This window comes from Halichoerus grypus, chromosome 12 (genome assembly GCF_964656455.1).
Source record: "Halichoerus grypus chromosome 12, mHalGry1.hap1.1, whole genome shotgun sequence".
Taxonomy (NCBI): Eukaryota; Metazoa; Chordata; class Mammalia; order Carnivora; family Phocidae; genus Halichoerus; species Halichoerus grypus.
Genome location: NC_135723.1, coordinates 56,100,679 through 56,244,857, shown reverse-complemented (window position 1 = coordinate 56,244,857; position 144,179 = coordinate 56,100,679). Strand labels below are relative to the sequence as shown.

General features: G+C 40.0%; 1 long non-coding RNA gene and 1 pseudogene across 1 annotated transcript; both read right to left on the bottom strand.

Annotated features, from left to right (window-relative positions):
• Positions 1 to 25,993: 25,993 nt before the first annotated feature.
• Positions 25,994 to 90,292, bottom strand: LOC118538908 (uncharacterized). The gene is made up of 4 exons (XR_004918834.2): positions 90,110 to 90,292; positions 67,726 to 67,913; positions 26,173 to 26,312; positions 25,994 to 26,062 (listed from the first exon to the last, which is right to left on the bottom strand). It is a non-coding gene; the product is annotated as an uncharacterized LOC118538908 (long non-coding RNA).
• A 51,109-nt stretch (positions 90,293 to 141,401) lies between these two features.
• LOC118538907 (keratin, type II cytoskeletal 7 pseudogene) lies at positions 141,402 to 142,817 on the bottom strand (annotated as a pseudogene).
• Between the last annotated feature and the right edge of the window lie 1,362 nt (positions 142,818 to 144,179).

Sequence of the window (144,179 nt, the reverse complement as noted above, 5' to 3'; positions counted from 1 at the left end):
TTTTAGCACCTTAAGAATGGATCAATTTGCAATCTTTACCAGGAATGTCAATGCATGATATTCCAAATCATTTTTTCTTGCTCTTTTGTTTATTTGAGAAATTAAGATAGTGCTTGATTATACATTTGGAAACACTTATTTTTAATTGTTGAAGTCTCTTTTTCAACCCAAATTATTTTTTGTTCCCTTGTTGGGTACTGGTAGAGATCATTTAAAACCAACTAAGTAAGAGGCTCTTCAGGAATAATTGAAGAAGCTTCAGCTGTTCCTACCAGATCTTCGGAGGATCATCTCTGACTCAGAAACCCATGGCAGTCTACCCATGAGAACATTATTCTTAAACTTCAATGTTATAGCTAATATTGTCACCTCATCAGGTAATTGTCTCCAGTGGGATGAAATTAGGCCAAGAAATCAAAGTTCTCTAACCTCATTCTGAGGCTTGATCTTGACACCCGTATTTTATCTTCTTTCCTTCCAACAGGCCACAGGCTACCTTCAGGCCCCACTGTGACAATAGTCCTCGAGCAATGTCGTTTGCAGGCATGTTTTTGCCCCAGTACTTCCTTTCAACATCCTTTGATGGCCATTTTATTTTATTTTTAGGACAGAAACTAGGATAGATGGCCCCAAATGTAGTAATGACATCCCTGAATCATGGTGCCTCGATTAATTAATGTTGGAGAGTTACCTAACTAAGGCACATCCACAGGTCACATTCTGGGCCTCCAAAACCACTCCCTACAAACTCAGCATTTCATAGCTAGACAGTTTTTTTACTTTCTTCAACTGGGCCTCTTTGCTAACTCATACCAGCTTTCTCAGTTAGCTCCATTAGCAGGTGAACTTACCCTACTGAAATTTATTTTAACATATATTTGCCATATGCTATGGGCATTATTGACTTACAGATAGAGATATAAGTTAAGATTATGTTTTACACAAGTTCCATAAAACCTGATGAAGCAGGACTAATACAAAGGAGGGACTTATTTACCCTATGTGAAAAGGAGTCTAGGTTTAAGCAAATAAGGGCCCCTACAGCAACTCAAAAATACCAAAAAGGGACTATGCTCTTTCTCTTCCTACTCCATTATCCTGAGGATGACTGATGGACCTTCAGCATCAAGCTCCAATTCTGGTCAGGAAGAAAGAGGAAACAGAAGAGGCAGAACCCACTAACTTGAGCTTATGTCTTAGCCACCAGATCTCACATGGCATCTCCTAGCTGCAAGGGACTCTAGCAAGGTAACTTTTAGCTTTCTAGCTTCTATGGTAGAGAGACATGGAAGGATGGGTCTCAAGTGAGCCAATTTACACTGTGTACCTAGTAGGCTTGTGCCTTCTGGCATCTGGTTGTACTCATTCCAGGTGTGGTTTTTATTGTTCATCACTGAGAGATAACAGCTACCACTTCCCCTTCTGCTGCTGAGATGAGGCATTCAAGACCAAGATGTAAATAGTTGTGGGTCACTTAGAATTTTTCTAAATCACAGAATGAACACAATGATTAGATGTCAGAAAACCTGCATTTTAATCTTGTGTTATTTATCCTAAAATGTCTCATCACTTCACCTTTCTGAGTCCTACTCTCCCATCTACAAAATGGAAGAATTGGGCATCAACCTTCTGTTCTTCTCTCTCACACAGGATTGCAAATGTCTGCTATGAAACCATCTCTCCCCTATGTTACCATGAGGACTTGCAGAGGCCAGGCCAAGAGAGGAAGTCTCAACATGCTGCCCATCATCCTCATCTCCTCTCTCTCCCAGTCATCTGTTAGGACCTCCCAGCACTTGGGCAGGGAGAACCGAGGGGTGTTTAATAGGAAGTTAGGACCTGTGTAGTAAACTGTTGTCATTGCATCTATGTGACTTGTGCCTTAAAGGTATGAACTAGTCCAGTCTTTCTTACTAGAACCACAAGCCCCACTTCAGATAGTTAGGGCTTCTCTGAGATCACAAGAATAACCTAGAGGTCAAGCCATCGAACTGGTATTATCTACCAGCTTTTAATTGCCTCTTGTCCCAGCATGTTCCAAGAGGCTGCCTTAGAGGCAGAGCCTCCATTCTTGATATGAGAAGCCTTTCCCGGGCCCGCACCTATACACAGAGCTCCTACTTCAGTCTGTAAAATACTTCCACAACTTGTTTAACTGCCCAGAATCTCGCAGTATTGCTGGAGATAGAGGTGTCCAAATACGCAAATGGATGCAACTACTGGAACTCCTCTAAGTAACGTGGCACCCATTTGGGGGTGTGGGGTTTACGGCTGATTTTCAGATATTTTCTGCTGTGACTGTCACTGGTTTCTCCTTTCAACTTCATTCAGACCAGTCATTTTTCATTTTGCAACCTATTTCACAGGTATAAAGTGGTTGGTCACATAAATTCTGTTTAGTACAATTTAGTCAGAGGGTAGGCTTTAGTCTTAGGGTACTTTCAGACCATGACTATCCTATAAGATGTTCAAGGCTTCTCTTCTAGTGGGTAGTCCATAAGAGAAGGGGAGGGGGATAGTGTGCAAGGCAGATTATTGCGGGATTGACCAGAGACTGTGTCTCCAAACACAGTGGGCTCAGAGAATAACAGGCTGACCCTGTGGGTGGGGGAGGAGGGGCCTCCGTGGCCATGGCTTCAGGGAAAGCCTAGAGCTGAGTCCACTCTCTGAGACTCTCGGAGTCTACTAAAACATTCTCCTTTCCTCAAAATGGGTGGCTCCTGCCTTTCCTCTCTGGCCATTATTGTTTATCTAAAATTTTCCATGGCATGAGGGAAAGAATCAGGAGACATTATAGATCAGACACTCCTCTGAAACTATACATCTGAAAATTTCAGTCTTGTACTGCCTTTGTTTTTCTTTGAAGGGCTGGGGATACAGAGAAGAGAAGAGATCCTAGCACGAGTTCTTAATAAGGGGCTCACAGGTAGAATTCAGGATGTCTATGAACTTGAATGAATAAATATGTCTTTGTTGTCACTAACTCTAACTACAGTTTAGTATTTCCTTCATTTATGAAAGTGGGCAATGACCACAGCCCTGACTTGGACACCAATAGACAGTAAGTTTCACATCACATTAAAGTTGATGCAGAAACTTCAAAATAGCACTACGCTCATGAAACTTTGAAAGTGTGCTGATTATTAGACCTACCAGTAGATCTTGTTATTAATGCATTAATAATGAAGTGTATATCTGATTATATCACATTAAAATACTCGGCAACTATATTTCAATATTAATATTTTCTTTGTAATCCTACATATTTTGTTACACATTTAAAAGCTTTTTTCTAAAGAGGGATTTCACCAGACTACCAAAGCAGTTCATGGCACAAAAAAGAAGTGTAAGGACCCCTGCCCTGGGGATACAATATATAGAACACATATAGAACAGAGATGGAGGAAAAACGTACATTAAAATGGAGACAGATTACCCTGCTAACTACAGTACAAAAGAATCAAATGTAAACCAATGTGCAAATCAATCTAAGTATTGCTCCAGACCTCATTAGCATGTGGATATAAGTGCGGTCATGTTAATACTAACAACCACATTTCCTTTGCACCTGCCAGCTAATGTAGTGTCTCCCACTTTCCTCCAAATCTCTGTTTTTATAGGAATTGCTGTAAGTGCCTTATGTGAGTTCATCCACAATCTTCTCCTATGCTTCCTCTTTTACTCTTGTTCATATCTATGCCCCAGAAGCCTCTGGGTGGGGAGCAGGGAGGATGGTCCATCATGGCCCCCTCCACGCTCTGGGTACCTTCTTTGAGACCAAAGATTATCTCCTAAAGTTCTTAAATCACAGATCCCCATTTATTATAGGGAAGTGCCATATTCCTTGAAATTCTCCACCTTATTTCAGTGAAGAAGGTAGCATATTCCCCTCCACATTCTACACCCAACTCCAGACTTTGGGGCTTCCTTGACTCAAAGAGTCCATTTGGGTTTTGGGATTAATGAAGGGGGAAGGTAAAATTGAATGAGGGAAAACTAGCTGAACATGAGGAAAACTAGAAGAAAACTTGTAAAAAGTCTGAACCTTAAGAAGGTTCCATGGGCAGGGCTCCACATGCCAGACACTACTTTGTTCAACGCCTCACCCCCTTCCTTCTCATTCTAGTTCACAATCCTCTTTTCTTTGAGCCCCAAATGATCTGAAATTAACTCATTCACATGGCTTCTTGGCAGGCCCGCCTTCCTGATCCATCAGACCCACTAATACCTAAATTAGCACACCCCAGGTGATGAACGTGTCTCCTCTGCCCCTCCAGACCCAGCTTTACTCTATTCTAGAAACCCTGCTTTGTGCCCAGGGAGCCTGAACATTACAAATGGCATCAAAAGGTGCCCCCATCCTTTGGCTTCTGACAGAAATGCTTCAGCCTTTGGGAGGTACCATGAGGAGATAATAGGGGGAGGAAGAAGAAGTCAGGGTCTTTATTTCTTCCATCTTGCTCCCTGCCCAGTCACCCTGAGCTGCAGACACCTCTACTGAAGGCAAGGCATCTATTAGGTGGCTTTCTCTTAGAGCTACAGTACTTTCTCTGGGTTCTGGTAATACCTCCTTTTGCTTACCCTTTGGCTTAATGGGTAAGAGCCCTCCCTGTTGCTGGCCTTGTAGGACCAGCTCTTGTGTCACTGAACCCTGCCCGCACGTAGATAAGCAGTTCCTCTGCTGAGTGCTCCGCAATTCCCCATCTGAGTCTGCTGTCTGCTGCTGGGGTCCCAACTGATCCACCTGACTGCCTTACTTCAGCGGCAAATTATAAACCCTCCACCTCGTCTTGCTGTGTAGGAGGAAAATGAAAGAAAACAATATTGCCCCAGCAGTCCTGCGATAGTGCTCTGCCCTCCATGATAGATGTTCCGGTCCAGAGAGAAGGCGCTGGCAGTACATCATCACCTGCCCAGCGACCTGTAAGCAGGCGCCGTGCAGCCCCTGCACAGAGACTGACTCCTGGTGATTCCCCAGTGACCGCCATGCAGAGTTTTCCGTATCCATATCTTCCTCTCTGTGCAAGCTTGCCGGCATGCAAAGAATAGAATGAGACCTCTAACAACAACTCTGACCACTGAGATCAAAGAGGGCAAATTAGAAATAAAAAACACAGATTATAACATCACCAAAAAAAGGGGGCACCAAGCCAAGAAAGAGCCCGCTCAGTATTGCGGGAATGAGGCTACTAGAACCTCAGACTACGGAGAAGAGAACTCCAGAATATCTGTGCCTGAGTCAATGCCAGCAAATGGTCCTGCTGCTCAGAGAAGCTTATTGCTGGAACTACATTGCTTGAATCACTTACCTTCCAGAAATCGGGTTGCAAAAGGGATCATTCCTGTCATCATTCCCGTCCTTGTGCATTATGGACACTCTCACTGCAGGAAAGATGTGATCGGTGCCCCCACGGGGGTAGGCATATGTAGGGAAAATTTAGTGCTGCTCAGATGGACTCTGGTGTCATTGATCAAGTGAAAACAGTAATGCCTAAAGCAAGACAGACAAAGGGGGCACCGAGAATAAACATTTTTCGAAGCAGCAGTCTTTATGAAATATGCATGATATGGCTAGCTGGTGGTATCATGCCTGCTGCAGATATTTCTCTGCCTATTTGCAAACCCATCAATCACACTACGAAGTGGCACTGTGGGCAATACAAAAAGGAATAATCACAACTAATTGATGTCCACCGTGTATTGTACTTGAACTCATCCAATTCTAATGACAGCACTATGAGATAAATGTTATTATCCTCATTTTACTGAAAACTCGGATAGATAGAATTTGTCCAAGTGCACATAATAAGGGACAGGGCAGAAATCCAACCATAAGCCTTAAGCTAAAGTGACTGATTGGACCTCCTGGCTATATATTTGTGAAAACAGGACAGAGTATACCTTTATATTCATGTACAAAACGTATTGTTGCTATAAAATATGACTGAGCCAATACAAGGTCCAAATGAGGTGTGAGGGAAATAAATTTCAGGCTACTCAGAAGGAGAGGGAGTTCTTGCTTCTGCGGCAGCCACTAGGGATATGAGATTTGAGCTCGACTTGGAATAGTAGGGAGGTTTGGGAAAGACGGGAAGGTGGTGTGGGTCAACTCCCAGGCATGGGAAAGTACCAGGTTTGAGCAAGTCCAGCAGCTTGGCTGGGGGCAAGGGCTCACACAAGGAAGTAACAGGAAACGAAGCTGGAGAAGAAGACTGAGAGAGCAGCTAGGAAGGAGATGACTATAAGGCGACAGTGGTTAGACTTCATGCTGTCAGAAAGGAGATGGGAAATGATGTGGCAACATTTCAGAAGGACTGACCAGGCAGTGCCATGACAGAGGTCCGGAGGAGGAGGAGGAGCATGCCTGGATTTAGGGAGCCCAGGAAGAAGGTTACAGCGGTCATCAGGTGTGGAGTGAGAGAAGCCTGGACCCAGGGGTGGCAGTGGGTATGAAAAGGAGGGATGAGTGAAGAGCCATCTTGAAGGAAAAATCAAGAGGCTATGGCAACTCACTCCTACTAATATTAATAATAATATCAGCGAGGGCGCCTGGTGGCTCAGTTGGTTAAGCGACTGCCTTCGGCTCAGGTCGTGATCCTGGAGTCCCGGGATCGAGTCCCACATCGGGCTCCCTGCTCGGCGGGGGGTCTGCTTCTCCTTCTGACCCTCTTCCCTCTCGTGCTCTCTGTCTCTCATTCTCTCTCTCTCAAATAAATAAAATCTTTAAAATTAATAATAATAATAATAATATCAGCTAACATTTATTTGTTCATTTCCACAAATATTACCTAAGGGCCTTCTTTGTACCAGGCACAGTTCTGGGCCCGAGGTATATAGCCATGAACATGACAGACAAGGCTGTCATTTATATGCCCATGGAAGAGATATACAATAAACAAACATACAACAAATAATAAATGGATGCACAACAAATAAATGAAATGGAATTTCAGGTGGGCAATTTGTGCAATAAAGACCTATAAAAGAGGGTTATGGCACTAGACAGTGAAGGGTGGGGAGCTTAGGTCAGAATAGGTGTCTCTGAAGTTGAGATATTTGAACAGAGACTTGAGTGAAGGGGGGGAATGAGAAAAGCACTAGAGGCAGAGGGGCAGGAAGTACAAAGGCCCTGAGGCAGCTGCAGTCTCCCAGTGATCAGAACCACACGGCCAGGGTGAGCAGAGGAGACTGGGAGTGAGGCTGACAGACAGCAGGAGCTGAATAGTGAAGGGTCTTGCAGGGCATGTCGAGGGCTTTACGCTATTCTCTAGCGTAAAGGTAGAAATTGAAACATTGTGAAAAAGGGAACGACATGATGTGATTTACGTTTTAAAAAGATCATTCGGAGCACTTCATGCGAGCTGACTGTGCAGTAGGAGTAGAGGCAGGAGGCCACTCAGGAAGTTGTTACAATAATGCAGGTGAGAGATGCTGGGGGCTTGGAGGTGAAGGTGATGAGAAGCAGTAGGATTTTGGACACATTTGAAGGTACAATGCACGGGACCTGGTGGTGGACTGCATGGGGTATATGGAGTACAAAGAAGAGGAGAAATCGAGAAGGCACCTCTGAGAGGCTTTCTGCTCTTAGATTCCTTAAAATTTATCTTGGGGTAGGGATTATCCTTGATTCTTTGATTTTCCTACATTCCAATCATCTAATCCATTAATAAGTATAGTAGATTCTACCTCCAAAACAGATCCTGGATCTGCTTAGTTCTCTCCACCTTCCCCACAACCACACTGGTCCACACACCATCATTTCCTTCTTGGACTATGGCAAAGTGTGTCTCAGCCTCCCTGCTTTTGCTCCCACCTCTTCCTCAACAAGCAGCTCTGTAGAGAACCTAGATTCCATTGGCCTCTGCTAAAACCTTCACAAGTAGTTCTTGACATAAGAAGTACTTAGAATAAAATCCAAATTTCTCAACCTGTTTCAAAATCTTACATAATCTGGCCCCCATGGCTTTGCTGATTGCAGTTCATAACACCCCTCCTCTTTCCTCTTTTCTCCTTGTATCTTCAAAGCCCATCCTTCCTACGAGTCACCTCTCAGCTTGTATGTCACCTCCTTAGTCAGCCTTCCTGCTCACCCAAGTCACTGTTGACTTTGAAAGGAAGAGTCTAACCTCCTCCCCCTTGAATCTGGGCTGGCCTTCGTGACGTGCTTGACTAACAGAATGCAGCTTAAGTGACACTGTGGGACTCCTGAAGCTAGGCTCCTTGCAACGTCTGCCTGGGCCTCTCAGAACACTCCCACTTGGAGCCCTGAGCTGCCCCCCATCAGAAGTCTGGCTACCTTGAACACCATCATGCTAGGCAGGCCATGTGGAGGCACTCCGGGCAACAATCCCAGCCTTCCAGCCATCCTACCAGAGCACCAAACATCCCAACAAGACCAGCCATCGGCCGAATACCATCCAGATAACGCCACGTGGAGCAGATTTTCCCACCCGAGCCCTCCCCAAACTCCTCACCTCAAAATTGTGAGATAATAAAATGGTTGTTTTATTAAGCCACTAAGTTTTAGGAGGGTATGTTATATAGCAATAGATGACTAGAACACTATCACAATATTTCAATTCTCGTAGAACACTTACCACTATCTGATATTTTTCTTGTTCATTTAGTTACTCTATATGCCATCTATGTATCTACCTAATCTATTGTCTATCTACCCATTTACTCTGTTTTTGTTCCACTAGAATATCAGCTTCAAAAGAGCAGGGGCCTAATCTGCCCTGTTTATTGCTGTATCTTTAGCACCTAACTCAGCAGCTGTACAGATATGTGCTCCATGAACACGGTCGAACAAATTAATCTCTGAATACCTGACCCCTAAGGGCAGCAAGAGTAAAAAAGTACAATATACACGTATACCCACACATTCAAATGCAGAGGAAAAAACCTGGATGAACATCTCAAAATATCCTCCTCCAGACTGACAGAGCTGGCAAAAAGCAGAGCCTGGGTTGAAACCCAAAGAATTTGACTTTCCATCTGTACCCTTAAATACCCATGCTCATTTGTAAAAGAAACAGGAGTGAGGGAACATTCCCTGATATTTCCAAGTTGACAAACCTTGGTAGAACAGGAAAGAAGAAAGGGAAAGAGAGAGGGCAGCAAGAGGAAAGGAGTCCCAGGATCTCTCCCTCACCACCACGCTTTCATTTCTAATGTATCATTTCTAGAGCAGATGATTACTAGGGATTTAAAAATAATTATCTGACTTATTATCTTAGTTCTAACTTCTTTTATTAATTTTAATAGGTTCTGGCTTTCTGACAGTTTTCTTAGTGAATCATATTAATGAAGAAAATATAATTTTTGGATTAACCTGTACGTTTACCGATAATTTTCTTCTCATTTTATTGCATTAGTTAAAACTTGAAAAATCATATTGAATAATAGCAGTGATACCAAAGATATAGATCCTAGTCTTGATTTGAAATTCTCTCTCTCTCTCTCTTTTTTGGTCTCTACATGTGATGCCCCAAAAGTCTCATTTAACATGATGTTTGCTGCCTGTTTTTGGTAAATGGTCTCTGTCAATTTTAAGGACTGTGGCTTTGTTTCATTCTTTTTTACATTGTTTTTAAAAAATTATGACTGGCTCCTGAAATTATCAAATATCTTTTTAGTATCTATTAATCATGTGGTTTTTGTTCTTTATTTTGCTAGTATAATGATTTATACTGACTAATTGCTTAACACAGTACTATCCTTACATTCCAGAATAAATTCTATTTTATCATGACTATTATTCCTTGATATGATAATATTCTATTTTGAAATTCTACAAATCTGTTCGTTCATAAGCAAAATAGTTCTATGGTTTCCTATTTATGTTCTGTCTTTTTAAGATTTTAATATTAAGATTAATCTAGAGTCCCTGTGGTCTGGAATGGTTTGAATAAATATTGAAATGATCTGTCCTTTAAAGATTGGATAGAACTCAGCTGTAAAATCATCTAGGTCTGGTTCTCTTAAATAGAGTCTTCATATTTATTGTTCCAGTCTTCATTGGTCTGTCCACATTTTATATTGCTTTTTCAGTCAATTTTAACGGATTGTTTTTTTGGTTTTTTGTTCTTTAAGATTTTATTTATTTATTTGACAGAGAGAGACACAGCGAGTGAGGGAACACAAGCAGGGGGAGTGGGAGAGGGAGAAGCAGGCTTCCCGCGGAGCAGGGAGCCCGATGTGGGGCTGGATCCCAGGACCCTGGGATCATGACCTGAGCCGAAGACAGATGCTTAACGACTGAGCCACCCAGGTGCCCCTTAACGGATTGTTTTAAACTGAGAAATTATCAATTTCTCCCAGATTTTAAAATTTATTGCCTTACGCTTATACTTATTATTATTTTTTAATTTCTATAATCTCTTCAGGATCCATGATTCAATCTGCTTTCTCATTTCTCACGCAGTATATTTTAGCTTTTTTTTTTTTTAATCCTCAATCAGACTTGACAATATTATTTTATTGTTCTACCCAAAGAACCAATTTTTGGTTTTATTTTTCCTTTCTACTATTTTTTTCTGTTTTCCATTTTGTTTATTTCTGCTTTTATCCTTATTATTCACCATATCCTAGCTTCTTCTGTTTAATTTAGTTGTTCTTTTTATAACTTCTGATGGTTGAATAATTGGTTAACTTCCTGTTAGTTTTTTCTTTAAAACAATTCACAGCTCTAAATTTTCCTTTGATGAGAAATTTATCTGTGCTGATACCCTTTTCTATGAGCTGTTTATACTTCCCCTTTTTCCAGATAATACATAATTTTAGTTTTAACTTACTTTTTCATCCAGGGGTTATTTTTCTTTATTATTCTTTCCCAAATTAATTTGGAAGTTCTACTATTTTGTTTTCATTTCTTCTAGTGGATACTTTTTCTTCTTAGCTGTCAGGATTCAACTTTTATTTTCTACCAATATGTTTAAAATACTACTAACTACATCTCTCCCCAAGATGTTTTACGTCCTCACTCCTCCATACTCTACTTCAAATCATGTTTGGTCCTCTCTCAATGTTCCCAAGGGCATACATGAGAAAAGATTATGAGTTGATATATTAAATCCCCAGCAATTGTCTGTCCTAGAAATAATAAATTGGAAATGAAAAAGTAAGGATGAGGAAGAGATCCTATTCCCTATAGTGACAGAAACTGTAAAATACCTAAATAAACCAACAAGAAAGTTTATGACCGATGTATTGTGAAAAAAAATTATAAAATCTTATTGAGAGACATAGAATACATTCTGCACATACAGAGAGGCATATTATGCTTCCCAAATTAATAAATGAATTTATTGTAGTTTCTATCATAATCTCAAAAGAATTATTTTGGGGGAGATATAAGAAATGATTTGAGAGTTCATATGGAGGAATAAATGACAGAGAATGGCCAAAAAATTTTTTTGAAAGGGAAGAATAGTGAGGAGGGACTTTCTTCCCCAAATGTTAAAATATAATAGAAAGTTAAAAAAATCAAAACAGTATGATATTGACAAACAAATTACTTGAACAGGATAGAAAATCTAAAAATAGATCCAGAAACATGTGGGATCCTAATATAGAACAAAGGTAGTAATACAAACATAAAATATGCATTAAGTAAATCTCATATCAAAAAATAAAAATATTAAAAAGAGAATTTTGAAGAAAATCCATATAACAAGCAGGGGGCAGGGACAGGGAAATGCTCCTAAAGCAAAGCAGGAAAACCAAAAGCCATAAAGAAAAAGACAGACTTGATCTTATAGAAATTTGAATAATTTGTAGGCCAAAAGGTATCAGGAGCAAAGGTAAAGACAAAAGATAGACTAGAAAAGAAGTTCTTGCCCACCCCCCCACCCCCAAAAAAGAAAAGAAGTTCTTGTAGCATATATGACAGGTCAATATTTTTAATATCCAAATATCTCTTTTAAATTAATAATTAAGTGATCTAGAAAATGAGCAAGATGCATGAGAATTTAATAGAGAAATAAAAATAACTGGCAAACATGGAAATACATTCAGCTTAACTAGTGTCACCAAAATGCACATTAAAAGAAGTCACATGTCAACATGTTAAAATCACTTAATTTCATTGTTTTTACTTTTTGGAAATTTTTTTTAATTAAGATTTTTTATTTATTTATTTGAAAGAAAAAGAGAGAGAGAGAGCAGGGGAAGGGACAGAGGGAGAGGGAGAGAGAGAGAAACTCAAGCAGACTCCCCGCTGAGCACAGAGCCTGATGTAGGACTCGATCCCAGGACCCTGACGACCTCATGACGTGAGCTGAAACTAAGAGTCGGATGCTTAACCGACTGTGCCACCCAAGCACCCCTACTTTTTAGAGCTTTTTACAATAAAAGTTAGAGGGAATAGTATAATGAACATCTATGTCCATTGCCTAGATTTAATAATTATTACTATTTTGCTACATTCCTTAATCTATTTGCTTTTTGATGAAGTATCTTTCATTGAAGATATCATGCTGTTTCTCCCTAAATACTTCAGCATGTCCCTTTTAGAGGACGTTTTCCTAAATAATCACAATGCCATTTCAACTAACAGAATTAGCAGTAATTCTTTCATAGTCTCTATCACCCAGCCTATATTCTAATTTACCCAGTTGACCCTAAAATGTCTTTTACAGCTCGTTTGCCCAAAGTGTAACTCAGTCGAGGATCACTAATTGCATTTGGTTGTTTTGTCTCTGAGGAATCTCTGACTCTGGAATGGAATCCTCACCCCATCTTTATTTCTATGGTAGTGATTTGTTAGGGGCTGCGCCAGCTGAATTCTATAACGTCCAATCTCCTGGGTTACTTCCTTGCAGTTTTCCTTATGTTTTTCCCTGTATTTCAGACAAGAAGTCTTCACAGATGACGCTGTGCGCTGGCCCTAGTGTACCACATCAGTGTGCAAATGATGTCTGGTGTCAACTGTTACTGGTTCTAGGATTATGCATTGGTTCAGGGCAGCAGTAACCTGATCCTATGCTGTAACCTTGTGTTTTCCCAGTTATGACCAGTATGTAATTTGTGAGATGATGTCCCAGTGACATGTAAATATCCAGTTTCCCATTCATCTTTCCCCTAATTGCTTTGGCATCCACTGATAATCTTAGCTTGAATGAATTGTTTTCATTATGGGTTGAAAGATGGCAATTTTCTAGTTTTATCATCTATTCAACATTTAATAGCTGGCATTACTCTCTAAGAAGAGCTATCCTTCATTATTAAGGAGCTATTGGGGTTATTCTGACATACAGTTCATACCGAAAAGGCAGGATAAGTCATTAATTCCTTCTGCTTCATAACCAATTTTCAGAGGAAGAAGTAGGGCTAGGAACTACCTCCACATATAACTTCCTCTTTTCTTACTTTAAAGAAAAAACAAACAAATTGGCTTTCTCTTTTTGCATATCAATCTACTTACTTACCTACCTTCCTACCTATCTATCTAGAAAATCAGCAGTTCCTGATGTCCAAGAATTATCTGACATTTATAACTCGTCCTCAGTTATTACAGATTGATCTAATGCTTACAGCTAAGCCATGGTGTTCTCCTGTTGGACACAGACAATCTCAGAGAGCACCCACTTCAGACAAAGTCACTTTGCAACCCGCAAAATACCACTCTCTTCTCTCAGCTAATACAAGTGACCTGTTTCTTTAGCAATTTCAGCTTTATCTTTGCTCCATTCTGCTCTCCCTATAGATAACATTTACTAAGGTATTCAATCATCTAGAATGATTTCTGACAATACTTTCTGACAACACTCAATCTAGAATAAATTTCTGCTTCCTTAGGTTCTCCAACAAATTACCCAACCAAAGTCCAAATCCCAGAATAAGTTCCTTCTAACACCCTTTTATGGAGATGCCTTCTTCAGTGCAACCCCCTTCTTCATGGTATACATTCTCCCTTGCTATAATGAGTGAGGAAAAGAAATTCAATTTATTCAGTTACAGATGTTCCTGGTGGTCTTTTGATGAAGGAAATTGAAGAAAAAACATATTTTATATATGGCGTGTTGCAATATGGTGTTATTCAATCCATTATACAGTTATTATTCTTTTTGATGCTTCAACTGTCCCAGTTTTGTTGGTGGGAGACCCTCCAGACCAGTTTATGTGACTCCTTGCCAGAACACCATCAGTCTCCGAAAGCGTCCTTGTGTTTGGGCACACAAAGATGTTCCAAGCTCACCTGGTACATTTCCTGCCTCAGACTTAGATAAAATGTAATTGAGTAATATGAGCCAATGATTTCAAGGATATGGGAAGTCAAATACTTTCACAGCTTGCTGGTTGAAGTTGAATTTTTATGTTTTGGGGAAAACTGATAAGGTATCTACTAATACTTAAAGTATTCAGGGGCACCTGGGTGGCTCAGTCAGTTAAGTGTCCGACTCTTGCTTCTGGCTCAGGTCATGATCTCATGGATCGCGGGATCAAGCCCTGTGTCGGGATCTCATGGATCGCGGGGTCAAGCCCTGTGTCGGGCTCCACACTCAACAGCAAGACCGCTTGAAGGTTCTCCCTCTGCCCCTCGTCCTGCTCGCACTCTCTCTCAAATTAATAAATATATCTTTAAAAAATAGAGTATTCGTTCTTATTGACTCAGCAATCCCATTTTGCAGAATCTAACAGAAAGAAATAAAGTAGGAGAATGTAGGAATTTATGCACAAGGATGTTTACTAACAACACTGTGTTGGCAGAAGAATGGAAACTGAATGTCCATCAAAGAGAAATGGGAGATTAATTATGGTATATAATATAGAGTATAGAATATTAGGCAGCTATTTTTTTTTAAATGAGCTCCAGCTATAAGTAGAAACTATACATGAAATACTGATACACAAAAGAAACATGTTACAGTGTGATATATATAGGATTGTTTAAATCTGGAGGGGAAAAAAATCACCCTGTGCTTGTGTTTTTGTTTGATCATGAGGGAAGAATTTTATTACACTAACTCAAAGGAGTGGGAATGTATCCAAACCATCTCTGATTTGTTTTAGTATGCAGCAAATACATATATATTTTTTTCATTTACCAAAAAATTAAACTTGAGGGAAAAAATAAGTAAACAATAAACTTAAAAAATGGAATTTGATTTAAACATTTTTTATAGGCAATCAATAGGATAAAGGATAGCCATTTTAGGGAGAGAGTTAGCCAGTTTCTTCACAAGGGCCTGGGTTTTTCTCAGGAGGCCGAGCCTCCATCATCAGAGCCTCCATCCTAACATATCCCCTCTGCCGTATTGAGTCCCAGGTCATACAGGACAAACTCCTGGGGCAGCTTGGATGGAGCTAGTGGTACTTCGGTTGCGAAGAGAAAAGCACTTGACTCCTTAATCAGTGAGGAAAGAAAGTTCCCCTTGCAGCACCACAGACTGCCCCCTAACTAAAGTTTGCATTTAGCTGTTCACCACAAAATGTACGTACATATGGAAATTGTATGGGACTGGGGACAAAACAACTCTGGGTGAAGTATTTAAAGTCATTATATTTGGTGATTTAAAAATAAATTAAGAGAGCTTTTCAAAGATAGGGGCACTAAAGCTAAATGGAAAAGAATGCTGAAATGAGAAAAAGGTGCATCCTTGCCGCCGCAGAAGGACTTTCCGCCCAAGGTAATGTCCGTTTTCCAGGTGAGCGGGTTAGCATTCTGGCTACACTGATGCAATAGTTCTGTGCATGAGTAATTTTAGAGTTCTACTCAGCAATCCTAACTCCACTGGTAAAGCCTTCTTGTGGACGAAACAGTATGTTTACCTTTATCAAAACTGCATTGCCATATGACAGTAAATTGTGACAAACATGGAAAAATACATTACTACTAAAGATGCTATAAACAAACGCTGGCTCTGCTCATGGCCATGAGAGCTTTCAGTAATCACATATTACATAGTTTAAGTATAATTTTCTGATGGCACAATAGCCCCGAGCTGTTTTTTGTTTGTTGTTTTTAAGACATGAAGAATTACCCAGAAAGTACACGGCCTGTATGCCTGATGTTATAGCAACAGGAAGGCTAATAATTCTCCTTTTTCTCTGAACGCATTTCTCATTTATCTTGCTGGAGTTTCAACAGAGCTGAGAGGCGACTCTCATGTTTAATCTCATGACTTGGCTTCAACGTCTGCTGTTTGGGGCGCCCATTTGCCTCTAGTTCCTGCTTTAACACCCTCCATAATTTAGATACAGGGGTGAGAGTGGGAGATGGTGGCTATCAGATCTTTTCTCCAAGCAAAGAAGATTTCAAGTTTTGCGTTTTAGCAAAGCGTCCAAGGATTCTCTCTAACGTGTCTACTCTCTTCTGTTGGTGACTGTGGGGTTGGATATGCGACTTGCTTCCCTTACTTTAACTCTTTGAGAATATCCTTAGTCAAATAAGTTTTGTCTTTTGCCAAAAAAAAATATTTTTATATCTTTACTGTCCATGGGAAGCACTATTCTTTCTCTTTCTTCGCACTCACCCCCCCAACCCAACACCGGTTGGGGTTGGTGACAATATTGGACTACACACTCTATTTCCCTTCTCTGCTTCATGTAAACCCCCCTCCTGCCTTCCATTCATTGGATGGAAACTGCTCTGTCAGACTTGGCAAGTATCTTCCCCTTCTGTCTACTGAAGCTGGCACAAATAACTTAACATTCTAGGTATAAATATTTCTTCTTTTCCATTTTAAATGATTTTTAATATAAACACACTTTATATAAATTAGCACAGTGCCAAGCACATAGAAGGCAACAAATATTTATTAAACCAAATATTCTCAGTCATGAATCTGACTCTTATGTACAAAGCTTTGCGTGATGTTACCAGCTGTGAATAGATGAGAAAGATGTGATAGGGGAATACAGATATATAAAGAGTCAAGGGAACATGCAGGTGCTGCAATCAATGTGCAATTTATCAGCAGCTGAATCACTTTCCTGCTGGATAGAGACCTATTTTACCCAGAAACTGATCCCTACAGGCTCTAAGGCAATTGAAAGAAATGCACGTTTAAGATAACATCTCCCAACAGATTTTAGGGTCAATTCTATGGCATGAACTTACCTAAGCATCTAGAAAAATAATTCAGGCACAGAAATAACTACTCACCTCTAGAAGTGGATAAAAATATATTTTGGACATGTAGAAGAGAACAGTAATTTCATTCATTTTATCATAAGTATATTTCTATGGACCATGACTGGCCAGTAAAACATTTTTACTGATTGAATCTAGTACTCATTTACACGGTTGTTTGCAAGTAATTACAACAGCAAATGACATTATTTCTAAAGGTCCAAACACCTTATATAATTCACAGTGTCAAAATCCTATTTCAACTGATACAATCTAAACAGGATGTGTTAGAAAAAAAATCCAAATGTTTTCTTTTAACTCAAAATGTTGGAGGTATGGAATAAAAATGGTTGCAGCCGCTCAAGTTCATATTTCTGAAATGCCCAGGGAATTGCACAAAACCTCAGAGCCTTGATTCCTAAATCAAAAGAAGATTTACACACATGAGCTTCCATTGTGCACTGGTTGAGCTTTCCTCTTACCATCCTTCCCAACTCAACAAGACCTTCCTACACTCCCCAGATGTGCCAGATGGCTAAGAATTATAGGGTTTGCCCCCATGCCTTCCCATCGATCTGCCCTTAAGTATAGAGATTTCTGCCTCCATTATTTTTTAACGTTTTACTTTTTTTTTTTTTTTAAGATTTTGTTTATTTATTTGAGAGAGAGAATGAGATAGAGAGAGAGAGAGCATGGGAGGGGGGATGGTCAGAGGGAGAAGCACACTCCCTGCTGAGCAGGGAGCCTGATGCAGGACTCAATCCTGGGACTCCAGGATCATGACCTGAGCCGAAGGCAGTTGCTTAACCAACTGAGCCACCCAGGCACCCCTTAACGTTTTACTTTGAAATAATTGCAGTCATAAAAAATAGCAAAAAAATTTACAAAGAATGTCTCAATACCCTTCATCCAGATTCTCAAAATATTGATATTTACCAATTTCTTTATCATTCTCTCTATATATGCATATATATACACAAATACACATATATACATATGTATGTACGTATATTATATAAAGAGATATGTTTTCATGAACATCTGAAACTAAGTTATTAGACATGCTTTTTCCTTTACTCCTAAATAGTTCAAGTTGTGTTTTTCTAAAAATAAGGACATTCTTTTATATAACCACAGTACAAATTACCAAAATCAGGAAATTATCATTGATACTATATTATTCTCTATAATATACAATACTTACACAAATTTACTATTTTTCCCACTAAGGTCCTTCACAGCAAAAAGAAAAAAATCCAGTCCATATCTCTTTAGACTCCTTTAATCTTTCATGAACTCAACAGTTTTGATAAGTACTGGTTATTTATTTTGTAGGGTACCCCTTAATTTGAGTCTGCCTGATGTTTCCTCATGATTTGACTTCAGTTACGCATTTTGGGTAGGAATACCACAGAAGCGATGTCATGTTCTTCTCAGCACATCAAACCGGGAGGCACATGATTTATATTTGTTCCTTTACTTGTGTTATCTTTGATTACTTAGTTTAGGTGTTGTCTGCCAGGTTTTTTCCACTGTAATGTTGCTGCTTTTTCCTTGGAATTAATAAAGAATTTATGGGAAGTTACTTTGAGAATATTTAAATACCCAGTTTCTCATCAATTTTTCAACTTTAGCATCCACTGATGATTCCTTTCTGCTGCTTAAGTTTTTTCTTGTATCACAGTATTTTCTCAATAATATCCTTCTTTTCTTAGATAAAACATTTTGAAATGGTTTGGGCAACTCTATAGAAATGCCATTTCTCACAGCCATCAAAAAAACTGAGATCTTGCCATTTGCAACGACGTGGATAGAACTAGAAGGTGTTATGCTAAGCAAAATAAGTCAATCAGAGAAAGACAATTATCATATGATCTCACTGATATGGTGAATTTGCAAAACAAGAGAGAGGATCATAGGGGAAGGGAGGGAAAAATGAAACAAGACGAAACCAGAGAGGGAGACAAACCATAAGAGACTCTTAATCTCAGGAAACAAACTGAGGGTTGCTGGAGTGGAGGGGGGTGGGAGGGATAGGGTGGCTGGGTGATGGACGTTGGGGAGGGTATGTGCTATGGTGAGCGCTGTGAATTGTGTAAGACTGATGAATCACAGACCTGTACCCCTAAACAAATAATACATTATATGTTAATTTAAAAAATGCCGTTTCTCCTGTAATAACTTTATTCATCAGAACACATCATCACTGTAGCTACATTCATCATCATTGTAGCAGGTAATTATTAAACTGGTCCCATAATTTAACAAACTGTTTAAGGATCCATTGACTAAAATGCACTAATAGAAATTACTTAAAAAGACATGAATTTGTTAAATCTCAAAATGGGCTTCCAGGGAAGAGGTGACAGTGAGAAAGTTAGCAGTGGCAGGCTTATCCTGCTGTTATTTAAATTCACAATAACAAAGGCAGACCTGAATTATCTTGGCATATTTAAATTAAGACACACATTCCCTCCAGGAAAACAGTGAGTGAGGGAGTGAGGCTCTCAATTTGAAATTAAATATTGATGACTAATTACTTTCCACACCTCTTTTCCCTGACTTTGCTAGAGTGACTGTTTCTTTGTTTTACAAATGTTTATTTGAATCATAGGGCTTTCTGTTTTATTCAACTCTGGGGATGTAAAATTCACAGGTGGCAAACAGAAAAAAGTCATAGAAAAAGTAATGGAACTCCTACTGGGCAGAAAATACTAAGTTATTCAGCCAAAGCAGAGATATATTAATTCAGTTCTCTCAAGATCACCTGAAAACTCTATGTGGCTATATTTTCTCAGGTTCCCAGTAGGGTGTGGTTTTAAGCCTTCAGCAGGTGAGAGAATAATACCACCTCCATGACTACAATGGAAGCTCTTAAATGATGGGCACAAAGCACCACGTACCTGGAGAGCACTAGCCTTCAATCGTGGCTGCACAGAGTAACCACCTGGCTCCCATTCTGAGATTCTGATATGACTGGTCTGGGATGTGGCCCGGCACTCAGGGCTTTCAAAAGCTCCCCCAGATGATTCAAATGAGCAGCCAAGGTTAGAAACCATGCTATAGAACGTTTTTATTTTTACCTTAAGGTTCAAGAAATAAAATGCTAGTCTCCTTATTTATGCAGATTTCTGTGACTCACTACTTTCAAGATCCCCCTACTAAAGTCCACACATATGAGTGGACCCCCAAAAAACAAAAACAACTTATCTAAGCTGTTTTGTACAGTAGGGGTTGTTAAAAAATTTCAGAGACTAAGTGGGCTAAAAATATTTGCCTTAAGTTTCACCTTAGAGAATAATGAATTGGAAATATCTTACTTTTCCCATTTAAGTTCCACTGTGCATGTCCCAGCATTGTTTCTCCTTCACATTTGTGCTCTTCACTGTGCTGCTTTCTGTTCTTGGCAGCTGACTGAGCTGGTCTCGGGAGAGTCATTACATTATCATTAACGGAGTGCCTCCTAGCTACCAAATGCTTTACATATAACTTCCAAAAACATATTTTAAACAGAAAATTACCAGCTTTTAAATAGCTAGGTGAGAGCCAGGATTAGGACCCAGGTCTGGGAGGCTCCAAAATCTATCTACTGATGAAGAGACTGTGGGGACATTTCCCATCTGGTGATTTAGTCCAAGCCATTCAGCCCATTATTTCCCTAGGTAATAGTTCTTGGTTTAGAGGTGACTGTCTGTTCTAGGGTCTCCTGAAAAGAATAAGTATATTCCATTGTTAAAGGATAGGCTAGGGGGGCCTCGGTGGCTTAGTCGGTTAAGTGTCCAACTCTTGATTTCAACTCAGGGTGGAGAGATCGAGCCCCGCATCAGGCTCCATGCTCAGTTTAAGATTCTCTCTCTTCCCCTCTCCCTCTACCCCTGCATGTGCTCTCTCTCTCTCTCTGAAAAAAAAAGACAGGTTAATGCTCTCTCTCCTGCTGAACATGAATGAGGAAGCATGGAGCCTTGATTTCCAGTGGCTGCCATTTTGTGACATGAGGTAAAAGAGCCTTAGTTTGAATCCAACACTGAGAACAACAGAAGGTTCTCAAACAGCCATCAATAGGGCCAATATTATCCATGGGCAAATTGGCAGCTTCCTAAATAAGTGATTTCAGATGGAAGAATGCCCCTGAAATAACTCCTTCCTGCTCATATGTGTCTGAAATTCCCCTACAGGAGAAATAAACTTTTATTTAATATTTAGACTAAAGACAAAATTCCAACAGCTCAGGACAGGTAACTCACTGACTCACATCGAGTGTTGACATGACCACATTAACTGGGAGCAGGCTTAAAGGTGAACATACCAAGAGACAGATGACAGGAAGGAAATCTAAAGGAGGTGGGGAAAGGGATGCTGGCTGATCCTAGCTAGAACTGTCACCAAGAGAGACTGTGGAACCTTCTCCACCAACATATTTTAGTTGAGATAGTTTACATATTAGTCTTACTTGAAAAAAATGCAGGTGGCCTAAATGATTTCTCAGGGATTTTTTTTTCTTGTACATTTCTACCAATTTTAACACATGTATAGATTTACATAACCACCATCACCATCACCACCATACAGAGTAGTTCCATTAACTGAATAAATCAACAAATACTACACTTTGGTAGTCATCCCTTCCCCCACCTATAACTCCAGGCAACCTCTGATCTGTCGTTCAGCACTTTTGTTTTGTCTTTTGAGGATATCAGATAAATGGGATCATACAGTAGTAAATTTCTGAGACTAGCTTTCTTTGCCTAAGCATAATGTCTTTGAGATTCATCCAACTTGTTTTATGTATCAATAGTTTGTTCCTTTTTATAGCTGAGTGGTATTTCATCTACCACAGTTTGTTATTCATTCATTAGTTGAAGGACATTTGGATGATGAAAATGGATATCCTTGTCTTAATCTTAGGGGGAAGTATTCAGTCTTTCACTAATGAGTATGGTATTAGCCGTAGGTGTTTGAAGAATACGCTTTATCAAATTGAAGGTGTTTCCTTTTATTCTTAGTGTGCTGAGAGTTTTTACTATGAACAGACGTTGAAGTTTGTCAAATGCTTTTTCTGCAAAAATTAATACAATCGTGTTTTTTTCTTCTTTAGACTGTTAAGTTATGGATTACTTTGATTTTTTTAATATTGCACTAGCCTCGTATTCTAGGGACAAACTGCATTTGTCTTGATATATTGTTCTTTTTAATACATTGCTGGCTTTGATTTTGTCAATGAATATTTTGTGGAGAATGTTGTGTCTACGTTCATGAGGAATAATGGTCTATAATTTTCTTGTATTGTCTTTCCCTGGTTTTAGTATTAAGGTAATGTTGGTTTCATAAAATGAGTTGGAAAATATTTCCTCCTCTTTCATTTTTTGGAAGAGAGTGTGTAGAATTAATGTTATTTCTTTTTTAAAATATTTGATAGAATTCACCCATGAAACCATCTGGGCAGATGTCTTTTTGAGGAGGCCTTTAACTAAAAATTTATTTTTAAATCAGATACAGTACTACTCAGGTTATCAAGCTCATGATAGTTGAGTTTTGGTAGTTTATGTTTTTTGAGAAATTATTCCATTTAATCTAAGTTGTTGAATTTATATGTGAGAGTTGTTTATAGCATTGCTTATTATCCTTTTATTTATTTTTTTAAGTTGCTTATTATCCTTTTAACGTCTATGAGACTTGTAGTGATTTAATGACTATGAGGCTTGTAATGACTTCCCCTCCTTCAATTTTGATAATAGTAATTTGTTTCTCCTTCCTTCCTTCCTACCCTGCTTCCTTCCTTTCTTCTTTTTTTTTTTTTTCAGTCTTGCTTGAGGCTTATCCATTTTTTAAAATTTTAATTTAATTTAATTTAATTTTTATTGAGGTATAGTTGACACACAATGCTATATTAGTTTCAGGTGAGGCTTATCAATTTTATCGTTCTTTCAAAAAACAAGCTTTTGTTTCACTGATTTTCTTTTTCTGTTTTTGATTTCATTAATTTCTGCACTTTATTATTTCTTTTCTTCTGCTTAGTTTTAATTTTGCTCTTGTTTTCTAGTTTCCTAAGGAGAAAGTTTATTGATTTAAGACCTTTTTCCTTTTCTAATACAGTTGACCCTTGAACAACATGGGGCTAGAAATGCTGACCCCTGTGCAGTCGAAATTTGCATGTAACTTTTGACCCCCCAAAAACTTAACTACTAATATTCTACTATTGACTGGAAACCTTATGATAACATAAGCAGTTGGTTAACACATACTGTGTATGTTATATGTATTATGTACAGTATTCTTACACTGAAGCTAGAGAAAAGAAAATGTTATTTAAAAAGTCATAAGAGAAAATACATTTACATTACTGTACTGTATTTATAAATACCAGCTAATCTTTTTAAATATAATTTTTCCAGGAATCTTCTGTCAAAGAAATTGTCTCTATTTCACATTATCAGAGCACGCATAACCTTCATTATTTAAACAAGATAAAAGCGTGGAACTTTTCTGGTGATTTGCCAGAAGTACGTGTTTAAAGCAAATGGTTATCATGATAACCCTTTTCATGATTAGTGCTTAGCTTTGCATAATTTATTATTAATTATTCCCCCAAACTCTTCTGTTAGAGAGAAATACATTGTTAACTGCTCTTAAGAAGCGAAAACCAAGGCCTTCACAAGAGAAGTCTTTTGGCTGGAGCCTCTACTGATATATCCTCTAGCTCAGAGATTCTTTCCTCCGTTGTGACCAGTTTATTAATAAGCACATTCAAGGCATTCTTTATTCCTGGTACAGTTTTTTGATCTCCAGCATTTTTTTATGCTTCTTTCTTAGGATTTCTATTTCTCTGCTTACATTGCCCATTTGCTCTTGCATGTGTCTACTTTATCCATTAAAGCCCTTAGCATATTAGCCATATCATGTTTAAATTCCTGGCCTGATAATTCCAACATCTCTGCCATGTCTAGTTCTGATGCTTGTTCTGTCTCTTCTAGTTGTGTTTTTGGCCTTTAGGTATGTCCTGTAATTTTTTTCTTGAGAGCCAGTCATGATGTACCTGGCAAAAGGAGCTTCTGTAAATGGCACTTGGGTAATGTGGTGGTGGTGAGGTGTGGGGTGAGGGGAAGTGTTCCACTGTTCTATGATTAGCTCCAGGTCTTTCAGTCAGCCTGTGCCTTCTGAACTGTGAAGTTCGTTCAGTGTTTCTCAGTATCTTTTCCTCCCGTTAGGTAGAATAGGAGGGCTAAAGAGGGCTAGAGTTGGGTGTTTCCCTTCACCCAACTCAGTTAGGCTCTTAGACCCCAGCAGGTTGGGCTCTAGCTAACTAAATTTCCCTGTGGGCAGGCTTGTTAAGAACAGAGTGCTCTGATACATTTCACAAAGGTTCTTTTTTCCCTTCCTCTGCCAGAAGCCCTTGAGGGGATTTTTTTTCTCCCGTATTTGTTGTGGGAATGTGGTCAAGCTCCTGGAGATAAATCTCAGAATATTATAGGGAGCCCCTATGAATGAGTCAGGAGTTTTTAACTCTCATACTTGTCCACACTGAGTCTCCAGCAATTAATCAGCTACAGTTCAGGCTTTCCTACCCAGGCCCTGGATCCTGTGGTGATTTCTGCTTGGGAGTCCGTGCTCTATGATACCCTGTATTCACCTGTCTCCCCAGTCTTGGGCAGGGGTTTGCCCTGTATCCTTCCCCTCTTACAAATCCAAGAAGAATTATTGATATTTCAATCTGTTCAGCTTTTCACTTATTGTCTGGATGAAATGGCACCTTCTAAGCTCGGTACTTGTGGTACTGGAAACTGGAAGTCCTGGCTGGAGCCTCTAAAGTTTCAGTCTATGCCCCTAATTCAAATGACACAGGAGAAAAATATGGATTCGAGAAAAATATGGATCCTCTGTGGATGTTCCTACGGCCCACCTTGCTGGCTCTCCAGTCCATTTGGCTGGGCCTGGAAATAGCAAGGGACTCAAATGAACTGAGGTAGCTGATCTTATTGCACACATTTATTTTCCAGTGTTTATAAAGGGAAAAAAGTAAGGGAATCAGCCAGGATTATGCTTCCAAACCCCTGAGGTTGCAAATTGTTGCTCTTTATTCTCCTTTGTCAATGATACAAGGATACTACTTCATCAGTCTCTCTCAACCCCACCCTGGTATGATTTAATACTCAGTATTTCATCATCATTTCAGCATCATTCCTGCTGCTAACCTATCTTTGTAGTCATGGTCAAGTGTCTCTTTTTTAATTCATATGGAAATCAATATAAACAATGTGCATCACTCAGATGGATATGTGACAACCGAGCCCATACATCAGACCCTTAAATTCCACATTTTGTACAATGATTCAGGCTGTGTACTTCCAGACCCTCAACTGTATTTTGTTTTTATCCCCTTAGTAAAGATGAACAACAGGGAATCCCATGTTTTCCTACCAAGAATCACCATATATTTACTTCACAATTACAATTCGATTTGATCTTCCTGGTTGTAATTATAAGAGTAGAGCTTTGGGACTTGTTTCTGAACACTTGAGCAAATTAAAATAAACCCACCAAGTGGAGAGGTTCGTTCTGCCACTGAGCAGCTTAGGGAGAATCACCGTGTATGTTTTATCCCCCGAATACCTATTTTCAAGAATTTAAACCCAGGGAAAAAAAAGTGAATTAAGCCCTAAAATGTTGGTAAACCTCATTTAAACATTCCTGGGTGATTTATAAGGCTCCCCTGAAATCCTACAGCATCTTCATCATAACCATCAATCTCATTCAGGGAACAGATGCACAGAAGTGACAGTCTGTAGAGAATTCTGGTTAACGGAATGTCAGCTAATCAAGAGTTCACTCTCCAGGCAGTATTTCAGGCACTGGGAAGAACTTCTTCAAATATTGACACAGACGACAATCCCTTCGTCTGAGATACATGCGTACTCACTGACCTGTCTGAAATGTCCCTGTTGTGCCTGCAACCAACTCCTGGCAGCATCTGGACCACATTGTCACCACCTGGATCATAATTTTAGAAAAACATGATGCTTAGTAAAACTGATAGGGTTATGATCCTAGGAGCTGTCCACATCATAACGTATGTGTAATGGGAAGAGACACGAACTTACCTTCCCCAAAGAAGCTCTGATTTCCTCGGTGATGTCTGCTTCCTGTACCAACTTCTCAGACAGCAACATGGCTCATCTTTTTCTTGTCATCCAAGCATGACTTGCTGAGAGCCAGAGATATCTTGAATTTCACTTGTATCCTAAATGAGCGAAGAAAGTGGAAAAGTCTACAATGACTAGTACTCCTGCCACACCAGGACCTGTGTGTGGGGACATGATCATGCCTGTTCATCTGCCGGGGCATTCCCTACTTCGATGTTTTTTTTCAGCCCTTTATCCCTATTCGCGTCAATTGCACATGCCCATTGGCACACGTATACACCTTCCACCATCCACTGGCAGCATATGGCTTTAAGAACTTGGAAGCTAGAGTGTGGGTACTTTGGGAAAGTTACTTACTCCTTTTGAGCCTCTGTCTCCTGTAAGATGGGGAAAATGAAGCCTAACTTGCAGAAGCATCGCATCTGGCACGTAGTCGGTGCTCCAGACCTGGAAACTATCATTGACAGTTCCCCTCTCCCTTTCTCCCTTGAGTACTTGATTGTTTGAATTGCCCAAAAAGGTCACCCCAGGGGTCTTTCAAGCTGAACCTCATGAAGCAAGGCCAGACGAACTCCATGCGGTTCTATCATACGGGACACACCAGAACATGCTCAATCGGCTTGGAAATTAAGAGGCCAGCTCTCAGCAGTTGATCTATTTAAGACTTATCCAGCATTTAGGACAATGGTTCATGGGATCAGTTCAAGTTCAGAGGGAAAAAATAACTCGAACAAACAAAATTTAATATAAGAAAGGGAGGACATTCATCTTGTTATAAGCTCAAAAAAGGACTTTTTCAAGGGATATCACTGATTTTAATTAAATAGAAACATGTTTTAATGATGATATGATTTGTAACCTGGCTAATGTGTGAAGGCACATAGATGTGTGTAATTCTCTTATATATATATAATGCCCAAAATTTCTATTACTATTATTCCATTCATTTCTATTACTATTATAAATCAGCTGGTGCCTACAGGAATAGCTGCTGAAGCCTGGAAATTCCAACCCTCTCCGCTTGGCTGTATCCCTGGGTACACAGAAGCAGTCCCAATAGCCTCTATATTGCATGACTCTCTGTCCCTGGCCAACATGATGGATGATCCAGGAGGGCTCCTGGCCTAAAAAAGTAAAAAGTAAAGTTTTTCTTCCCAGGAACATTAAGCTGGGAACCTAAAGACACACAGGCTGGGGCCAGAGGAATGGAGTCATGCTCCCAGTGGGGCTCTGGAGAGGAGGCCTCTGAACGTTGCTGCTATGCGTGGGTCCTGGAGCTGCCCTTCTGGAGCCTTAGTGGCTCATGTGTGTTGCTAATTCTTTGATATTCCAGTATTATTCCACTAAATCTCACCTTTCACGTAAGCTCACCAGAGTCTGTTTCTGCTGCTTGCTACCATAGGACTTAAATGGGTACTTGCATGAATCAAAGCCTCATCAGAGATAAGCCCAGCCATAGGGGGGACCCAGTCTGAGGGAGTTTACATCCTATGGGGGGGAGAAGACATGCACACAAATAACCATCACACGAAGCTAAAGGACCGAGGGGGATCACAGAGGCATAATATATTGCCTGCAGTGACTGAGGAAGGCGTCACCTAAAGGGGCACTTGAGCTGGGCCTTGAGGGATGGGTAGGAATTTGGCAGGAGACATAGGGGAGGGAAACTCCAAGCCTAGTAGATGCTGTAAACAAAGGCTCCGAGTGCAGACAGGGGGAGGAAGTGGGATTTGGCAGCAGTGTGGGAGGGGGCTGGATAAAGCTCACACAGTGGCTTAGGACAAGATGCTTTCCCAGCTTGATTCTTTGTGGCCCCTCTAATAACACAGCCTTTGAATAAAAACGTAGCTTAATATATTAACTGATGCTTTTTGTTCACAGGATTTTCGTTTTCCTTTTTTTTAAACTTAAAGAAGGCGAGAAAGACACCCTGAAAAGTACTAGACATTGGCGAAAGGGAACAGAAAAGACACACAAAAAAAGGAAAGACATCCAGTGCTCACGGATCAAAAGACTTGATATTGTTAAGATGTCAAACCTATCCAAAGCAATCTACAGATTCAGTGCAATCCCTATCAAAATTCCCATTGTCATTTTTATGGAAAAATTTTTAAAAGACACTAGAATTCACATGGAACTACAGTATTTTCTTCTGCTTCTTGACCTTCTTCCTTTCAATCATGCAGACATTCCACACTATTCCCTTAGGTTAGGGATGAGATCACAGAAAGCAGAGAAAACAGCTTCAGTTCTAGGCTTCCGAGTTTCCAAATATCAACTTGCAAGAAGGGACAGTAGTTAAGATAGAAAACAGAAATGCTGCTGAAAGACACACTAAAGAGAACTAGTGCAATAAATACCATTTTAATCCCAGTAAAAAATAAAGAGGCGCCACGTCCAGGAGTGAGGACTGGCTGTGGGTTGCTGCTAATTCAGGCGGCTTCCTTCCAGGCCACTTGAAAAAGTCCTTCACTTTGGAATCACAAATGGAGCCAGATTATCCATCCAACAAGGAGCAGCTCAGAGCTGCAGCATTTCCAGGAAATACATTCCTGAGCATTACATCCTGACTGGCCTTTCGAAAATCCCCATTTCTCTGATTTCCTCTTGCTTGCAGTATCTCTTGCTCTCCTCCATCTTCAGGCCCTTCAACACCAGTGACCTTTGGGCCCCCATCTTCAACCGGGCTTCGCTCTTGACCGAACCTAGAGCTGTCTCTGGCAACTTTTCTTCCAAGGCCAATGGCCACACCTCCATACCCAGACAGGTACCTGTTCTTGTGGCCACCCTCGTTCTCAGTGCCTCCCAACGATTCTCCCCCCACAGCCCTGCTGGCGAGCTGAACATGGACATAGGGGGCCGCCCAGGCTCACTCTCTCTCAAATAAATAAATCTTTTTTTAAAAAATTGCCTCTAACATAGAACTTAAGATGTCACTCAATCCTAGGTAGCTACAAAATCTCCCAGTCTCTCTAACAACAGAAAAGACAGGGCCCTGTGATAGTTTGACGTCGGCCTCTGGAGTCAAAACTTCTGGGTTTACGTCCCGACTCCACTACTTACAAGCTCTGTGTAGCCCGAGGCAAGTCACTTAACCTCTCTGTGCCTTAATATCTCAAACGAAAAATGAGGGTAGGAATAGTACCTACCTAATGGGCTGTTTTGTGGATTCAATGACTTAAGGGCAAAGCGCTTAGTACAGCCCTGGGCACATACTTGTCTCCCAAACATTGCCAGCAGTTGGCACGTGGGAAAACCTCTGCCATCCAACATATGGCTAAGAGACTTCTTGTAAAACTGACCTTGTGTACAGACAGGCTAGGCCAGTATGAAAACAGGAAAGTCAAAGCTGTAAAGGAATCTTCAAAGGATTTGAAAGGAATCTCTTAAAGGAATCAGGAAAGGAATCAGTTCTCAACGGGGAGCAATTTTGTCTCCGGGAGACATGGAGCAGTGTCTGGAGATGTTTTTGGTGGTCATAACTGGGGAAGTGTTACGGGATCCGCTGAAGAGGCCAGCGATGCTGCTAAACACCCTACAGGACACAGGACAGCGCCTCATGACAAAGAATTATCTGGATAAAATGTCCATCGTGCCAACTTAATAAAAGAGTATTCCTCTCTGAACCTGAGATCCCCGAGCCCCCAGGCCAGGGGCACTTGAGCCTTCCTATTAGCCTGACTCCCTTAGGTGACAAAAGCCAAATATGCAGCTGGCAGTGCTCACGGAGCACGGTGCACGCTCTCCCCCTGTTCCCGCCCTGGAGGTGGCTCCGACATCGGCAACACGCTGCTTCCATCAGCATCCTCCTGGGTAATATGTTTTTAAATGTTTAAAAGTAACTGGGGAGGGTAAAAAATCATAGAACATTTGAGAAAACATCCGCTCATGTGCATTTGTTCTTGGAATTCATGACCGGTATTAAAGCCACAAAGAGCAGGGCTGACGTTCCAGGTAAAACCAGTATACAACCGGGGACATTAAGCACCTGCCTCGTGGCCACAACATGGTGCTTTATACATTGTCCTTGCCAAGGTCAGGTGCTGCCATCGTTACTTTGTAGATACTGTGGCATGGATGTTGCCCTCTAAAAGCTGTGGTCACACCATTCCATCTCCTAAAAATCCTCTTGTTAATATGCACTTAATGCCCACTCCACTTAAGGCGTCACTCAGAGAGCTTTTCTCCCTCCAGTTGATCCTTATTAGTTTTCACATTTCCGACAGGAACTCTCATATTAATTATTACTAAGCCAAATCCATTCACTTGAAAACCATCCACTGATTTATCCACCTATCATTCATCGATTCATTCCTGTTCACTGAGCCCCCTAGTACAGTGAGTCATATCGCCAGGTCCGGGGCGTATGTATGACAGGTCTTGTGCTTAAGGTTACAAAAATGAAAACAGCTCACAGTCTGGTTAGCTGAGAGGCAATTATCTTAAAAACTGTTGCATACCCTATGACTTGGTGATTCCAACTTTCAGGAGCGAGAAAAATGCTCACATGAATGTAAAGATACAGGCACAAAAAATATTTAGTGTAGCGTTGTTGGGCTAGAAGAAGTTGGAAACAACCCAAATGCCAATCAATAGAATAACTGCTAAATAAAATATGGCTTATGCATATCATGGAATTTGATGCAGTAGTTAACAGGAAGGATCTACTTCTACGTGTTACAACACAGACAGATCTCTAAGACATACTTAGAGGGAAGTCCCCAGGGATACACATCAAACTCAGAGCGGTGGTTACCTCTGGGCACATGGGGAAGGGAGGGAATGTAGATTAGGAGTGGTGGTCAAAGAAGACTTTCACTTTATTGGAAATAGTTTCTTTTGGGGCACCTGGGTGGCGCAGTCAGTTAAGCGTCTGCCTTCAGCTCCGGTCTTGATCCCAGGGTCCTGGGATCAAGCTCCATGCTGGGCTCCCTGCTCAGTGGGCAGCCTGCTTCTCCCTCTGCCACTCCCCCTGCTTGTGCTCTCTCTCTCTGTCAAATAAGTAAATAAAATCCTTTAAAAAAGGAAATAGTATCTTTTTAGAAAAGGATTAAATGTGCTGCTTATACACCTACATATAAAACTAATTTAAAAAAAAACCACAAACCATTGCAACTGTAAGGCAAAGTGGTACTATAAAGAAGTGAAGGCTCCGCTCTGCTTGGGTGCATCAAGAAAGAGCTCAGAGAAAAAGAGACATGTGAACTGAGTCTTTAAAAGCCTTGTAGTAGCCTAATGGGCTGAGATGGAGGTGTGGGGGTTATTACATAGAGGGGACAGCAAAGATGCAGAGATAGAACCCTCCTTGAGACATTTCCACATGACTGATCCATTCAGTGGAGAGGAGTGGACTGGGGGTGGGGTGACATGACACTGAAGAAGGCAGACACATCTGGGACTTGAGACTACTGGAAAATGAATGCTTTCATATATCTTACATAGGAGTTTTGAATTTTCTTCCATAAGCAATAGAAAGCCTACAAATGAGGGATGACATGACCAGATGTTGAGTTTAGAAATATCAATCAAGTAAGTAATTTTTCTCTCCCGAGGCTGCAGGAGGACAGATGTGCCCATTACCCAAGCCATGTACAGCATCCCATCAAAACATCACACTGGTTTTCCTTATATTGTCTCGCACATATGGACCCACAAGAATTATTTTTATAAAGATTTTCAAGCATAAAGGAAAGTGCAAAGTACAATAACAAAACATATGCACAACACCGAGATTTTAATTATTTTTTAATAATAACACACCATACATATGGAAGAGTGCTTCAGTTTCTTCATTTGTAAATTGAGTAGGTTGGACTAGATGATCTTCGAGTTCTTTTCTCCCTCTAATATTTCAGGGTGTGCTAGGGCAGATTTAATTGTCACTGTTCCTGAATCATTCCCTTGGGACCCTTGGGACACCCCCCCCCCAGGGCTCTCTTCTGGCCTTCAGAGGGGTTTCCCAGCACTGTCACTGAGTAACAGCCAGGCGGTTGGTGATTGGAAACTTGTATCATACCTCGGGCACCTGGAGAAATTCCATGAGCCAATCTATGCCCAACTTCTTGACTCTTCTTCTTTGCTGCTTCAAACCTCAATAGACCTCAGATACTAAAGTTATTACAAAAGCAAAATACCCATATGTAATCTTTATAAAGAAGGTAATCATCCCCACCTGACCCTCCGAATGGTGAGGAGAAATGGCTCTGACCAGAAGACCTAAACCCAGTCACCTGGGGCAGGCACTTCCAGCCATACTGGTTCCTTCTCAACTCACGCTTTGAAAGGGTGAGGAGTCCTGAAGTGGGAGCTCAACAACACGTTCTCTAGGGAGAAAGGAGGAACTCTGAAAGATAAGAGGCTCCATGAAGAAAGCTGTAGAGAAAGAGTAAGTTTAAAATTCCACGTTTTGAAACCTGGTCGAGGTATTGATTGTGCAACATTGTGAATGTGCTGGATGCCATTGGATTGTACATTTTATAATGGTTAAAACTGAGGGGGAGAACAGGGGAGTCTGTTGTTAACGGTTAAATGCTGTCTTCACAAAACAATTTGATTCTAACGTTCTCTATTCATTCTCCACTACATTTTTGAGAAAGAGATTAGACTTGGGCTTATAGAGTAACATGAGGTCCAAAGTATGAGAACCATATGTAAACAGCCTGGGCTCAATGCAAGGAACACTACTGTTTTACCAGTCTGAAATGTCCAGAGGTAAAAGCGGCTCTCTTGGTGGAGCAGTGATGCTCACGGGTGGACGCAAGAGCAGGTTGTAAATGCACTTGGAGCCAAGAAGCTGCCAACAGGCCTGGTGGACTGGAGTGATTCAAAGACTTTACCAACTCCGACTCTGACTCACATTTCTTCCCATTTGTGAACTGTCCGGGCTTTTCATCTTACCCATAAATGCCTTCTTTGCATAGACAATATATTATCTCATTAGGGAGTGGAGAAGTTTGGGTATCCAGAGGGCTTTGCCATTAGATGATTGTGAGTCACATTTCCCCAGGGTCAGAAGGTTTTGCTCGGGCACACTTGGGTTCTCCTCTCTTGCAAGGGGATTAGAAGCCTAGGTCTGATAATACTGTTACAAATAGCAGGAGGGGCAATTATTTCCAATAAGAATAGCAATTGCTATTTGTTGCAGTTACTTTTGCTGCGAACGACCCCAAACTTGATGCGGTAAAATGACAGCCACAATTCTGTTTGGTCAAGAGTTCAGGAAGGGGTGGCAGAGATGGTTTGATTCTGCTCCATGATGTCTGGGGCCTCAGCTGCAGACCTGACTATTGGGGGTGACTCAGTGGTGGAGGGCTGGGCTCACCTGGGGGCTTCTTCACTCACACGTCCAGTGCTTGGATGGGGACTGGGGACAGGAGTGCCTGCCTGTGGCTTCTCCTGGTGGCCTGGGTTTCCTCACCGTGTGGCACCCTCGACACAGCTGGGCTCCAAAAGTGAGCATCCCGGCAGTTGAGGCAGAAGCTGTGTTACCTTTTATGATCTAGTCTCGAAAGTCAGGTAGCGTCACTTCAGCTGTGTTCTGTTAGTGATGAGTGAGTCATAGATCCATCCGGATTCCAGTGGAAGAGGCTTATAACTTCTCCTTGATGAGAAAGTGGTAAGCTCATGCTGGAAAAGAAGATGTGGGATGGAAGGTATTTTCACAGCCACCTCCAGAGGCTGTGACCCGCCACACTGTTAAAATCCATAATACCATTAAGATGCCCCTTACATCTTCCAAAACTCTACTTTTCTTCCTCCCACCCTTCTGGAACCACTTGGCTGCCTGCCCTGCTCATTACAGACAGCAACAGTGTGCAAGTTACTTTTCTTTTCTTATTTCTTTTTTTTTTTTAAGATGTTATTTATTTGAGAGAGAGAGAGCACCCGCACACAAGCATGAATGGGTGGGAGGAAGGGCAGAGGGAGAGGGAGAAGCAGACTCCCCGCTGAGCAGGGAGCCTGATGGGGCTCAATCCCAGGACCCTGAGATCATGACCTGAGCCAAAGGCAGACACTTAACCAACTGAGCCACCCAGGCACCCCTGCTTTTCTTTTTTCTACTGTCACTTATAGCTAATTCACCTCAAGACACCCCCTCTTTCATCTCCTTTCTTATATTTTCTTTCTCCCTCTCTCTCCTCTACCTTTCCTTGTTCCATTTATGCGTTGGGGGGGAAACTCTCAACTCTTAGAATGAATAATGCCAATCTGCTGGGAGAAAAGATACAAATCTGAAGGAAAAGGAAGCTGGATGCTTTGACATGTTCTTAAGATATAAGGAGGAGGGCGCCTGGGTGGCTCAGTTGGTTAAGTGACTGCCTTCGGCTCAGGTCGTGATCCCAGAGTCCTGGGATCGAGTCCCGCATCGGGCTCCCGGCTCAGCGGGGAGCCTGCTTCTCCCTCTGACCCTATCCCCTCTCATGCTGTTTCTCTCTCTCTCTCTCTCAAATAAATAAATAAAAATAAAAAATCTTAAAAAAAAAAAAGATATAAGGAGGAGAAGGGATCAGGAGGCCTTTTTTAGAATCTCTCTTAGCTTTTCTAGGTAGGCTAGGTTTTTCTCAAGCACAAGTAATTAAGATAAATCAAAAACTCTATTTTGTCATATTGTATTTCAGTCATATTACAACCTAAATAAGCTTTCATGGTTTGGCCTGGGGATGTAGTAAGTTTTCCAAGTTACTACTATTGAATAACAAGTGAGCTTAAAAACCCACAGTCCTCGTAAGCTGGTAGCCTATGTGATGCTCCCGAGGCCCCAGCATCAGAGAGAGGTTTACAACTTGCTTAGGTACCTAGATAGCTGGACTCTAGGCCAAGGGAGGAAATCCTGACACGGAAGAAGCCAGCCAGACTCCACTAAGTGCTGTGTTGCCAAAGTCTCTGAGTTGCCTTCTGGCTCTCAGCCTGTGCCCCTTGGCTTCCACCCACAGCCTTATGACCCAGGTCTGCAAGGAAAGCTGAAAAGATAGATATCCCAGGGGCCCTGGACTAATGAAATTTTACTTTTCAAGGCCCTTTCTGGAACAAACTGCAAACCCCATCAGATTCCTGAGTTTGGGTTCCGAACAGGCGCTAAAAGGGATAGACCTCTATTACTAAGCCCACATGAAGCTCTGTACCTCAACCAGTGTTCACCTAGACTCGGGAGAATGATTGATTTGGAGGAAGTTTAAAGTGGGGGATAAATCCCACGATAGGATCTTTTTATTCTCTAACTTTATTGAGATATAACTGATATGTAACATAATATCACTGAATAAGGTGTATAATGTGATATTTTGATATATGCATATATTACAAAATGGTTATACAATAATGTCGGTTAACACATCCATCACCTCACATACTTACAATTTTTATTTTTTTGGTGTGGTGAGAACATTTAAGATTTACTCTCTTAACAACGTTCAAGTGTATAATACAGTATTGTTAACTACAGTCACCATGCTGTATATTAGATCCCTAGAGCTTATTCATCTTATAACTGGGTTTGTACCCTTTGACCAACATCTCCCCCATTTCCACCTCTCCCCCAGCCCCTGGAAAGCCCATTCTCCTTTTTTTTTTTTTTTATGAGTTTGGCTTTTTCTTTTTTAAGATTATACATATAAGTGAGACACACTGTATTTGTCTTTTCAGTTAACATAATGCCCTCGAGGTCCACCCACGTTGTCACAGGTGTCAGGATTGCCTTCGTTTTTATGGCCAAATAATATTCCATTGTGAGGGGGGCACATATATTTGTCTCACATTTTCTTTATCCGCTCATCCATCAGTGGACACTTGGGTTGCTTCCACGTCTTAGCTATTGTGAATAATGCTGCGGTGAACAGGGGGGTGCAAAGGTCTCTTCAAGATAGTGACTTTATTTTTTTCGGATACATACCCAGAAGTGGGATTGCTGGCTCATTTTTAACTTTTTTTGAGGAACCGCCATACTGTTTTCCATAGTGGCTGCACCAAGATACATTCCACCAACAGTGCACTAGGTCCCTTCCTCCATACCATGATAGGATCTTGCAAGTACTCACTAAGCTAAACCTCCTGGTTATTGGGTCTAACCTAAAGGCAACTGTAACATCCTGACAGGATTACCTATTGCGCAAAGGTGACACAGCTATTGTGAAATTACAGAAGAAGAAAATGATTGATAATGGCATATTGCCACACACACAAAAGGATCTCCAATTTGCCAATGAAATAAAAGCATGGAATCATAGGGTTTATTTTTTCAAGATTGCACAGGATCTTGAACTTAGGGTTACAAGGAAAAATAGAACAATATGAAAATCTTCTCTAGCAGAGTCCCCACTTGAAGGCCATCTCTTATCATCAGGTAAGTGCCTGCACTCCAAAGACGTAGCCATTAAGTCTTAAGAAGACAAGATATTAGGGCCTCAGTATTTCTCATATTCCTCATATTACATAGTGAAATCAGTGATTGATCTTGTCTTCTTCTTCACTAGTAAAACACACACGTCCTGCCATCCCATAGGTCCCCGCGCATCAGTGTACCCCACGACCACATATTCCCCCCTGAATAGCAGCGAAGTCCAAAAACAGTCTCATATGGAGATCACTTTAAATACCTCACTATTCCCAGTAGCTTTCTATTAAAGGCCCATTTGTACAGGGGAATAATTTTCTACTTGGAAAGCAACAGACACAACTTCCACTTATTTTTTTTTTTTTTAACTTCCACTTATTTTTAAAGAAAAAAAAAATGTCAGCACTAACAGGTTTAGAGTCTCCTGTTGGGATGTTAGGCTACTGAATTATTCTCCTCCAAGCTATTTGTAGACCCATTAATTGAGAAATTAGAGAAATAAGGGCACAGACGCCTATGTAATTAAACTGCCCATTTCGCCTTCCTTTACTAAAGCAGTTTCCAAGGATGTTAATTGGCTGGAGAGTTTCTCAGTGCCTGCTAGATCTCGTAAGTCGTGCATTAAAAAAGCACTGCTCCCACCCTTAGACTGTCAGGGGGCATTTTTTTTTTTTTTTAAGCAGATTTAGCACTTTGAAGAGTTAATTACAAATCTAAGGAATATTTGTTTGGTGTGCCTCTGGGCGTATTGGATGCTAATGGCCCCTTCCTACCATTAAATGATAAAAACTTCCTATTGGATTTTCTGGTTTGCCCAGGGCTGAGGGGAGAGGCCTTCCTAAAAGCAGTCACCAGATTGTGCCTTTGTTTTCCATAAGCCATTAATTTCCTCGCTGTTTTGCTTTATAAGGAAACTATTTGATTTCTGCATCTGCAGTTCTCCCAGTCCGGTGCCTGCCATTCATCACCCCCAACTGTCCTGATGCATCTGCAGATGCATTGTCCTTTTTATGAGAGTTCTGGGAGAAATGACCACCCGCGTCCTTGGCTTCTCTGTGTCTTTTATCAACCCTGACGTTTTTAATTGTCCCTTTTCTCCTGACTTTTATTTCTAAGGAAGAAAACACATATATGCTTTCCTTTGGGGGGGGAAACAGATAAATGACAAAGAGGAAGAGAGAAATTGTGTTTTGCGCAGTTTTGATGCAACTAGCCATGAAGACGGACAACCGCCCTTTTAATATTTTGTATATTGACAGTTGATAGCAACTGTTTATTTGTCCCAGATTTTCTGAGACAGCCTCAGTTTCAAATTGTCTTCCCTGTTGCTGTCTCCTCAGAGGCAAGCATTCACAAATGAGGAAGAAAAAAAAAAAACTCCTTTGTTGATGAATATATCCTGATTTTTAAGTTCAAAATGTATAAATAAGATGATCATCTGAATGAGCATGAATTAAGGTTAGTGTTAAAATTAAATAGCACAGAGAGTCAAATCAAGCATATTAAATTTTTTACGTGTATATGTATGCACACGCATGCACGAGCACATCATTTCATTGCATGGTAGAGGCAAATAATAAGCAGGTCAATAAATAAGTATAATTAGATGCACTGTCAAAAAAAAAAAAAAAAAAAGGACAAGCTTTGGAACCAAACAGACCTGGGATGGAATCCTGTCTGTCACTTAGGATCAAGCTCCCACCTAACATGCCTGAGCCTCAGCTGCCACATCTGAAATGACAGTATGACATTTACCTGACAGGGAAGTTGTTAGGATGAAAGGAGCTGAGATTTGTAAAGTCCCGAGCACAGCGCCTAGCAGATAGAATTGCTTTTTTAAGAAGGCATATTCATATTAGTATTTGTAAGAGTAATATAGCTGTTACAGTTAAAACAAGACTTTCTGGAGGCGGCTGGAAGGAGAAAGGTGAGTGAGGAAGAAGAATGTGTTGCATTCTTTCCTGTCTCCCTTGAGAGAGAGGAGTTAGGGAAGTAACTTCTTCCTTCTCCAGGGAGAAGGGGGTTAAATCAAACAAACCTACATTCTAGCCTCTGCCTAGACACAGACACTAACTGCTCAGGAGTGGATGGACTGGGCACTGGAGTCCCTTGTCAGAGAAGCCATGTCATCTGTGTCCCACTGGAATATAGATCCAGCTCTGGAGCGTCCTGGAGAAGTGTTAGCTGTTTCCTGTCCTGACCTCCTCTTCGGGTCTGGGGTAGGGCAGTGAGCCTGCCAAGTGCACCTTCCTTGTCCTCATCCCAGGGCCCCAGAGGATGAGTGAGAAGCAACCTACTGCCCCAAACCACCTCATCCACAGCTACTTGAAAATCTCATGTCCCGATTTGTTTCCAGATTCCAGATTTTCAGATTTGTCTGAGTGAACTAGGAATCCTCATGGTCAATTGCTCTTCAGAGTGGATTCCAAAAGATGGTTCTGAGCTGTTGGGTAAGAATGGATGCCTCTCAAAACTCAGGTGCATTAGCCTCGCATGGTGGGCTTATTAAAAATGTAGATTCCTTGGGGTGCCTGGGTGGCTTAGTGGATTGAGCATTCAACTCTTGGTTTCTTCTCAGGTCATGATCTCAGTCATGAGATGAAGCCCTGGGTTGGGCTCCATGCTCAGCAGGGAGTCTGCTTCTCTCCCTCTCCCTCTGCACGCCACCCCCCCCCGCCCCACCCTTGCGCATCTTTCTCTAAGATAAATAAACTTTTAAAAAATTGCAGATACCTCGGGGCGCCTGGGTGGCTCAGTTGGTAAAGCGACTGCCTTCGGCTCAGGTCATGATCCTGGAGTCCCTGGATCGAGTCCCGTATCGGGCTCCCTGCTCGGCAGGGGGTCTGCTTCTCCCTCTGGCCCTAACCCCTCTCATGCTCTCTGTCTCTCATTCTCTCTCTCTCAAATAAATAAATAAAATCTTTAAAAAAAAAAAAAAAAATTGCAGATACCTAGACCCTTCCCCTAGTTGTTCTGATTCAGTAGATGTCTCACTAACCTAAAAGTTAGAATGAGTTTTTCGGTTTATTAACTATTTGTTGGTTACTGTGTGCCAAGTCCCACTGCTAAGTGCTTCACATACATGATCCACTCTTGTTCCCCCTCAGTCCTGCGAGGCAGTCATCACCAATACCCTCCATATGGTTAGGAAACTGACATTTGGAGAGGTTGAGCAATCTGACTCAAGTCACCGGGCTGGCCAGCCTCTGTGGGAGAGTAACCCCTGAAGCTCTGTGCCACAGGCCCCCGTTGCCTTGGGTCACCGGCTCTCATGCCCACCAACTTCCAACTGGCTCCCCAAACCTCTGCACAAACTGAGCTAAATTTGTTTTGGACTTGGATTGATCAAGTGCATGGTTCTAATCTTCTTTATGAAACAAACCACAAAAACTTAAACAGCAGTTTCTAACCCTCCTTCAGAGGAATCCAGGCCCCAAAGGTCCCACCTTGCCTTGTAAAAAAACAAAAAAAAAAAACCATCACTAGTCATAAAAGATCCAGATCCACTTCCTTGGTGTTCTTTCCACCCTGCAGTGAAAGAGTTATTATAGAGTTGCAGAGTCCTTTCTACATATCTCTTGTTTCTGAAATAAAGATACCATAGACCATGACTTCTGTAATCTGCCAGATTTTCTTTCTCTATTTCCAGAGCAGTAATATCCTGTCAATATGCTTTTTCATCTTAGTCTGTGGATATGAGACTTTGAACTGTTTGACTTTATTATTATTCTGATATTTCTATTGTTTTTCTATTTAATAAGAAACATGTAACCAGAGGCTCACACACTACATTTTGATTGCTACAGTTTCCCTAGGGTATTATCATTACGCTTTCAGATGGCACTCCAAAAAAGTATATATTATTGTATCAGTTATTCTACTTACCATGGGCTTCGGGTATCAGAATTGAGCCCAAAGACAGGAAATCCTTTGTTGATTTCACTAGCAACAAAAATATGTATCCATTTGGTATAACTTAACAAGGAGGACTCTTAGCCCTGAGAAGGAATTTCTGTTTTCAATTACAAAGACCAGGGAGAGGATAAGGATAATTTTGAGGAGCAATTAACAGAAACTTCAGATGTATTGTCTTGTAAAACTCGGGAACCTAATGATGACATGTGTAAGTGACAGGCTACTCCTTCCCTTATCTGGAGGCTGTGTCTATAATTTAAAAAATATTAAATTGGGATGCAGTTGATGCCCAATCCCCGGAACTCTGGAAACCAGCATATAGGAGCTCATCCTAACCAGACATGCTCATTTTGTTGGGCAACAGGCTAGAGCATTGTTCTGGAACCTCTTTCTCAGAGTTAATAAAAGCCAGAATGGCTTCTAACGTCCTCTGCAACAAATCATGTGCTGTTCCCCTAAGCCATTACATGATTGTGCTGGACATTTAATGTACCAGGTGTGGGCTGAGGGGGGTGAGTAGTCTCAGAGTAGGGCTGAGCCTGTTCTCTGCTCACCATGCTGGTGTTCTGGTAGGGGGCTTCACCTGCCCACAGGTGCCATCTGCCACCAAGGCATGTACCTGCAACGCTCCACCACCCAGGTAGAACCCAGGTAACCTCAGGTTCCTCTCTTTTCTGCTTACACCACATAATAAATGTGTCTCTTATTACTAACAATAGAAAGAGAGAATTAGGAACAGGAAATATGTCAGGAAATTAATCAAGGCATGGACCATGTGGAGCTAGCTTCTCTTAGATGATACTATTCAGTTTTAATTTATGTAGTTGATATTTTGGGCATTCACAAATAAATATTAAATATCATTTATAAAATAGGAATAATTCCTCACCATTTAAAAATTGAATTCCAAACCTCTAACACACTAAATATAAAAAATGATCAGAGAGGTATCTCAAGGGAAGGGAAAAGCAGAATCTTTTGTTTTAGTTAAATTAAAAAGTTATGTTAAATTTAAGAGCGAGTCAACAGTAATTGACAAGGGAAAACACAGTGATTTGAAAGACGGTGCTTAGCTCGTAAATGCCACAGAAGAACCAAAAACATTCAAGCGGAGAGGGTGCTATAAAAAGGAAACTAGAAGCTGCACTAAAAAGACTCTGATACATTTGGATAAAAGCATCATAAACTCAAACCACTTAGGCACATAGATAGATTCATACATCCATGCCTTTGGAGGTTCTGTCTCTAGGAACCATAGCGATTTTGCTCCTTCTCTTGCCTGGGGACATTTGGCAATGTTGGGAAACATCTTTGCTTGTCACGACTAGGCACTGAGTGGACAGAGGTTAGAGATGCTGCTAAACGTCCTACTGTGTATAATACAACCCCCACCCCCACCCCACAGGACAAAGATTCAATTCAAAATGTCAACAGTGCTGAGGTCATCGGAAACCCTGCTCTATTAGGACTGCATTCAACCCTGAGCAACAGAAATAGTGCTGCAGTGACTTAAATAATTAAGAGGTTTCTTTATCTCGCACAGTACGTAGTATAGAGGTTGCCAAGCAAGAACTTGTGTTGCAGCTCAGTGATGTCATCAAGGACCCAGGACCCCCAGAGGCAGTTGTAGAAGATGTCACTTTAGCTGGGCACATTACTGCCCAAAAGCAAATTACGCTTGCCAGTAAGAAAGCAGGGTCATAATGAATATTGTATGGGCACGTAGCAGGTTGGCCACGGATATGCTTTTCCTTTTTCATGATGCCTCTTGTACTAGCCTTCTTAATTCCCAGCAAAACTCTATCCAGTCACATTCTACCCAAATTAAACTCTTCTGTGGAGGCTTTCATGCTGTTCCCAGGCAGTGTGGCTTCTTCTGAACCAGAAGCTTCAGTCTTTGGACAAGGAGAACCTTAGGTCCAGAAAGGGACCCCAAAGGGAAAGAAATGGAGCTTTCTGCAGAGGAACAGTGCTCAGTGAGTTGGACATGTTTCCTTGTAGACAAATGAAAACATTTCAGTAAGAAGCCATGGATGTTTGAGAGCAGGGCAGAGAGATGTCAATGGGGAAAACGAAATTAGAGATTTTTTTTTTAACTGAGCAAGGTTAATGATTTAAAGTAAAATCAACAGTAAATTCAAAAAATACAGTGTGAGAATTTTATAAACAGTTTCCAACAACCACTGTATAACAAACAGTGAGAGGGAAAGAGAACATAAGAGGTAGACCCAAACAGCTTGCAATACAATATTCATAATGATAAAGATGACAAAAATAACAATCATCAGGCAAAGTCTTTGAGTCACTCTCCAGTCCCTTGGAGCCCAACACAAAGAAGGATTCTGAGGTCTCATCTCAACATAAGGGGTTGGGGGAGTGACATGACATAATTAATAATTAGTAAAATCTTCCCTAGATATGGAAGGAGAAATGGTTTTGGATGATTTTTCCTCTCTATAACCTTGTCCATACATAGGCTGACCACAGAGACAGTGGTTCTGAGGAGAGCTGGGTGAAAGGAGGAAGGAATAACCCAACTGAAAAGTATTCACTGTGACATGTGTGGACATTTTCTGAAATTGCCAATGAGATTCCCAAGACTCAGGTTTTCCTGCCAGCCCAGAGAAAGTTGACGAGATTTATTTCAAGTTTTCTTTACATCATGCTTGCACTAATCATTTGTACATTTGTTCATAGTTTCCAGGGGCAGCTCCTACTTCCAGAAGACCCCCTAATCTTAAAGGGGCTCATTATGCTAATCCAATGATGTAGTCCTCTAAATTGGAAGCTTTTTGGTCATTCTGAAAATGAAATCTTGGCAGTCACAAAACACACACACACACAAAAACAACTTCTGCTAAGCAATTCTTAAAAGACTGCTTAGTACAGATCAGTGTTTATGGAGCTTTTAAATGGCTTCTTTAATAATTTGGTACTCTTATTTCTTTTTCCTTTGTATTTCTGATCTGATTTCCCTTGAAACAATACTGGTATCTCTCAGAAGACCCTACATGACTGAAAGGTTCATACTATTGTTAAGCATTTGGGTTCTTACTGAGAATCACGCTCTGTTGATGCGGAATGCTACTTAATTCTATGCTCAGAAGAGGTCCCTCAGATATAGTGGGAGCTCAGTTAATCATCGGTCAATTTCTGTGGCATTTGTGCAGAATGATCAAAATGGCATGGCTCTACCATTGCCTATGCATTATGTGACATTAGAGTGATATGTTTTAACCTCTTTTCAAACCTATTTAGAGTGTACTTACCAGCATGTTTGATATAACAGAACGTGTGTTTTGAAAGAAGCTGAGGGAGAAAAAAGAGATCTGTACATAATGACCATAAGTGTGTCCTTGAATTGCTTTGCTATTTCAGGGGGGATGTAGGATGTACTTGAAAGGTCACTGATTAGTCCAGTTCCACATCAGTAAATCAGTGTTTAGAAACAGACAGAGGAAAATAACAGCCAACGGAGTTTTACCAATATAATAAAGTAAAACAGGGAAACATGGTTTATAGATTATGTTCTCCAGCAGGATGCTTTCAAATCTGACAGCATGGCACCTTAATAGTACACCGTGGACATGTTTCCCTGGTCTCTGAACAGACTTGATTTCTAGATTGGATGTTTATTCTGCATTAAAATGTAGATTGATCTGGCAAAATCCGGTACAAAATTGTGTTGAATAAGCAGTACAGGAAAAGATGTTATGCTGAAGACAGTGGAAATAATCTGTTGCTGTAAACATATTTTTGAAGTCAAGCATCTCCTATTTTGGTGAGACACAATGTCCAGAGACAGTTTGATCACCCTAACATTAGCCAGTCAAGCACTTTGGAAAGTCCAGCACACAGACATATGCCATTCATGATTGGTTTGCTGGCTGATCTCAATATAGATGTGTATGTGCCCTGCTACCCCTACTTTTCTGCTCTTTTTCCATCTTGCACCCAACTGACATGAGTCTAAGCTCTTCAGTTTTATCACGTGGCAGACACCGTGGCTGCCTACCCAATGGCCATTCTACCTTGCTAAAGAAATTCAGGGGAACCTAGGTATAACCCACCACGCACCTACTCCTCTCACCCAGAAGAAGAATCTTGATTTATCTAAGCCCATCATGGGTAGTTCCATTTTCTTTCACTTGGGTTGGTTTAGGAATGGCTTGTGACACAATTCTGGTCAGTGAAATGTGAGGAGAAGACCTTGGGGGCTCCTAAGACTATTTCCCTCACTTTTAAAAAGTTCACAAGACAGTGGCCTATCATCTTTTTCAGAAGCAAGAAAGGTAGCACCCATCTCGGGGCCATGAGAACAGCCTACGTTGGCCTATGAGGAAAAGCCAACACACGGAAGTGGCAGAGCAGAAGGAAGGAAAGAAACCAAATTCTTCATGATACCATTGAGAGGCTGAATTAATTCATCCTGCCCACTGCAGGTAACCACTACCCTGATGTAGTGAACACTATGATGTTATCCCGATTCCTTCTTCAGGACAAAGGCACTCATTTCCTCAGCTACCAGAAGTATTCCTTCCCAGAAATCACCTTCTTTGGGATGTGCCTCACTCCACATTATCAACTATTGTAAATTTGTAATGAATAATTATATGTAGCTTTTCAGTTAGGGCCAGGCTTTATATCTTGTTCTTATTCAAGAGTGCCTTAACTATTATTGATGCTTTGCATATTTATATCAATTTTGGTTAGCTTGTCAAGTTCCACAAAACACCACTTTTATTGCACTCCATTCCTTCCTGCATCCCTAATCTTGATCTGAGATCATTTTCCTTATGTCTGAAAACATGCTTAATTTTTAAAATTTTCTTTCAAATATTTTATTTATTTATTTGTCAGAGAGAGAGAACACAAGCAGGGGGAGCAGCAGGCGAAGGGAGAGGGAAAAGCAGACTCCCCGCTGAGCAGGGAGCCCGATGTGGGACTCTATTCCAGGACCCTGGGATCATGACCTGAGCCGAAGGCAGACACTTAACTGACTGAGCCACACAGGCGCCCCTGAAAAACATGCTTAATTATTTCCTTTGTTACATGTCTGCTGGTGACGTATCTCTATGTTTTGTGTGAACATATCTTCTTTGACCTTAATTCTTAACAGATATTTTTCCTGGGTAGATTTTGCTAGGATTGTCATCACATTGAAAATACCATTTCAATATTTACTTGATTCCATTCCTTCTGTTGCAGTGTCAGCTGTATAATTGTTACTCCTTTGCAGATAATGTCTTTTTTTTTTTTTCTGGTTGGATCTAAGATTTTCACTTTGTCTTTGGTTTTCTTTTGTTTCACTATGTTATCTAGATGTGCATTAAAATATATATTTTATGATATATATATCAAGAGATACATCAATACAAGATCAAGATCTTGACCAAAGTTCATTGTGTATTGATGTATTTCTAGATTTATAGAAAATTCTTACCCAGTATCTTTTTAAAGATTGCTTATGCTCAATTCTTTCTATCCTCTCCTCTGAGACTCCAGTTACATATATGTTAGCTATTCTCTTCATAATTGCTATGACTCAAATCTCTCTTTTGCTTTTTTCATTCTTTTGCCCTCCCGTGCTTCATCCTGGATATTTTCTTCTGACTATATTCTATCGTAATAGTTTTCTCTTCAGTCATGTATAATCTTCTGCTAAGCCTGTTCAGAGTTTTTCATTTTAGTTATTATGTTTTGAGTTCTAGAATTTCTGTTTAGTTGTTTTTTGAATCTATGTTACTTTTTTAATAGTTCCCAGGTCTCCAACTTGACTTTATCTCTTTAAACATGATAATTACATTACCTTTAAAGTTTGTGTGTGATCATTCCAATATCTGGAGCTGTTGTTGTTCTGTTTCCATTATCTGTTGTTTGTGCTCATTTTCATCTTATGTTGTTTTGTCTGCTCACGGGTCTGGTCTGGTTTTCTCTGATTGTGTTTCAGACACTCCATTTGAAAAACTGTTTGAGAAATTATTTGAAGCCTAGGATAATTGTATCTTCTTTTAATGAGGGTTTTCATTCTCTTCTGCCAGTCTACAATAGGTATTAGCAACCTGTCATCTTAATCCATCTCAGGGATTAATATTTCCTAAGTCACCCAAATGTTTCAAAGATAGACTACAATTCATGTGAGGGCTGGTTTGTTTCTACTTCCCCCTCACTTGTAGGATACAGATCTTCAGAGCCTCAATCCAAAGTTTGCAGGGTAGGAGGAGGGAGGTATCAAGCTGAGCTCCCACTTGTCGTCTAGTACCATGTGGTTTTCAAAAGCACTGCTCAACCACTCGGACATCTCTCTTGGATCAGCACATGTCAGCAGGGTCAAAGCAGCCCCAAATGCCAGACTCACTTCACTAGATTTCTGTCTTTTCCTGGATATGAGTCCTGTGATTCTGACTTAAAACATTTTTTTCCAGTTTGTCTAGTTGTCCTCAATGGGATATTAGGTCCAAGTTAGCTAGTTCATCATGACTGGAATTCTAATAAATTATTTCCATCAGCACAGAAAGAGGCCATAATATCTCCCACTTAAAGAAAATCTCTCATAACCTCTTTAGCTATTCTCTTCTATGGCATATTTTTCTGTTCATCTTTATATGAAAACTCTGCAAAAGAGTTTGTATCTTGATACTTCTAATTCCTTACATCCCATTTGTCTTGAACCCACACAAATTATGGTTTTATCTCCAACACTCCACCAAAACCTTTCTGGTCAAAGCCCTAATGACTTCCATGTTGCCAAATCGTATGACCCATTCTTCATCCTCATCTCACTCAATCTCTCTAAAGCATGTAACACACTTCACACATTTTTTTCACTTGGATTCTAGGAAATCCTTGTGGTTTTCCTCCTAAATATATTACCATTTCTTCTGAGTCCTCTTGGCTGAATCATTTTCTTTTTCCTAACCTCTAAATGTTACATACATTAGAGCTCAGTCCTTGAACTTCTCTATCTTCACTCACTCCCTAGGTGATCTCATACTGTCCCCTGGCTTTAATTCCAACTACTCCATAATGACTCATAGATAGATATAGATAGATAGATAGATAGATAGATAGATAGATAGATAGATAGATAAATAGATAGATCGATCTAACCCCAATCTTCCCCCTCAACTTCCTCCTTGATAACTCCATTCATAAGTCAAGTAGGCATCTCAAACCTAACATGTCCAAAACAAAATTATTGCTTTCCACACTCTTCCTCCTGCCTAATCCTCCCCAGTGTTTCTCATCTCAATAAAAGGCACAATCATTCAACCAGTTTTTCACTCTCCAGACCTTGGTATCATCCTTGACAACAAATATATTCTGAATTTAATCACCTCTTGCCAACCTCAAAGATATTACTTTGATCTATGTGTGTTAATTAAGAATGGCGAGAGTTGCAAGTAAGAAGAAAACTCAACTGCAGTAGCTTAAATCAACAATCAGCAAATGAGACCCCCAGGATCAAATCTGGCCTGCCACCTTTTTGGGAAATAAAGTTTTATTGGAGCATAGCCATTCTCATTCTTTTACATATTATCTATGGCTACTTTTGTGCGATAACAACAGAATTGAGTAGTTGTGATAGAAAGTATCTAGTCCATCAAGCCTAAAATATTTATCATCTGGCCCTTTACAGAAAGTTTGTTGACCCCTGTCTTCAGGGGCTTATGTAAAGGTCACTGAGAGGTATACGGTCAAGGATTGGTGCAGTGGCCCCCTGATGTCATGATGGATGCAGGCTCTGTCTAGTTTTCTGTTTTATCATTCTTGGCTTGTTGCCTCATGGTCACAAACTGACTACTGCATCTCCAGGCATCATATACACATTCTAGGTAGGAAGAAGGGAAGAGCATAAAGAGAAAAGGGCTGCAGAGAATCAAGGTCAACCATGTGAGTCACCCTTTTTCTCAAGAAAGCTGTGATTTCCCCGAAGCCTTCGCAGTAGACTACCATTTCTATTTCATTGGCCAGAACCATGTTACATCTTCACCTTGTGCTGCAGGAGCAGCTAGGAAATAAAGCATTTGGCTTTCTAGCTCCTCTAGTGGACAAAGGAAAGAAAGAAGAATGAAAATGAGTTCTGGGTGTGATATGAAACCATTGTTTCTCTCCTGGATCACCAACCAGGTCTCCCTGTTTACACTCTTACCCCTTTATAGTCTATTAATCACACTAAAATCAGGACTGATCTTTCTCAAAAGTAAATCACATAACATCACTGCTTTACTCAAAAACCTCCAATAGCTCCCAATACACTTAAAATCCAAACCGTTTCAGGATCTGGCCCTGGCTACTCTCCAGTCTTTTTCCTCCCTCTCCTTCCTTGGTTCATTCTTACCCAGCCACACTGGCTTCCCTGCTGTTTTAAACAAACAAATAGTCCTGCCTCGAGGCCTCTGCTTGACACATCCTGCTCCCAGGTGTTCCTGTGGTTTGCTTCCTCACTTTGTTCTGGTGTCTGATCAAATATCATCTCAGCAGAGAGAGCTTCCCTGTCATATAAAACAGCACCTGTAACACCTTCTTCTCTTTACCCACTTTGTTTTTGGTCTTAGCACTTATTAGTACCTAGCATTATCATTTATGTTTATTTGCTTAGTTGAATGTAGAATATGAGACAAGGACTTTTTATTTCATTGCTATATTCTCAGAACCTAGAAGTGGGTCTTGGCACTGAGTAGGACTAATGTTTGATAAATGAATGAGTAAATTCCCATCATTACCAGTTTTTTTCTATTCCAAAAACTTGTTCTTACTGGTTTAAAAAGGACACAATATGATTTGAGAGTCTGGAGCCTTATCTTGTTCCCACTTTTCTCTGGGTAACCCTGAGGATGTCAGTCAATTTCTCAGAGTCTCAATTCCATCATCTGAAAACTGGGAGGGGGGGTTGCTCTTTAAGGCAATTCTAGTCTTCCCCAATTCTGTGTCCTTGAGGAATGTTAGCAAAAGGACCCTTACCCATTCAGAGATGGGGTGGGGTGGGGGGTTCTTTGCTACACTTCCTATGCCTAAGAAATTGGCTTCCCTCTGCTCTTTCTCTCTCTCTCTCATTCTTTAGAGGCTTGTCACTTTCACAAAGATTTATTATATGGAATGGAAGCAAGGTAATGAATCCTTGCTCTTTCAGAGAACCTTTCATTTACCCTTCAATATAAACAGCCACAGCCATGATAGACTACAAGCACTGGGCAAAGTCACTCATTCTTTCACATTGGAACTTTTGTTGCTGCTTTGTGTCTCAGACTATTTTGCAGTCTCTCCTTGTTTTTATATCCTACGTGCTAGCTGCCCCAAATCTTCTGACTTATCTATACACCACCATGCTGTGATTCTTAGAGCAGGTAAATAGGAAAACCACTGAAATGCAGCAAGTCCAGACTGTAGGACCTCAGGAGATAACTGGAGAGGGAGAGATTTCAGGGGGAGCTGTCTGACTGTCACCTGCCCTGAGGGGGACAGGACCAGAGCAAGAGATGGCACGGCCAGTCTGCCCTACTGAGGATAGCAGAGTAGACAAAGCCTGAACCGCACAGGAACACTGAGGTTCAAGCTGTCAGAAGAGAAAGAGGGAACTGCTCATTTGGGGGAACCAGGGCACTGCCCCTAGCTCCTCTTGTGGCAAATCTCTGAAAACCAATGTTACCATGAGTGACCAGTGAGAAGTGACTCAAATCAAAAGGGCAGGTGGAAAATTCTCCACATCTCTGGCTCATACTATTGATGGTTGATGGATGGATTAGGGGAGATGGTTCCTTGGAGAGCCCTCACCCTCAGCAATTGGATAGAATATCTCCTTCTTTTCAAAGTGTAAACAGGGGTCAAATTATTTGTCGTGATGTAATATCTCACAGGATGACTTTTAAACCACAAGTGAGGCAGAGATCAGCAAGACTCATAGATTTGTTGTCATGTTAGAAATGACTTGAAAACTTTTAAAGTCATATATTTGTGACTCAGTTTATCTTAGCACATTTTAAGGCACAAATATTCACAATGTACTCTATTTAAAATACACTCGGTGAGCCACTGTTTTATTTCCTTCCTCCCTTCCTCCCTCCCTCCCTTCTTTCCTTCTTCTGTTAATATTTACTGATCACTGTCTTCAACAATTTCTGAGAACTTGCAGTGAAGTCTAATGCATCCTGACTCTATTGAATTTAAGATCAGCTTTGAAAATGTCACTTTTCCCATAACAAGGAGTACATTCATTTATAATAAAAGAAGATTCTCTATTCTCAGTCATACAAGTCATACATTGTCATGTAAGAACAATATATTCTCCTTGGTTTAAGCCTGCCTTATAGTAAATACTTCCTCTGTATCGAGGGATATTCATCAGCCATTGTCTTGCTATTTCCAGGTCAAAATTAATATTTGTGTGCCAACGGAATTCTTTATTCTAGTGATATTTGCCAGTATGTGATTAGCAAACAGAGTCTAAGCATATCCAGGTCAGGCATCTTATATTCTCCATTCTGTAAAGCACTAAGAGTCAGTTCACAGGATTTTTAAAGCTCAAAGGAACCCCGGAGTCATGACCCCTCATTCTACAGATGATTAATAAGTGTTAAGTGACTTATTCAAGGTCACCAGCTAATGAGTGGTTAAATTAGGACTTTTTTCATCTTTCCACCCAGTTTTCTGGCATTTTATACCCATTGCCTTTGAATTAGACACATAAGAAATAGTTTTTAAAAGTCTGAATGGATATAAACGTGACATTAAAAATCCTATCTTAGGGGTGCGTGGGTGGCTCAGTCATTAAGCGTCTGCCTTCCGCTCAGGTCATGATCCCAGGGTCCTGGGATCGAGCCCTGCATCAGGCTCCCTGCTCAGCGGGAGGCCTACTTTTCCCTCTCCCACTCTCCCTGCTATGTTCCCTCTCTCACTGTGTCTCTCTCTGTCAAATAAATAAATAAAATCTTAAAAAAAAAATACTATCTTAAATGTTTGATGGGGGGCAGGGAGGTGGGGGGTGGGGAACCATGGTTTAATGCATTTGAATTCTCATTTAGGAGGAGGTTTTATTCAAAACCACCCAGCAATAATCTGTTCTTCTAAGGACATTCTACTCTTTTCTGGGTGACATGAATTGTTTCTAGTAGTTTAAATAACCAAAAATTAGTCACCAGAAAATCAAGCTACTTATTCACATTAAAGTTGCCAAGGACTTATCTAAATTAAAAAGACAAAGTTCTTTTTATGTGGTTTTCTTATTTATAAATACATATCAGCTATATCCATTTCTGCAAATACTCTAGAGTTATCTGTAAATCTTAACAGCTGAGAAGAAGGAAAATAATATGTCTTAGAAATGGATCATGAATGTAGCCTCAAAATCTACAGATATCCATATGGGTCCAAGAAAGGGAGCATAAACACAGAGGAAAAGTCTGCCTAGTCAGAATTTGAGTTTTAAAAGATTTCTACATTTTAAATTTAACTCCAACATAAATGGATATTAGTAAAGTGAAAGCTTCTGAGAAAAGAAGATGTAGTGGAAAGTACTCTTCAAGAGATACATTGTCCCTATTATGGGCAAAAGACCAGAATTTAGAATGTGCAAGCAGATCCTTTAATGAGTCTGCAGATACCTGGGTTTAGTTCCAAACATGGGACTTTCAAAACCAGGGCTTCTATTTCTGGCCAAGTTAGAGGAACCAGCTTCAAGTTCAAATGCTACTGGTAAATAGAGAAAGACGAGTACTTTGAGTATACCTTTCATCAAACTCAAACAAGGTAATGTTCTTTCTCTCTTTGATAGCTTCGTAGACAAGTTCACACATTTGGATGCAGCAAATCCAAATAACTTAAAACTGAACTAAATCAGGACTATTTTGTTAGTCTCTGAAATGTGCTTTTAAAAATTATTCTTTTTCCAACTCCTGAATGCACCCTGTACTCCTTCTCCCTCATAAATCACTCTGCACTACAACTCCTTTACACAGAGCTTCAGGCCCACGCAAGCTTCTTTTTTTACTTTCACTCTAAGGCAGAATTTATAAACAGGTTTCTTGCACCCTGCTTTGTAATCCCTTCCTCATTTTACACAACTGTCGAAGCGACAGAGGCCAATGTGGTGGGAGGCAGCCATGGTAGGTTTATTGATAAAAGATGTCAACATCCTAGCTCCAACCCTGACACCTCTTTTCAATAGATAAACTTCTCACCACACTGAAACATTCATTATGCCATTCAGAAGTAGAGGTCTAGTGTGACAATTTGCTGTAAAGCGCCTCCGTGATTATAAAGAGAAAATCAGTCACTTATTCTGCTGGGATTGTTCATAAGACTGACAGACATGCTCAGTAAGGAGCGGAGAGCTTGCACCTGGTCAGGAAACTGCAAGATGAGACAACGGTTCCTCTGTTGCTAATAATTATGCCTTGGGTTTAATCATCAACTTCATGCCTGACAAAATGGAAGCCAGAGACTGGGAAATGATGAAGCAATAGGTATTTAAATCATGGAACATTTTTCGTTCAATTAGTATGGTGATGAGGCGCTCCATTTGTTAGGGATTCTAGCTGATGCAGACAGTATTTTAAATTAAGGGTAGTTGAAATAACGGCAGCAGAGTTTGAGGAGTGACACACCACAATGAATATGTCAGTTCTCTATAGGCTGGAGATAGACTTTTGATGGTTTGAATCATAGCTCAGAAAGCTGAGATTGAATAAGAGAAAGTAATTTACTGTCTAACCCATGTTCATAATAGTTTCTCTTCCTTTTAGCTAAAGCAAGGAGTAGAGTTAAGAAAAGACAGACAGCCTGGAAGAGGGGAAACGGATGACTCTAGTCTGTAAATTCCATTTGCATATCATTAATCAATTTAGGCAGCTGGATGGTCTGGACTTATTACTTTGAATACTGCGTTAGCCAGCCCAGTTTATACTCATCTAATTGCTCCATTGTATAGAGAATGTACCAGGAAATGATAACATCACTACCCTGGCTTTGAAGCTGGCAACTCTAGAATTCTTTTTTTTCCAACAAATTTCACAATAACACTCAATCACATCTCTCCCTGGGAGGCTGCTTCTTGATGTTGTATTTTGAATTAAAATTGCTCATGAAATGCTCTTCCATTTTTTTCCATCTCTCCTTTCCCACCATTTATAAAACCCCACCCATTCTAAGAATCACAAATTTTCATTAATTTGTATAATGGCATGTGAAATTGCTGCAAAGAGGTCTTCTATGCCCACCCTGTTGTGAATATTAACAGTGGAATAGGCTTTTCCCAACAACTTAGGAAAAATTTGAGGGATGGGTTCTGTCTAGACAGCCATGTTTATTGCCGCACAGTGGCAACAGAAAAGAAGCCTAATTAATTGAACAAATGGAAGACAGCTATTCATTTTATCATCTCAAGGCAGAAGATAAATAAGACAGAATAACTCTTGCCAGATGGAGATAAAAGGGCTCATTGCAGTTACCTTTTAATTAGCTGTACATGTATGATATACTCTGTGGAATTTCCTAGGGCAAATTTTTAATTGCAAGCCATGTTCTTGCTAACCTAGTGGGCATATAGGCACTCCCACCTATGATATATTTATTGGTGTGGGCTCTAAGAATGCTGAAGAGTAATGTGAATATTAGTCCAAGAATTTGTTTGTTTTATATTATATACATCTCTGTTCTCATTCCCATAGAACATATAAAGAGCGTGGGATGTGCAAAGAGCCGGCCTGCAGAAGATTAAGTTTCTGCCATAACTAGCCATGTGATCTTGGGCACACCTCTCTGGGCTTCAGTTTTTTCATGAGTAAAATTTAAAAAGTGAATCACTGAAGTTCCTTCTAGTTCTAACATTACATGATTTCATACCTTCTTTTAAAGTTAATGTGTATTAAGTTCATGATAGTCCAGATGCCATCCTATGTGCCTCATGGGCATTCTCTTGTTTGCTCCTCCCAACAGCCCTCAGAAACAGGGACTATTATCCACCACATTATTCACCCCACCTACCAATGAGGACACCGAGGCCTAAAGAGATAAAGTTAACACTCAAACTACAACCGTGGAATCGAATATTATTTTTATAAAAAAAATTCCCTTATTATTTTAAAATCATTCAATACAGAAAAGCACAAATAATAAAACAAAAATAATCTTTACCACTTAGAAAAAATTATTAATATTAGATGAACATTATTTCAGATACCTCCCTGTACACATATGTACCTAGTTGGAGCTGGATAGACAAACAGAAGATAGAAAACATGGTGCTGAAGTAAAGTATATTACATTATATTTTATTTGATTCTAATAATGAAAAAAAATGAAACCAAAGAAACTACTGGTCTTTAGGTAAGTCTTCTGCCAGAGATATTATTTTCTAAAGAAGCTAAGAGCTTCTTGAAAGAAAGAAAGAAAGAAAGAAAGAAAGAAAGAAAGAGAAAATAAGATTGTAAAAAACATTCAGAGACTGAAGTTTTACCTACACATGTTTAACTTCAGACTACCAGTTTCAGTAGTAACTAATTCTCGGCCATGAAAGGTGAGGAAAGTAGCACTTACTCCCACCTTCTAATTTTCATTTGTTATTATCTTTTTTTTAAGCACCATCAAGGTTTTTAACCTTCACATTCTATTCTATATTCATAATCCCCAGGATTTCAGAATTACTCTCTAACTCCAGGATTTGCAGTTTGGGGTCTAAGTTCAAGTAGATTTATTGTTCACTTTTTTTTTTTTACCATGCAGCGTTTCCATTCCTGAGTACTTCTGTTTTGATCCATGTCTTGGTTGGCTGGAATCTACTGTCAAATAGAATTTTCAAGAAGGACTCAGAAATGCTGAATTCTCTAAATTCCTGTGTGCTTAGGAATTTCTGCCTGATGCCTCTGTATACAGCAAACACTTGGCTAAATTTAGAATTCTTGGGTCACAGATATTTTTTTCCTCAGAATTTTATAGACATTGCTTCCTTGTCTCCTGATGTTGCGATTATGAGAAAGTCTGAGGCCAACACCGTTTTTCCCCTGCAGGTGACATTTTTTTCAGGCTTGTTGCCTAAATTCTTCTTCTTATATTTTTACTATAATAACTCAACACAATATACCTCCATGCTGAATATACCCCAATTTGTCTTGGGGAAAAAGAGGGAAATTATTTTATTCTATAGATCCTGTTCTTTGTACATTTCAGGGATCTTTTTTTAAAATCAGATCAAATCAGGCGCCTGGGTGGCTCAGTCATTGAGTGTCTGTCTTCGGCCCAGGTCATGATCCCAGGGTCCTGGGGGATCGAGCCCCACATCGAGCCCCACATCGGGCTCCCTGCTCAGCGGGAAGCCTGCTTCTCCCTCTCCCACTCCCCCTGCTTGTGTTCCCTCTCTCGCTGTGTCTCTCTCTCTGATAAATAAATAAATAAAATCTTTAAAAAAATAAATAAAATCAGATCAAATAACATGCCTCCAAAACATTCAGAGGGTACTAGATAGGTTTTTCCCAAAATAAAAGTCAGTAACTTTCTAACTAGAAAACCATTTCACTTTGTCTAAAACTAAATCTTTTTTGAGTTGTTTCCCTGGTGCTTAGCCCTGTCTGGCACACAGTGGACGCTCCATAAGAATCTGGTGAACCAGAATACAAGATAACTGCCATGCGGAGGGCAGGAGGGGGGCCAGGACTGAGAAGCAGATACTGGAAGGGGAGGTGAAGAGACTTCAGAGCTCCCAGCGTTAGTGACTCCAAACAACACCACCTGGAGCAGAAGAACTGCCCCATGAAGCCCAACCAATGCATAGAATCATGAGAAATAAAAAATTGATGTTGTTTCATGCCCCTAATTTGCGGGGTGGTTTATATGCCAAGAATAACTAGAATTCTGACCCTCTTTTACCCCCAGTGCCAGAGTAATAAATATGAACTCATGTTTCAAGATTTGGCTAAAGGATCTACTCCTTGTCAATTCTGTGTTCTTACTCTGCCCACTACAGCCCTATTTACTCTTCTCCTTTCTGAAATTCCATAGTACTTTGTATTATAAACCATGTGCTTACTTCTCCCAAAGCTCTGGGCATCTGGGGGACAAGACCCTGGTCTAATTCATTTTTGCCTGTGCTTAGCACAGTATCTAGCACATTTAGACATTCAGCCGTTGTTTGCTGAATGAATGAACAAATGAGTAAGTGAGAAAATTTAACAGATGATATCTTCATGCCCTCTGGCTCCAAAATTAATCATATAAGTTAGCAACGCACAGGAAATTCAACGTAAGCAATCTCTCAGACCACACTAAAGTGAAACGATGAAAGATGGCTGACTACACAGAAGACTTTAGGTATCCAGAGATTACATCCCTCACTTGAAGGCACTGTTTGAATAAAAACAAATCAATTAACAACCATGCACTGATCAGAATCTGTGAAAATGCGTAAGATTCAGGGAGTCACAAGCTTAGCCAATAGCATTCCTTTCCTTGCTCACACGACCTGTGCTGGACATGAAGGTGAGCAGACCTACAGTACTTAAGCGGCCAGTATTTATCAAAGGCACCATTACTTCATTTTACAGAGGAGGCAGTTTAGGCTAGAGAGGCCAATTATCTCAAGTCACACAGCTGAAACAAGAAAGAGGCAGGATTCAAATGCAGGCCTGTCTGACATTCAGCCCAAGCACAGTTTTACCTGGTTTGGGCAACGCACAAAAGCTGAGAGACGACTGGAACACCCTCCAATTACAGAGCCACGCAAGTGATGGTGAAGATCATGTCTTTTGGCAAAGTGCCAAATAAGAGCAAAGTCCTTAAGACAGCGTCAGTGGTGGTTTAGCACACGCCATCTTCTACCTCAGCACTGCGATGACTTCTTAATGTCTGGGCACTTCTAGTCCCTCTTTCCTTTCCATTTACCTTCCACACCACCTCTAGCATTCTCTTCCTAAACCCAAGTCTGAGCGGGTTACTCCCTTACTTTAAATCCACAGCACAATGCCCAATTTCCTTTACACAGCATACAGTGTCCTCCCCAACCCAACCCCAACACTCTTCTCTCATGTTATCTCCAGTCATTCTGAAGCACGCGTGACCAGATTACTCACCATCTCCTGCAGAGCTGTGAGTTATTTTCAGTTTCCTGTGCCTTTAGACGTGCTGCTGCCTCTCCCCAGATGGCCCTTTTCTCCCCAGAAAACATCCTTGCAGACTCTGCTCAAAGCTCACCTCCTCCCCAAAGACCTCTTGCCCTCCCCAGCATTTTGCATACTTCTGCACTCACACACTCTTACACTACTCAATTACCATATATATGTTTTTACATATCTCTCTCCAAATCTCAAGGTCATATTTGTATCTTCCTCATTGCCATCCTCACCCCTAGCACCATTCCTGATAGCCACTAGTCCCTCCATGGATGCTCACTGAATGCCAAAGTACATTTTTTCCTCATTCATATCCCTGGCGTGTTGGAGGAATACAGTGTCCACAAACCTCGGTGCTTTTCTTTTCTTTATTGTGGAAGGCATGGTGGGTTCGAGTTCTTAATAATAATCTTTCTCAAAAAACTTTCATTTCTTCAGAAAGAGAGATTTCAGATCCCAAGGCTACTCCCTCCAGCAAATGTCTAACATGCCATTGTGAAGCTAGTGTGTGCTAAAGCTGGAATGGATTATATCCATTTGATTTTCCGGGATAAGTTCTACCATGTGGCACAGACTTCCTGTTTCTCCCATTTGTTCTCATGACAGCTCCAGAGGGAAGCAGCCTTGTGCCTTTGGGCTTGCTATACATTTCCATCTTTGTCTACAAGGCTATGCCTGCCCGACAGAGCGCACAGCAGTACTTTAAGAAACTGGAAGGCTTGCAGAGCCTTCCATTTTTCTCTTGCTCTGAAAGGTGCATTCAATTAATTATACCATAAAAGTCAAAGATTCAAACACACTCAGACTTCAGTAATGAGGTGCATGACACACCATGCTGTTGTGCTGCCTGTTTCAAAAGAGATATCACTGCCTTTACTTTTAGTGGATTACTGTTTTGTCACTACCAGCCTTGGATATATTTAAGGACCGCCAAATAAATGCTTCACGGCATGAAGTCAGCCATGCCTCTTATGACAGTGTGTGGCTCCACCAGCAGGTGCAGCCGCGCTGACGGAGGACACGTCCTAAAAGGCTGCACTGCCCTACGATGATGACAATTACAAACACCAGTGCAGAGAGTGGCCAAGAGAATCCCTGGCAGACGGAGCTCTTCAGCCACGGAAGACGTGGGCACAAAGTGCAGACTGTAAAGGCTTAACATTGAAAGAGCAGAACCTTCCAAAAACATGTGTATTCATTTGCTCTCTCGTATCTTCTGGGCATATATATCTTCAGGTCCCTTCAGAGCAAGGACTGTCAACAAGTCAGGATAAGCCATCAAGGAATCGATAATGAATAGAAAATTAAAATTCAGAGAGATAATTTCTACTAGACATCCAATATTAGCTTTCTGTACAAACTGAGATAAAATGATACTTTTAAATAAGTTATTATTACAGTCCACCCTCCCCCAAGCCAATAAGCTCATTCCCAAAGACACCTTGTGGTTAATCACTCATAGCATTTTCATATTGCTGCTAACATCATAACTTACTTTGCTAATATTAAATTATTTGACAACATGAACCAGAGTTTATTTACTCTGGATTAGCTCCATAGATAATGAAAGTAAAGGCCAGTGAGACAACCAAATCACTGACCACTCAAAGGAACTGTCTTATTAGCTTAACAATCACATAAATTAGCATTCTCAGTATATAGCTACATTAGCTTTCAGCTGGTGGCAGGTCAGTACTGTGTAGAAAAAGCAAAGGCTTTAGAGAAAGACTTGGATGTAAACCCCGACATGTGACTTTTGGGGAGGTCATTGAAAGCTTTATGACTCAGTTTCCTCATACCTAAAAGAAGCAAGGCATTAGTAGCTACCTTCTTGGGTCATTGTGAGGAAATTTATGCAAACTACATAGCCTAAAGTCTGGGCTTAACAGATGGAATAAGCACTTAATAAATATAATATCTGATTACTGTCATAAGAAGAAGGAGAAAGTATGTAAGAAAAAAATAAATAGAAAGTATAAAATAAACTAGTAGGAAAAAATTCCAAATATATCATTAACCAACAATGAAATGAGTTCCATACCCAGCTAAGATGGAATAACAGGGACCAAATTTACCTTCCCATCTGAAACAACCAAAACACTGGACAAAGTAAAGGAAACCCTGGTTTTTACAACACTGGATAGCTGGTAATGAAAGAAAGCACTCCCTCAGAGATGATGGGAAACAAATCAGGCATATGATTTCCCCAGCATACTGCCTTCAGAGTTTCCAGGCAGTGGCACAGAAAGGGAAATGCCAGCAGAGCCTGGTAGACTCCCTGAATTTAGAGGGAGGACTTGGGAAACTAGAGAAATAAAGGCAGCTAGAGTTTGTGGATAGAGTACTAGAGAGGAGAGGGCTGTGCAGGGATCAGCAAGGACCTCCTTGAGTATTTAGGAGAACATTGATCAGTGAGTACATATGAGGAAACTAGGGGGATAAAACCACCCAAAAGGATTAGAACAGTCCTCAGGGTTCACACCAACCCAGGAATAGTGCTTGGTCCCACCAGCCAAATTGGAAAACCTCATAATTCACAGGGCACTGGATAGAGTACTCAAAAGGGTCATGCCTTGGTCATGGACAAAATCAGTCCTAGACTAAATGCTGACCCATTCAAAAATCTTAAAAACAAGGGATGCCTGAGTGGCTCAATTGGTTAAGCATCTGCCTTCAGCTCAGGTCATGATCCCAGGGTCCTGGGATCAAGCCCTGCATCGGGCTCCTTGCTCAGCAGGGAGCCTGCTTCTCCCTCTGCCTGCTGTTCCCCCTGCTTGTGCTCGCTCTCTCTCTCTTTCTGACAAATAAATAAATAAAATCTTTTTAAAAAAATCTTAAAAACAGGGCGCCTGGGTGGCTCAGATGGTTAAGCGTCTGCTTTCGGCTCAGGTCATGATCCCAGGGTCCTGGGATAGAGTCCTGCATCGGGCTCCCTGCTCAGCAGGGAGCCTGCTTCTCCCTCTGCCTCTGCCTCTCTCTCTCTCTCTCTCCCTGTCTCTCATGAATAAATAAATAAAATCTTAAAAAAAAAAATCTTAAAAAAACAAGACTTAAAAGGATCAAACTGTTTCTAAGTAACTAAATTGCATGCTAGAACAAAGTATAATAATATCTATAGGAATGCAAAAACATATAGCACCCAACAAAGTAAAACTAGGAGTATCTCACATCTAAACAAAAATGACCAGACATACGAAGAAGAAAGAAAATATAACCTATGATATGGAGAGAAACCTGTCAAACTAGACTAAGAACCGACACAGATGTTAGATAGCAGACAATAAAAGCAAACCAGTTATTATAACTGTACTCAATATGTTAAAAATATCAGAGATATGGAAAATATAACAAAAGCCCAAATGAAACTTCTAGTGATGGAAACTACAATATCTGAGATGAAAAATATGCTGGATTAGATTAACAAAAATTAAACATTTCAAAAGAAAAGACTGGTGAACTTGAAAACACAGCAATAGAAACTATTCAAAATAAAATTTGGGAAAAAAATTTTTAAGAAATGAGAAGAGCACTAGTGGTGTGAGGGACAATTTCAAGAAACCTAATACAAGTGTAAATGGAGACCACAAAGGAGAAATAGGAGAAGGGGAGTAAAGTAAGCAAATGATGACTGAAAATTTTTCACATTTGACAAAAACTATAAAATTTCAGATCCAAAAATCTCAATGAAGCCCAGGTATAAGAAACACGAAGAAAATTACACAGAGGCACATCATAATCAAATCGCTCAAAACCAGAGGTAAGGAAAAACTTTAGAATCAGCATAAGAAAAAAGGCACATTATGAACAGAAAAAGAAAAATAAGGATGACAGTATATTTCTCTTCAGAAAATATGATAAAAATTGTCAACATGTAAGTCTATACTCAGCAAGAATAGCTTTTAAAATTGAAGGCAAAATAAAGACTTATTCAGAGATACAAAATCTGGAAGGATTCATCTTCAGCAGACCTGCACTACAAAAAATGTTAAAGGGGTCCTTTAGATAGAAGGAAAATACCAGATGGAAATATGGATCTACATAAAGGAATGAAGAGCATTAAAAATGGTTACTATATTAGTTAATATGCACTTTTCTTATCATTTAAAATTCTTTAAAAGGTAATTGATTATTTAAACAAAACTAATTAGTGCTCGCTTCGGCAGCACATATAAACAAAACTAATTACAGTGTATTGTGGAGTTTATGTCATATGTAAAAATAACGTATACAACAGGACAAAATCTAGAGAGGGAGAAACAAGTATACCATTGTAAAGTTTTTACACTCTACAAGAAGTTTTATATCATTCAAAGGTTGACTGTGATAACTTAATGATGCATAGCATAAACCCTAAAACAACCAAAAAGTTATAACTAATAAGCCAACAAAGGAGATAAAAGGGAATCAGTAATAAGAAATACTTAATCCAAAAAAATATTAAGAACCAAATTAAATGTAAATGGTTAGAATACCTCAATTAAAAAACACGGGTTTTCAGATTGGATAGCAAAGCAAGACCGTACTCTATGCTGCCACAAGAAGTATATTCTATAAAGAGACAATGGCTTGAAAGTAAAAGGATAGAAAAATGTGTTATAGTAATACTAATTTTTAAAAATCTGGAGTAACTATTAATATCAGATAAAGTAGATTTCAGAGCAAAGAATATTACAAGGTAGGTCACTTCAGCATCATAAAGAGGTCACAGGACATAACAATCCTTAACACTTATGCATCTAATAATGGAGCTTTAAAACTGAAAGAACTACAATGAGAAACAAAAAATCCACAATTATGGCTAGAGATTTCAATACTTCATTGACATTTATAGAACATTCCACCCTATAACAACATAATACACATTCTCTTCCAGTGTACAAGAACATTAGCAAGATAGACTATAAAAAACTACCAATAAATTTTTAAAGATTAAAATCATATAAAGTATGTCTTCTAACCAAATGAACTTAACAGCAATAAATATCAATCAGTTAAAATACAAACACTATCATATTTGGTATGTGTGTGTAGACACACAGACATACAGATATGGCTATGTACTTTTTTCAAATGACAGATCTAAAAAAGAAAGATACAGAAAAGCTGAAAATCAAAAAAAAATGAAAGGCATATATTAGGTAAAAGATTTTATGGCTACTTTCATAAGTAATAAAGACACTTTAAAGTAAAAATCATTACTAGGATAAACAAAGCCTCTACATAATGAAAATATTTTAATCCACCAAGAAGATAAGACAGTTGTAAACTTCATGCAAACAAAGAGAAAATACAAAAAAAAAAAAACCTCCTGGAACTAATTAGCAATTATAGCAAAGTTTTAGAACACAAGGTTAGTATACAAACATCAATTTGCTTTCCTATATACCAGGAATGAACAATTGGAATTTGAAGTTAAAAAACACAATACCCCGTAGCATCTTCTTTCTTGACATGTTTCTGGAGGCAAGGGAAACAAAAGCAAAAATAAACTATTGGGACTTAATCAAAATAAAAAGCTTCTGCACAGTAAAGGAAACAATCTATAAAACTAAAAGGCAATCTATGGAATAGGAGAAGATATTTGCAAAAGACATATCTGATAAAGGGTTAGTATCCAAAATATATAAAGAATTTATAAAGCTCAACACCCCAAAAATGAATAATCCACTTAAAAAATGGGCAGAAGACATGAATAGACATTTTTCCAAAGAAAACATAAAAATGGCCAACAGACACATGAAAAGATGCTCAACATGGTTGATTATCAGGGAAATACAAATCAAAACTATAATAAGATATCACTTCACACCTGTCAGAATGGCTAAAATCAACAACACAAGAAACAACAGGTGTTGGCAAGATGTGGAGAAAGGGGAACCCTCTTGCACTGTTGGTGAGAATGCAAACTGGTGCAGCCATTCTGGAAAACAGTATATGGAGGCTCTGCAAAAATTAAAAACAGAACTACCCTACAATCCAGCATTTTCACTACCAGGTAGTTACCCAAAGAATACAGAAATACTAATTCAAAGGGATACATGTACCCTGATATATATATCAGCATTATCTACAATAGCCAAATTATAGAAACAGCTCAAGTATCCGTTGAGTGCTGAATGGTAAGAAGGTGTGGTATATATATACAATGGAATATTACTCAGCCATAAAAAGGAATAGATGCATTATTACCATTTGCAATGACATGGATGGAGCTAGAGAGTATTATGCTAAGCAAAATAAGTCAGTCACAGAAAGACAAATACTGTATGATTTCACTCACATGTAGAATTTAAGAAACAAAACAAATGAGCAAAGGGAAAAAAGAGAGAGGAAAGTAAACCAAGAAACAGACTCTTAACTATAGAGAACAAACTGATGGTTACCAGGGGGAGGTGGGTGAGGGGATGGGGTAAACAGTGATGGGGACTAAGGTTTGCACGTCTGTGATGAGCATCAGGTGATGTATGGAAATGTTGAATCACTATATTGTACACCTGAAACTAATATTACACTGTATGTTAACTAAATAGAATTTAAATTAAAACTTCTTTAAAAATTAAAATAAAAAACAAAAATTAACACAATACCACTTACATTAGTGCCAAAAAATGAAGTATTGAGAAATAAATCTAACAAAATATGTACAAGATCTATATGAGGAAAATTACAAAACTGTGATGAAAAATACACAGAGCTCTAAGTAAATGAAAGATATTCCATGTTCATGAATAAGAAGACTCAATATTGTTGGGATGTCAGTTCATCCCAACTTGATCTATAGATTCAATGCAATTCCAATTAAAATCCTAGAAAGTTATTTTGTAGATATTTATAAATTGATTCTAGAGTTTGTATATAAAGGCAAAAGACCCAGAATCAGCCAACACAGTATTGAAGGAGAAAATAAAGTTGGAGTACGGACACTGACACTACTCAACTTCAACACTTACTATTAAACTACACTAATCAAGACAGTGTGATATTGGCAAAAGAATAGACAGATCAGTGGAACGGAGAGCCCCGAAATAGAGCTATATAAATACAGTAAACCGATCTTTGACGAAGTAGCAAAGACAATACAATGGAGAAAAAATTTGTTTTTTTAAATAGAACCTGAACGACTGGACATCTACATGCCCCTCGCAAAAAGCTAGATGCTGATCTTACACCTTCTACAAAAATTAACTCAAAGTGAATCACACAAAGGTAAAATGCAAAATGATAAAACTTCCAGAAGATAATATAGGAGAAAATCTAGTGACCTTGAGTTTGATGGTAACTTTTTAGATATACCACCAACAGCACAATCCATGAAAAAAAAATAAAGTTGGAATTTATTAAAATTTAAAACTTCTGCTCTGCAAAAGACACTTTCAAGAGAATAAAAAAACAAAGCTACAGAATGGGAAAAAATATTTACAAAACATATCTCTGATAAAGGACTCTTATATACAAAGAACTCTTAAAACTAAACAATAAGAAAACAAACAACCCAATTTAAAATGGGCAAATATCTGAGCAGACAACTTACCAAAGAAGACATATAGCAAATAAGTGTATGAAAAGATGCTCAATCTCATGTCATTAGAGAACTGAAAATTTAAACAATGAGATACCACCACATATCTATTAGAAGGCTAAAATTCAAAACACTGACAATACCAAATATTGGCAAGGATGTGGAGTGACAAGAACTCTCATTCATTGCTGGTGGGAATGCAAAACAATTTAGCCACTTTGAAAGACAGTTTGGCAGTTTCTCACAAATAGTCACTTTATGATCCCACAATAATGTTCCTAGGTGTTTACCCAAATGAGTTAAAAGCTTATATCTACACAAAAACATGCACACAAATGTTTATAGCAGTTTTGTTCATAATTGCCTAAAACTGGAAATAACTAAAATGTCCTTCAAAGGGTGAACGCATACACAAACTGTGGTACATCCAGACAGTTGAGTATTATTCAATGATAAAAAGAAATGAGCTGGGGTGCCTGGCTGGCTCAGCTGGTGAAGCATGAGACTCCTGATCTTGGGGTTGTGAGTTTAAGCTCCACATTGTGGGTAGAGGTTACTTAAAAATAAAACTTTAGGGGCGCCTGTGTGGCTCAGTCGGTTAAGTGTCTCCCTTCGGCTCAGGTCATGATCCCAGGGTCCTGGGAACGAGCCCTGCATTTGGCTTTCTCCCTCTCTCTCCCCCCTGCTCATGCTCTCTCTCACTCTCTCTCTCTCAAATAAATAAGTAAAATCTTTAAAATAAATAAATAAATAAAAGTAAAATCTTAAAAAAAAAAAGAAATGGGCTATCAAGCCGCAAAAAGACATAACAAAAGCTTAAATGCACATTGCTTAGTAAAAGCAGCCCATCTAAAAAGGCTTTATACTGCATGATTCCAAATGTATGACATTTTATAAAAGATAAAACTATAGAAATAGACAAAAATCAGTGGTTACTGGAGTTTGCGGGGAGGGGGATGAATACATGTAGCACGGGGGATTTTTAGGGCAGTGAAGCTATTGTGTATGATACTGTAATGCATACATAACTTTACAAGTTTGTCAAAACCCATAGAGCCCACAGACAAATGGTGACCCCTAAACTATGGGTTTTAAACTATGGACTTTAGTTAATATAATGCATCAATAATGGTACATTAATTGTAACAAATGTACCACTCTAATATAAGATATTAGTAATAGGGGAAACTGTGAGCAGGGTAGGAAGAGAGAGAGGGTATATGAGAACTCTCTGTAACATCTGCTCAATTTCTGATAAACCTAAAACTTCTCTAAAAATTAAAGTCTACTGTTTTAGAAAAAATACAACTTCAATATTCAGAATAAAAATTTCCAAATTTATAAAGAAAATTAATAAATCAACCAATATACTGAAGAATTTTAACATACCTTTCCCAGTAATTGATAAATTATACAGACAAAAATTCAGTAAGTATCTCCAAGATTTGACCCACAAAATTAACATATGTTGTAGGACATACTTCAAACTTTACATTCAGCAATAAGAGAATTCACATTCTTTCCAGACACAGAGACATTTATAAAAATTAATCTCATAGTAGTCCATAAAACAAGTGTTGAGGTATTTCAAAGTATTGATATCATTAGGATAATCTTAGGTTGAAAATCAGTAATCAAAGGATATTCACAAAAGCCCGTGTGCCTGGAAATTTGAAAGCACACTTCTAAAAACTCTCAGGTAGAAGGAAAAATAAAAATGAAAATTATGATAAAAATAACAAAAATTGTACATGTCAAAAATTGTGAGCACAACTAAAGCATTGCTTAGAAGATAAATTATGGTACTTAGGGTATTCAAGTTTTATGTTAAAAAAGATGGAAGGCTGAAAATCAAAGAGCTAAGTATCCAATTTAGGAAACATTTTAAGAAGAGAAAACTGTAGAAGAAAGGAAAGAGGAATGAAAACAAAGACAGAGGTTACTAAATTGGAAACAGAAGATAGCATTGAGAATCAAGTCAAAAGCTAGCACTTTTGAAAAGACTAATAAAATAGATAACCCCTAGGCAATAGAGATTAAGGTGGGGGGGGAGTGACAGAAGCAAAAGAAGAAATGAAGGGATGCTACACATGTTTAAAAGCTTATGAGAGAACCTACTTTCTTCGGAGTTGGTCAGACAGTGACAATGAAACCTTTGAGATGCCAATCTATGAAGACGCTGTGGTGTCCGAATCACAATGCCGCTGGCAGCTGGATCACAATGCCCCGGGCACAATGCCCCCCGAATCACAATGCCCCGGGCAGCTGGATCAACCACCTCGCTCCTGGAGTGTTGTAATCCTCCCAGGACTTGAGGAAGGACAGCCTGGCCACCCAGAGGAGCCAAAAGAGCCAGACTGGAAAGGCGAGTGGGCTCAGAGGGGTCTATGACCCCATGAAATCCTGGAAGAGTTCCAGTCAGCCTTTGGCTTCAGGGACCCCGGGTCATGTCCACTGCTCCTGATATGCAGACCTTTGGGGTGCCCCCCAGATTGGAGCCTCTTACCCCACCCTCTGCCTATGATGTCAGCTTTGGTGACATGATGATGTTTTCTTTGAAAACAACTGGACACTCCCCCTAAAAGACTTTCCCATGATATATCATCTCTGCACCAGACCCATTCATGCATTTAACCAACATTTCCCAGTACCTGCTTTGTGTCAGGAACTGTGCTTCTGTGTGAGAAACTGAACACAGAGGGGTCAGGCTATCGTGCGCCTTTCCCAGCTGAGATGTACGTGGCACAGTTTGAGTCTTCAGGTAGCATTCAGTGACCTACTCCACATCTGATATTTCCAGAGTCAGATGGAGGGTGAGAGGAGGAGTGATCCAGAGAATCTGGAGAAGGAAGAAAAGAAATATCTGAGTGACAGCTAGGTTGTTTCTGTTCTGGGTGCTTCTCTCTACTAGCTCAATTAAGCTTCCCAGCTGTGTGAGATGTTACTACCCTCATTTGAAAAATGAGGATTCCAAGGGACAGTGAAGCTTGAGAATTTGCACAGGGGCACACTGCTAATAGCATAAAAATGATTTTAACTCTACTCTTCTGATCCCAAATCCTATTGTATTTTCAGTTACAAGGTCATCCACAAATCTCTCAAACTCTATCTTGGACAACTGCTGGACAGAGGTGGGAGACTTCCTATAGACAGAATGGTGGGGCCAGTTGTGTTTGCAGGCAGTAGGGGCTGAGGGTCAACAAAACTAATCAAAGCTCCAGGTAGGGAGCAGTCTCTGCCCAGGGGCTGAAGAGCAGTCTCTAGTGCAGGGTTCCCATCCTAGCCAGAAGCAGGGGAATAAACTGCCCCAGAGGGAGGGGCTTCCGATTTTGAGATGGTGGATGAGGGTCACAAAGGACAAATGAAACGCTGGAGGTACCCGCACTGTGTCTAATCGCTTAAGCCTCACCCCCTGCGCTCTGACCACAGGGTTTTACCCCAGTCCTCCCGTCCGGCTTCCTCGGATCCCAACAGAACACCAGATGTTCTGGAATCATGCTACGGCTGTGATGTAGGTTTTAGCCACTGGGAGCTGCCCAGCCATCCCTGACCCACCCTCCTCAGGGGTGCACTCCCCACTTAGGCATTCATCCACTGTGCGCTGACTAGCGCCTTCTAGTGCTCACCATCTCCTTACCCTGGCCCTAACAGTTCAACTTCAAGAAAGTGAAAAGTCTCGCCAAAAAAAAAAAAAAAAAAGAGCTTATGAGCGAAAATTATAAACATCCTTTTGTCAATAAAATTGAAAACAGATGGAATGGACAAATTCCTAGAAAGTGTCTTACTAAATCTGATCCAAGAAGAAAAAGAAAACATAAATAATTCTATGACTACTAAAGTAATTAAATCAGTAGTTTGAAATCTTCCCACAAATATCAAGAGAGTGATTATGTCCAGGGTTGGGGGAGGAGGGTGCTGGACGAAGGGTAGCACACAGAGGGCTTCACACGGTTTGCTAATGTTCTATTTCTTAAGCTAGGTTTAAAATGTGGATGTTCATTTCATTATGAATCTTTATATTTTGCACATATGTTAGACATATTATTTGGTCTGTATTTTATATTTAAATATATATGCTAACTCAAAAGTAGTGCTTTAAATTGACCTTTCTGTAAACCAAGATAATCTAATATATACGTTAGCCCCAGGACTCTCCCCAAGGCAGATTCCAGCATTAGAAATATTAGAAAGGGCTCATATGAAGAATTTACTATACAAAATTGAAACTGAAACTATGACATAGTCAGAACTGCTGTACCATATTAATAACACGGTTTTACACATATGTACATGCAAGTTTCCATGGGATGATTTCGCAGCAATATTGCTGCACTTTGACTTCAAAGTAGTGTTAGAAAACACCAATGAATTTAACAGGCAAGAATATTTTGTGAAGTTTTGGGGCACCTGGGTGACTCAGTCGGTGAAGCATCTGCCTTCGGTTCAGGTCATGATCTCAGGGTCTTGGGACTGAGTCCCACGTCAGGCTCTCTGCTCAGCAGGGAGTCTGCTTCTCCCTCTCCCCTCTCCCACCCTCCCTCTCTCTCTCTCAAATAAATAAAATCTTTAAAAAAAAAAATTTGTGAAGTTCTTACCATATCCCAATTAAAATAGATATTAGTCCACTAAAAATATTAAGATCAGTACCAAACATAAGTTTTTCTGCGCTCTGAATCGAGAAGTACAATTGCTGAGCCAAAGGAAATCTAAGTTTTCGACTTGATTAGGTTTTGTGAAATTGCTCTCTGAAGTGTTTTTACCAATTTAAACTATCACTGAAGTGCATGAAAGTTCCTATTTCCTCACATCTCGAAAACAGTTTGTCAGAGTATAAAATGTTTGCCACTCTGATAAGCATGAAATATTTCTATGTTTATTTCATTTGCCTTTCCAGATTTAGTGAGCTTAAGTATATTTTTAGATGTTTACTGCCCATACACAGTATGTGTGTGTACATACACACATAGTTAATTCTCATTTTGATAGTAGTTATAGCGATAAAGATACTGCAGACACTGAGTTATCAAATATTGAACACCACTGCTACGAAGAGAAGTACAGGGTCCATTTTTCCTGTGCCTCTGGTCACAACATTTTCATCACTGATCAACACGTAACTCTGTATTGTGGATGTTTCTGTTTAAAGACACCTTATTTAATATAAATTGTTGATTCATTAACATTGAACCGTGGCCAGCAACACTACAACTTATCCCTGAGCATGCCATTAAGTGCATCAGAGCCTTCCTGCATTTAGGAACACTTACGAACACTAGACAGCACTTCAGACTATACTCAGGGCCATTTTAAACATGAAATCATGACCAAAAAGCACAAAAAAAATATGCAAAATGTGGCAGTAATTGACCATGGAAAGGACATTTACTGACAGTATGAGAACTGAACCAAAAGGGAGAGAATCACCCTGTTCTGCCTCAGTTGGAAATACATGCTTTGAGCCACTCAAAATTTGTGCTGTTCTGCATACAACCCTAAATGACCATCAAAGTGTTGTGAGTATTGATTTTGGGGATTACAAAGAAATTTTGACAAATAGGTAAATTCACAAATATGGAATCACAAATATGTACATATGTATGTATATTGTATATATGTATGTATATACATACATATATATATATAAAGTCTCCTCATTATATATTTTATCAATTGCCAACTTTCTGTGGTGGTGGTTGTATTTTCTTAATTTGTACAAAATGTTTGGTTTTTTGTTTTGTTTTTTTTTTTTTTTAAAGATTTTATTTATTTATTTGAGAGAGAGAGAATGAGAGACAGAGAGCACGAGAGGGAAGAGGGTCAGAGGGAGAAGCAAACCCCCCGCTGAGCAGGGAGCCCGATGCGGGACTCGATCCCGGGACTCCAGGATCATGACCTGAGCCGAAGGCAGTCGCTTAACCAACTGAGCCACCCAGGCGCCCCGCAAAATGTTTGGTTTTTTGAAGCCTGCTGGATTTTCATGGGGATTGCATTGAATCTAGGGATGAGTTTAGGAATAACTGACACCTTAACAATATTGACTCTTCTGACCTATGAACAGAGGATCTCTCCTTTTATTTGGTTCTATGATAGTTTCATTCAGCAATATTTTCTAGTCTCCATTGTATATGTCTGGTGTATCTTTTTAAAGATTTATCTCTAAGTATTTGGTAGTTTTTGATGCAACTATAAACAGTATTGTTTTTTAATTGAATTTCAGATTGCTCATTGCTTGTATATAGACATAGAATTGATTTTTGTAAATTGATCTTGTATCCCAGCATTTCATAAACTCATTTATTAGTTCTAGGAGCTTTTTTGTAGATCCCAGGCATTTTTTTAAAGATTTTATTTATTTAATTATTTGAAAGAGAGAGAGAGCATTAGCGGGTGGCAGGGGCAGAGGGAGAAGGTGAAGCAGACTCCCCATTGAGCAGGGAGCCTGAAGCCGGGCTCCATCCCAGGTCACTGAGATCATGACCTGAGCCAAAGGCAGATGCTTAACTGACTGACCCACCCAGGCACCCCGATTCCAGGCATTTTTACATCAACAATCATGTCTGTGAATAAAGACAGGTTTACTGTTCCTATCCACACAGGAGCATTTTGCTTCTTTTCTTACCTTGTTGACAAGCATTGCATTCATTCCCTTGATCATGATATATTACACTTTTCATAAATTGTTATTCTAGTTGCTATTTTTTTTAGAATTTTTGCTCTTATATTCTTTACATCACATTATTATGATGTCTTCATCTGGACATGGTATTAAGGTAATGTTAGACTTACAGCTGAATTTTCATTTTGGAAGTATTTCCTGCTCTTAAATTTTCTGGAAAAATTTGTATATAATTGGTATTTTTTTCTCCTTTAAATATTTGGCAGAATTCACCAGTAAAGTCATCTGGAATAAAGTTTTCTTTGTGGAAAGTTTTTAACTACAACTTCAATTTCCTTAGTAGACATAGGCCTTTCAGTTTATCTATTTCTTATATCTTTATTTAAATTCTAGTGTAGTTAACATAATTATATGAGTTTCAAGTGTACAATATAGTGATTCAATAATTCTATTATTAGATAATTTTATACATTACTCAATGCTCATCGAGACAAGTTATTCTTAATTCCCTTTACCTATTTCATTCATCCCCTCCCTCCCTACCCACCTTCCCTCTGGTAACCATCAGTTTGCTCTCTATGGTTAAGAGTCTGTTTTTGGAGCAAGATGGCGGAGGAGTAGGAGACCTAAATTTCGTCTGGTCCCAGGAATTCATCTAGATAGGGACCAAACCATTCTGAACACCTACAAACTCAACAGGAGACTGAAGAAAAGAATAGCAGCAATTCTCTGAACAGAAAAGCAACCACTTTCTGGAAGGTCTCTTCTGATTTGTTTATATATTTTTCTGGTGTCATTGTTACCTGTTAGCATTTTGTTCTCTCATTCATCTATGCTCCTCTGGACAAAATGACAAGATGGAAAAAATCACCTAAAAAAAAAAAAAAGAACAAGAGGCAGTACCGACTGCCAGGGACCTAATCAATACAGACATTAGTAAGATGTGGGAACTAGAGTTCGGAATGACAATTATACAGATACTAGCTGGGATTGAAAAAAGCATGGAAGATATTAGAGAAACCCTTTCTGGAGAAATAAAATAACTAAAATCTAACCAAGTCGAAATGAAAAAGGCTATTAATGAGGTGCAATCAAAAATGGAGGCTCTAACAGCTAGGATAAATGAGGCAGAAGAGAGAATCAGTGAGATAGAAGACCAAATGATGGAAAATAAGGAAGCTGAGAAAAAGAGAGATAAACGACTACTGGATCACGAGGGCAGAATTCGAGAGATAAGTGATACCATAAGATGAAACAATATTAGAATAACTGGGATCCCAGAAGAAGAAGAAAGAGAGAAAGGGGCAGAAGGTATATTGGAGCAAATTATAGCAGAGAACTTCCTAATTTGGGGAAGGAAACAGGCATCAAAATCCAGGAGGCACAGAGAACCCCCCTCAAAATCAATAAAAATAGGTCAACACCCCGACATCTAATAGTAAAACTTAAGAGTCTCAGAGACAAAGAGAAAATCCTGAAAGCAGCTCGGGACAAGAGGTCTGTAACCTACAATGGTAGAAACATTAGATTGACAACAGACCTATCCACAGAGACCTGGCAGGCCAGAAAGGACTGGCATGATATATTCAGAGCACTAAACGAGAAAAATATGCAGCCAAGAATACTATATCCAGCTAGGCTGTCATTGAAAATAGAAGGAGAGATAAAAAGCTTCCAGGACAAACAAAAACTAAAGGAATTTGCAAACACAAAACCAGCCCTACAAGAAATACTGAAAGGGGTCCTCTAAGCAAAGAGAGAGCCTAAAAGTAACATACACCAGAAAGGAACGCAGACAATATACAGTAACAGTCACCTTACAGGCAACACAATGGCACTGAATTCATATCTTTCAATAGTTACCCTGAATGTAAATGGGCTAAATGCCCTGATCAAAAGACTCAGGGTATCAGATTAGATAAAAAAACAAGACCCATCGATATGCTGTCTGCAAGAGACTCATTTTAGACCCAAAGACACCTCCAGATTGAAAGGGAGGGGGTGGAAAACAATTTACCATGCTAATGGACACCAAAAGAAAGCTGGGGTGGCAATCCTTATATCATACAAATTAGATTTTAAACCAAAGACTATAATAAGAGATGAGGAAGGACACTATATCCTACTTAAAGGATCTATCCAACAAGAAGATCTAATAATTGTAAATATCTATGCCCCTAACATGGGAGCAGCCAATTATACAAGCCAATTAATAACAAAATCAAAGAAACACATCAACAACAATACAATAATAGTAGGGGACTTTAACACCCCCCTCACTGAAATGGACAGATCATCTAAGCAAAAGATCAACAAGGAAATAAAGACTTTAAATGACACACTGGACCAAATGGACTTCACAGATATATTCAGAACATTCCATCCCAAAGCAAGAGACTACACATTCTTCTCTAGTGCCCATGGAACATTCTCCAGAATAGATCACATCCTAGGTGACAAATCAGGTCTCAACCAGTACCAAAAGACTGGGATCATTCCCTGCATATTTTCAGACCAAAATGCTTAGAAACTAGAACTCAATCACAAGAGGAAAGTCGGAAAGAACTCAAATACGTGGAGGCTAAAGAGCATCCTACTAAAGAATGAATGGGTCTCATACCCCTTCAGATCCCTACATTTGTATCTTTGGGGTAAATACCCAGTAGTGCAATTGCTGGATCGTATGGTAGCTTTATTTTCATCTTTTTGAGGAACATTCATACTGTTTTCCAGAGTAGCTGCATCAGCTTGCATTCCCACCAACAGTGTAGGAGGGTTCCCCTTTCTCCACTGTTGAATCACAGACCTGTACCTCTGAAACAAATAATACATTATATATTAAAAAAAAAAAAAAAAGGGAAGAAGAAGAAGAAGATAGCAGGAAGGGAAGAATGAAGGGGGGGAAATTGGAGGGGGAGACGAACCATGAGAGACTATGGACTCTGAGAAACAAACTGAGGGTTCTAGACGGAAGGGGGTAGGGGGATGGGTTAGCCTGATGATGGGCATTAAAGAAGGCACGTTCTGCATGGAGCACTGGGTGTTATACGCAAACAATGAATCATGGAACACTACATCAAAAACTAATGATGTAATGTATGGTGATTAACATAACATAATAAAAAAAAAAGAATGAATGGGTCAACCAGGAAATTAAAGAAGAATTTAAAAAATCCATGGAAACAAATGAAAATGAAAACACAACTGTTCAAAACCTTTGGGATGCAGCAAAGGCGGTCCTAAGAGGGAAGTATATAGCACAACAAGCCTTTCTCAAGAAACAAGAAAGGTCTCAAATACAAAACCTAACCCTACACCTAAAGGAGCTGGAGAAAGAACAGAAAATAAAGCCTAAACCCAACAGGAGAAGAGAAATAATAAAGATCAGAGCAGAAATCAATGAAATAGAAACCAAAAGAACAGAACAGATCAATGAAACTAGGAGCTGGTTCTTTGAAAGAATTAACAAGATTGATAAACCCCTGGCCAGACTTATCAAAAAGAAAAGAGAAAGGACCCAAATAAATAAAATCATGAATGAAAGAGAGATCACAACCAACACCAAAGAAATACAGACAATTATAAGAACATATTATGAGCAACTCTATGCCAGCAAATTAGATAATCTGGAAGAAATGGATGCATTCCTAGAGATGTATCAACTACCAAAACTGAACCCGGAAGAAAGAAAACCTGAACAGACCTATAACCACTAAGGAAATTGAAGCAGTCATCAAAAATCTCCCAACAAACAAGAGCCCAGGGCCAGATGGCTTCCCAGGGGAATTCTACCAAACATTTAAAGAAGAATTAATACCTATTCTTCTGAAACTGTTCCAAAAAACAGAAATGGAAGGAAAACTTCCAAACTCGTTTTATGAGGCCACCATTACCTTGATCCCAAAACCAGACAAAGACCCCATCAAAAAGGAGAATTACAGACCAAAGTCCCTGATGAACATGGATGCAAAAATTCTCACCAAAATACTAGCCAATAGGATCCAACAGTACATTAAAAGGATTATTCACCACGACCAAGTGGGATTTATCCCTGGGCTGCAAGGTTGGTTCAACATCCACAAATCAATCAATGTGATACATTAATAAAAGAAAGAACAAGAACCATATGATCCTCTCAATAGATGCAGAAAAAGCATTTGACAAAGTACAGCATCCTCTCTTGATCAAAACTCTTCAGAGTATAGGGAGAGAGTGTACATACCTCAATATCATAAAAGCCATCTATGAAAAACTCACAGTGAATATCATTCTCAATGGGGAAAAACTGAGAGCTTTCGCCCTAAGGTCAGGAACATGGCAGGGATGTCCACTAGCACCACTGCTATTCAACATAGTATTAGAAGTCCTAGCCACAGCAATCAGACAACAAAAAGAAATCAAAGGCATCCAAATTGGCAAAGAAGAAGTCAAAGTGTCACTCTTCACAGATGATATGATACTTTATGTGGAAAACCCAAAGACTCCACCCCAAAACTGCTAGAACTCACCCAGGAATTCAGTAAAGTGGCAGGATATAAAATCAATGCACAGAAATCAGTGGCATTCCTACACACCAACAACAAGACAGAAGAAAGAGAAATTAAGGAGTCGATCCCATTTACAATTGCACCCAAAACCATAAGATACCTAGGAATAAATCTAACCAAAGAGGCAAAGGATCTGTACTCAGAAAACTATAAAATACTCATGAAAGAAATTGAGGAAGACACAAAGAAATGGAAAAACTTTCCATGCTCATGGACTGGAAGAACAAATATTGTGAAGATGTCAATGCTACCTAGAGCAATTTACACATTCAATGCAATCCCCATCAAAATACCATCCACTTTTTTCAAAGAAATGGAACAAATAATCCTAAAATTTGTATGGAACCAGAAAAGACCCCGAATAGCCAGAGGAATGTTGAAAAAGAAAAGCAAAGCTGGTGGCATCACAATTCCAGACTTCAAGCTCTATTACAAAGCTGTCATCATCAAGACAGTATGGTACTGGCACAAAAACAGACACATAGATCAATGGAACAGAATAGAGAGCCCAGAAATGGACCCTCAACTCTATGGTCAATTAATCTTCGACAAAGCAGGAAAGAATGTCCAATGGAAAAAAGACAGTCTCTTCAACAAATGGTGTTGGGAAAATTGGACAGCCACATGCAGAAAAATGAAACTGGACCATTTTCTTACACCACACACAAAAATAGACTCAAAATGGTTGAAAGACCTCAATGTGAGACAGGAGTCCATCAAAATCCTAAAGGAGAACACAGGCAGCAACCTCTTCGACCTCAGCCGCAGCAACTTCTTCCTAGAAACATCGCCAAAGGCAAGGGAAGCAAGGGCAAAAATGAACTACTGGGACTTCATCAAGATAAAAAGCTTTTGCACAGCAAAAGAAACAGTCAACAAAACCAAAAGACAACCAACAGAATGGGAGAAGATATTTGCAAATGACATATCAGATAAAGGCCTAGTATCCAAAATCTATAAAGAACTTATCAAACTCAACACCCAAAGAACAAATAATCCAAAAATTTTTCCAAAGAAGACATCCAAATGGCCAACAGACACATGAAAAAGTGCTCAACATCGCTCAGCATCAGGGAAATCCAAATCAAAACCTCAATGAGATACCACCTCACACCAGTCAGAATGGCTAAAATTAACAAGTCAGGAAACGACAGATGTTGGCAGGGATGTGGAGAAAGGGGAACCCTCCTACACTGTTGGTGGGAATGCAAGCTGGTGCAGCCACTCTGGGAAACAGTATGGAGGTTCCTCAAAAAGTTGAAAATAGAGCTACCCTATGACCCAGCAATTGCACTACTGGGTATTTACTCCAAAGATACAAATGTAGTGATCCGAAGGGGTACCTGCACCCCAATGTTTATAGCAGCAACGTCCACAATAGCTAAACTATGGAAAGAGCCAAGATGTCCATCAACAGATGAATGGGTAAAGAAGATGTGGTGTGTGTGTGTGTGTGTGTGTGTATGTGTGTGTATACACACATACATACAATGGAATATTATGCAGCCATCAAAAGGAATGAAATCTTACCATTTGCAACGATGTGGATGGAACTGGAGGATATTAGGCTGAGCAAAATAAGTCAATCAGAGAAAGACATGTATCATATGATCTCACTGATATGAGGAATTCTTAATCTCAGGAAACAAACTGAGGGTTGCTGGAGTGGTGGAGGGTGGGAGGGATGAGGTGGCTGGGTGATAGACATTGGGGAGGGTATGTGCTATGGTGAGCGCTGTGAATTGTGCAAGACTGTTGAATCACAGACCTGTACCTCTGAAACAAATAATACATTATATTTTTAGAAGAAGAAGAAGAAGAAGAAGAAGAAGAAGAAGAAGAAGAAGAAGAAGAAGAAAGTAGGAAGGGAAAAATGAAGGGGGGCAAATCAGAGGGGGAGACGAACCATGAGAGACTATGGACTCTGAGAAACAAACTGAGGGTTCTAGAGGGGAGGGGTGTGGGGGGATGGGTTAGCCAGGTGATGGGTATTAAAGAGGGCATGTATTGAGTGGAGCACTGGGTGTTATACGCAAACAATGAATCATGGAACACTACATCAAAAACTAATGATGTAATGTATGGTGATTAACATAACATAATAAAATAAAATTAAAAAAGAGTGTTCTTGGTTTCTCTGTTTTTTATTTTGTTTGTTTTGTTTCTTAAATTCCACATATGAGTGAAATCATATGGTTTGTCTTTCTCTGATTATTTCACTTAGCATTATACTTTGTAGCTCCATCCACATTGTTGCAAATGGCAAGATTGCATTCTTTTTTATGGATGAATAATATTCCACTGTATGTCTGCCTGCCTGTCTGTCTGTCTATCTATCTATCTATCTATCTATCATCTATCTATCATCTATCTACTATCTATCTATTTTCTATACTACATCTATGCCACACCTTCTTTATCCATTCATCTATCAGCGGACACTTGGGCTGCTTCCATAATTTGGCTATTGCAAATAATGCTGCAATAAACATCGGGGGTACATGTATCTTTTCAAATTAGTGTTCTTGTTTTCTTTGGGTAAATACCCAGTAGTGCAATTACTGGATCATATGGTAGTTCTATTTTTAATTTTTTGAGGAACCTGCATACTGTTTTCCATAGTGGCTGCACCAGTTTGTGGTCCTACCAACAGTGCACAAGAGTTTCTTTTTCTCCACATCCTGACCAACACTTCTTGTTTCTCATGTTTTTTAGTCATTCTGACAGGTGCAAGGTGATATCTCATTGTGGTTTTGATTGGTATTGCTCTGATGATAAGTGATGTTGAGCATCATTTCATGTGTCTGTTGGCCATCTGTATGTCTTCTTTGGAGAAATGTCTGTTCATGTCTTCTGCTCATTTTGAAATGGATCATTCATTTTTTGGGTGTTGAGTTGTAGAAGTTCTTTATATATATTACATACTAATCCTTTATCAGATATGTCATTTGTAAATATCTTCTCCCATTCACGAGGCTGTCCTTTAGTTTTGTTGCTTCTTTTCTTCACTATTCAGAAGCTTCTTATTTTGATGTAATCCCAAGAGTTTAATTTTGCTTTTATTTCCCTTGCCAGGAGACATATCTAGAAAAATGTTGCTATGGCCATTGTCAGAAACATTACTGCCTGTGCGCTCTCCTACGATTTTTATAGTTTCAGGTTTCACATGTAGGTCCTTAATCCATTTTGAGTTTATTTTTTGTCTGGTGTCAAGAAGTAGTCCAGTTTCATATTTTTTACATGTAGCTGACCAATTTTCCCAACACCATTTGTTGAAGAGACTTTTTCCCACTGCATCTTCTTGCCTCCTTTGTCAAAGGTTAATTGACCATATAATCATTTGTTGACTTCTGGGCTCTCTATTCTGTCCCATGATCTATGTGTCTATTTTTGTGCCAGTACCATATTATTATGATTGCTACAGCTTTGTAGTATATCTTGAAATCTGGAATTCTAAAACCTTCAGTTTTGTTCTTCATTTTCAAGGTTGCTTTGGCTATTTGAAGTCTTTTTGGGTTCCATACAAATTTGAGGATTCTCTGTTCCAGCTCTGTGAAAAACGCTGTTCATATTTTAATAGAAATATTTGGCAGAATTCACCAGTAAAGCCATCGGGGACTAAGGTTTTCTTTGTGGAAAGTTTTTTTTTTTTTTTTTTTTTAAAGATTTTATTTATTTGACAGAGAGAGATACGAGAGCAGGAACACAAGCAAGGGGAGTGGGAGAGGGAGAAGCAGGCTCCCTGCTGAGCAAGGAGACTGATGTGGGGCTCGATCCCAGGATCCTGGGATCATGACCTGAGCCGAAGGCAGACACTTAATGACTGAGCCACCCAGGTGCCCCTCTTTGTGGAAAGTTTTTAACTACAAATTCAATTTCCTTAATAGATATAGGCTATTCAGTTTATCTATTTCAGTCCAATTGTCTGCAATGGATCTCTTTGCCTGTTGGGGGAAGTGTTTGATTTCTATTCCATTAGTGGACCAATCTGGGGCTGCTCTGAGCTCAAGTTGAGTGAGACCAGGTGTTTGTTAGAGATACAATAGCACCAAACTGCAGGAGAAAACAGTGGCGGGGTGTGCAGCGCCAGCAAGGTCCAAGCCAGTGTGAAGGGACCTGTAGCTGCCAGGGACCAAAGCAGGCTGGTTGGAGGGGGTGGATACACAGAAGCACATTGGGGCACATACATGTATTAGCAAGGTTTGGGCAGGTTAGCTGTGGGAGGAGACCTAGAGCTGAGGCCTGGCTGGAGGGAGTATGTCCATAGTAGAATGTGTGGGCAGAGTACACTGTTAGCAAGTTAGGAAGCAACTGTTGACATGGCACTGTTTCCAACAGGTGTCCATGTGTCTATGCTGTGGGTGGGAGAGGGGGGAAACAGTGCCTGCCAGCCCTTTGTTCCTGGAGAAGTCTCCCAAAGATCCCTGCCCCTCTGGCACACATTCTGAGATTAGTAAACGAATCTCCCTCCCATGTACCCCAGGCATTTTTCAAACTACTGTTTCTATGCTGTACCTCCACAGGGCTATTTGTTGTGCTACCTCTTTAAGGGTGGGGACTCAGTTTCCTCTTGCCCTCCAGGCTCTCCCACTAGCCTGCTGATTTTTAAAGTTCCAGGTTTTAAATTCCACTGATTGTAAGAACTGGTGAAATTCAGCCCCTCTGGTTTTCAAAGCCAAATATTATGACAATTCATCTTCCCTGTGCAGGCTCTCTGGTGTGAGGATCTGTTTCTCTCTCCTCTCTGTGCCTGAAGCGTCCCTTCCTCCTGCAGACAATCTGATGGGCCTGTTTAGCTCCCAACTCTGTCTCTGCCCTTCCTGCCCTTTTCCATGTGGTCTCTTCTCTACATTTAGCTGTAGAGAGTGTGTTCTGTCCATCTTCTAGTCGTTTTCTGGGTTATTTATGCTGATGAGGCTGTTATTTAGTTGTATTTATGGAACAAGGTGAGCTTAGAGTCCTCCTACTCTGCCATCTTCCCTCAGTTGTCTATTTCTTCTTGAGAAAACTTTGCTAGTTTGAGTCTTTTATGGAATTTATCTATTTCATTATTGGATAAAAATTTCATGTTATCCAATCAAATTAATTGTCATAAAATTGTTCCTAATATTCCCATATTATCCTTTTAATACCTGTAGAATCTGGAGACATGTCAACTTTTTTATTCCCAATATTAGTAATCTGTGTCTTCCCTCCCTGATTAGTATAACTAGAGTTATCCATTTTCTTGATCTTTTCAATGAATTTGCTTTCAGTTTCATTGCTATTTTGTTTTCCATTTTATTGACTTTTTCCCTACTCTTTATTGTTTCCTTTCTTCTACTTACTTTAGATCTAATCTGTTCTTTTCGAATTGCTAAAGATTGAAGTTGATCTCATAAATTTGAGACCTTTCTTCTTTTCTGATAAAGATGTTTAGTGCTACAAATTCTCCTACAAGAATTGACTTGATTTCACTTGTTATGACTTTACTGTTATCCTACAAATTTGATATATTGTATTTTCATTTTCATTCAGTTTAAAATAGTTTCTAATTTCCCTTTAGATTTCTTCCTTGATTCATAACTTATTTAAATGTGTACTATTTTGTTTCCAAATATTTGGGGGTTTTTCAGAGATTTTTCTATTATTAATTTCTAATTTATTTCCATCGTGGTCAGGAAACATACTTTCTATGACATACCCTTTTAAATTCACTGAGACTTATTTCAATAAACTTGTAAATGTTTCATATATGATTGGAAGGAATGTTACTTCAAAGTTTTAAATTTTTATCAGTGAAGTTTTTAAATTATGTTTAAGTCATATAATCTTACTAAATGTTTTTTGTTTGCTTGCTTTATTTCTGATGCCATCGTATTTAAATTTCCCTCTATAATTATGAATTTGTCCATATTTTTTAAAATCTGTCCATTTTTCTTTATATATTGAAGTTTTGTTGTTAGGCTCATAAAATTCACAGCTTTATATCACAGCTTGTTGGAAATTGTTCTTTTGCCATTGTAAACCGTGCTTTTTTATCACTATTCATGCTTTTGTCTTTAATGTTACTCTGTTTGGTATTAATATTACTAAACCAATATTTGTTAGTATTTATTTGCCTGTTATATCTTTCTCTATTTTTTATACTCAATTGTTTTGTAGTTTTTCAATTGTTATGTAGTTTTGTTTTAGTCGTGTTTTATAAACAGCACTTGTTTGTTTTAATAAAATCTTACTGTCTTTTTCTTTAGAAAGCTTGAGTTCAATCTATTAACAATTATTATGATCATTTATATATCTGGATTAATTTCTATTCTTTGGGCTGTATCTTCAGTGTATCATCTTCTTCCCCCCCTTTTTTTCCTTTTATTCCTTCTCTTGGATTGATAAAATTGTCTTTGTCCTCTTTTTCCTTCTCTAATGGTTTATAATGTACACATTTATTTTATTTTAGTAATTATTTTAACAAATATTAAACAATGTATTAACTTTAAAAGTCTAAAGTAATTCAATATCTCCTCCATCTTTCTAAACAAGGTGATGATCTTTGTAACCTATCCTTTTCATCCTCTCTGTATTTACTGTTTAAATTTTATTTCCAACAATCTTTTAAACAAATGAAAATGTTATTCTTAAATTGTCAGTATTTAATTTGATTTATCAATATATTTTTATCTCCTACTTTGCTCATTATTGTTTATGGCATCCCATTTCTTTATTCTGGGTTTCCTTTTTTTCTCTATGAAATACATCCTTTAGTAGTTCAATAAAGATTTACCTTCAATAAAGATGTATTTGGGGTTGGGGGGAACAATGTGGTGTCTCACGATTCATCTTCTATTTCACTTAACGTTTCTTTAATATTTATTTCTATTTCTCTGCTCTTTCTAGGTAAATTCCTCAGTACTATTTTCAAAGTCAGTAATTCTCTTTGTTACCAATCTAGAATTTACTCCACTTATGGAATTTTTAATCTCAATTAATGTATTTTTTTATTTCTGTTTTTTTTTAATGAGTTTTGTCATATCCATTTGTCGATTCATTACTGCAAATTTTTATTTCATAAAACTTTTATGATTGTTATTCCTTCCTTTATTTCTGAGTAATATAAACATACTTATTTTAAAGTCATTTTGGGACTGTTTAATTACTTTTGTTTCTTCAATAATTCTTCTCCCAATTTTTTATTCATTGAGCAGCTTTTTAAGAGCAGGTTTTATGTGCTTTGTTATTTTCATGAAAAACGTAGCATATTGTCTTCTCTCACCATTCACTCTCTTATTTCCAGTGGTTTTACAGGGCTCCCACCCAACTTCTGGGACTTATGCCTGAGAACAGGCCCTATGCAAGCAGCTGAGGGCTTCCATTCTGGGGCAATATCACAGATTTAGCCATTGAATCAGCAGATGTCCTGGCATAGAGTCAGTCTTCACTGCCTTCTCTGCCTCTTCTAGTCACCACAGCTTCACAGCTTTAATTATATTTACTCTTTTAAACAAAAATCTTTTAAATTATCAGTATTAAATTAAATATATAGAAGCTATAGCTCAGTCAATAATCCTTTCAAGGGTGAAAAACCCCATCCTGCCCCTGTTGTCACTCTGTGGGACTGTCATCCGTCTGCACATGGGGTGCTCTTGGTCCTATCTACCCCACAGAGACCCAAGTTCTGGCCAATGCTGAGTATTTCTAGATTCAGAATCTATTTGTCTGTCACTTCAACTCCTTGAAATTTCAAATAATGTAAAAGATTTATGGATGCTTCCATTTTGATTTTTGTCTACATAGATAGCTTGTTTTTGAGCATGGAATATGTCTGGAGAGAGAGAGAGAGAGTGTGTGTATGTTTAAATGTATCATTTTTGTGGAGCAGTTTAAAACATGAACTCATACCACCATCTTGAAAAGAAGTATAGATCAGAGTTACTCAATCTTTTATAGACTCTACTCTGTTTTGATATGTAGAAAAATCTTAGGTACACTATTTGTGTACATAAATCTTTTACACTATTTGAAATTTCAAAATTCTATAAAGAAAACTTCAGGACTGCCTTGACAGGGAAGTTGAATTTTTACCATAGATTTTTTTAAATTACATTTGCCACCACCACCCCCTCCCAATTCCTATATTAACCTCTCTCCCAATTTAAAATTGCTGTCCTAAAAGGAAACATACAGCTCTAAATAGATTAGCTTCAGGGTGCCCGGGTGGCTCAGTCGATTAAGCATCTGCCTTTGGCTCAGGTCATGATCCCAGGGTCCTGGGATAGAGCCCCATGTTGGGCTCTCTGCTCAGTGGGAAGCCTGCTTCTCCCTCCCTCTCCCTCTACCTGCTGCTCCCCCTGCTTGTGTGTTCTCTCTCTTTCCCTCTGTCTCACTCTGTCAAATAAATAAATAAAATCTTTTTAAAAAAGAGATTAGCTTCAGAAAACTTAGAAAAAGTATTAATACTCAAGGAAACTGTGTGACTATGGCAGACAGAGTTGCCTGGAAAAATCAAGTGAATTTGCCTATACATAGGGTGTACCCTTATTCCAGAAACCAGGGAAGGCAGTTGACAGACCTCCACAACCTACACTCAGGTCTCAATTAGCCTACTCAGTTTGTTCTCAGTCTAACTATAGAAATAAACACTGCTTTTGGTTAAAAAAAAAATGTTTTATTTCACAAACACTTTATGACAACATCTATAAAAAGCAAAATAAAAGAACATCAAAACCCCAGTAGGTAAATAAAGAATAAGAACAGGCAGTTCTCATAAGAGGAAATACAAATTGGCCAAACATACGCACATATGTTATCCTTGATATTAATCTAAGAAATAAAAATTAATGTACTATTTTACATCTAGGAACATTTTTTAAAAATAACACTCAAGTTTAAGGCTGCTATTAAACTAGTATTTTCATACTTGCTGCTACACTGGAATTTTTTGGAAAAAAAATTCTTTGAAAAGGCAATATACCAGGCGCCTGGGTGGCTCAGTTGGTTAAATGTCTGCTTTCAGCTCAGGTCATGATTCCACGGTCCTGGGATCAAGCCCCACATCGGGCTCCCTGCTCAGTGGGGAGTCTGTTTCTCCTTCCCCCTCTGCCCCTCCCCACCGCTCCTGCTCTCCTGCTCTCTCTCTCTCTCAAATAAATAAATAAGATCTTTAAAAAGAAAAAAAGGAAGACCAATATACCAATATGTATGGGGAGCTATAAAAATGGTTATCCAACTCCTAGAAATTTATCTTAAGGAAACATCAGAAGGAAGAAACCTATATACATGATGATGTTCACACAGCATTATTTACAATATTGTAAGTAAATGTTGAAGAAGAAAAACAGGCAGTAGTTTTCCCTAACATTTTTTTAAAGATTTTATTTTTTTATTTGAGAGATAGAGAGAGAGCACACTCACACAAGTGGGGATGTGGGGGGCACAAGGGAGGGACAAAGGGAGAAGGAGAAGCAGACAAGCAGACTCCCTGCTAAGCAGGGAGCCTGACACAGAGCTCAAGCCCAGGACTCCAAGATCATGACCTGAGTCAAAGGCAGATGCCTAACCAACTGAGCCAACCATAAAACTCCTGGAAAAAAACATAGGCAGTAATTTTTGACACTGGCCATAGCAACATTTTTCTAGATATGTATCCTTAGGCAAGGGAAATAAGAGCAAAATCAAACTATTGGGACTACATTAAAAAAAAAAAAAAGCTTTTGCAAAGCAAAGGAAACCATAAAAAAAAATACAACCTACTAAATGGGAAAAGATATTTGCAAATGATATCTCTGGCAAGGGGTTAATATCTGAAATATATAAAGAACTTATATAATGCAATACCCCCAGAACACAAAAAACACAACTAAAAAACAGACAGATGATTTGAATAGACATTTTTCTAAAGACATACAAATGGCCAACAGATACATGAAAAGATGCTCAACATCACTTATCGTCAGGGAAATGCAAATCAAAACCACAATGAGATATCACCTTATACCTGTCAGAATGACTAGAATCAAGAAGACAAGAAATAACAAGTGCTGATGAGAATGTGGAGAAAAAGGAACCCTTGTGCACTGTTAATGGGAACGCAAAGTGTAGGAGCCACTGTGGAAAACAGTATGGAGGTTCTCCAAAAAATTAAAAATAGAACTACCACATGGTCCAGTAATTCCACTTCTGGGTATTTATGCAAAGAAAACAAAAACACCAATTCAAAAAGATATATGTACCCTTATGTTTACTGCAGCATTATTTACAATAGCCAAGATATGGAAGCAACCTAAGTGTCCACAGACAGATGAATGGATAAAGAAGATGTGGTGTATAAATACAATGGAATATTATTCAGCCATGAAAAAGAATGAGATCTTGCCATTGGCAACAACATGGATGGACCTAGAGAGGATATAATGCTAAGTGAAGTAAGTCAGACAGAGGAAGACAAATACTGTATGATTTCACTCATGTGGAATTTAAGAAACAAAACAAATAAACAAACAGAGTCAAACAAAAAAAAACCCAGACTCTTAAATATGGAGAATAAACTGGTGATTGCCAGAGGAGTGGGGGTGGGTGAAATGGATAAAGGAGATTAAGAGTATACTTACCGAGATGAGTACTGAATAATGTACGGAATTGTTGACTCATTGCATTGTACACCTGAAACTAATATAACACTGTTACATTAGTTCTACTTCGATTGAAAAAAAAAATGAGAAATGATTCTAGGGGCGCCTTGGGTAGCTCAGTTGTTAAGCGTCTGCCTTCAGCTCAGGTCATGGTCCCAGGGTCCTGGGATCGAGCCCCGCATCGGGCTCCCAGCTCAGAGGGAAGCCTGCTTCTCCCTCTCCCACTCCCCCTGCTTGTGTTCCCTCTCTTGTTTTGTCTCTCTCTGTCAAATAAATAAATAAAACCTTTAAAAAAAAAAAGAAATGACTCTAAACCTGTGGGGTCATCCCAAAGTGTCACTGAAGGACAGGAAAGGGAGGTGATGATTGGAAGAAAACAGGAAAATGTTCATGCCTATACCTCACTGAGAATTCACTATACCTGATACAATCACAAAATTAAGAGCATGGTTAGAGAAAGTATAATGTATCAACCCAACTCAATACATTATACAACCAAGAAAACTATAAGTATGAAAAACTATGTAGAAAAATACAATTTGTTTATATACTCTTATTTTAAATAATAATAATGAAAAACAGAACAACTATGTAAAACAGATATATGGACAAAACTTAAAAGGAGTAAGAAAAATGAAGATCACTTTGTTAATATCGTATGACTACTGTTTTCAAATTACTTTTTACTTATTCCATTTATTTTATAATATGAAAAAGTGGGAGAAAATCACACACCAGCCACCTTACTAGTTTAGAAAAGTATATTCATTTTCCATGTTCTTTTTTCTTTGATGATTTGATCAATAGCTTTGAGCACTTAGTGCCAAGTGTTAGGCTGGGCCAGATGTTGTGGGCACAGCTCAGAGCAGGGCTGATGGGCTCTCTGCCCTCATCTGTGTGTAACTGCAGGGATGCAAGGTGCTGAGGGCTGTTCTAGGCGGGAGCAGCTTCACAAAGCACAGATAGGATAGAGGGCCCTGAGGCTTCCTATGTAAGTGGGAAGGATGATGAGACAGAAAGGATGCATGGAAGGTTGGCCAGGGAAAGAGTTTGAGGGCGGAGGGCAGGAGGCAGAGCATATAAGATGAGCCCAGAGACTTGGAAGAAATTCTCCAGAAAAATAGAATTAAGTCTGAAGGGCTGGAGCATGGAGTAAAAGTTGGAGCTACGGGTTGGAGGAGCAGGGACTCAAGGAGGGAAGCAGGGACAGGCCTTATAAATCTTGGTGAGAAATATGGATTTGAAGATCAAAGCACATACACACACACATTCATAATGCTTATATAGTTGAATTTCCTAATTCCTATGAAAGTCTTGATTCCTTAAATTCTATGACATAGGATACATGTTTGAATTTGGAACTTTCTAGACTTCTACAGTATTTTTAATTCTTCATGTTAGGTTCTTGGAATTTGTACCATTCTGAGACACAAAGCAAGCATTTGGAAGATGCAGGATTTCACTGTGAAGTCTCTTGGCAGGCTTTGGGCCCACTGGTTCTATTCACAGCACTTTGACCCCTCAGTACCTCCAGTGAAGGCTCTCCTTCCTTGGGGTTATTCTCAGAGATCACAGGCATAACCTTCCCTACACACTGAAGGGTGCCACAGAAACTTGGAGCATTTCTAGCCAACAATTCAGATTCACTGGTTTCAGCTGATCCATCCACCTGCAGACCACTCAGAGTCAACAGGAGGTCTAGGTTTCTACAAGTTTCTCAGATGAAAGAAAGTTGAACTAAAAAGTATGAGGAGAATTATGCTGTTGACAGGTGAGTGTTTCAAGTGTGGGCCTTGGCAATGAACTATTCACTTACAGTTTATGAGGCAATGATGAGACAGCTGGAAAGAAGCAAATCTCTGAGACATGACAGTTCAGTCCCAAAGACCGTTAACAGGGGGTCAGCTCATCAAACACATCTGCAGAAATAGAACAGAGCAGGCCTCTGTGCAATCCCACACATCAGAGTGATGGCTGCAGAATTCCATTTAATCTAGCACCAGTGCAAATTGGAAACCCAAGAGTTCACTCCACAGCCACAGGCTTCAAAGCATCTTCTTGTCTCCACTAAACAGCTCAAGGAGACAGAACCTGGAGGAAAGGTTTTCAGAGTGAATTTTGTTTCTTACCATTTGTTTCAACTTGAATATGCTCTCTGTAGGCATAATGAATGAGGTTATTAATTAATCATTTTTGCAAGAGTGAGAAAAGCTTTCATTTTAATTATGGTTAGTTGTCATGTAGCTTAAATACAATTAGAAAGCCATTATTGAATTTAGACTATTCCTCCCCTATTTTTCTTACACAATCACATCTGTGTGTCTTTTTTTTCTACTTAACAAAAGCGGCACGTTTGTGGCAAGTTACATATGTCTCTGTGTGTATATAGATATACATGTATATGCACATGTATAAATATATATATACACACACACACGTGTCTGAGTGTATGTGTACATATACATACATATATACTTTATATAAGATTATAAAATGAAAAGTAAATGTCCATCCCTTCCCCCATCATCAGCTCCACTCTCTACAAGCAACCACTGAAAAAGTGCTGTTTGTTATTCTGGGCAGGATGTTAGAATGGGGCTTTTCCTACCTCCTCCTCCTCGGAGGCACCAGTATAACAGATACCAGACCCAAAGTGAGTGGGGCACACGTGCACACGCACATGTACACGCACACACACACACACACACACACACAGAATGTACCAATACAAGAGCCTGTTCCACCAGAGAGAGGCAGCAGATACAAAAGAGGCTGATGGGTGGGAATTTGCTTGGGGTGAGTGTGCTGAGGCCCACGACCACTCCCTCGGGGGACAGGAGGGAAGGTTCCCCTTCTAACTCCAAGCCTAGGGAGGGGGCATTCCAGGGATGCCCTTGGGGAGCTCTTACATTTGTCCCATGCAGTTGGGACTCAGACATGGAACTGAGGAACCTCAAGCAAACTGTGGCCTAGAGCGTGACTATATGTCAGGGGTCTGTCTCCTCAGTGGAAATCCAGGGGGGTGGAGGGCCCACTGTCTTGGCAGTAGAGCCAGGAAAGTTCCATTGGATGGTATCAGCTACCTTCTCAGGACTCTATGAGGGAGACCCAGCAAGTCATTTGGGTTCTGCCCAAGGGGCCACCTTGTGAGTGAGATGGAGGTTGGAGGCGCCCTGCTAGCGGCAGGACTGCGGAGGCACCGGCAGGACATGAGCAGAACAGAAAGGACCTGGGGGAGGAGGAGGGGCCGTCGGGCTAGAAGCCTTACCTGGAAGCCAGCTCTAGCCACTGGCTGGGAATGGAGCAGGCATGCGGCTCGCCAGGCTCCCAGTCCAGGGAAGATTTCTCCTTCGCCCTCAGTGCTTCTCCCATTTCCTCTGGGCAGGCATGGAATCAGCAGCTAGCCCGGGGAGAAGATGCTCAGGAACACGGCAGGCTGGGCTGACTCACTAGCTCTAGTTTGTCTGCAATTTTTCAGGTTTTAGAACTGAAAGTCCTGAATCCTGTGCTTCCAGATGGAGAGCTGGGAGACCACACGTGCCTTTCCCAGCACCAGATCCCAGTTCAGCGAGGTGAAGATATTTAAAGCAAAGTCAGATGAGAAGTTTTGATGATCACAAAGGATGGTGGCTTTGTTTTTCCATTATGTTGAAACTGGATTTTCTTTTTTTTTCTTTTAAATATTTTATGTTTGTTTCTAAAGATTTAGAAGAGGGGCAGAGGGAGGAGAGAGAGAGAGAGAGAGAGAATCTGAATCAGGCTCCATGCTCAGCACGGAGTCCAAAAGGGCCTTGATCCCACGACCTTGAGATCATGATCTAAAATCAAGAGTCAGATGCTCAACCCACTGAGCCACCCAGGTGCCCCCTGAAACTGGGTTTTCAACTTAAAGTACTTGTAGACCTACCTATAACCTAAAGTGAACAGCAAACCAGGGACTGACAACATTTTTATCCAGAGGCAATGATGATAGAGACAAAAAATTAGTTGTATTTAATCATATATATCTCTATATATCTATACCCACACACATAAAATATAATATTGATATAATACTGATACAATATCTTGAAACAGTATATTCAGGATATTTTAAATAGTACTGTTCTGATGCTTGCTTTTCTTGCAGCACATCTATATTTAAATCTCGATATCCTATGTATTTAACAAACTATGGTGTATTTCTGTAATTTTATCTTGCCACTTAAAGTGAGGTAGATGCACATGTAAAAACGTACCAAGTCTTACACAGGTCTGTGCAGTGAGTGCTCTGTCAGGGTCAAGTAAGAGAACAGGCAACCAAAAGCTAGCTTCAACAGTAACAGGAGTCCACAGCTAAGTAGTCGCAGAGTTGGCTAAGTCAGCAGCACCTGCCGTCACCCAGGACCCAGGACACAGGCTCCTACATCTTTCTGCTCCCCCGGCTGCAACTTCTCTCAGCTTTCAGCCTCTTCTGTTTGCCTGCAAGGTGACAGCCACTTTCAGGTTAGATGTCCTCATACAAGCACTGCCAGGCAGGCAGGGAGGAGTAGTCTCTCCAGCATTGTCTCCCCAGGCAGCAGGGGAGACTGGCAAAACAAGGAGCTGGTATTTTCTGTGTCTATAGTGGGAAGAATTCTGAAGCAAAAAGGCAAGGGACTGACTAGTGCATAAGCAGCCGTGAGCGTCTGCTGCAGTGAAACATAGAGATGCTGTACGTAGGACACAGATGCCGTTCTTTTTTAATGACTGCATAGATTTCATCATGTGAATACATCATTATTTATTTAACTAGTCCTCCATTGATGGGCATTTAGGTCATTTCTAGTTTTCTTATATTACAAACCACTGGGCAGTAAAGATGCAAGTATGAGTGTATGTTTGCATGTGTGCACATTTTTGCACACTGTGAGATACATCTCTAGGACAGAGACCTAGACGTGGCATTGCTGGTTTAAAAGGTGAACACTTTTGAAATTTTGACAGATCTTGCCAAATATTTTTATTTATTTATTTATTTTTTTTTTAAGATTTTATTTATTTATTTATTTAAGAGAGAGAGAGAGCACAAGATGGGGGAGCGGGAGAGGGAGAAGCAGACTCCCTGCTGAGCAGGTAGCCCGATGCAGGACTTGATCCCAGGACTCCAGGATCATGACCTGAGCTGAAGGCAGTCGCTTAACCAACTGAGCCACCCAGGCGCCCATTGCCAAATATTTTTAAAAGTTGCATCAATTACTCCAAAAGTTTGGGGATGTCTGTTTTCTCACATTTGCACTGACACTGAGTATAACCAAACTTTTAAATCTTTGCCAAATGATAGATGAACATATTCCTTGGGCCATATTGCAGATTATTGACATTCCACAGAACTGATGGAGTAAAGCAAGCTAAATCACCGGATGGCGTCTGAAGGTCTCTGTTTTTCTACCATGATTCCACAATCCGAAATGGTCCATGTGAGAACCAACTAGACTTTCCTCTCCTTATAGCTTCTGCAGTATTTTCCCCCTGTGGAAATGGGTGCTTTAGAAAAGATTGTTGTATTATTCTGTTAGCAGGTGCTTTAAAGATCATTTTAATAATGTCCTTAGGATAAAACATGTTTATTGTAGAATATATTTTAAAAACACACAGATAATTAAAAGGAAGAAGATAATCATTGCCTTAACCTCACCAGATATACTACTATCTCTCTTTATAAATTAATGAATATACCAAAAAATAGGATTATATATATATATATATATATAATGTATATAAATGGGATCATATTCTACATGTTGCAGTCCTTTCTCTCTTACTTGCTGGATCCATGAACACCTTTCCATGCAATTAAAAAACTTCTACAGCCTTGCTACTAAAAGTGTGGTCCAAGGACCAAGAACATCAGCATCACCTGGGAACTTGTCGGAAACGCAGAACCTGAGGCCCACCTCACATCTACAAGTCAGATCTTCATCTTAACAAGATCCCTAAGTGATTCACAAGCACATGAAAATGTGAGAAGTGGGATATACAATATCCTTTTTAATGGCTGATAAGTATACCATAGCACCAGAGTTTAATTATTTGATTCTAACCAGTGCTAGGAGAGTTTATGCACCCAGATGGCCAGGAGCCATTTCCTAGAAATGTTAGAGCCAATCTCATTGGCCTTGGATAACAGAGACAATCCTTGCTGGGTGAGGTTGTGGGAAAACCAAGTCTGGGCCTAAGTCTTACTGGAGAGGTTTCTCACAGATGACTGTTCCCAGAATGGTTTAAAAAAAAATGTTTACTATGTGATGGTAACAGATGCTTCCAAACAAAGAGAACAGGAAGCTGGTGCCTTCTCTGTCTACATTCAGCAGGGCTGAATGAGGTCCATTAAATTCGCCTGCAAACTTTGCTAAAGAGCCCAGCAAGCAGCGATGAAAATTACAGAACTGCTCCCAGGCACTTGAAGTAATCAGCTGGAATTGAGCTGTTTTCCATATTCTTTGCTGATAATGCAAATGGAACCTTTAAAGCGAGCGGCTCTAAGCTACCGCACATACTACAAGCTGAGAAGGCCCAGGTGGTCCACACAGATGCTGCCACTGCACCCTAAGCCCAGCCACAGAATAACTGCTTCCCACGGCTATCAGTGGCAGGGTCCACCAAACTTGAGGGTTATGGGCCCAGAGCCAATCATCTGAATAGATTAGCTGTCAGGAAGCAAGAGCGTTCTAGGGAAAAGGCTTCGTCTGTCTAAAACCTCTATGATTTTCTTCACAACAGGCTCAGTTTTCCCTTGAAAGAGGCTCCCCTGTGCTGTCCAGGAGAAAAGTATTCTGGGTTACAGAGCAAGACGCAGGACTCTACGTCTAAGCTGGCCTCAGGCTCCAGGAGCCCCAAGATCATCAACCAGAGCAGAACGCAGCCGTAGAAATTAATGACCTGGGAAAAGCTGACTGTTTCCTCTTAGTTCTGAATGGGGCATCTGGGAACAAACATCCCTTTGGGATTTGCTAAGAGGCCAAGAGAAGCAGCCATGGGAAGGAAGATGGCACTGCCTGTCCTGGCAATGTGACCCTAACAGTGACCGGACGTTTCTGACCCTTAACTTCTAGGAAATAGGATGATAATATCCTCACAGGTAAGGGGCTCCTGGGTGCATCAGTCAGTTAAACATCCGACTCTTGATTTCGGCTCAGGTCATGATCTCAGGGCCATGGGATCCAGCCCTGCATGGGGCTCAGTGCTGGGTGAGGAGTCTGCTTAAAATTCTCTCTCTCCCTCTCCCTCTGCCCCCTCTGCTCACATGTGTGCACGTGTGTGCATTCTCTCTCTCTAAAAAAAAAAATCCTCACAGGTAAGACACTATAAATGCTATCACCTCGGATGTGGTAAGTATCCGTTAATAAATAATAAATGCCGTTCTCCCTCCCTCATCCCCCAAAAAGAACCAAACCTCACACCCTTCCTTCTCTCTCTCTTTACTCATGCTCCAATCAACAGAGATGAATGTGAAGGTCCATGAAGAACACATATCACTTCTAGAAAGTTATTACAGCTAAACTCTGAATTCTAAGTACTATTTACAAACAATAAATTTGTATTCAACTGTTTATATCTGTTTAAGCAACTCTTAATTTCAAAAGGAAATGGATTCTCTGTACACATTAGATGAGGAAAATGTGGACAGAAAGAGAAGTCCAACTGATTAGGATGTGGGGAAAATGAGTGCTCCCGTATACTCCTGATGGGCATGTAAATTAATTCTAGAGAGCACTTCTAGAGAGTAGTGTGCATCACCTTGGACATGAAATTTTCACTTCTGAAAATGTAGAAAGTAATCACAGATCTCACCAAGATTTAGTTTCCACATTGTACCTTTCTTATTCTTTATAATGTTTATATAATTATACAAGTAATACATAAATATATGTCCTTATAAAAATAAATTATGTAATATGAAAATAAGAAATGAAAGCTGCCTTTTACTCTCATCTTCCCTCTTTCCTCTCCCACTGTCCTAAAAATAATTTCTGCTAAAATTTTTATTTATCTTTCTAAATATTTTGCTAAACAGTTACAATATGTGTGTTATATTCTCTGTAATCCCAATACCATGTATTTAATAGTTTACCTCTCCTGTCTGATTTAAAATGCCATTTAAAAAATAAACAATGTCTTACTGATGCAGTGGCTTATTACGCAGGAGGAAGCTCTCTAGCACGGATTTGAAAGATCACCAGGATATATTATTAAGTAAGTAAAAAGAGCAATGCATGGAAAGAGTGCATATACTATCTGCATAAGAAAGAGAGAAAATATTTGATTTTATTTATATTTGCATAAAGAAACACTAAAAGATTTCAGTGATGACTTGGGGGAAAAAAAGAATAAAAACACTAAAAGAATAAACAAGAACATAAGTGATTATCTGGGAAGGAGGCAGGAAGTGGCAGAATGGGACAAAGAGGAATAACAGACAGAAAGGGAAAAAATACTTCTTTGTGCTAGGCAGAATAACTGCCCCCAAATATGTCTATGTCCTAATCCCCACTACCTGTGGTTATATGACCATTATGTGACAATGGAGAATCATAGTTGCACATGGAATTAAGATTGCTAACCAAATGACCTTAATATAGGGAGCACATCCTGGGTTATCCAGGTGGGCCCAATGTAGTCACAAAGGTCCTTAAAAGTGGAAAAGGGGGGGCGCGCCTGGGTGGCTCAGTCGTTAAGCATCTGCCTTCAGCTCAGGTCATGATCCCAGGGTGCTGAGATCGAGCCGAGCCCCGCATCGGGCTGCCGGCTCAGTGGGAAGCCTGCTTCTCCTTCTCCCTCTCCCCCTGCTTGTGTTCCCTCTCTCACTGTGTCTCTCTGTGTCAAAAAATAAATAAAATCTTAAAAAAAAAAAAAGTGGAAAAGGGAAGCAAAAAGGAAAGTCGGAGGAAGATGTGACAGACAAATGCAAGATTGCTGGCTTTGAAGATGGAGGAAAGGGGCCATGAGTCCAGGAATGTGGATGTATTAGGGCTCTCCAGAGAAACAGAAGATATAAATACATGTATAGAAGATTTAAAGAGAGAGAAGATATATATAGAGAAGATATATATGTGTATATATTATATAGAGATAAAGACACAGACACAGACATAAACATAGATATATAAGAGAGAATGATTATAAGGAATTGGCATATGAGATCATGGAGGTTAAGAAATCCCTAATCTGCTGTCTACAAGCTGGCAACCCAGGAGAGCCACTGGTTATTCCAGTCTAAATCCAGAGGTCTGAGAATCAAGAGAGCTGATATTGTGAAACCCAGTCCAACGGCAGGAGAAGACCATTTCCCAGCTCAGCAGGCAGGCAGGAAGGAAAGGAATGCTCCTTTCCTCTGCCTTTTTTTCTACCCAGCCCTCAGTGGATTGGATGATGCTCACCCACGCTGGGGAGGGCCGTCTACTTTACCAGTGAAACTGCTAATCTCATCTGGAAACACTCTCGCAGAAATAATGTTTAATCTGAGCACCCTGTGGCCCAAATTGACACATAAAATTAACCATCACAGCGCAAAACCTCTAGAAGCTGGAAGGGGTAAGGAAATGTATTCTCCTTGAGAGACTGCTGAAAGATATGCACTCTTGTCAACACCTTGATCATCGCCCAGTGAGACCCAGGTTGAACTTCTAACCTACAAAAATTCACTTACTTTCTATTTTTACTTGTTTCTAGCAAATACTTTTGTGGCTGTAAATTCTGCATGGAAAGCCACTTTCCAAGTGCCTTTAAGTCAGTTTTTGAGTATGCAGTGGTCTCAGTGTCATTCATTTTTAAAATTTTACAATGTTATAATTACTATTTATCCAAAAAATAAAGGATGTTTATAAATTGCAAAATAGACTCTTTTTGCTCTCCTTTTTCTAATTACTTTCTTTATTGTTTTATTTATTATTTTTGTTTACTTTTAAATAAGTTATTCAATTGTTTTATTATTTGGCAAACTATTTTTTTAATTGATTTTGTATATTCTTCTTAAAGCACAAATCTGATCAAGTCTCTTGCTTCAATGGCTCCTCATTCCCCTCAGGATAAAATCTAACTCTCCCTGGGCTTCCTGGGAAGCCCTTCACAATAGCAGCCCTGTTCCTCAGCGCCCTGGCTCACTACTGAGGCTGACTCCTTCCCAGTCTCACCCTACTCTAACTCTACCCTCCAACCCTCCCACCGTATCAACCAATACCACTGCATACTCCATGGCCACACGGAATTCCACTTAGTTTCATGAACATGCCATGCTTGCTCTTGTCTCTGGAACGGAACATGAGCTGTTTGCTCTGGGGAAACATTTTCTCATTTCTACTCCATTGACTGAATAGCTCCTGCTCATCCTTCAGGTCTGAAGATGGACATCAGTTTCTCCAGAAAGCCCTCAGTGAAGGTAAGGAGCCCCTGCCAATCTCCACACAGCACTTACTAGGTGACTTACCAGGTCATCACACAAAACCACCATCACCTCTCTATTTTTTCCTCTAGAACTATGACCAACTTAAGGGCAAAGACTGTGTCTTGTCCATCCTAATGTAAAGTCCCCTCTCCTCAGCCCACTCAAAGTTCCTGGTGCTCGGAGAATATGTGTTGAGTATTTACTTCTTCAACAAATTCATGTACATAAATAAGAAGAAAAGAAACTGATAGAAGGAAACACTATATATACACAAAACATTTTCAGCTATTATGTATTAAAAACTCACTGTCTTCTAGGCATTATATAAAGTATATTACATGTGCTATTTATTCATATCATGATGTTACAATGCTTATCACTGGGGGAGAATTGAAGAGATAATTTTATTCTTTCAACTTTTTGAAATTTCCCAATTTATAAATATTCTTCATAGAAATCAGGGAAAATAGTTATGTAAAGGTGCAACTTGCCTAGGGAGGTCTGATAATATATACAAATATAAAATACATATGGGTCATGGCCATTCTGTAAAAATTGACCTTGTGAAGAAGGCACTAAGCCAGTGGGAACTCAGAATTTGTGTGGCCTCTCTTTAACTCCCCTAAAGCCTCAGTACGTGGTAAATTCTAAAAGCACCTGTTGGCTCTATGCATGTGGCACTTCATGTTTGTTTCTCCAGCCTCTAAGTGAAACAGTGCCCACAAACACAGCTGCTGCTACTGTGGGCATTGTTGCCCTCTCATTCTCTGTGAAGCTGTGAAGAAATAAAAAATTCATCCTTCTGCATGCTATAGAATCACCAATGGAAAATAATAAAGCTTAAATGAGCACCATCCAAGCCACTGGAAAATATTCTTGAGACTGTTCACCTCTATTAAGCCCTAACCCATCCTATAATGCCACATAAACAATCTAGCACATTAACATTCCCAGTGTAGGCTCACAGTTCTCAGAATCTTCATTTTGAGCCTTTGGTTAATGCACAATTATTTGAACAATAAAAAGTGATTTTTTTTTTTTTTAGTTCACAATAGAGCTTTGTGTGAGCAAATGTATGTGCTTTTCATTCAAACATAAATAGCCCTACTTGGTTATGAATGAAATCAGCGTTTATTGTACTAATAACTCACAAACATGAATTAAATATACCTAAAGTTAAACAAGCTTTATTCCCTGCCTTCAATGCTAATGTCTCTCCCCCTTTTCATCCTCTGTCTCAAAAGGATATTTAGAAATAAATTCTGGGATATATAAGAAAAAAAGGGTAACCAATATAGTTATATCTGTTGTGACCTAGTAAACATGAATAAAGCCCACTTGGACATTAAAATCTGCAGTCTTTATTCCTCTGCCTGTATATTGATTTCATATCATACTCAATACCTTTACTTAATGGGAAGTTATGGGAAAGGTAATGCAGCATCTGGTACGTTTGTTTTCTTTCATGTAAACCTCAACCTTCTAAATAATAGAGGTCCCATCCCAGCTGTGATATTATAACTAATTCTTGCAGTTTGGATTGATAATATCTACCATTTATTAGATCATTCCTATGTTGCAGGAATGCTCATCCTCACAATGATTCCACAGATAGTTACTATGCCCATTCTAAGGAAGCAGAACCAGAGGCTTAACTAGGTGCTATGCCATGCCCATGGTACAGCTAACAAATGGAGAAGTCTGGGCTTGAATCCAGCCCTTCATCTTTAAGAAAAATGACTAGAGAGAGGAAAACCTCAAAATTATCCACAACATTATTGAATTATTTTTTCCCAAAGAACACAAGTAAGCTACTAGGTTTCTTTCAAGTTTCCATTTGTCTTAAGCTCCAAGGCTAACTCCCTCTTGGGTAAAGTTGAGTGCTCAAGATAAAGCTGCCTTGGGTGGCTCAGTTGGTTGGGTGTCTGCCTTCAGCTCGGGTCATGATCCCGGAGTCCTGGGATCGAGTCCCACTTTGGGCTCCCTGCTCAGTGGGGAGTCTGCTTCTCCCTCTCACTCTCCCTCTGTGCTCTCTCTCTCTCTCAAATAAATAAATAAAATTTTTAAAAGAAAAATAAAGTTGCTTTGGGTTGAGATCCCCACATCTCACACAAAGTGTGGTGCTGGGGAACTGGAGTAGGAGCAGTCCTTGGTGTGGACCCTAAGGTAGGAAATTTGGAGAAATTCAAAGATTGGGAATGTGGAGTGTAGGGTTTCAGGCATAAAGGTCAAATCAAGACCACCACCACATTCCCTCATTCCCCAAACACAAATCTCTTGAAGCCACAAAGCACTGACATGTTGTTATGACCAGTTGTACTTCTGAAAAGTACAAAGTACAAGAAATTTGTCTCCCATATATTTTCTCCTCATGTCCTCATTAGTGATGCATTCAGCCACTAAAGGAATAGAGAACATAGACCCATGACCAGATAATGAGGTGTTTCTAGTAAAGCATATGATTCTCCAATCAAATAGAACTAAAAATAGCAATTAAGTCCAACTACATTAACATTAAACACAAGTTCTTAATGTACATATCATTGATAATACAGACCCTGTCTTGGTTGAAGGTGGGGTAAAGGGTACTTCAACCACAGGATTAAGAGGACTATAGTAGTACTCTTTTTTCCCAAGTCCTTGCATTTCCATGCCTAAAACAGAAGGAGGTAGTTGCATTCCCTTCAACTCAAGGGGTGGCAAAACTAGTACACTATAGCTGATAAGGTTCTGCGTAATTCCTGAGCTACATTAATGGGGAGGAAGTTTTCTCACCCAAGATCATAGTAACTGTCAAAACCAGAGGGGCAAGAATTGTTGAATAGGAAGGCCAGACACAAGTTGTCAAAGGCAGAGACTCAGGGGGAAGAGAGGTGTCACCAAATAAATGGGGCCAGAAGCTGAAATGGGGTTGTATGGAGTCAATCATGTAAGAACTAAGATCAAAGAGTTTGGGAGTCCACAGACAGAGTCTGGATCACCCTTAGGAAGAGGCATTACTCTGAGACCCCAAAGCACCAAGAGCTAGACAGACAGAGCAAAGAGAAGAGGCAACATGAAAGGGCTCATGGAATCAATGCTGGAGAGGCTCAGGAACCATCATCATGATGAGTGACACCATGCATAACTTCATGCCAACCTTAGGTTAATTGCTCTAAAAGTATCATTTCACTTAATCATTACAAACGCTGTAAGGGGAAGCTGACCACAGAGACCAAATCTTTGAATCATTCTACCGCTACCTGAAGAAACTCTATGAACTCATTGTTAAGTGGTGGCTCTCTGACTGTTCTGAAAAAAAGAAGTGACTAATCCTAGAACCTCCTTTAGCTGTTACAGCAAATCATCTTACAGATGCTGTGCTCTGCAGTGGAGCCAGCACTCTAATTGTCCTGTGGAAGAATAATCAATGCCAGCTGCTAGCTAGAGGAATACAAAACCTCCCTTAGGAAGCTGAAAGCCCCCATAGAATCTGACTGGAAGTAAGTTCAGGGAAATCTTTTTGGTGTTTGAAAAATAAAGCCAAATGAGGAAGCACAGGAAAGGTGGACCCAAGATCCAAGAGTATTTGTTGCAACATTCCCAAAATACCTCATCTTCCAGTTTGAGGACATGTTGGAAAAGTGGCATTCATGTTTATAGGTCCTTAGGAATCTGATCTGCTACAGTACAAAGTTTTAATCGGTCAGGAATTTTTTTTTCTTCACTATCTTTCTCACTCTTTCTTGTTCTCTCTCCCCTTTCCCTTAAGATCTTCCACCATTCTTATTCTTTCTCCCCTTTCCCTTAAGATCTTCCACCATTCTTGTTCTTTCTCCCCTTTCCCTTAAGATCTTCCACCACCCACAAACTTATTCTCTAACGTTGCCAAGAGTCCAAGAAAGTATCTAGGATATTGGCCTGCATTTTAGTTCTTCCAAAATAAAGCTCCTATACGCCACTATCTTAGAGTAGGCTCCCTAGAAGCAGAGCCTAAGACAAGGATGCTTGTAGGTGGGATTTATTAAGGGAGGACTTTCCAGTGGGGACTAAAGCAAGCAAGACAAGGCAGAGTAAAGAGCTAAGCAAGTACATGGTCTTAGCTGGAGTTTGGCTTCAGCCTGATCCCATGGAGAGCTCTAGAACACCAAAGGCACCATAGAGCCAGTCCCCAATTGGAGCAATACCAGTCTTCCATCCCCCATGCCAGTTAGTTCTTGGCAGTGTGCTAAGAAGCAGGATATGAGGAGGAACATTATGTCCTAGGCAGGCAGCTTATATTTGGCCTGGGACAATTCTCCCAAGAAAGGGACAGCTCTGGTTTGACTGTTTTCTATTTCACAGTTGTATTAATTCTGTACTTTGTTCCCAGATGGGGTTTCATACTTTCTATCACCCAATTCAGGCTATTTAAAGGGAGTGAAAATCTTGCTTCAGTGGTTCAAAAATATAGCATTTCTTGGTAATCTGTCAAACTATTTACTTGGGTTCTGTTTTCTCATCTCTATTTTTAAATATTGTAGAGAGAGCCACCAAATCTCTCCTGACTCAAAGAATTGCAGAACACATAAAAGCCTCTTTGTAATTCCTTTTGCATTTTGTACCACGTCTGTCCTCTCACAAGGTATAATTTGTTCTGCCTCCTTTAACTTTGACACCAATGTAAATGAGGCCTATTTGTAGAGAAAGCAGAGAGATGGTAGCCATTAAATCTGAAGCGTTACCTTTTCTTATTGGCAGTAAGAATGAAGATTATTACCTTGTAGCCCCCAAATGGCACCTGTTTCAAGTGCAGAGGTTAAAGGGATTAGGGAATATTTCAATGTCGATTGAGAGTCAGGAAGGAGGAGAAGAGATGGAAGATAGCAGTGGAGTAGAAGGACCCTAGACTCACCTCATCCCATGAATACAACTAAATAACTATCCAATCATCCTAATACCCTAAATACCCCGGAAATCAATCTGAAGACTGGCAGAACAAACTCCACAACAAAAGATAGAGAAGAGACCACAAGGTAGGAAGTATGGAGATGCAGTTTGGGAGAGAAACAGATCTTGGCCACTGTGGTGGCAAGCTGGTGGGGGGGTGGGTGCTGAGGTCATAGAGAAGGGGGAAAGACAGACTAACTATATAGGGGAGTGCACTGAGAAAAAGAATCCCTATAGCAACAGGCTTAGAAAGCAAGAGGGCTCGAATTTCATGAGCTCTTGCAACCACCCTGGAGTTTTAAAGGTCTGCATGCTTGGCTCTGGGAGAGCTCAGAGGACATTGGGTCTTCTCTTGGAGAGAAATCAGGCAAAACCCATTTATAGGCAGTGTGAAAACAGTGATCTGAAGAGCATGTGGGGCACACAGTGGGGAGGTTAGTTGCTCATCTCAGAGTGTGTCACAGAGAGGCAGCGTTCATGGAAAGACCCCTCAGGGAAGAAAGGAATGGCAAGCACCATTTCCTGCCCCCACCCCTCGATATAAACTGCAGGAACCAGTCCAGTGCCCACACTTGCTACCTAACTTCCTTACACCAAGCCCCATCCCCCACACTCCAGAAGAACTGTCCTTCCCAATCACACTTGCCTCAGTCCCAATACCACAGACACTCACAGACACCCTCCCCCAGAAGACCAACCAAATCCCTGCCAACACTGCATCTCCTGACCTGGGAGTTTTGCAAAGCCTCAGTTCCAGTGGCAGCAACAACAGGTCATATTTCACAAGCAGAACAGAGCACACTTAGTTAAAACTCACCACATTCAGGCCAGAGACCAAACACTGCCCACAACAGGCAAAGAGAACCTCCACAGACAACTCATGTGAAAGATATAGTGGCCAGGGTACAACAGCAGACCGTATGTAGCACACATTGGAGATACTCCCAGAAGTGCTAGGCTTTGGGGAACAGGGCACACAATACTACAGAGCACTATAAGACCTCTTCTTCATAAAGCTATTACCCCCAAGAACAGGAGACATAGTTGAATTTCCTAACACACAGAAACAGATACAGAGACTTAGATAAAATGAGAAGACAGAGGAATTTGTCCCAAATAAAAGAACATAACAAGATCATGACCAGAGATCTAGGCAAAACAGATGTAAGTTACATGCCTGATGGAGAATTTAAAGAAATGATCATAAGGATACTCACTTGAGAAAAGAGTGGAGGACATAAGTGAAACCATTAATATGGTGATAAGGGATAACATAGCAGAGATAAAGGCCAATAAATGAAATGAGAAACACACGTGATAGAATGAACAGCAGGCTGGAAGAAGCAGAGGAACAAACTAATGACCTGGAAGACAGAGTAATGGAAAGTAATCAAGCTGAACAAGAGAAAAAAAAAGAATTATGCAAAACGAGAATAGACTCAGGGAACTAAGTGACTCCACCAAGCATAATGATATTTATATTATAGGAGTCCCAGAAGAAGAAGAGAGAAAAGGGCACAGAGAATTTATTTGAAGAAATAATAGCTAAAACTTCCCTTATCTGGGGAAGGAAACAGATATCCAGATCCAGAAGGCACAGAGAACCCTCCAACAAAATCAACAAAAGCAGATCCACACCAAGACGATTAAATGACAAATTAAAATGGTAAAATATAGTCATAAAGAAAAAATATTAAAAGTATCGGGACAAAAGAAGACAGTTACATACAAAGGAAACCCCATGAGGCTATCAGTGAATTTTTCAGCAGAAACTGTCTAAACCAGAAGTAGTGACATGATAATTCAAAGCGCTGAATGGAAAAAACCTGCAGCCAAGAATACTCTATCCAGCAAGGCTATCATTCAGAATAGAAGGAGAGATAAAGAGTTTCCCAAACAAACAAAAAGGAGTTCACAAACGCTAAACCAGCCCTGCAAGAAATTCCAAAGGGGATTCATTGAGTGGCAAGGAAAGGCCAAAAATGACAGTATGGATGTAGGAAACACAAAAGCAGTAAAAATTAATATTTCTCTAGAAAATCTGTCAAGGAACTCACAAAATAAGGATGTAAAATATGACACCATATACTAAAAACATGGGGAGGAAAGGAGTAAAGAATGAGTTAAAACGTAAATGACTATCAACGTAATATTTACTGCTATATGCAGAAGAGGTTATATATAAACTTAATGGTAACCACAAATAAAAAGCCACTAATAAATATACAAAGAATAAAGAGAAAGAAATCCAAATATATCACTAAAGAAAAACAGAAAACCATGAAAGAGAGAAAGACAAGGATCAGGGAAAATCTTCAGAAACAGCCACAAAACAAGTAATAAAATAGCAATAAATACATATCTATCAATAATTACTTGGAATGTAAATGGACTAAACACTCCAATCAAAAGACATAGGGTGACATAAAGGATAAAAAAAACAAGACGCATCTACATACTGCCTAAAAGAGACTCACTGTAGACTTAAAGACACCTACAGATTGAAATTGAGGGAATGGAGAAACATTTCTCATGCAAATAGATGTCAAAGGGAAGCTGGAGTAGCAATATTTATATCAGACAAAATGGACTTTAAAACAAAGACTGTAACAAGAGACAAAGAACACTATATAATCATGAAGGGGACAATTCAAGAAGATGAAACAATTCTAAATATTTATGCACCCAAATACAAAAAGAAGCTAATAACAAACATAAGGAAATAACTGACAGTAAAAAATAATAGTAGGGGACTTTAACAACCCACTTACATCAATGGACAGATCATCCAAACAGAAAATCAACAAGGAAACAATGACTTTGAGTGACACATTGGACCAGATGGATTTAACGTCTAGTTATATGCAGAACATTCTATCCTAAAACAGCAGAATACACATTCTTTTCAAGTGCACATGGAACATTCTCCAGAACAGATCACATATTAGGCCACAAAACAAGCCTCAACAAATTCAAAAAGATTGTAGTCTTACCATGCATCTTTTCTGACCACAGTGCTATGAAACTATAAGTCAACCACAAGAAAAAATCTAGAAAGCCCATAAATACATGGAGGTTAAATAACATGATACTAAACAACGAATGGGTCAACCAGAAAATAAAAGAAGAAATAAAAAATTATTTGAAACAAATGAAAATGAAAACACAATGGTTCAAAACCTTTGGGACTCAGCAAGAGCGGGTCTAAGAAGGAAGTTTATAGCAATACAGGCCTACCTCAAGAAGCAAGGAAAATCTCAAATAAACAATCTAACCTTACACCTAAAGGAGCTAGAAAAAGAACAACAAACAAAACCTAAAACTAGCAGAAGGAAGGACATAATAAAGATTAGAGCAGAAATAAATGATATAGAAACTAACAGAACAGATCAATGAAACCAGCAGCTGATTCTTTGAAAAAATCAGTAAAATTGATAGACCTCCAGCCAGACATAACAAGATAGAAGGAAAAAGACCCAAATAAAATCACAAATGAGAGAGGAGAAATAACCAATGCCACAGAAATACAAACAATTATAACAGAATATTATGAAAAACTATATGCCAACAAATTGGACAACCTGGAAGAAATGGATAAATTCCTAGAAATATATAACCTACCAAAATTGAAACAGGAAGAAATGTAAAATTTGAAAAGACCAATAACCAGCAAAGAAATTGAATCAATAATCAAAAAACTCCCAACAAACCAAAGTCCAGGACCAGACAGCTTCACAGGCCAATTCTACCAAACATTTAAGGAAGAGTTAATACCTATTCTTCTCAAACTATTCCAAAAAAAATAGAAAAGGAAGGAAAACTTCCAAATTCATTCTGAGGCCAGCATTAATACTAGCAAACCAAATCAAACAATACATGAAAAAAACTCATTCATCACAATCAAGTGGGATTTATTTCTGGGTTGGAAGTGTGGTTCAATATTTGCAATCAATCAACATGATACATCACGTTAATAAAAAGAAAGGATAAGAACCATATGGTCATTTCAAGAGATGCAGAAAAAGCCTTTGACAAAGTACAACATCTATTCATGACAAAAACCATCAACAAAGGAGATTTCAAGGGAACATACCTCAACATGATAAAGGTCATATATGAAAAACCCACAGCTAACATCATCATACTCAATGGGGAAAAACTGAGAGCTTTCCCCCCAAGGTCAGGAGCAAGACAAGGATGTCCATTTTCAACACTTTTATTCAACATAGTACTGGAAGTCCTAGCCACAGCAATCAGACAACAGAAAGAAATAAAAGGCATCCAAACTGGTAAGGAAGAAGTCAAACTTTCACTATTTGCAGATGACATGATACCATATATAGAAAACCCAAAAGACTCTACCAAAAAACTGCTAGAACTGATTCAGTAAAGTTGCAGGATACAAAATCGATGTAGAGAAATCTGTTTTATTTCTATATACAAATAATGAAGCAGCAGAAAGAGAAATTATGGAATCAACCCCATTTACAATTGTACAAAAAATAATAAGATACCTAGGAATAAACCTAACTAAGGAGGTAAAAGATCTGTACTCTGAAAACTATAAAACACTGATGAAAGAAATTGAAGATGACACAAAGTAATGGAAAGATATTCCATGCTCATGGACTGGAAGAACAAATATTTTCAAAATGTCTGTATTACCCAAAGCAATTTACACATTTAATGCAATCCCTATCAAAATACCAACAGCATTTTTTACAGAACTAGAACAAACAATCCTAAAATTTGTATGGAACCACAAAAAAAACCCAAATAGCCAAAGCAATCCTGAAAAAGAAAAGCAAAACTGGAGGCATCATAATTCTGGACTTCAAGTTACATCACAAAGCTGCAGTAATCAAAACAATATGGTACTGACAACAAAATAGATACACAGAACAATGGAACAGACTAGAAAATGTGAAATGAACCCACAATTATATGGTCAATTAATCTTCAACAAAGCAGGAAAGAATATCCAAAGGGAAAAAGACCATCTCTTCAACAAATGGTGTTGGGAAAACTGGACAGCAACATGCAAAAGAATGAAACTGGACCACTTTCTTACACCATACACAAAAATAAATTCAAAATGGATTAAAGACCTAAATGTGAGACCTGAAACCATAAAAGTCCTAGAAGAGAACACAGGTAATTATTTCTCCGACATCAACCATAGCAACTTCTTTTTAGATATATCTTCTGAGGCAAGGGAAACAAAATAAAAAATAAACTATTGGGACTACATCAAAACAAAAAACTTTTGCACAGCAAAGGAAACAATCAACAAAACTAAAAGGCAACCTACAGAATGGGAGAAGATGTTTGTAAATGACCAGATAAAGGGTTAGTATCCAAAATATATAAAGAACTTGCAGGGCATCTGAGTGACTCGGTCAGTTAGGTGGCTGCCTTTGGCTCAGGTCATGATCCCAGGGTCCTGGGATCGAGTTCCACATCAGGCTCCCTGCTTGGCGGGGAGCCTGCTTCTCCCTCTGCGTGCCACTCTGCCTACTTGTGCTCTCTCTTTCTCTCTGTCAAGTAAATTAAAAAAAAAAATCTTTATGAAAGAAAAAAAAAAGAACTTGTAAAACTCAACACGTAAAATATGAATAATCTAATTTAAAAATGGGCAGAAGATATGAACAGACATTTCTCCAAAGAGGACATCCAGATGGCCAACAGAACATGAAAAGATGCTCATCATCACTTATCGTCAGGGAAATGCAAATCAAAACTACAATGAGCTATCACCTCACATCTGTCAGAATGGCTAATATCAACAACACAAGAAGCAACAAGGTATTAGCGAGAATGTGGAGAAAAAGGAACCCTCGTGCACTGTTGGTGGTAATGCCAACTGGTGCAGCTACTCTAGAAAACAGTATGGAGGTTTCTCAGTAGGTTAAAAATAGAACTACCTTATGATCCAGCAATCACACTACTGGGTATTTATACAAAGAATACAAAAGTACTAATTCAAAGGGATACATGCACCCCAATAATTATTCTTTATAACAGCATTATTTATAGTAGCCAATATATGGAAGCAGCCCAAGTGTCCATTGATTGATGAATGGATAAAGAGGATATAGTATATATATATAAAATGAAATATTACTCAAAAAGAAATAAAATTCATTTTATAAAAAATGAAATGAAATGAAATATTACTCAGCCATAAAAAAGAATGAAATCTTGCCATTTGCAATGACATGGATGAACCTAGACAGTATAATGCTAAGTGAAATAAATCAGTCAGAGAAAGACAAACACTATGATTTCACTCATCTGTGGAATTTAAGAAACAAAACAAATGAGCAAAGAGAAAAAAGGAGAAAGACAAACCAAGAAACAGATTCTTAATCACAGAGAACAAACTGATGGTTACCAGAGGGGAGGTGGGTGGGGGCATGGGTGAAATAGGTGATAGGGATTAAGGAATATACTTGTCATGATGAGCACAATGTGATTAAAATAAAAACTTAAAAAAGAGAAAGAAAGATTTGGGGGGGAAAGAAAGAGCCAAGAAGGAAAGAACAATGAGTTATCTGAATCTAGGAAAATATCCCAAGAAATAGATATATGGGGTAGGGGACTTATTTGTTTGGTTTAGGAAGCAAAATTTAAATATCAAGTTGGATAGTTTTAGCTTTTGAACTAACTCAGCATGTAGCATCCAGCAGAATTAAGTGGCTTAGTCATATATGAGCTTTGGAGTCTGAAATTTTTGGGTTTAAATTCTGACCTTTCCACTCTCAAGGCTGTGTGATCCACTGTATGATCCTGGACAAATTTCTCAATCTCAGACACTTATTCCTCATCTGGAAAATGGTGATAATAATACATACCTCTCAGAGTTAATTCAAGTGAATTAAGTGAGAAAATATACCTATGGAGAGTAGGAGTATAAAAGGAGCAATATAATTAGGCATCAGGAAGAGATTAGATGCAGTGTGTTAGTTCAGTTCCTCTGAGAAGCAGTTACCAACATGAGATTAGTTGTACAAGAGTTTAATGGAGGAAATGCTCATAAGAGAAGTAGGGAAGGAAGCTGGAGAAGACAGGAAGGGCCTTTGGACCATGATGCATGCCTGGCACATGTGGAGGAGAAGAGGAAGGAAACACAATTAGGCAGGAAGAGCCTTAGACTGCAGTGCAGTTCCAAGAATGTCTTGGGCAGGTCAAGTCTTTGGACCAGTTTCCAGGCTGAAGAGTCTCCGGTCTTGTGGGAATGGCCTGTGTTTCAGTCCTGCTCTGTGCAGTCATTGTCAGGAAGCAGCCTGTAGGAGGGGGGCTTTGATGCTAACGTGGTGGTACATCCAGAGGGGAAACAGCTGGAGCCATCAGCCAATTTTGCTCCCCACAGCAAGAGATTTGGGGAATATACTTTCATGGCCACCAAAACCAGGAATCAATGGCTTTGGGAAACCTGGGAGCCCTCCTTCTCTGTGTGTCTCTTTCTGCTTTTTCTGTGTTTTGTTCTCTCTCTTTCCAGACTTGCTGCTTCAGTTCTCCTGTGTGACACACAAGGCAAGAAACACCCCTCCGTTCCCAGGCTCCTGTCAAATAGGCCCAGCTAGCCAAAAATTAGCCACCTCTCCTTGTGTGTCTCAATTCCCAATTTCCTGGGAAGAGAGGCCAATTGGCCACACTTGGGCCATATTCATCACTGGGCCAATCAGCTACATCTGGAGAGGGTAAGGTCCTATCATCATGGACGTGGTGGAGCAGGTGGTAATTTCCAGAAAAATGGGGACAGGGGTGGAGACTAGTACTAAACAGACAACTCAATCATAAAATATTCAACAAAGGGTACCAGTATTCCTAATGGAGTCACTCTAAAATACTTTCCAGCATAAATAGTGCAACATTATAGAAGTGCTAACTAGCTTAAGCTCTGACTCTGAGAGCAGTCAACTGCCTTAACAGAGGACCAATATTCTCAAGGTGGCCAGCTAGAAATATATCAGAAATGCCACACTCCAGAGGAGACTACAGCCCAGGCTTCAGCAGTCCAAATAGCAATCAATCCCCAAAGTTTTGTTAATTAGCAAAGTGATGTCAGAAATAGGTTTTTATTATGAAAACAGTGACTTAATTAGCATGATAAATGTTAGAAATGGGCTTTCATTGGTAAAAATTAAAAGTATTTAAATATATGGATTCCTCTCAAAAAATTAAAAAATGAAACAAGATGAAATCAGAGAGGGAAACAAACCATAAGAGACTCTTAAGCATAGAAAACAAACTGAGGGTTGCTGGAGGGGTGTGGGTGAGTGAATGAGGTAACTGGGTGATGGACATTAAGGAGGGCACATGATGTAATGAGCACTGGGTATTATATAAGACTGATGAATCACTGACTTCTACCTCTGAAACCAATAATACATTACATGTTGATTGAATTTAAATAAAAATAAATAAATTTTTAAAAGATTAAAAAAACAAAAAACAAAAAATATATGGATTGATAGGAAACAAACTGAGGGTTGCTGGAGGGTAGGGGGTTGGGGGGTGGGGTGACTGGATGATGGATATTAACGAGGGCACATGATGTGATGAGTACTGGGCATTACATAAGACTAATGAATCAGACCTCTACCTCTGAAACTAATAATACACTATATGTTAATTAATTGAATTTAAATTAAAAATAAAATATATGGATTGGCTGAACTGCTTTAGAGACACATCCTTCTATTGCTTGAATAAGGTGCAAGAGTCTAGTTATGCTGTTGCCTGTATCCTTAAGAATGGTGCCTGAGTTGTGATCCCTAAATGGTCTTGTGTACAGCCATTGATTAGGAGGTGTTATGGTCTAAATGTCTGTGTTCCAACAAAATTCTTATGTCAAAATCCCAATGCCCAGTGTGATGGTATTAGGAGGTGGGTGTCATGAGAGTGGAGCCTTCATGAATGCGATTAGTGTTCTTATAAAAGAGACTTCACAGAGTTCCCTCACCCCTTCCACCACGTGAGGACACAGTGAGAAGTCAGCAGTCTGCAATCTGGAGGAGGACCATGCTGGCACCCTGATCTTGGACTTCAGCCTCCAGAACTCTAAGATATAAATTTCTGTCATTTTCACGCCACCCAGTCTTTGGTATTTTGTTAAAGCAGCCTGAACAGACTAAAACAAAAGGATTCTGGTTTTCTGAGAGATCCATGACTTTACTGACCTTATAGAACGGGAGGTTAACTGTTGGGTGAGTACTACCTGATATGTGTTTGTTTCATAAATAACTGTACACGTGGCTGGATTTGGCCTGAGTCTCACTTCCATGTTACAGGGAAGTCAGTTGTGGGGAAATCATAGCCCTGACCATCTCAAACTTTTTTGGTGTCTGCCCTTATCACCCTAAAAAGAACCTTAGGGGGGCGCCTGGGTGGCTCAGTTGTTAAGTGTCTGCTTTCAGCTCAGGTCATGATCCCAGGGTCCTGGAATCAAGTCCCACTTCTGGCTCCCTGCTCAGCGGGAAGCCTGCTTCTCCCTCTCCCACTCCCCCTGCTTGTGTTCTCTCTCTCACTGTCTCTCTCTCTGTAAAAAAATAAATAAAATCTTTAAAAAATATATTAAAAAAGAACCTTAAGGTTGGAATGTGACTAGATTCACTTCGGTCAGGTTGCAAAAGTACTAAGAAAACTATTAAATCACTGGTTCCTCTTTGAAGCTCCCAAAGCCCTGCTTCCCAGGCTATCTCCCCACCCCACAAGGATGGAACTGTGTGTACTAAGTATCTCTCACATTCAACACACGTGTGCATGCATGTGTACGCACATACATGCCTCAGAGATTTGGTATTTATCATTGTGAAGAACTGTTCTACAAAGTGCAGGAAGGTTTTAATATCCCTGGTCCACACCCCCTTAATGCCAGCAGCAGCCCCAGTTGGCCCAGAGAAAGGGAGTAAGAGGGATGTCTGGCCTTCAGGCTACCCCAGGCCTTCTGGGAAGGACTGTCACCGACAATGTGCTGGTAAATGTCTCTAGGTAGGGGCGCCTGGGTGGCTCAGTTGGTTAAGCGACTGCCTTCGGCTCAGGTCATGATCCTGGAGTCCCGGGATCAAGTCCCACATCGGGCTCCCTCTGACCCTCTTCCCTCTTGTGCTCTCTCTTTCAAATAAATAAATAAAATCTTTAAAAAAAAAAAATGTCTCTAGGTAGACCTGCTTAATTATAGTGGCATTTAGCTATCCCCCACTGGGTTCTTTAATGAATGTCTCCTCCTTCATGGGTCCAAAGCAGGCCTTGGGATGTGATAGCAAGGGTCCTGACTCAGGATTTGGAGACCTGATAGTTCTCATTCTGCTTGTGTCTAATTGGTCAGCTGCTAGGTGTCTCTGAGGCTCAGTTTTCCCATCTAGTACATGGCGTTAGACCAGCACAGTGCCCAGCACATCACAGATACTCAAGTAATGATTGTGGAAGGAAGGAAGGAAGGAAGGAAGGAAGGAAGGAAGGAAGGAAGGAAGGAAGGAAGGAAGGAAGGAAAGGAGGGAGGAAAGAAGGGAGCGAGGGAGGGAGGAGGGGGGGAGGGAGGGAGGGAGGGGGTAGGGAGGAATTCTCAAGCACTACTGCAGACTCAAATTAAAAGAAACATAACCTCTCCTCACCATACTCACTTTCTAAAGCCCCAAGATCCTAATCTAAGCCCCCTCAAGAAGGGGTGAGGGCACTGCCTTGGGAATAGTAGCTACATGTGGCCCTTTGAAAAGCTGGAGAGGGAGGAAGTACCCCAGATCACAAACCACTTATGGGAAGAGTAAATTATGGGTGCAGAGTCCCTCCTTCCCCAGTTAGCATGACAGGGCTCAAAGCTTCTTCCAAGCCCTGCTTTACCCCCAGGTTACGCAGTATTGCCCACAACCCCAAACTTCAGGCTGCCCTGCCCCTGCCCCCTGCCCTCCCTCTTACTTGTGAGTCAGACCAGAGCTATTTCTTGAAGAGCTGCCCTTGGTCACCAGGAAAGCAATGACCTTGCTTCCTAACGCTCAAGGACATCCCTATTTAGGAGGACAGCCACTCACATCCTGCCTCCAGAAGCATCCTTCCTCCAGAAATCAACCCAGCAGAAAGAGGTAGCGGGTCTCAGCTTTTACACCTTTGCCCTTCCTCTCACATCCTTCTGGGCCCCACAGTTCCTCTAAGACTGATTCATACATTTTCCTCTTCCTCTCAACATGAAGAGACAGGAACAAAGATTACAAGTGTCTGAAGATTCGCAGCCTTTTCCTCCCTCCCTCCTCTTCCCTTCAATTACAAGAAAGTCTAGTGTGGCTAGCTGGACATCCTCCCCTCTCTCTCTCCATATCCCCTCCCACTTTTTGTACACACTGGGGTCATGAGTAGGGGGAAGAAGATGTGTAGAAGAAGATTCACACTGCAAAGGAAAAGGGAAGAAAAAAATTTAAATAGAAAAAGAAAGAAGAAAAACAGATCTAAAGTGATTGGTGATCACTTTAAACACAAGCAAAATTGGTAATGTGGAAAAAAGAAAAGTGCAGGTTTATGAAGTGTGGGCTTAAGAGTTGGGGAGTAGAAAAGGGAGTTTCGGGGATTAGCTGCATCATGTGTAGGATTACTTGAGAGTGGCTGAGAGAGAGGGAGAGAGGGGGAGTGTGTTGCATTAAGAATATACTTCCTCCGGAGAACGAGTAAAGGTTTGAATTACTGTTAATGACTCTACGACAGCTGCAGTGTGTGTCACTGAGTATGAACCAACACCAAGACGGGTCATGGACAGATCTGCTTATATATTGAGGACAATTACTTACTCCACGGTGGCCTTTTTCCCAGGCCGGTTCCTACATGTTCCTTCCCTGCCCTCGACCTATACAAGTACTTGTTTACTGATCCATTTCTCCTCCCCCAAAATATGAACATAAGTCACTTATCTTTGCCCCAGGCATCCTAGAGTTTTGCAAAAGTCCTCATTACTTGGGAATATGGGTGTTCCTTCTTCCTACTTTTGGAAACCCCTCTCCCTCCCATCCAATCCCAAATTCCTACCCTAGTCACTGGTAAAGGACGGTGGGGGGGGGAGGGAAGGGGGGCATGTGGAGATGCTGGTGACCAGGGTGGGAAGGGAGGTAACTAAATTGTTTGGGGAGATTTCCTCAGTGTCAACATCAGTATCTGTAAATGGATAGACTCAGAAGATGGTTTTGTCTTTAAAGTGGGGATAAGCAAGGGCAAACGTCACTCTGAAAAGACTAGTCGTCCCAGAAGCCACAGGAAGAAAAGAGGTTTGGGAAACATGCAAGTATAAGGCATTCCACTTGCGTGCTGCAAAGCCCTATTTTAGAGCATTTCCTATCTGTGAAGTTCTCAAACTCTCTTCCAATTCTTAGGCAGCAATGCCGATTAAGTGGATACCTTGACGACAGGCAGTCCCGCACGATTTCCATCAAAAGGCAATTTGCTGCTTTCATAACAGCAGGGATAGCTACTAGTAGTTAGAAAGGCAGAAGTGGCTCATCTATCTTTGGGGATAATTTATATAACTTGGATGACATGTAATTTAACACCCAAAAGGATGGTGATTTAATAACCCAGATTTTTTTTTAATGCTGCTTTGTTGCCATTAGGTGAGTTTCACTTCATACTTCTTTGTTTTCATTTGAAGGGAAATCTGTTTTTTAAAAAGAGCTTAAAACAACATTTCTTTCAACTGTGGACAGGGAATAAGAACCCCAAGGTCAACATCTGACTTTGAACCCCAGAGTTAAGCCTCTGTGCTCTCAGTAAAAAGAATAAAGATAGATTTGTGAATGTGAAACAACAAAGTGGATCCAAACTGTTCCTAGGAGATGAATGTGGGAAGATGAATTTTCATATTTTTTGCCTACAATGTCCAGATATGAGATGTAAATAATTTCCTCCCTGCAATTCTGTGAGAAAAAACTGCCAAGGCAGTCAGCTTCTCATGAAGATCACTACCCTTAAAAAGCACCCTATCAATCCCCATTTCTTCCAGGAAATGGCTGGCCACAGAAAACCTTCCACCCCAATACTAAACAATCCTTCCTTTTGAAATGTCCCCAAACTGCTTACTTGTCCCTTGCAGCCAACTAAGACTGTCAAATGTACCCAAAGATTAACTAGAAAGTCTCTCCTGCTCTCAAAAATCCCACCTTAATAGAACACCTGCCAATCAGATGTTGCCTTGGTGTTTCCTCTTTTTACTCTATAAAACTTACTTTCCTGGGGCGCCTGGGTGACTCAGTCAGGTGAGTATCCAGCTCTTGGTTTTGACTCAGGTCATGATCTCATGGGCCATGGCACTGAGCCCCAAGTAGGGCTCCACACTCAGCAGGGAGTCTGCTTGAAGATTCTCTCCCTCTGCCCCTCCCCCCATTCTCTCTCTTTCTCTCTCAAATAAATAAACCTTTAAAAAAAAAACAAAACTTTCTTTCCTGATGAAAGGACAGCAGGTGGGTGCCCTTGCTGTAAGTTTATGAAAAAAAAACAGCCTTTGTTAATTTGTTACCTTAGACTTAGTTTTCAGAAGACCATATTATTCCCAAGTACTGACAAGTAATAGAAAGTTCAGTGGGACTTTTTGATTTGGCCAAAGTCACAAAGGATAGCTGGAATTTGGACCCAGATCTGTTTGCCTCAAAGATCATGCATTTTTCCTTAACCCTCCCCACTCCCCACCTTGGTGTGTATGACTTCGCCTTCTGCAAACAGGTTGCTCCAGAAAACTGAGAGAAGGGAGGTCCAGAGGAAGGTAGTTCTGGTACCTGGGGCTCAAACAAGCAAATGGCCAACCAAACCTCAATGAAAAACATGGGCTCACAGCATTTCATCTTACTGGCAAACCATGGCCACCAACGCCACGTACACGGGCCTGGCATGCTCTTCTGTGCGTTAGACGGTTTGCATCATCAAGGCTGTACATGATGCATTTTAACTTGATTTCACTTGTGACACAATATTGAGGTAACAAGCAAAGGGACATGGGACAGGGTTTGGTTTGTCCAATGGAGAGCCTCGAAGGCCTAGAGCTAATGCTGAGTCCTCACTCCTTCAAGGATGATCCCCCAAACTATCAGTGCTTCTCATAGGAATCACCTAGGAATCTCGTAAAAAAAAAAAAAAAAGCCAGCTCTGGGTTTGAAAGCCTGCATGTCTGACAAAGTGCCCAAGTGAACCCAATGCTGCCGGCCTGAGGTATCAGGCAGCCCTTCTCAACCCTTGCCTCAGGGTCATGAGATAGGAGAATCACCTGGGAGCTTTTTAAACACTCTAAAGCACAGGTCCCAGGCCCAAAGTTTCTGATTTAGTTAGTTGTGAGCTGGGGCTTGGGCACAGCCACCAACATTCTAGAATCCCCTCAGCAGCCAGGCATGAGAACCACTGAGCAAGAGTCTCAAGGTTATTAATTCTAGCAAGTCTCACTCAGATACAAAAGGATGAGATGGTGGCACCAAAAATGGGAAGCTTCATTAGTGGCTACGTTTTTTCAGTTTAAGGCAACCTTTCTTTTCAGGAACTCTATTCCATTTAAATGTTTGTGTATTAGTGACAATATTTTAAAATATGTTTCCTCATCATGAAACTGGTTTCTCTCCATGCCCCCACAGCCATAAAGACTAAGGCATAAGGTTTAATGTACCAGGAGGATGGAGACAAGAACTGCCCAAAACAGGGAAGTTGGTTGGCCAGGGACAGTGAACTATGCTGGGAGTGGGGTGGGGGGAGTGAAGAGAGACAAGGAAGGGCAGGAGAAGCCCTGCAGTTGTGAGAGAGCATTTCAGAGGAGAGTGAGCAAGAGAAGGGGTAGGAATCCACCTGTGCCTGACCACATCAAGAGAAAAGACCAGGAGCATATGCCAGGGTGGACTTTCACAGCAGAACCACAGGATGCCCAGTAACTACAGAGACAAGGGACACCCCTACAGAGGTACAGAAACCCAGAGGACCACATAGAAACTAGCACCCGAGTCCAGCTTCTTTCTCTGAAACCTTCCTTCTTTTTTTCTTTTTTACAGTATTTGAGCTGGATTTTTTTTTTTTTTCATTTACTTGAGAGAGAGAGAGAGAGAGCACGAGCAGGGGGGAGAGGTAGAGAGAGAAGGAGAAACAGGCTCCTCGCTGAGCAGGGAGCATGATGCAGAACTCAATCCCAGGAGCCTGGGATCAATGACGTGAGCCAAAGGCAGATGCTTAACCGACTGAGCCACCCAAGCGTCCTGAAAGCTTCCTTCTGTATCTAGACATCACCTTGACTGAGAAGGGGCATCACAAGACTGATGGCGATCATTACCGAAAGGAGACAATTTTGTGTCTCCTTTAAATGGTAAATTTAAGTTTCCTTGGCTGTTCCCCCACTACCATCAGCGATAAGAAGGCAGGTTTGTTCCCAGACAATCATAAGAAATAAAAGATACTGTTCTTCTTTTGAGCATGATTCAATTGTTTTCAGTGAGTTGTTGACCCCATATACCTAAGTCATTCTAAGCAGCGAGAGCCTGTTTGTTGTTATTGTTTCTTTAAGGTAGCTTAAGGGGAAGAGAACATGGAGTGATCCATGCTTCCTCCATGGGACCTTAAAGGAAGCAGAAGAAAGATCTTTCTAGCAAGAAAAATACAGGCAATTATTGTAGTATCTGCTGAGCACTACATCCAAGTAAGGCTTACCCCATACCAACATGCTCTTTTAAATCTAACCAGTTAGAGAAAGTGATTTCTCAACTCTCTGTGAAATTGGTAGGAAAGGGATTATTACGTCACTTAATAATGAAATTGAGTGTCATAAAGAAGTTCTTTTCAGATTTTTCATGGCTTCTCAGGTGTTTATCTCCTCCTGCCTCCCCAGCCTACTTGCCCAACCACCTTCTAGGCCTCCAGCCTACCCAAGACAGGATCATGAAGGGGGACTTCTCAAAAAGACAGGCTCCTTAGCATACACATGGAGGCTGTGTTAAAAGGTCACCAATCTAAGCAGTAGAAATATTCATTTAAAGTGTTCTCTTGGGGGACGCCTGGGTGGCTCAGTCGTTAAGCATCTGCCTTCAGCTCAGGTCATGATCCCAGGGTCCTGGGATCGAGCCCCGCATCGGGCTCCCTGCTCAGCGGAAAGCCTGCTTCTCCCTCTCCCACTCCCCCTGCTTGTATTCCTGCTCTCACTATCTCTCTCTCTGTCAAATAAATAGAATCTTTAATAAATAAATAAATAAATAAAGTGTTCTCTTGTATTAAGCATGTCCTTCTATTTTCTGTATTCTGATGCTTTGACATCTGGGGCCTTGCTGACCCTGGACAGACTGCCCCTCCCGGAGCTAGCCAATTTCTAAAGATAATAACTCATCTATGAGCATGCCTTCCATATGCAACCAACCAATCCAGAGCCCACACCTCCAACCATCTCCTTTCTGGGCCATCATACCCAGGGCCACTATTCAGTCCCTGCCCTAATCACCCCAGGGCCAAGTACCAGAGAGCTCCTATGCCCCAGAGCCCTCTGAGATTATTCAAACTAGCCAATCCTAAACCTACTTACCTGCCTCACCTGTTCCTTCCTGTGGAAACTAAAATAAAGGCTCTTGCCCATGTTTTGTCCTTACTCCCTCTGCCTCCTATTGACCCTAGTGCTTCCCCGTGGGGCCCTGTACGATTTTCCATACCTCCTGTTTCTAGGGAACTGTGAATAATTTCTTCCTTCATGACAATCATTTCTGTGTCTGTGTGTCTTGCCACACCTGATTAAAACAAATCCTGGATACACTTACAACACTTGTGTTAATGGTCCAGCCCCAGGCCAGACCAGAAAGGGCCACCTGCCTCATTCCTTCTTGAAGAATGAACAGCCTCTTCACCTCCACACCAACCCCCTGGAGAATACAAAATGCAACCAGATGGCTGATGGCCTGGGAGAGAGACTAAGAAGATTTAAGAAATGATGGGACTGAAGAGGGGAGACAAGAAATGCAGGCAAGAGAGGTAGTTGGCTGAGTGAATACTGAGAGGCAACTCAGAAAAACAAAGAATTTTTTTGCCCTATCCTTTTTGTTCCTCATTCAGGTTTGATCCTGGGATAGAAAAAATCCCCCTGCCTCACCCCTCCTACTACCACCACCCCCTGGACTGCATACCATCAACAGTACTTCTCTACCCTTCCAAAGGTCAAAAGCAAAAGGGGTTAATCACTTCACTACCATTGCAAAAGCTCTCCAAGTCCTCTGATATTTCCTCACAAAATCCTCTGCCAGCTCACCACATGACTAAAACTTAATCTGTTTAAGAGGCATTTTCATGTGAAATTTTACCATTTATTTATAAAGCACTTTGTTTCTATCACCTCCCTGGATTCTCCCAACAATCCTGAGAGGTCAGCAGGAATTAATTTTCCAATATAATCCCTCTCTATTCATTAATCCCTGGATTTCAAAAGCAACCTCAGCAAAATTTCATTATCAGAACACACTGAATACCAATGGGATTCAAACCTCTTGAGGCCATTTCCACCAGTCCTTACAAGCTTCCCTCTGGATAGTCAAACAGGGCTCCCTTCAAGAGGGGCTGAATCCTGACATGAAACTTGAGACAAGGGAAATTATTCTAATATCATTTATGTCTCCAATACTTAGATCAAGACCACGTGCCAAAAACATCCATATTTTACACATTCATTCGCCTGGAAAAAACTCAGATTGCAAGAGTTTCAGGAAGTAGATGCGGAAAAATGTATTCAGAATCTCACTACAGCTGAAGCTATAATTAGGAGTCTTGTACTTGCCAGCTCCTAAGTGCTAACCTTTAAGATGGTGCAGATATTCAGGAAAACTAATAAATCCCTATTAGCTCTATGCTTCTCCTTATGGCCCATGAAAATGAGATTTTAAAAAATTACAAGTTGGATGATAACTTACAGATACATCTTGCTTTGCACAATAGATTTCTTTCTTTAAATGTGTGAGCTTACTGCACATCTGTGAGTCAGATTGCATTTGATATGAAAGGATATGGGGAAGGGAGAAAGGGTGGGGTTTAATATTTGAAAGAACCCCATAGATACCTATTATAACTGGAAGAATAATTACCTTAGAAAAGCAGTTATCTTCTAATTCAAATACTGTGTAAGTGTGTGATTTTACATGTCATATTTGCTTAAAGTGGGATATAGATTTAGTTTGCAAAACACTTCATTTAAATTCCCTTAATTAGAAGACTTTTTATGTATGAAAACATGGCTGCACCTAGAGTGGGATCTGAATGTCCTCTTCTATCTCCAGTTTTGATACGAACTAGTTGTATGACTTTAAGCAAATTTTTAATCTTCTTGTAACTTGACTTCTTTTTTTGTTCTTTTTAAAGATTTATTTGAGAGAGAGAATGAGCAGGAGGGTCAGAGGAAGAGGGAGAGAGAATCTCAAGCAGACTCCATGCACAGCCCCATGCGGGGCTCGATCCCAGGACCCTGAGATCATGACCTCATGAGTCGGACACAACTGACTGCGCCACCAGGCACCCCTGATTTCTTCTTCTGTAAAATAAGAAGTTTGGAATAAGTTTTTATTCACTGATTTTTCTATATATACTCATTGGTTTAACTATTGTATTGAGCATATATCAAGATGTTAATATATGTCAAGATGAATTTTCTAAGAACAATTTTTACATTTTTTCCCTGTGGCTTTAATGCTATTAAATTCAAGCCTGCTTAATACTTCCATTAGATTGTGATTTTGCAAGATGTTTTATGTAGCCAGCCTTGTTTACTCCTGGGAAGCAAGGAATATTATTTGAAAAAAAAATAACTATGTACTGCTATCCAATGGATAATCATTACATTTATTATCTTGAATTTTTATTGAATTTCTCTCTATGTGTTTATTATACCATATTCAGCAAATTGCCATATGTTCTCCTCTAGATAGCTACTATCATGTCAGACATATGCTTGTAAGATTTACTTTTTGTCATTATTTATTTTTTAATCATAGTTATGCTCTGCCATAAATGAGAGAAGACAGATACATCATGTCCCCAGTTCTGGCAAAAAAAGGGATATATTCAGAGTCAAACAAACAATGTAGCACATACTGTTTTTTCTTTAAAACAGACAGTGCTAGAATCAGGGCTGCTGTGTATGGTTGTGCAGGTTGTATACTGCACAACTCTCAGATACACCATTAACATCATGTGAATGGTACCCTTGGCATTGTGCTGTATACAACCTGCTGAGTCATATGCTGATGCCCTTGCTGAAATATATGCATGACTTAGACCAGTCAGCATATTTCCAGGGGGAAAATGCAATTCTAATACTGTGTACAATACTATGGGGTTTATACTAAATAATCTATAAGCAGAGATAAATAAATTAGAGTCAACTATACAGTGTCCATAACTGATATGTTTCTCTTTACTATTAAGTTCCTTCCATTTAAGGATATACCTGCTTTCTCCATTTTCTCATTACCTTCAAAACTCCCTGCAGTACAGCTTGTGTTGATCCAACTTACTGACGCAATTTATTATGCTCTCCCAGGTTACCAGTGACATGATATGGACTTAATTTTTCAGTCCTCATTTTCTTTGGATTCTCACCAGCTTTTAATTTTGCTGGCCACCCCCCTTTCTGTATGACCTTTCTTGCTGAGATGGTTTCTTCCTTTAGGTTCAAAGATGGATGGTGAAGATCCTACCAGAGGGGCACCCTATATGGCTGAAACCTGTGTTTTGTTAGAAAAGTTGGAACTATATCCCAGGCAAGAAAAAGAAATCATCTGGGCACCCCTAAAGGGGCCCTCTCTTAGAGGGGAATAGAAAAGGAGCTTCCATCTTGGGAGAGGTATAGGTCATGAGGAAGGAAAGAAGGGAAGTAGTATTAGGACCACACTCTTACCTGGGACTCCGGTTTCTGCCCTGGTCCTATCGGGTGGCTTTATGTGCAACTTAGAGACTCTTGTCACCAAAGGAAGAGCACTCAGGATCCAGCCTTCCAGGACTTGAGTGTCCCATGAATGAGTGTGATTCTGCAAACTCACTTCTCAAGGAACTACTGCAAGAGGATTTGCCCCAGGACCAGCCACAGAAGGAGAGGACCAGCTTCCACCAGTGTGGTCTGAGCCCTAATGACAGAACAGATTTACCTGCATAGATGGGGTCCACCACCTCTGTAGCCAAGGACCCCACTCCACCCCTGAGCTTCAGACATGGAAAAGAACTAGCACCCCTCTCCCCAGTGTCTCTAAACCAGCTGGGATACTCATCCATTGCAGCTCAAACCTCCACAACCTCTCTCTCCTGAGACATCAGGAACTGAAGCACATTAACCATGGGGCCATTGTGGGAGCTGGGGCTTCACCCAGCTTCTGCTATTTAAACATAACTCTCTAAGATAAACTTCTACTTATTCATAGTCAGAAAATGAGGTAGGACTGAGCCAGACCAGATAACCTCAGTCTCAGAGCCTCAACTCTCATAAGCACCAGGGGACCCTGAACACTAACAGGGAAAGGATAAAGCCTTGTAAGGGATAGTCTGGATTTGGAGACCTCTATTTTCAAAAGATAAGAATGTGGAGAGGGTCTCAAATATTCTTCCTCTGGGGAAAAACGGAACACATTAGTCATAACATCCAAGTGTAGAGGCACTCCAGTCATAATGTTAAACATTGGTGGCCCTTCTTCCATTAACAGCTCTTGTGCCCTTTCACTGTCTTTTCTTTCTCATACCCCTCCCAGATATCCCCTAAGATTTAGGCTAAGGTGCAAATGTCCACCCCATGCTATTCTCTCTCAAATATCTTTTTTCTTACAGATCTTATACACTTTCACAATTTCAGCATTCCCCTAAGGCAATAGTTGGAAAAGCCCTTGATTTGGAGAGAGTCAAGAAGGAGCAATCCTGAAGATGTCCTTGCAATGGCCAGCCCAAACCAAAGGCAGACTGCTCATGCAAAAGATCACAATAAAGGTAAACCCACACACCCAGAAAAGAGAGGAGAGCCCATCTGTGAATAATGGGAGGACTGACTGACCTGAAAGGACCAGAAATGTAGAAACCATAGCCAGAGAAATTCAGATGGTTTTGCTGTTTTGAAAGACAGGCTAAGCCTTACTAATAAGCAGGGACAGGCACAGAGTTCCACTCAAGATAATCCTCAAAGAAAGATTCCCTCCAGACAGAATAATCTTCCAAGTTTTAGAAATTAAAGACAAATTAATACTCTTACAAATCACAAAGAAGAAAGAAAGGATAATGTTTAAACCAGAGAGAGGAAGAACCATATCAAACATTGCCTCAAGTGAGGAGAAGATGAGACTTGGGGAGAACATCTGCAAATCAGAAAATAGGAGGGATCACAATGCACACCAACCCAACTAACTCTTCTTTCCAAAAGAAGAAGCATATTCCAAGACTTCATGACTGAAATTATTTGGCAACAAATTCTTAATCTACAAAGATGGCTTCAAAAAGCAATGGAAAATTGAAAACAGATGAAAGCCATTCAGAGGAGAAATGTATCATAGACCAAGGTCAAGTTAATTATATGAAGCAAATCAAGGAGACAAAAATTATAAAAGAGATTATGAAGGTGAACAATATAATAAATAATACTGTAACAGGCATATGGGGAGACTTTAATGATAACTAAAAGCATTTTCAAGTATGTCCTGGGAACTTGCACAAAAAAATGGATCATGTTGTAGGAGATCAGAATATGCCACCCCAAAATATTCCACTTTAACATACAGACTATTGGGGGCTGAAGGCAATTGAGAAGAAGCAGACAAAAGAAAAGCCCTCTGTCCTTCCCCTCTTTGCTAGGAAGGGAAGACAATTCTTAATCATTAAAGATGACTTTAAACTCATCAGCTCAGAGATAGCATCAGAAGAATCTACATAAGAAACTTTACTAAAACAACCTTTATTTTCCACTAGTTTCCCCTATATTTACCTTTCCGCAGTTTGCTGCTCCTGAAGCCCTAAATTCTTTTTCTTTTTCTTGTCATGTCACTACAAATTTATTGTCCTTTGTAAAGATAATATATAAGCTTGAAGTTCTTTAAAAAAAAAAAGATTTATTTATTTAAGAAAGAGAGAGAGATCACATGGGGGTAGGGGCAGAGGGAAAGAATCTTTAAGCAGACTCCCCGCTGAGTGCAGAGCCTGACATGGGGCTCAATCTCATGACCCATGAGATCATGACCTGACACAAAATGAAGACTCGGTTGCTTAACCCACTGAACCATCCAGACGCCCTTATAAGCCTAGAGTTCTATCTGCCCTTTTGAGTTACTCATCACTAAGTTTCTCCCACATGTATGTACTTTGCATGTGTTAATAAACTTTTGTTTGCTTTTCTCTTATTAATCTGTCTTTTGTCAATCTAATATGTAGGATCCCAGGCAGAGAATCTAGAAGGGTAGAAGGAAAAGTGTTTCCTCCCCTACAATATTCTGACGTGTAATGTGTATTTAATAAAAACAAAAAGTCAAAATTTTAGCTGCCACATTCTCCCATTATAGTGCAATAAAACTGGGTTTCATTTTAAGCATTAAAATATACCTAGTTCCTTGAACATTAAAAAAAGAGGAAGGAAAGTTCTTAGACAGTATGTATACTCTTTCCCCTCACCTTATAGTCTATGCTCAAATATTTGTAATTTGCCAAAAGCCCTATTCCAAATATCCTGATTCCTTCCTGATCCCTTCTCTTAAGCCAATTGAATTAAGTATTTTTAGCACCAGGCTCTTAAGAAAGAGATCTATTTCTCAAAGCCTCTTAGGAAATATTGGCACCCATCATCTGTCCATCCTATGCCCCCAACTTGGGTCCAGGCTTTCTCTCTGGAATGAAATAGCAAGTGGTAGGGACTCTTCTTGGGCCATCGCCAGATGCCCTAGCCTCAGTGACTTATTTGAGAGACCAAAAAGCTGAAACAGGCCACCAAAAAGGTACAAGGCTATTTTAATTACTTTTCAAAGTACTTTAAGTACAGAAAACATGCTCAGCCCTTGACCTTTCTTCTTACTTTCCTGTAGAAGCACTAGCTCTTAGCGGGCTCAGGCTTTGTGTTTGCTGTCCCCTGCCTGGAATTGTCCCCCTTTCTGTTTCCTTGTCACCTGGCCAACTCCTACTTGGTTTTCTGGTCTCAGATTAGACATCCCTTTCCTCTGGGAATTTTTCCTTGACTCCCAAGACTGGGTTAGATAACCCTGCTTGGTGTTTCTTCATGCTTCTACCTATCGATATCCTAAGACAATACACACTGCTCTGTAGTTGGACACACCTATATGGCCCTTAGACTGTAAGATACTTGAAGGCAGGAAATGTCTTTAAGATATCACCTTCTTTAATATCACCAATGACTAGCACAGTGCTGGCACAGAGAAGGAACACAGTAAGACTTCTGTTGAAAAAAAATGTAATGTGGATCCAGTATTACTCATAATATCCTGAAGTAAGTTCCAGCTGGGTTGAAAGACTTCAGCAATTAAGAAGGGAAATAAAAGTGAAGAAAGTATTTGAAATCTCTGTAGAGAAACTATTCCAAATACTGAAAATGTTGAAGTTGTCATCAGAGAAAAGATGGATATCTTTATAAATATAAAAATGAAAACAAAATATGGTAAAAATTTATTTAAATAAGTAGGAATGCAACAGAACAGAGGAAATGTGATAAACATAACTAAAGCTTAACACTCAACATACATAAATAATATGATACAAGTATATATAAAACCATATTCTACAATTGGAAAAGGGAGATATATGCTAAAGTGTGCAAACTAAAAAATTCACTGCTTCAGTAACAATTCAAGAAAAGGAGATTTTAAATGTCTGCAGGTGATGTTATATATCTATTAAAATAAATACAAATAATAAACCCCAATATTTATAATTCTGTGTGAATTTACAATTATTACTGTTGACATTATAAGTTGCTTCAGTCTGGAGAGCAATCTGGCAAGATGAGAAAAAGAACTAGAATATGTTTATACATGATACTTTACAATTTCACTTTGAGGCGTACATCCTAAGGAATTAATCTAAAAGTAAGCCAAAGATGAGCTGTATAAAGAAGTTTGTAGCTAGGCTATTTAGAGATTATAAAAACTGGAAACAATCCAAGTGCCACTTGATGGAATTATGGTATATAACTGCAATGGGCATCTATCAGGGTAGCATTAATATGGGCTGTGTCCTAATGTGGGAACCTGATACAAAGTAAGAAAAATAGAAAATTGCAAAATCTAAAACATGTACACAGTGGTTGCTGCCACATAAGGGTCAGAAGGGAATTCAGAGATACTATACCCTGCTTAGCTTTTAATATTCCCCACATTCATTTATTGGTAAAATTGTTTTCCCCCCACCTCAGGTATTTAAGGGGGGAAAAAAAGAAGGGTCTGAAAAAGGAAGATATCTGTACAGGCATTTTAATTGGTATGCAATGTGCATAAAGCTGATTTCTGGCCATTATGATTATAATCATTATTATTTAATGTACCAAGGCTAGAATTGTTTTTTTAAGTAAAAGCCAACTAATTAAGAAAAAAGGGGGGGGGTAATTTAGTGGCTGCAACAACATATCTTCCATCACACATTCTTTCCCAGCCACACTGCACACACGTCCCTTCTCCCTTCTCTCTTTATTCCCTGACCAGTGTCTACCTCATCCTTCCTTTCACTAGTCATGTCTGCTGCTGGTTTATAGTTAAACAAGATTAGTTCAAAATTTGTAGGGATTATTAGGCCTTGATCTCTTTGGAGTAATGATACTTTTTTAGTCTAAAAAGACAACACCAAGAACAATTTGAGGTTACCAGCAGAACTGCAGAGATTCACTAAAGAGGCAGAGGTATGAGGAAAGATGGCTGCCCAAGAAGCCATGTTCCAGGCTTGAGAACCAACTCAGCCCTAACGGTTCCTTACCTCAGACAAGTTCCTTAATCTCTCTGAACTTCAGCTTCCTTGGGTTTCATATGGTAGAGCTGAACTACATGATTTCTCATATCCTTTCCTTCTGCTGTATTCTTCTTAGTGAGGTGGGGAATGTGGTCTGTTAACGCGGTTGACCCAAAGTCAAGGACGCATAATTTCTCTAAACATTATTTCCCCTCTTTTGCCTTTCTCTCAATTCCTGAGGTGATTCTTTTATTCACTGTCTCAATTTCTTCCTAAAGCTGTTAATATGACATTTTTCTTTGGCCATCATATTTTCATTTTTCTTAGAGTCCTCTGAAGCATTTTTTTTTTAAAGATTTTATTTACTTATTCATGAGAGACAGAGAGAGAGAGAGGCAGAGGGAGAAGCAGGCTCCCAAGGAGCAGAGAGCCCGATGCGGGACTTGATCCCAGGACCCTGGGATCATGACCTGAGCCGAAGGCAGACGCCCAACCATCTGAGCCACCCAGGCGCCCCTGAAGCATTTTTTTAAAATAAGCCTTATTTTAAGAAGTTTTTGATTTACAGACTCTGAAGCACTTTGAGACATATAAAAACAGAAAAGAGGGGTTTTTTAAAAACCCATGTAAAACACAAAGTACTCCTAATTATTGTTAAAATAGTAACTTTGTAAATATTAAAATATTCCTACATTTTTTTTTTTTTTGCTAGAAAAATAATGGAGATAAAGCAGCTATTAATTAGGAATATATCATCTTGATTCCTAGCCAGTCTCTGGGCATAGTTAAGTAGCTAAACTGTTTCTTCTTCTTTTTTTTTTGTAAATAGCATCGCTTCCTTTTATAAGACAGAAAAATGGCATAAAGCTAAGCTGTTCGAAATTTCATCATTTATAAATTTAATGTCAAATATTTAAATAGCAACAAACATGTTAAAATGTAAGTGATGAAATTAATTTTTTGAAAATGTTAACTTTTGTGAAAGAAAAGCCAATTATTCACCAATCATATCTATATTAGATGTTCCTATGGTATCTTACTGCAGTACAATGTTTGTAGAGCTAGCCACTTCGCATAGTTTACATTTCTTAGAACTATTAGGGAGTGACTCCTTAAAGAAATAGCTTAAGACTTAGGGGCTCACTTGAGACAACAGGAAACCTTGAGAAGACTGATAAAGTGGAGATTTATTTATACATGAATCACAGAAAGATCAAATGGTATAAAGGTTTAAGTTTATCTGATTGTGGGTTGTGGACTTCAATGATAGATGGAATTGGTCTCTTGGTTATCACAGTATTTGCTTCCCAGCAATAAGGTTAAATTCCGGAGAACTCCCTTAGCAAGAGAATTCATGTATGAGAAATTCATAACAAAATAGAAATGGAGCAATATGTTGGAAGTGACCCAGTGAAAGTTTTTATGAAAAGTCCTTCTATTCTTGAAATAAGGTATTAAAATAGGTAGAGCATAGAGGATTTTCAGAGCAGTAAGACTACTCTATATGATACTATAAGTGGCGAATATATATCATTATATATCTGTCCAAACCCAAGAATGTACAACACCAAGAAGGAAAACTAATGTAAATTATGGACTTTGGGTGATAAACTACGGACAATATAAGTTCATCAATTGTAAAAATGTACCACTCTGGTGGTGGGAGGGAGGGTGGTGTTGGTATAGAAGAGGCTATGCATGTGTGGGTGCAGAGGGCATATGGGAAATCTCTCTTATCTTCTGCTCAGTTTTGCTGTGAACCTAAAACTACTCTAAAATATAGTCTATTTTTTAAATCCACTAAAACCAAAAAAATATGAATAATACTACACAAACCTTAAATTAGTAACATTAAGTACTGTATTACTAATTTCCATGTACTATTCCTCTCTAAAAACTTTTTTGCTTACTTTTTTGGAGCTTCAGTGGGATGTTTATAAAACATGGGATGTTTTGTTTTGTTGCAGAAATTTGCACAATAATGGGGATTATGACTCAGAGTTCCTACATCCTGCTTCTGGGAAACTTCCTCATTCCCATAGGCCCAGAATAACCTGGCTATTTCATAAGACATTTTGGATAACCTATTTGCTGGATATCTCTCAATTCTCTCCTCAACAATGTAGAGTTAAATCTATCCATAATAATGTCTTGTCAAAACATCTACTGCAATTCTCCTCCCCCGTTCCCTTACGCACCATTCAGCTCCTCTCTCCCCTGATGCCCCCTTGTGCAATTCTGAGGTCTGCCTACATCATCCTTGAGTTCTTCCAAGGCCTTATTAAACAAATATCTAGTTCTCCACCATTTACTTTTACCAACTTTCTATGACCATTCCCTAGTTCACTCATTTTCTAAGTATCCCCAACAAAAACATAACAGCTTCCCGCCTATCTTCCAACATTCTTGCTTTTCCTGGCTGTTGCCCTGCCTTTTTTTTTTTTCTTCATTTTTTTTTATTATGTTCAATTAGCCAGCATATAGTACATCATTAGTTTCTGATGTAGTGTTCAACGATTCATTAGTTGCATATAACACCCAGTGCCTTTCTAATTAATATAGTCCAAAGCCATTATGTGGGCCAAACAAGGCAGGCATCTGTGTTGAGGGTAGGGTGCTGTCAGGGCCAAGGGCAGATGTTGGAGCCTCAATAGGATGGCAAGGGCTCCTACATAGATTGAGGGTAATGATATAACCTGATGTGCAGTACTAGTACTGAGTGGGATAAGGAGGGAGTCTGTGCGGTGGGAGGAGGGCTGTGGCAGCCCAGAGCTGGGTATTAGAACCTGAGAAGTACAGCATCTGCCTGGGACAGGAGTGTGGAAAAGTGATGGTTATAGGACATTGATTACATACAGGGAGAGTTAATCTAATTGCTAAATATGTCAAGGATAACCAGAACCAAGTTTCTTCTTGTTGGATAAGGGAATTACATATGTGGTGTTGGATTGAAACTGAAAGTATTAGCTCATTTATTAGTTCATGAGTATTGAGCTCATAGATCTCAGTATAGAGATATAGGAATAAATATAGATAAAAGTATGTGTGTGTGTGTGTGTGTGCGTAGCAATGAGCAGACCTGGTCATCGGATCTTGGTTTTTAAATACCACTGTCCTTATAAGGAACCAGTGCTTCTTGGAGAAATGTTGGATTTAGGGTTGAGGCAGGGCAAGTACAAGAATGGCCTAGCACGTCATATTAGGCTGAAAAGTAAGGATGAGCTCAAAGAATAGTACATGTCAAAGGGAAAAAGGATCCAGCTTTAGGGTATCTCACTGGCCAAATCTGGGACCATTTCAGCATCAAAATAAATAATGATATTAATAGATTATAATCCATTGAATACAACAGAAACTCATGATATAAATAAACAGGGAGGGGAAAAAAAGCTATTCCTCACAATATAATGCCAACTAATAAATGCAGAAATAATGATTGAATTAGAAAATCACCATATAACAATTATCATAGTAGTAATTAATGGAGCAAAGAAACGTCAATGGATGCTTAAAGTAGTGGATAACATTTTGTATATGTGCTGCCGAAGCGAGCACAAAGTAGTGGATAACATTTTGAAAAATAGAATATTTCATAATCTCAAAGTACCTCCTCACAAAATTCTTATTAATTACCAAGAGAAAAAACAGTAACTTTATAGTGGAAAAGCCTGGAAAACAAGATCAAGTGATCAAAGATAACATCACTAGTAATGGGTCAAATCAAAATTATGTACCACCTGATGGGATACAATGAGAACACAGCATCATTTCTGTGATATTCCCGCCCACCACCCAACACTCCCTGCCAAATGTATAATCTGAATCTAATCAGGAAGAAACATCAGACAAACCTAATTTGAGGGGCATTCTGCAAAATCATTGTCCTGTAATCTTCCAAAGTGTCAAGTCATGTTGGTCAAGGAAAGACTAGGAAACTGTCCCAGACTGAAGGAGGTTAAATAGACATGACAGTAAATACAAGACAAAATCTCAGGCTAAATTCTTTGGTATGAAGGAGATCATTGGGATAATTGGTAAAACCTGAAGAGGGTCTGATAATTGGATAGTAGTAATGAATAAATGTTAATTTCCTGATTTTGATGGTTTTGTTATGGCTATGTGAGAGAATGTTCTAATATATAGCAAATACATGCCAAAGTATTCCAGTGTGATGATACTAGGTCTGCACCTTACAAATAATTCAGGGGAAAAAATGTTCTTTGTACTATTCTTGCAAGATTTCTCTAAGTTCAAAATGATTTCAAAATAAAAAGGGGAAATATGAAATTGAATGTGCTGGTTGGGGAATCATTGGCTGAAAGCAGAAACTGATGGTGACCAACTTGAAAAATAAAGAAATTTATTTACTGACAGGAAGACTTGAATAAAAACCGAGCCTCAGAGAGGACAAGCAGCAGACAGCACTGGGAAGTCGGGTTCAACCCTATCCTGAGGCTGGAGCCCTCTGGAGCCTCCTCTTAGAATCTCCGCCTGGGAAGGCTTGAACTTCCATGGCTGTTGGCCTTCCCAAATTTAGGTTTGGTAGAATCAGTAGTTCCATTGTTCCACTTGCCTCTCTAGGTTCCTGCTTTCCCTTGGTTTACCATCTTGTCAGCTCTTTCATACTTTCAAGATTTGTTTTCAATGGGAGGGTTTGTCCAAATAATCTAGATGATCGTATTCCATAAAGAGAAATCTTTGCTTTATTCTCTTCATAACTCTTACCTCTTCCTAAAAAGTCTGTGTATTTCTTTACTTTCTGTCTCTCTGCATCAGACTGAAAATTGAGATGACAGGGCCCATCTGCCTTGCTCACTATTATCTCCCCTCCCAAGGAAAAAGCAAACATGGCCACAAAGAACCTCTGTTGCCAGAGGTCTGACAAATCCTCCAAAAGACTGACCCAGGCACATATTCCTCAAATTAGCCTGAGACAGTAAGAGCACATCTATTCTTTGACATATCACTCTTGAAACCATTTTCAAGATCTGGCTCCCCTTCAGATATACCTTACATCTTCCTCTTCCATCCAGTACATGCTGGGGAATGGCTCTTCTTTATTTGGAAAATTGCTGCTTATCTTTTAATAACCTGCTCAAATGTTACCTGCTCTATGAATCTTTCCCTTCATCCCTAGGCAGGGCCCCATAGGCTCTTCTACTTGTCTCTGCTATAGAGACCCTTACTATATTGTACTGAAATACTTTGGTTATTTTTCTGGTCTTCTCACTGGAATGTTTATGTTCATAACTATATCTCCAGTACCAAGCACAGTGCCTGAAACATATTAAGAGACCTATAAATGTTGACAACACCCTAGAGCATCAGAGCAGATTACTGCTCTCTGGTCAGACTTCTTTCAATTACCTGTTACTGAGTCTCAAATTGCCCAGAAACTAAGTAAAAACTCACTTAAAATATTAAAAATTAAAACATCCTCTTAGTCTTAGGATATTTTAATTCATTCAATTTTCATTGGGGCCCAACAATCTGCATTTTGAACAAATATCCCTGGTGATTCTGGGGCAAATTTTAAGAAACACTATTCTTGATCATTTTAAACTTCCAGCCCTCTCCTCATCCACTCCAGTCTTGGCTGGGCCCCTCTCTAGTTAATCAGCCTCTATAAAACAAGGCAGACATCCTACACAGTTCTGCTTTGCTGCTTCGGCATTTTGAGGCAGATTGCCACTTTCTTAGTTGGATTTCCACAGAGACTTGAGGCCTCAATTGTTTTGTTGAACTCTACTTTAGAATTTTATGTGATTTTATGTCCTGCAAAAACTCATACTCATTTTGACTTCTAGTTCCCATACTTCACGGTTTCTAATCCCAACTCCAAATCAGCTATCTGAGATTCCCAGCTCTATCCTCACCCACATAATTTTCCATAATAAAACCAATGGACCTCCTAGACCTTGAAGGCCACTCTCTCCCCAGGGTTCCCAAAGGTCTCTACCTAAGTTTTTCCTCACATGCACAGTTTTCCTAAAAGGCTATGATAGGAAGCAAGATGAATGCAAGCTTTGAAGAAAACGTCACTTTTCAGTTATAAAACTGACTTTTTTGTTTCACTTGATGCTGGTTTAAGGGGCTGAAATACCTGAATTCTCAACTTCATTAACCACTATCCCATTAAGTGTCATGTCAAATGAAGAGCAATCTCAAGGCTCTTCTGCTTCCTGGGCTGTGGCACATTTTATCTTCAATTCCCCTTGATGAACCCAACTAAATTTGTTTTCTTATCTGGTTCCCCCAGGAACGAGTGAATTAAATCTGGCCTGTTTATCCAATGTCAAGATGACCCCAGCATAACAGCACTCCTAAGAATTATTTTCAGGCCACAGTATCAGTAAGTGATGGGATCTGATCTACATTATCATGTCCAAGCTGTAGAACATTAAAGAAACCTTGCTTATTATCATATGATATTATAAGAGTTTTCAACTTGCAAAAAAAACTGGATTGTTCCCAGGAGTAACAAACTCAAATGTCCACAGGAGCCAGGAGGATAATATAAATGTGTGAATCTAGTATATGTAAGAAAATAAGGTTTGGTGGGTATTGTGGGAAAATGAGGTAGATTTCGCCAAAAGGTATTCAAATTGAAAAATAAAATTGCTAAAACTTCCTAAAAAATAAAATCTGCTGACCTGCCACCCTGCCACATTCATCTATATTCTAAAAAGATATATTTGATCCACATTTGATGGCTTTTTTTTTAACTAGATATTTTAGTTAGGTTCTAGGTAAAGCTACTGTAACAAAGAAACCTGAAACTTTAGTGGGTCAAATAACACAGAAGTTTATTTCTCTAAGAGACCAGAAGTAGGTGGACAGTCCGGGCCTATGGGCAGCTCTGCTCCATGAGTACTCTCAGGTATCCAACGTGGGAGAGCAGTTCAGCCATCCTACACACATGCTTCCATCTGTGTGTCAAAGTGTCTGTTTCAGCTGCCACCACTTCCCAAGATGCAAGAGAAAGAGGGGAAGCAGATTCATTTTAAGAACATGTCTCAAAAGTTGTATACATCATTTCCACTCAATTACACCGTCTCTCCTGGGGATCCCATGAGCACTGCTAAAACCCATGGAGGGAGTTGTAATACTAAAAGACGGAAGAGGCTAAGAGGTACTGCGAGGCAGTAACAGTTTCTGTCATGTTAGGTTTTCAGGTAAACCCAAGTAAGTTTCCATAAGCCTAAATTGTTCCCCACTCTTTAAAAATTGTGTTTATTGGTAAATCAATTCTGAACCAATCAGCTCTTAATATTTGGCATTTAACTCTGAAAAGAACTACTCACAAATTCACATGAGTAGTACAGTTGTTGAAAAGCAAGAATAACGTAGAGAAGACTGGATAGTAATGAGCCTTAAGAGCCTCATTTAATAGGTACAATGAAAGCAATCAACTACATTTATTACTAGAACATTACATACTATGACAACAGCAAAGGGGGGAAAAAAGGTAAGGACTAGTCCAATTCAGGGTAAATGCAAAGGGCAAAATGTCTTATTCTTTATTGTTTAAGCATCTACTTATTGTTGGTATTATTAACCCATCTTATTCCAAAAAGAAATGATGGAAATGCAATAAGTATTCATAAATACAGAAGGTTAAAAAAAAATTAGACCTAAGTAAGAAACTTTTAAAAACAAAGGTGTGGGTATAAAATGAGTCTAAGAAGGAGCTGACGCTGCTTTGATAGTGAGCTTTAGCAGGTGGCAGCTTAGGTCACCAAAAAGACTGATTGTCTGGTAAAAAAATTCACAGCATTCCTAAAGTTCATTCCATTCAGTTTCTATTCCCTCGACTTAGTTCTCTGCATGTGCCTTGCATTTTCATGGTACACGACCATCCATGCTGTTGCCTCTGTCTGCACACCATCTGCTCCACCTTCTCCTAACCACAGTCTCCCCTGTCCCAGGCCAGGCAGTCCCTGCCTTTAGAGGCCTTCCCAGATTTTCCAGCAGAGTTAGTCATTCTCTTTCTTATTCCCACAGTCATACTTACATTATAGCAGTCATAATCTAAACTTATGCTGAATTCCATTTATTTTCTGTTTATATCCCCTTCAACAAGGTGTATATTCATTAAAGGCAAGGCCTATGGTTTCTTTACTCATCTCAATTTTTCCCTCTTCCTAGGATAATACCCCACACACATGGCAGGTGCTCAATCAATGTTGCTGAATCTATAAGTAAAAGTTTGCATTTTTAGGGTGCCTGGGTGGCTCAGATGGTTAAGCATCTGCCTTCGGCTCAGGTCATGATCCCAGGGTCCTGGGATCGAGTCCCGCATCGGGCTCTCTGCTCCTTGGGAGCCTGCTTCTCCCTCTGCCTCTCTCTCTCTCTCTCTGTCTCTCATGAATAAATAAATAAAATCTTTGAAAAAAAAAAGTTTGCATTTCTAGCTGCCCACTCTACTGAAAAATGCTCCTCATTGCCCTTCTTCCCTACCATTCCTTGAGCTCCCCATATTGCATAAGGATGTTCATTGCAGCATTACTTGTAACTATGAAAAGTTAATGACCACCTTATTTCTCTATCAGTGAGTAGATACAGACATAAACTATTTAATTCATATACTAGAATACTATATAGCAATTAAAATGAATAAATAAAGCACATTTATTCATCAATAAGATCTCAAAAAAGCATTAAATGAAAAAAAATGAAGTGCATGAACAATATGATATCATTTATGTAACTTAGGTGGATTATCTTTTCACTAAAAAGCCAGGTAAGTTTTTTTTAAAGAAAAATAGATTTTAAAAAATAATATGGGCTCTTCCCTCAATTCCACTTTCACTCTAGCTTCTGTGCTGTCTTTATTTTTTTTTTAAGATTTTATTTTTAAGTAATCTCTATACCCAATGTGGGGTTTGAACTTATAACTACGAGATTGAGAGTCACATGCTCTACTGACTGAGCCAGCCAGCCGTCCCTGTGCTGTCTTTATATGGCTTATTCTGGTACAAAGCTCAGGAACTGGGAACAAAATTCCATAAGCAGGGAAAACAAGAGCCCAGAAGGCTCTGTCCCACACAGTTCCCAAGTTTCTATCACATGGGGAAGTTCAAACCCTACATCTAGACACCCCTGAAGAATCTCTAAGTAATTCTTTGACCACATGTTAGTGACGAAAAAAAAAGAAAAACTGAGAAGGATGCTGATAGACTTTAGCTCCAAGAAACTACTATGAGTACTCAGAGAAAATGGAATTTTAATGTATGGATTTAAAACCCTTGGCAGTTAACTACGGATTCATCCAATGGTGAGTGGAAAAGAATCCACACTGCAGAAAGGAAGACTAGAAAATCTCTACTCCTAAGAGAGAGGGCTCAATGCTTCCTCCCCTTTAGGGGAGAACATTAAACTCAATCCACTTTACCCAATTTCCAGAGTCTAGGGGAAGATTATGTTGGGAAGAATATTAAATGGGGAATCAGGAGATCGGGGCTTCTGACTATTCTCCATTTGCCTCCACCCCCAGATCTGTTCTCTGCCCTACTCCGATTTCTGAGAGGCTGGGCTCTCTGGACTATTTCATCCAGGCATCTAGTCGGGTTTGCCCAATGGGAGGCACTGACAGGGGATGGGAGTAAGAGAAAAGAGAGAGGTTGGGGAATTTCCCCCTCCTTTCCTCCCTGCATTGGTGCCACAGTCCTGGCAGTGGCTGTGTCCCTGCACAACCAAAGGTCAGGTAACATCTCCCCCAGGCTCCTACTCCCAGAGGATTACTTCAAGGCCTGGGGGAGACAATGGCTTCCTGCTGTCACTAGTTTCTAGGTGCCTCCCATGTGGATTTCCTTAACTTTGCACACACCTCTATAAGAAGTGACCTCATCGAAGTCCCTTCAGTTGAATCATCAGATACTAGGACACTGATGGGGATCTCAGTTCAAGATCAGCTCTGCCCCTAACAAGTTGAAAGAGCCTGAACAAATCACTTCTCCATGGGCCTCGGCACACCATTAAGTGAGGGAAGGACAGATGACACTGAAAGTCTCATCTACCTTGAAGATTCTGCAATCAACTTGAGTCTGAGACAGGACAGAGTCCTATCTCAAGTGAATTTTTGCAGCATATTTGTTTAAAGATGCTCCTTTTAAGGGAAAGCTACAGACGTTTACCTTCCCATTTTTATTACTTCTGAAGGAAATGTTTCAACAGAATGAGTTGAGTCAACAGCTGGTTGGGTCAAACATTTTAATTTCATTTCCCTCCCCTGCTCTGAGTCTTCGAAGAGAGATGCAGAGTGCTCAGCGCTGCTTAAACAATACTCACTGAGCCTCACAGTCCAGGGAGAGGCCAACATATCTCTGCCAGGGACAGCTCATAGCACCAGAGCCCCCAACAAGCTTTTGGAGGTCCCGAGCCAATTCCAAGTCCTTCTCCTTTCCTGACTCTCTTTGCTCTCCAGTTCTTTTTCCTTCTTTCCCAAACTCACCTCCTGCTTCCTCTTTCATTTATTTATTGCCTCCTGTCCTTTGTGGTCATTTCTCAAGACTACTAGAGGGACAAGAAATACAGAGGTCTTGGTCCTGCAGCTTCAGTGGTTTATTCAAAGAGCTTACTGGCAAAATGGCTGATTGGCAGGCAGCTTCTGAGCCCTAATGCCAAGAAGGCTCTGCCACTGCAGGCTATCAGTACCTCTACTGGAATAAGACACCTCACAAAGCTATCCACCTGGAATGGATGAGCAGCTGGCATAAAGGACATGTGGGGTGCTTCCAGCTAGGCACAAAGCAGAGATTACCTGCCAGAACTGCTGATATGATCCAAATGTTTGCTTAACTTCTATCTGAGCACTCATTCCAGGGCTGGCCGAAAACTCAATTTCAGTCTGTTTTGGCATCCTTCATCTCTGTGTCCAGAGAGAAGGCTGTTTCTGGGGCACCAAGACTTTAGGGGACCTTCTGGTCATCAAGTCATACTTCACAGCATGGCGTCTTCAGATCTGAGTGAGTCTTCTTGCTTCTTCTGTAGGCTGCTCCTGAGACCTTGGATCTCTTGATAGGTCTCCCTGGATAAACCACATAGGCATCCCTTCTCAGCACACTTCCAAGAAGAGATGGCCAGGTCTCTCCTTCAGGATCCATAGACTCCTCTACTCTCATCCACTGTAAACAGGAATGGCAGTCTTCAAAAGGGAGGAAATCCTTCTCCCTCCATGTTTCTTATCAAGATACATTATCCATGCCCTGAATCTTCTCCTCTCTTTGGGGCTTAGGCTTTTTTTTTTTTTTTAAGATTTTATTTATTTATTTATTTGACAGAGAGAGAGAGAGTACAAGCAGGGATATTGGGAGAAGGAGAAGCAGGCTCCCTGCCAAAGGCTCAATCCCAGGACCCCGGGATCATGACCTGAGCCAAAGGCAGACGCTTAACTGTACTTAACCAACTTAACCTAGAGGGCTTAGGATTTTAAAAGCAAAAGCCAGGATTTCTGCTTTCTGCCCTGCCACCTGCTTCCCCTGAGTTGAATGAGAACAGGACTAGCCCCTTGCTTGAATAGGGGAAGGTATGAGGAAAGGGCAGAGAGAGAAATAAGAAAATAGATTAATAACTCAAAACTTCAGAGAAACACCACTCATCTTTCACAGCTGACTTATACTTTCTTCAGTTCATATTTTAGCTGATCTCAACCTCCCAACCTCACCTCCACCACTACATAGCTTTAGCAATGGGTGTGAACATTTTCTTTACACAGACAACAACACAGGGACACATGTTTATTGAGCTTTGTGAGCATTTTCACCATGCACCCCATTCCCAATTGGCAATCCACTGAGCCGCAGATGCCACTGTGGGGTCTCTCAAAGCCTCCTAGTCCTCTCCTAAACTGGTGCTGAGGAAATAATCCAGATAGCCTGGGGGTGCCACTGGAGGGCAGACAGGCAAGGAGTCCTAAACAGAGCTCAGATCAAAAGCACAGGCTTTTCTGCAGCCAGGTTTTGAGTCCAAACTCCCACTCTGCCAACTATGAACAGTGTGATTTTAGGCCTCAGTTCCCTCTAATGTAAACTGTCTATAACAATAGGACTTACTTGATAGGACTGCTGCCACGAAACATGAGAATGTACACAAAGCACCATCCTTAGCATTTGAGGGCTCAATAGGTGATCCTTGCCTTCATTATTAAGACTATCTAGTACATGTGCCCCAAACTCTTCTGGGGCTCTTCTGACCCCTTCCTGTCCATAGGGATCTAAAAAGACAGATTGGCTATGAAAAAGATGAAGCAGGCAACATGGTGCCCATGATGCAATCCCAGGAACCAGGAGCCCCAGACTTGGTCTCCCAATGACATGTTGGGTGACAGTTCACTAGGCATTGCTTTGGATGATACTGATGCATGGACAGCTTCACCAGCATGATAGAAGCACTCTTAATCCCAATGTAGAGTATTGCAGAAGGCTCTTAGAAAACATGATGCCTAAGATCAATCTGGAAAAATGAGTTGAAAGCTGCCAGGTGGAATGGAGGGATGAGAATGAGGAAGATTCAAAACAGTTACATTAGAGCATGCAAAGTAGAAAGTGAAAATGGAGAAGTGAGCAGAAGTCAGGTCATAAAAAGCCTTATAGATTATACTGAAAACTTTAGAGTTTATTCTGAAGGTGCTAAGAAGTCACCAAAGGATGTTAAGAAGTAAAATAGTTGGGTTTTTATTTTAAAAATGAATGCTGGTATTAGTGTGGGAAATGAGTAAGAAGCAGAAAGACTGGTAATAGGAAAACAGGTAAGAGGCAATTGCAATAATCCAGGTGAGAGACGATGATTCTTCAAACTAAGTCAGTGGTGATGGCAAAGAGAGATGCATAATAATAATTTTAATAGATAATATTTCAGTGTTTCCTATGTGCCAGGCACTGTTCTAAGACCTGTGTATGGGTTAAGTCATTTAAAGCTCACAAAAGCTCTTTGTGTCAGGTACCTTTTTTATTCCTAATCTTCAGATGAGGAAAATGAGTCAGGGTCCCACAGACAGCAAATCTGCAGAGCCAAGGAGTCTAACTTGGGCAGTCTCACTCCAAAGTTCTAATCATTGCCCTGTACTCCTAGGAAATTTTTGGAAGGAACTACCAAATTGGTTGTGGGGCTTTGTTAGAGGGAGAAATCAAGGATTACCTTTAGACTTGGATAACTGCATTGATAATGCTGTAAAATGAATTCAGAGAATGATGGACTTGTTTTGGAGAAGCTGACTTTCAGGCACCCACTGAACATCTAAGGAGAGATGTCGAATAGGCACTTGGCACATTGGCAACTGAAGGGAGACTGTCTTATTCACATCTAAGTTCTCAGCACCCGGACTGTTAGCAGGTGCTTAAAAAGTGTGCATTCAATGACTGGAAATTTGGAAGTCATCAACAGTCATCTACTGTAAGAGTAGATGTGATCACCCAAGGAAAGAATATAATGTAAGAGGAGAAATGGATAAATGATAGATTCTGAGAAAGAACCAACATACATATAAGGAGTAGACAGAGGAAGATCAGCCACAAGGGTAATCATTCAACACATTTTAAATTCTCCATCTATATAATATGGAAAGCAATACTTCTTCCCTTGTTATGACATAGTGGTGAGGAAGGGAGAGTGACAGGATTAGGAAACAGAGAACTATCAACAATGATCAAAATTATCAACATTTAGTTATAATATGCATCTAATCTGTTAGACGAAAATGCCCAGCAAGACTTCTTTCTAAATAAGGATGACTTGGACAGTGAAGAACATGGATAAGAGGAGAAGGATATAATCTTACGGGCCAATATAAACCCATACCAGGCTCTGCCTATCTGACAAGGCATGACTTCAATCCCACCCCTGTCAGACTTTTCCTGCCCACTTTACTCACTGATGGGCCTTGTACAGACACAACATCCCTACAAATGTACTCTAGCTGGGTTCATTTCAAAGAAATCAGGACTACTTCAAATCCATATTTACCTGTGAAAATCCCAAAACAATGATTACTGGGATACCAGAATTTAGGGGGAAATGAGGATTATAGAAATATTTTTTAAAAAGGAGGGTCTGTATTATTTTTATAATGTTTACTATTCATTCACTGATAAAAAGGTGAAATAGTACTGAATTTCTCCTATAGACACATATTTAGGGGTGTTCCCACCAATACATATATCCCTGGACATTTGATTTTATTATTCCTAAGCAGGTAATGTCTCTTACCATCATTTGTTTTTTGTTTTTGTTTTGAGGTTTTGCTTTATTTCCAGAAAGGCTGATTTATTGGAAGCTCTTCTGACATCATTTTTCAGACTGCCTGCCAGTCTTGGGACCAGGGATGGGAGTCCTCCTGTGACTGTGGAGGACAGGGGTACGGGTCTCTGCACACCAGGGCTCATTTTCCTATGCTCCTGTGGATGGCAGCTGAGGTCCTGATGGAATAGGACTTGATGGCCCCAGGCATTCCGCCACTCAAGAAGCTCAAGGCACTGCTGTTCATGGCTCCTCTGAAGACCAGCCTGGCCAGCGTCCTGCCACCTCCACCAGTGGAGTTCAGCACAGAGATGTTCACAGTTCCCACACCATCTCCCGCCAACTGCGCTCCTCGCCCTCCAGCCGCTTGGGGGAGGTGGGGATCTCAATGTCGAGGGCCATCTTGACATCCATAAGCTCCTGGTACTCGCACAGCTGCCATGCCATGTCCTGCTTGGCTTGCCACAGGGCGGCCTCCAGCTCCTTCTACTTGGCACGTGCATCCTTAAGTGCCAGCTTCCCATGTTCTTCAGCCTCAGCAATGGCAGCCTCCAACTGAGCACACTGGTTCTTGCTGCTGTCAATCTCAGCCTGAAGCCTCTGAATGACATAGTTCATCTCTGCAATCTCAGTGGGGTACTCCAGGGGTCGTCTTCATGCTTCCCAGCCTGGACCTGAGGGTCTCAAACTTGATCTGGTACCAGGCCTGAGTCTCAGCTTGGCTGTATTTGGCCATCTCTTGGTCTGGCCCCTGACCTCAACGATGATGCCATCCAGGTCCAGGGAGTGGCTGTTGTCCATGGACAGCACCATGGACATGTCCGAGATCTGGGACTGAAGCTCTGCCAACTCCGTCTCATAGAAGGTCTTGAAGAAGTTGATCTCATTAATCAGGTCATCTACATTGGCCTCCAAATTCACCTTGTTCATGCAGGCATGCAGGCAGCATCTGTGTCCTTTTTTAGCACCAGAAACTCATCCTCAGCAGCCAGCGGATGATTAATTTCATCTTGGTACTTGTTCTTGAAGTCTTCCACAACGGCCTGCATATTCCGCAGCTCCACCTCCAGGCAGCCCCCATCTAGCTGCAGCGACTCAAACTGCCTCTACAGGCCAGCAATGTGGGCCTCAAAGATGCCTGGGGGGTGGGAGGTCAGCTCCTCTTGGCTGACTTCTGCTCCTGCAGCAGGGCCCGCTTGGTCTCCAGCAATTTGTTCTGCTACTTTAGAAACTGCACCTTATCGATGAAGGAGGGAGTTGGTGTTGAGGATCTTGATCTGCTCGTGCTCCTCCTCGTGCATCTGCTGGATGGAGGGTTCAATATCCACCTGCAGTGAAGCCAGCAGGTTCTGATTGATGGTGACCTCATGGATGCCAGCACCCACTGGGCCTGCGTAGGGGAAGGACAGGACCACGCGTGGCCAGGAAGCACCCAGGCTATAGAGGCTACTGCTGCTGAAGCCACTGGGTTGTACAGAGCTCAGGCACACCTGGGTGCCCACCCTGGAAAGGCAGTGGAGCACGAACTGAAGGCCCAGGATCTTAAGTGGATGGACATACTGGCTAGACCGGGCTGGACTGAGCAGGTGCAAGGGAGCCGAATCCCCTTACCATCATTTGTAATAAGTTAGCCTGATACAGAGTTGCCAGATATACTAAATAAAATACAAGACGCCCAGTTAAATTTGGAAATTAAGATATATAATAAATAATTTTTAGTACAAGTATGTCCCAAACATTACATGGCTTGAAATACACCTATAACTAGACATCTTGTATTTTATTTGAATCTAATCTAATAACAATGATCTATTCTTTTTGTAGGATTCATAACATTAATCTGTCTCAGAGATCTGAAGGCCTCTGGTGCTGCACATAGGACAGTTCTATCTTTGCTGGTTAGGGACCAGCTCTGGTCAGGTGGGTAGAAGCTAGGTGGCTGGTTTACATATAAGATGTAGCCTGGCTCCCTGGTCCTCCATGCTCACTTTTCTTCTGAGCTCCCAAACCTACCAGGCAAGCCCAAAACTCCAGCAAAGAAATACCTTGGCCAACTTGAACATGAATCTGAGGGCAATAATAACACCTTTTTTACATTTTTATTTCATGCTGAACTCCCCTCTTCTAATTTTAGCTTTATTTGCCTTTATTTTCTCTTTAGCTTCAATGCTGTCTTTGAGAATTCCCTGAACTGGTGAAAAGCTTTCTAACTGTGGACCCAGCAGGGTGGCCACTATCAAACTAAAGGAGAAGCCGGTCCTGTTCTCAGTCCACAGACAGACAAAACTCTGCTTCTCACTACACCCAGAGGAAGCAAGGGGACCATCTTTCAAACCATTGTAATCATCCATGCATGACCTGTATATTGTTCTAAGACATTTGCAGAAGTATCCATGTGTCTGTCCACCCCTTCTCAAGTTCTGCCAACAATTACTACTGATCACCTTATCCTACTAACAAGGCAAAACCAAGCCCCACATCATGGAAAGGTACTGGTGCTGGAACCATGTCTCAGAGTCCCACTTAGTGACAAGCAAAGACATAGTAATTATGGTTGTTTTTTAAACACTTAAGGCTTACAGCACCAGGCTATGCATCTTCACTAAACATAAAAAACCTGGTGTTTGCCCCCTGTGTTGGGTGGCATTATAAGGGTGCTCTTTAGTTCTTATTGTTTTTTATAGAGAAAATTTTAAAATACTCTTTTTTTCCCTTCCATTCTCTACACTTCATATGGTTCCTTCCATTCCTTGTCCTTTGATTTTACCATATCTGTAAAGCCAAATCACATTCTTACAACTTTCCAGGATGGTCTCAAGGACTCAGTTCTCAATGGCTAGTAAAACAATTCATTCTTACACCTGTTGACCACGTATCAACACCAAATCTATGCTAGGTGTTTCATATCATATCAGCATTT